The sequence below is a fragment of the Haliotis asinina genome, chromosome 1 (genome assembly GCF_037392515.1).
Source record: "Haliotis asinina isolate JCU_RB_2024 chromosome 1, JCU_Hal_asi_v2, whole genome shotgun sequence".
NCBI lineage: Eukaryota > Metazoa > Mollusca > Gastropoda > Lepetellida > Haliotidae > Haliotis > Haliotis asinina.
Genome location: NC_090280.1, coordinates 1,155,440 through 1,299,618, shown reverse-complemented (window position 1 = coordinate 1,299,618; position 144,179 = coordinate 1,155,440). Strand labels below are relative to the sequence as shown.

Genomic DNA, 144,179 nt, shown 5'->3' with positions numbered 1-144,179 from the left:
GTACACCTTTTTACGAGTGTGAGAATACACTAGATTACACGTATGAGAGAACACGATATTACAAGTATGACAGTACACCTTTTTACGAGTGTGAGAATACACTAGATTACACGTATGAGAGAACACGATACTACAAGTATGACAGTACACTTTTTACGAGTGTGAGAATACACTAGATTACACGTATGAGAGAACACGATATTACAAGTGTGAGAGTACACCTTTTTACGAGTGTGAAAATACACTAGATTACACGTATGAGAGAACACGATATTACAAGTGTGAGAGTACACCTTTTTACGAGTGTGAAAACACACTAGATTACACGTATGAGAGAACACGATATTACAAGTGTGAGAGTACACCTTTTTACGAGTGTGAGAATACACTAGATTACACGTATGAGAGAACACGATATTACAAGTGTGAGAATACACCTTTTTACGAGTGTGAGAATACACTAGATTACAGGTATGAGAGAACACGATATTACAAGTGTAAGAGTACACCTTTTTACGAGTGTGAGAATACACTAGATTGCACGTATGAGAGAACACGATATTACAAGTGTGAGAGTACACCTTTTTACGAGTGTGAGAATACACTAGATTACACGTATGAGAGAACACGATATTACAAGTATGACAGTACACCTTTTTACGAGTGTGAGAATACACTAGATTACACGTATGAGAGAACACGATATTACAAGTGTGAGAGTACACCTTTTTACGAGTGTGAGAATACACTAGATTACACGTATGAGAGAACACGATATTACAAGTATGACAGTACACCTTTTTACGAGTGTGAGAATACACTAGATTACACGTATGAGAGAACACGATATTACAAGTATGACAGTACACCTTTTTACGAGTGTGAGAATACACTAGATTACACGTATGAGAGAACACGATATTACAAGTGTGAGAGTACACCTTTTTACGAGTGTGAGAATACACTAGATTACACGTATGAGAGAACACGATATTACAAGTATGACAGTACACCTTTTTACGAGTGTGAGAATACACTAGATTACACGTATGAGAGAACACGATATTACAAGTATGACAGTACCCCTTTTTACGAGTGTGAGAATACACTAGATTACACGTATGAGAGAACACGATATTACAAGTATGACAGTACACCTTTTTACGAGTGTGAGAATACACTAGAGTACACGTATGAGAGAACACGATATTACAAGTATGACAGTGCACCTTTTTACGAGTGTGAGAATACACTAGATTACACGTATGAGAGAACACGATATTACAAGTATGACAGTACACCTTTCTATGAGTGTGAGAATACACTAGATTACACGTATGAGAGAACACGATATTACAAGTATGACAGTACACCTTTTTACGAGTGTGAGAATACACTAGATTACACGTATGAGAGAACACGATATTACAAGTATGACAGTACACCTTTTTACGAGTGTGAGAATACACTAGATTACACATATGAGAGAACACGATATTACAAGTATGACAGTACACTTTTTACGAGTGTGAGAATACACTAGATTACACGTATGAGAGAACACGATATTACAAGTATGACAGTACACCTTTTTATGAGTGTGAAAATACACTAGATTACACGTATGAGAGAACACGATATTACAAGTATGACAGTACACCTTTTTACGAGTGTGAGAATACACTAGATTACACGTATGAGAGAACACGATATTACAAGTATGACAGTACACCTTTTTACGAGTGTGAGAATACACTAGATTACACGTATGAGAGAACATGATATTACAGGTATGACAGTACACCTTTTTACGAGTGTGAGAATACACCAGATTACAAGTATGAGAGAACACGATATTACAAGTATGACAGTACACCTTTTTACGAGTGTGAGAATACACTAGATTACACGCATGAGAGAACACGATATTACAAGTATGACAGTACACCTTTTTACGAGTGTGAGAATACACTAGATTACACGCATGAGAGAACACGATATTACAAGTATGACAGTACACCTTTTTACGAGTGTGAGAATACACTAGATTACACGTATGAGAGAACACGATATTACAAGTATGACAGTGCACCTTTTTACGAGTGTGAGAATACACTAGATTACACGTATGAGAGAACACGATATTACAAGTATGACAGTACACCTTTTTACGAGTGTGAGAATACACTAGATTACAGGTATGAGAGAACACGATATTACAAGTGTGAGAGTACACCTTTTTACGAGTGTGAGAATACACTAGATTACACGTATGAGAGAACACGATACTACAAGTGTGAGAGTACACCTTTTTACGAGTGTGAGAATACACTAGATTACAAGTATGAGAGAACACGATACTACAAGTATGACAGTACACCTTTTTACGAGTGTGAGAATACACTAGATTACACGTATGAGAGAACACGATATTACAAGTGTGAGAGTACGCCTTTTTACGAGTGTGAGAATACACTAGATTACACGTATGAGAGAACACGATATTACAAGTATGACAGTACACCTTTTTACGAGTGTGAGAATACACTAGATTACACGTATGAGAGAACACGATATTACAAGTATGACAGTGCACCTTTTTACGAGTGTGAGAATACACTAGATTACACGTATGAGAGAACACGATATTACAAGTATGACAGTACACCTTTTTACGAGTGTGAGAATACACTAGATTACACGTATGAGAGAACACGATATTACAAGTGTGAGAGTACACCTTTTTACGAGTCTGAGAATAAACTAGATTACACGTATGAGAGAACACGATACTACAAGTGTGAGAGTACACCTTTTTACGAGTGTGAGAATACACTAGATTACACGTATGAGAGAACACGATATTACAAGTATGACAGTACACCTTTTTACGAGTGTGAGAAAACACTAGATTACACGTATGAGAGAACACGATATTACAAGTGTGAGAGTACACCTTTTTACGAGTGTGAGAATACACTAGATTACACGTATGAGAGAACACGATATTACAAGTAGGACAGTACACCTTTTTACGAGTGTGAGAATACACTAGATTACACGTATGAGAGAACACGATATTACAAGTATGACAGTACACCTTTTTACGAGTGTGAGAATACACTAGATTACACGTATGAGAGAACACGATATTACAAGTATGACAGTACACCTTTTTACGAGTGTGAGAATACACTAGATTACACGTATGAGAGAACACGATACTACAAGTATGACAGTACACTTTTTACGAGTGTGAGAATACACTAGATTACACGTATGAGAGAACACGATATTACAAGTGTGAGAGTACACCTTTTTACGAGTGTGAAAATACACTAGATTACACGTATGAGAGAACACGATATTACAAGTGTGAGAGTACACCTTTTTACGAGTGTGAAAACACACTAGATTACACGTATGAGAGAACACGATATTACAAGTGTGAGAGTACACCTTTTTACGAGTGTGAGAATACACTAGATTACACGTATGAGAGAACACGATATTACAAGTGTGAGAATACACCTTTTTACGAGTGTGAGAATACACTAGATTACAGGTATGAGAGAACACGATATTACAAGTGTAAGAGTACACCTTTTTACGAGTGTGAGAATACACTAGATTGCACGTATGAGAGAACACGATATTACAAGTGTGAGAGTACACCTTTTTACGAGTGTGAGAATACACTAGATTACACGTATGAGAGAACACGATATTACAAGTATGACAGTACACCTTTTTACGAGTGTGAGAATACACTAGATTACACGTATGAGAGAACACGATATTACAAGTGTGAGAGTACACCTTTTTACGAGTGTGAGAATACACTAGATTACACGTATGAGAGAACACGATATTACAAGTATGACAGTACACCTTTTTACGAGTGTGAGAATACACTAGATTACACGTATGAGAGAACACGATATTACAAGTATGACAGTACACCTTTTTACGAGTGTGAGAATACACTAGATTACACGTATGAGAGAACACGATATTACAAGTGTGAGAGTACACCTTTTTACGAGTGTGAGAATACACTAGATTACACGTATGAGAGAACACGATATTACAAGTATGACAGTACACCTTTTTACGAGTGTGAGAATACACTAGATTACACGTATGAGAGAACACGATATTACAAGTATGACAGTACACCTTTTTACGAGTGTGAGAATACACTAGAGTACACGTATGAGAGAACACGATATTACAAGTATGACAGTGCACCTTTTTACGAGTGTGAGAATACACTAGATTACACGTATGAGAGAACACGATATTACAAGTATGACAGTACACCTTTCTATGAGTGTGAGAATACACTAGATTACACGTATGAGAGAACACGATATTACAAGTATGACAGTACACCTTTTTACGAGTGTGAGAATACACTAGATTACACGTATGAGAGAACACGATATTACAAGTATGACAGTACACCTTTTTACGAGTGTGAGAATACACTAGATTACACATATGAGAGAACACGATATTACAAGTATGACAGTACACTTTTTACGAGTGTGAGAATACACTAGATTACACGTATGAGAGAACACGATATTACAAGTATGACAGTACACCTTTTTATGAGTGTGAAAATACACTAGATTACACGTATGAGAGAACACGATATTACAAGTATGACAGTACACCTTTTTACGAGTGTGAGAATACACTAGATTACACGTATGAGAGAACACGATATTACAAGTATGACAGTACACCTTTTTACGAGTGTGAGAATACACTAGATTACACGTATGAGAGAACATGATATTACAGGTATGACAGTACACCTTTTTACGAGTGTGAGAATACACCAGATTACAAGTATGAGAGAACACGATATTACAAGTATGACAGTACACCTTTTTACGAGTGTGAGAATACACTAGATTACAAGTATGACAGTACACCTTTTTACGAGTGTGAGAATACACTAGATTACACGCATGAGAGAACACGATATTACAAGTATGACAGTACACCTTTTTACGAGTGTGAGAATACACTAGATTACACGCATGAGAGAACACGATATTACAAGTATGACAGTACACCTTTTTACGAGTGTGAGAATACACTAGATTACACGTATGAGAGAACACGATATTACAAGTATGACAGTGCACCTTTTTACGAGTGTGAGAATACACTAGATTACACGTATGAGAGAACACGATATTACAAGTATGACAGTGCACCTTTTTACGAGTGTGAGAATACACTAGATTACACGTATGAGAGAACACGATATTACAAGTATGACAGTACACCTTTTTACGAGTGTGAGAATACACTAGATTACACGCATGAGAGAACACGATATTACAAGTATGACAGTACACCTTTTTACGAGTGTGAGAATACACTAGATTACACGCATGAGAGAACACGATATTACAAGTATGACAGTACACCTTTTTACGAGTGTGAGAATACACTAGATTACACGTATGAGAGAACACGATATTACAAGTATGACAGTGCACCTTTTTACGAGTGTGAGAATACACTAGATTACACGTATGAGAGAACACGATATTACAAGTATGACAGTACACCTTTTTACGAGTGTGAGAATACACTAGATTACAGGTATGAGAGAACACGATATTACAAGTGTGAGAGTACACCTTTTTACGAGTGTGAGAATACACTAGATTACACGTATGAGAGAACACGATACTACAAGTGTGAGAGTACACCTTTTTACGAGTGTGAGAATACACTAGATTACAAGTATGAGAGAACACGATACTACAAGTATGACAGTACACCTTTTTACGAGTGTGAGAATACACTAGATTACACGTATGAGAGAACACGATATTACAAGTGTGAGAGTACGCCTTTTTACGAGTGTGAGAATACACTAGATTACACGTATGAGAGAACACGATATTACAAGTATGACAGTACACCTTTTTACGAGTGTGAGAATACACTAGATTACACGTATGAGAGAACACGATATTACAAGTATGACAGTACACCTTTTTACGAGTGTGAGAATACACTAGATTACACGTATGAGAGAACACGATATTACAAGTATGACAGTACACCTTTTTACGAGTGTGAGAATACACTAGATTACACGTATGAGAGAACACGATATTACAAGTGTGAGAGTACACCTTTTTACGAGTCTGAGAATAAACTAGATTACACGTATGAGAGAACACGATACTACAAGTGTGAGAGTACACCTTTTTACGAGTGTGAGAATACACTAGATTACACGTATGAGAGAACACGATATTACAAGTATGACAGTACACCTTTTTACGAGTGTGAGAAAACACTAGATTACACGTATGAGAGAACACGATATTACAAGTGTGAGAGTACACCTTTTTACGAGTGTGAGAATACACTAGATTACACGTATGAGAGAACACGATATTACAAGTAGGACAGTACACCTTTTTACGAGTGTGAGAATACACTAGATTACACGTATGAGAGAACACGATATTACAAGTATGACAGTACACCTTTTTACGAGTGTGAGAATACACTAGATTACACGTATGAGAGAACACGATATTACAAGTATGACAGTACACCTTTTTACGAGTGTGAGAATACACTAGATTACACGTATGAGAGAACACGATACTACAAGTATGACAGTACACTTTTTACGAGTGTGAGAATACACTAGATTACACGTATGAGAGAACACGATATTACAAGTGTGAGAGTACACCTTTTTACGAGTGTGAGAATACACTAGATTACACGTATGAGAGAACACGATATTACAAGTGTGAGAGTACACCTTTTTACGAGTGTGAAAACACACTAGATTACACGTATGAGAGAACACGATATTACAAGTGTGAGAGTACACCTTTTTACGAGTGTGAGAATACACTAGATTACACGTATGAGAGAACACGATATTACAAGTGTGAGAATACACCTTTTTACGAGTGTGAGAATACACTAGATTACAGGTATGAGAGAACACGATATTACAAGTGTAAGAGTACACCTTTTTACGAGTGTGAGAATACACTAGATTGCACGTATGAGAGAACACGATATTACAAGTGTGAGAGTACACCTTTTTACGAGTGTGAGAATACACTAGATTACACGTATGAGAGAACACGATATTACAAGTATGACAGTACACCTTTTTACGAGTGTGAGAATACACTAGATTACACGTATGAGAGAACACGATATTACAAGTGTGAGAGTACACCTTTTTACGAGTGTGAGAATACACTAGATTACACGTATGAGAGAACACGATATTACAAGTATGACAGTACACCTTTTTACGAGTGTGAGAATACACTAGATTACACGTATGAGAGAACACGATATTACAAGTATGACAGTACACCTTTTTACGAGTGTGAGAATACACTAGATTACACGTATGAGAGAACACGATATTACAAGTGTGAGAGTACACCTTTTTACGAGTGTGAGAATACACTAGATTACACGTATGAGAGAACACGATATTACAAGTATGACAGTACACCTTTTTACGAGTGTGAGAATACACTAGATTACACGTATGAGAGAACACGATATTACAAGTATGACAGTACACCTTTTTACGAGTGTGAGAATACACTAGAGTACACGTATGAGAGAACACGATATTACAAGTATGACAGTGCACCTTTTTACGAGTGTGAGAATACACTAGATTACACGTATGAGAGAACACGATATTACAAGTATGACAGTACACCTTTCTATGAGTGTGAGAATACACTAGATTACACGTATGAGAGAACACGATATTACAAGTATGACAGTACACCTTTTTACGAGTGTGAGAATACACTAGATTACACGTATGAGAGAACACGATATTACAAGTATGACAGTACACCTTTTTACGAGTGTGAGAATACACTAGATTACACATATGAGAGAACACGATATTACAAGTATGACAGTACACTTTTTACGAGTGTGAGAATACACTAGATTACACGTATGAGAGAACACGATATTACAAGTATGACAGTACACCTTTTTATGAGTGTGAAAATACACTAGATTACACGTATGAGAGAACACGATATTACAAGTATGACAGTACACCTTTTTACGAGTGTGAGAATACACTAGATTACACGTATGAGAGAACACGATATTACAAGTATGACAGTACACCTTTTTACGAGTGTGAGAATACACTAGATTACACGTATGAGAGAACATGATATTACAGGTATGACAGTACACCTTTTTACGAGTGTGAGAATACACCAGATTACAAGTATGAGAGAACACGATATTACAAGTATGACAGTACACCTTTTTACGAGTGTGAGAATACACTAGATTACACGCATGAGAGAACACGATATTACAAGTATGACAGTACACCTTTTTACGAGTGTGAGAATACACTAGATTACACGCATGAGAGAACACGATATTACAAGTATGACAGTACACCTTTTTACGAGTGTGAGAATACACTAGATTACACGTATGAGAGAACACGATATTACAAGTATGACAGTGCACCTTTTTACGAGTGTGAGAATACACTAGATTACACGTATGAGAGAACACGATATTACAAGTATGACAGTACACCTTTTTACGAGTGTGAGAATACACTAGATTACACGTATGAGAGAACACGATATTACAAGTATGACAGTACACCTTTTTACGTGTGAGAATACACTAGAGTACACGTATGAGAGAACACGATATTACAAGTGTGAGAGTACACCTTTTTACGAGTGTGAGAATACACTAGATTACACGTATGAGTGAACACGATATTACAAGTATGACAGTACACCTTTTTACGAGTGTGAGAATACACTAGATTACACGTATGAGAGAACACGATACTACAAGTATGACAGTACACTTTTTACGAGTGTGAGAATACACTAGATTACACGTATGAGAGAACACGATATTACAAGTATGACAGTACACCTTTTTACGAGTGTGAAAATACACTAGATTACACGTATGAGAGAAAACGATATTACAAGTATGACAGTACATCTTTTTACGAGTGTGAGAATACACTAGATTACACGTATGAGAGAACATGATATTACAAGTATGACAGTACACCTTTTTACGAGTGTGAGAATACACCAGATTACAAGCATGAGAGAACACGATATTACAAGTATGACAGTACACCTTTTTACGAGTGTGAGAATACACTAGATTACACGTATGAGAGAACACGATATTACAAGTGTGACAGTACACCTTTTTACGAGTGTGAGAATACACTAGATTACACGTATGAGAGAACACGATATTACAAGTATGACAGTACACCTTTTTACGAGTGTGAGAATACACTAGATTACACGTATGAGAGAACACGATATTACAAGTGTGAGAGTACACCTTTTTACGAGTGTGAGAATACACTAGATTACACGTATGAGAGAACACGATATTACAAGTGTGACAGTACACCTTTTTACGAGTGTGAGAATACACTAGATTACACGTATGAGAGAACACGATATTACAAGTGTGAGAAAACACCTTTTTACGAGTGTGAGAATACACTAGATTACAGGTATGAGAGAACACGATATTACAAGTGTAAGAGTACACCTTTTTACGAGTGTGAGAATACACTAGATTGCACGTATGAGAGAACACGATATTACAAGTGTGAGAGTACACCTTTTTACGAGTGTGAGAATACACTAGATTACACGTATGAGAGAACACGATATTACAAGTGTGAGAGTACACCTTTTTACGAGTGTGAGAATACACTAGATTACACGTATGAGAGAACACGATATTACAAGTATGACAGTACACCTTTTTACGAGTGTGAGAATACACTAGATTACACGTATGAGAGAACACGATATTACAAGTATGACAGTACACCTTTTTACGAGTGTGAGAATACACTAGATTACACGTATGAGAGAACACGATATTACAAGTGTGAGAGTACACCTTTTTACGAGTGTGAGAATACACTAGATTACACGTATGAGAGAACACGATATTACAAGTATGACAGTACCCCTTTTTACGAGTGTGAGAATACACTAGATTACACGTATGAGAGAACACGATATTACAAGTATGACAGTACACCTTTTTACGAGTGTGAGAATACACTAGAGTACACGTATGAGAGAACACGATATTACAAGTATGACAGTGCACCTTTTTACGAGTGTGAGAATACACTAGATTACACGTATGAGAGAACACGATATTACAAGTATGACAGTACACCTTTCTATGAGTGTGAGAATACACTAGATTACACGTATGAGAGAACACGATATTACAAGTATGACAGTACACCTTTTTACGAGTGTGAGAATACACTAGATTACACGTATGAGAGAACACGATATTACAAGTATGACAGTACACCTTTTTACGAGTGTGAGAATACACTAGATTACACATATGAGAGAACACGATATTACAAGTATGACAGTACACTTTTTACGAGTGTGAGAATACACTAGATTACACGTATGAGAGAACACGATATTACAAGTATGACAGTGCACCTTTTTATGAGTGTGAAAATACACTAGATTACACGTATGAGAGAACACGATATTACAAGTATGACAGTACACCTTTTTACGAGTGTGAGAATACACTAGATTACACGTATGAGAGAACACGATATTACAAGTATGACAGTACACCTTTTTACGAGTGTGAGAATACACTAGATTACACGTATGAGAGAACATGATATTACAGGTATGACAGTACACCTTTTTACGAGTGTGAGAATACACCAGATTACAAGTATGAGAGAACACGATATTACAAGTATAACAGTACACCTGTTTACGAGTGTGAGAATACACTAGATTACACGCATGAGAGAACACGATATTACAAGTATGACAGTACACCTTTTTACGAGTGTGAGAATACACTAGATTACACGCATGAGAGAACACGATATTACAAGTATGACAGTACACCTTTTTACGAGTGTGAGAATACACTAGATTACACGTATGAGAGAACACGATATTACAAGTATGACAGTGCACCTTTTTACGAGTGTGAGAATACACTAGATTACACGTATGAGAGAACACGATATTACAAGTATGACAGTACACCTTTTTACGAGTGTGAGAATACACTAGATTACACGTATGAGAGAACACGATATTACAAGTATGACAGTACACCTTTTTACGAGTGTGAGAATACACTAGATTACACGTATGAGAGAACACGATATTACAAGTATGACAGTACACCTTTTTACGAGTGTGAGAATACACTAAATTACACGTATGAGAGAACACGATATTACAAGTATGACAGTACACCTTTTTACGAGTGTGAGAATACACTAGATTACACGTATGAGAGAACACGATATTACAAGTATGACAGTACACCTTTTTACGAGTGTGAGAATACACTAGATTACACGCATGAGAGAACACGATATTACAAGTATGACAGTACACCTTTTTACGAGTGTGAGAATACACTAGATTACACGTATGAGAGAACACGATATTACAAGTATGACAGTGCACCTTTTTACGAGTGTGAGAATACACTAGATTACACGTATGAGAGAACACGATATTACAAGTATGACAGTACACCTTTTTACGAGTGTGAGAATACACTAGATTACACGTATGAGAGAACACGATATTACAAGTATGACAGTACACCTTTTTACGAGTGTGAGAATACACTAGATTACACGTATGAGAGAACACGATATTACAAGTATGACAGTACACCTTTTTACGAGTGTGAGAATACACTAGATTACACGTATGAGAGAACACGATATTACAAGTATGACAGTACACCTTTTTACGAGTGTGAGAATACACTAGATTACACGTATGAGAGAACACGATATTACAAGTATGACAGTACACCTTTTTACGAGTGTGAGAATACACTAGATTACACGTATGAGAGAACACGATATTACAAGTGTGAGAGTACATTACATTACAAGTACACCCGTGAAGGTCATGGGGTAGAATAGGCCTTCAGCAATCCATGCTTGCCATTAAAGGCGACTATGCTTGTCGTAAGAGGCGACTAACGGAATCGGGTGGTCAGGCCCGCTGACTTGGTTGCCACATGGCATCGGTTTCCAAATGTGCAGATCGATGCTCATGTTATTGATCACTGGATTGTCTGGTCCAGGCTCGATTATTTACAGACCATCGCCATATAGCTGGAATGTTGCTGAGTGCGGCGTAAAACTAAATTCACTCACACACTCACATTACAACTATGAGAATACAACATATTACAAGTGTGAGAGAACATATTACAAGTATGAGAGTACATTATATTACAAAAATGAGACTACAATATATTACAAGTATGAGAGTACAATTTATTACAAGCATAAGAGTACATTACATTACAAGTATGAGAATACAACATGTTACAAGTATGAGAGTACAATTTATTGCTAGCATGAGAATACACCATATTACAAGTATGAGAGTACTCCATATTACTAGCATGAGAGGACATTACATCACAATTACGAAAGAACATTACATTACATGTATGAGAGTACACCATATTACAAGGATGAGAATACACTAGTTCATACTTGGCTTTCGTAGTAGACGATGGAATAACGTATACAGGGAATAAGGTAGACTGTGATCAAAACCAAACCGACTGAGAGCAAACTGCCCATTCAGACATACTGATAAGCATGGACAGATCGAACCCCTCCACCTCTGAGCGGAATAGCGGAGGACAGACGGACCCTCCGCCTAGGTGGACCCTTCGTTAGGCGTTGTTTTTTTTTTCTGTCGTTCCCTTCCACCCCCTGTGCGGAGTACCTTGTTATTCGCCTCCCTCAGCACTTGGAAGACGGCTACGTGGGACCCTCACACCTTGTGTAGGCTTTGCAAGAGCCCCTGCACCCCAGATAACACTTGCGCAAAGTGTGAGGTTCTATCTGAGCGGGATTTCCGTCAGTACCTGGCAGTACTTACAAAGAGTGAAAGGGAGTCTCACCAGAAGAAGGCGGCGCCTTCCTTAGGTTCGCCCGTGTCTTCGGCCTCGTCGAGACGATCGGTGCCTCCCTCCCCTCTCCGTCCTGTCTTCTCCCTCTGCCTCAGAGGAGTTAGCTATTAACGAGGAGGCTGAGGAGTTCGACTCTCAGTCAGAACTGGAGTCGGACCCCATCAGGAATATGCCAGAGGGGAGCGTTTCTCACTCCCGTTCCTTCTTTCCCCATCGGCCTGTCCTGAGAGAGGACATGGCCGTATCACCGGAGGTGAGGAAGGAGAAGAAGAGAAGGAAGGATAAAAAAGCGAAGAAGTCACGTGACAGGGAGCAGGTTCGTTCGGAGAGACTTCTCCTTTCAATTAAAGGGCTAGTGGAGTCCATCCTTGACCAATGCCCTGGTCCGCCCAAGCTATCAGGCTCCTCTGAACCCTCCTCTCCGCTCCACACCCTTGCCTCCGTGGCAGCTTCCAGCCGAAGGCTGAAGCCTGTTCACTCTCCCAGGTCCTCCCTCCTCGGGAGTTCATTGACACAAGAGACCCTCCTCTTGTTCCCATCCTTCCGGAAGAGGTGGGGGATGACAGTGACCCTATCCTTCCAGAACCTATCCCTCCAGTCTCTGACTCTGCTTGCAGGCTGGAGGCTATTGCTGAATACACTGGCGTGGTGTTGGTGGGGGTACAGGACCAACCTTCCGCCGTGTCTAGGCCGAGAGGAGAGTTTTTCTGCCCTGAAGACTTGGTTCTCTCCCCTCGGAAGGTCCTCCCTCCGCAACGCTTCCTCGAAGCAGCTGCTAAGGAATTGAAGGAGGCTGTTGCCTCCGCCAGACTAGATCCTCCCTTTTTGGACGCGGACATCCCTCGAGTGGCATCTGCAGCAGTGCCCCACAAGGTGTCAGACAATCACCTCATCCATTTGGACATGGAGGCAAAATCCATCGTGAGGCTGAGCAGCTATGCCGCTCACACCTGCCAAGCTATGGCCACTTTCGCCAAGGAGGCGGGGATGGAGCAGGGCAAGGAGCCTCTGTATAGGGCATTTGGAACTATAGCCGGCTGAGTGGCACAAGCCACCCTGTCAGCTGCCAGGATTTCGGTCGCCATTATCAACCTCAGACGGGAAGACTTCCTACGTTGTACTAATCTCCATCCAGAGATTAAGGGCACCCTCCGTCACGCCTCAGTGTCCGCAGACACTTTGTTTGCAGAGGAGATCCCAGAAGCCCTCCGCCATGCGATCCAGCAGGATCTAACCAATCGTATCATGACAAGTTGGCAGACCCTACACAGGCTCCATCCCCCACAAGCGTCAGGGAGGTCCTTCAGTGGACCAGTCCACTCCTAGGAAGCGGACAGGGAAGGTGGACTTTCGGTCCGGAGGTCATGGCCGAGGACCCACGAACCAGTCTAACCAGCCCAGTTAGGCTAACCAGGGGTTCCAAACCCCCAGCATTGGCACTCCCGGGAAATGGACCAAGGGCAAGTGGACCCCCTCGAAGAATAATTGAATCTTGGTGCCCACCAGTCCTTCCACACCTATCATTCCTCTGCTCGACGGGCCCATTGGCGGCCATCTGAGCGTCTTTTTCCCGAACTGGCGTCAGCTAGGACTAGACCCGTTCGTGTATCAGATCCTGGAGCAGGGCTTCCGCATCCCAATCTCTTCTCCACGGAACGGAACGTCCGATGGACTCGCTCAGGTTCCAACTCACCTTAGAACAGGTGGAGTCTCTCATCTCCAAATGGGGAAGTTCTGACTTCCGGGTTCTATTCCCCCGTTTTTGTCAAGCCCAAACGCAACTCGGGGAAATGGTGGCTGATTCACGACCTGAAGGAGTTCAACTCCTCCTATCTCGAACAGCCGCCATATTTTCGACTCTTGACCATTCCATCACTCATGCGGTTGCTGGAGCCATGCAATACACGGTGTCCCTCAACCTCCAGGATACGTACCTGCACTTGGCGGATCGCAGGTACCTCCGTTTCGTCCTAGGGGGCAGGCAGTATCAGTGGAATGTCCTCCGATTCGTGATTTTCTCTGCCCCATGGCTGTTCACTCGTGTGACCCAACCCATCGTCCAGTTCCTCCACGAACTCCAGGTACAATTCCTCATGTACCTGGATGATGGGTTCACTCACAACCCTTCGCCCTCCATTCTCGAGGCGCAACGGGACGCGTCATCCACCTCCTTCGAAGCCTAGGGTGGCTAGTGCACCTGAAGAAGTCGGATCTAGTACCATCCAGCTCTCTGCAATACCTAGGTGCCATACTGGATACAGAGGCCTTCAAGGCCAAGGAATGGATGACAAAGCTAGCGCCCCTAATGACTCGTGCACTGTCAGAGCCCCTGTCCTTCAGGCAGTGGCAGCGGATACTGACCGTCAGGGGGAGACTGATGCTCCGACCGCTTCAGGTATTCCTCAACTAGGACATCAGGGAGGCCCACTGTCTTCACCCTATAAGTCTCCCACCTCACCTCAGACACTTCCTCGCCTGGTGGCAGGTGGACAACAAGGTCCTCAGAGGAGTTTCCCCTACGGACACCTCCCCCGACCAGGCACTTTTTTGTGGACTCCTCTATCCAAGGATGGGGCGCACAGTTCGGGTCGGACCAGACGGTAGGTACCTGGTTGGCAGACCAGAAGGAGCGGCACATCAATGTGCTGGAGTTGGACACCATCCGGCATGCCATCCTCCACTGATCCGTTTCCCTCAGGTACCAGATCTTACAGGTCCACACGGACAGCTCGGTCGCAGCCTGGATGATCAACTGTCAAGACTCGACCAGAGCCACTCCTCTCCTAGACCTGACACTCCACCTGTTCGAACTGGTAGACAGGCTTATATTCAAAGGGGGCTCCGGAGGAGCGGATAATCCAAGCGAGTTCCGTGGGCTCCTGAGTGTGATTTGGCGGTGGTCCTCTGGAAGAGGCTCCCCTCCGTGTCACTGTCAAAACCACCTTTCTAATGGCCATGGCCTCGGCGGCCCGAATATCGGAGCTTCACTCTCTTCAGACTGACCTCCTGAGATTCGAGGCCGCAGACGGAGGGTCTGTGTCCCTGGGACTGGTCCCCGACTTCGTCTGCAAAAAGCAACAGGCAGATGAACTGGGACGTACCTTCCTTATCCCTTCTTTAGGGCCGTTGGTAGACCCCCCTACAGAGGAGGGAGCGCTCTCTCTCTGGCCCGTCAGGGCTCTCCGAGTATATACTGACCGCACCCGCTCCCTCAGAGAGGGGTAGCGGAGGTTCTTCCTCCCTCATTCCCAGAGGAGCAAACGGGAGATTGACAGGAGAGCGCTTGAGGTCTGCCTTCGATCCGCCATTATAGAGGCCTACAAGAGTCAGGACAGGACAGTTCCGCCTCGAACTAACCCACACGAGATTAAGGCCATCTCGGCCACCATGGCTCATCATCACAACATTGCGGTGCTGGACATCATGGCGGGCTGCTTCTGGAAGTCCATCTTGGTGTTTGCCAACCACTATTTAAGAGCCCTCTCCAACAAGGATCTGACGGGCATTTCCAGACTAGGGCCCTGGGTCTTTGCCCAGCAAAGAACGGGGGCTCCTCACCCTCTGAGTCGGCGCGGTGTTCCTCCTCCCTAGGAGGCTTACATTCCACCACCTCTCCATAGGTCCCAAGCTGGGGACCACAGCTCCCCACCTTTGTTTGTGTTAATAAACAATTCAGTTGTTTCTCTCCACTCCTTCGGTGTTGAGCTCTCTTTTATCGTGTTGCGTTTCCATTTCTGGGTTGCAGTCCGCCCCCGCCCCCCACTCGTGACCTGAGTGACCAACCGCCCGCATGTTGACTTCGCGTCTCTACTTTGTGTAGACTGTGTTATGGGAGAAATTGAATAAGCGCCACTCAAGTGGGCAATGTTGGCTTTCTAGCAGGTAAGTATAGAAAATGACATTTAATCAAAAATGTTATATATGTTTCAAAGGGAACCAATGACGCACATCAAGATAGGAACCTTGCGTTTACCAGCGTGGCTATTACCACACACGCTTGCTACCCTGATGGCATTAATTACTCCTGACATATTTAATATATGTTGTGTTTAAGATTACTTATAATGTCATGTCTGCAATAGATATAATTAGAGACTGTTTAAGATAGTTAGTCTACTAACCTGATGAGAATTTAGTAGATAGCTAGACTTTGTCTGTCACACAAGTTTTTGTCAGTCGTGTCTGGTGACTATATGACGTGTCATATTGCGAGATGTTCATGCATAGAAAAAACATGCAGGATTGAATGGACAACTCGTAACATGTTGTGATGGTTGAGTAAAAACTATTGATTTGATTACTAAAACTAAGCGATTAAACTCTATGAATTATTTCAGCGCTGATATGATCTGAAATTAAGAACTTGTTTAAAATACTTTAATTATTAACTATTCCAGATCAGCCAATGTCGTAAACTGAAACTAAAGTAATATGTTACGAGTTATATTTGCATTGCATGTTTCATGTCTGTTGGATGCTGAAATAGATATAGAGAATTAATAGTTATTTACAATACTTGAACCTAACTAAAGCTAACTAATAACTTGTACAAACATACAATTGCACAGGCATACAAACTATGTCCCTGTCATTCTACAAGTATAAGAATAGAACATATTACAAATATGAGAATACAACGTTCTACAAGTATGAGAGTACTATATATTACAAGTATGAGAGTACTATATGTTACAAGTATGAGAGTACTACATATTACAAGCCAGAGAAAGGATTACAAACCGCTGAGATGGCGTAAGTCCCAGTAACCCTCCCTAAGGAATGTGTTATATCAGTGTGCATGGACAGGTCTAGAGCTTCCCCGTCTAAAACTAGCAAGTTGTAGTTTCTTCAGCTTATTGACGAGTCTGGAAAACGTTAAAGGGGCACTAATGCGGAGCAATTTCCGTGGACTGGTGTAATTTTTCGTTATTGTTTTTCTCCCGTGAGTACCCGGATGATATCCCAGAATTCGTGACTGGTTCGTGACCTCTGCTGCGCAGTCCTTGTGCGCAATTGATAGTTTGATTATAGACAGATCAACTAAGGTGAAGTAATTTTTACTTCATTACAAATGTATTGTGAAAACAAATAAAACACTTTGAAGGTTAATCATCTGCCAGTGGTAGAAATAGTAAAAAACTATTAGGACGGAAAAATAGCGAAGCCAATGTACGTCTCTATATTTTGTCTCATAACCATAATTAGTTTATTGTATATTTGTATGATTTTGAAAATTACTAAAAGAACACACGGTCTGCTTATATTTATAGTACATTTCTAACATGACAGCAACATTTATACATTGTATCAGGGATACCCTACCTCTATATAGGCTCCCTGATTGTATAGATTGCCAATGTGGATCCTGTTTCACATACATACGCGATCTAGTGTGTGTTTTTTTTGTCATATACATTCTGCTGAATGCTACAACAAATAAACTAAAACAAAATGCAAATAATGAATGTAAAACAGACTAATTTTATAACAATAATGTCAGGATACTACTTTGTTCAGGAATGTATTCATAAAAGAAATCGTATTCCATTCATCTGCAGCTGGTAAATAATCCTGCTTTGTGTCGTGTGTCTTACAACAGTCTAATTTGCGAAAAAGTAACACATCGTTTCATGTCTTTCACATTGGTGATTACACGAAAAAAAATTACACGAAAAAATTACAACATATGTCATATTTGGGATTTCACTTTCTCAGTAAAGTACAAATTCTAGAACTTTTTCTGGTTGAGTCTATTTAGGTGAAGAAATTCTGCTAATATGGACAGGAGCCCAGTCCCTTTGGCCGTCACGGTCGAGGGAGCGGCCGCTGACCAATTTGCAGTTTGGTTTCGTAATTAGACCGTTGGCGAGAAACATTATTCGCTCCGCATCAGTGCCCCTTTAATGCTCAAAAAGGACAATTCATCATTCAGAATGATTTTAATGTTCACGTAGATGATATCTCTAAGACAGATATTCGTCTTCTGGACGCCTATGCAATTGACAGAATGAAAACTTGATCAAGGACATTGCCGTAGTTGGCAAGCAGATGCCAGGTCACTTTCTGATTATTGTGGATATCATTGTAGACAAACACAACCCATTAACCAACACCGATTGTGTAAACTACATACCTATTATAACTCAGCAAAGATTCTCGAAAAGGTAGTAAACATGCGCCTTAATTCACAAGCTCTGTCAGACTTTTCCGTCAACATATAGGCTTCAACACAGCATTGAAACTGCTCTCCTGTGTGAGTTGAAGAGCTTACAGAGCTTTGTAGATTATTGTCATCCTTGAGTTATCAGGGACATTCGACACCGTGAATCTCTGAGGACTCTTATAGCGTGCCAAACTTGAATATGACTTACACGGCGTTGCTCTACACTGGATGGAATCTCATATACCAGACACACATATTGTGAGCTACAAGGATCGGTCCTTGGACCTTTGCTTTTGTTTCATTGTCTACAAGACAGGTCGGCTAAAACACTGAAAAACAGGACGTTGATAATCACTTTTCTCAGCCCTCAGACAGCCTGATTGTTAAAGACCAAACACGTCTGTTACATGCACAGAGCATATAGGGTCATAAGTTACAAGTGATGCTTATATTGATTGAAGAAAAGAGTATATTCAACAGAAATATTTGTGTCACCCTTCTCCGTGCTCCGTTGACATGTAGAAAAAATCTGATTTTTTCTGGCAACTAACACAGTGCTTTTCTACTTTTTACACAGTGTACATTTTACCTGCCATTGTCATAATATTCGCTGAACTACAGAAGTTTCTTCTATTGTATACCGCTGAATTATGTATATACATGAATGGCCTTCTCTACTAAAGATTTTACCGCCATATGAACGTGGTAGAACCACGGTTGCACATATCGGGGCACATGTCGCCGGTTTGCAAACAGAGGAGGATATCTGTCCAAACCACCCATCATCATCATCATCATCATCATCATTGATTGTTGACTTGTGTCTACAGTCATGCTAAAGACATGCCAACTCCACTGTAATGATTTACAACAATATACCAAAAGATCACTACAAAGAGATTTTTTGCAATTTTACTCCGGGGATCAACAGAAATTGGCTCCTCATATTGTTGTCATGTGTGGAATCGAACCTGGGTCTTCAGCGTGACGAGGAACGCTTTACTCACCAGACCACCCTACCGGCCCTGTCCAGTCGAACAACTGGCTACCCTTTTGGTGTGTTTGTGTCAGGCAACAACCACACTGTCAGAGCCATCTGTTACAATCACAATCTCACTATGCCTTGAAACTGCAGACGACAAATTATGTAATGTTCCTGCCCGCCATGTTTCAAATGGACTTATTGGCTAGTAGTAGGATCAGTCGGATACAGTGAACGGCTGTGCACATACATCGAATAAACGCTCATTATCTATCATATTATTGATATATGATTCCGTTTTTAAAGATCTCGAACTAACAAGCAAGCGTGCTTTTCATCGTGCGACTAACAAGGAGAGCACAAAGCACCAAATGACCTGCGGACATGAAAGCTACAAATGCCAGAATTCTAAAGACTACGTTTAATCAATCACAGAGGGAAATCTGTTTATGACGGTCGTCGTTATTCGTTCAAGCTGACTTTTGATTGAAGCCTTTTGAGCTTGTAAGTCAGTATTCCATGCAGTTATAAATTACCGTTGGTGACGGTCAGCGAGGTCTTACTACCTTCGTGTAAACTGGACGTATGTACTACAATACTTCATTGCTACTACAGTGTACAAGCACATACTTTATGCCTGCTACAGTATTTACGCACTTGCATCATGCCTACAGTTTTTACGTAATATTTCATGCCTACTACAGTATATAGATAGATACTTCATGCCTACTACAGTATATAGATAGATACTTCATGCCTACTACAGTATATAGATAGATACTTCATGCCTACTACAATATATAGATAGATACTTCATGCCTACTACAGTATATAGATAGATACTTCATGCCTACTACAGTATATAGATAGATACTTCATGCCTACTACAGTATATAGATAGATACTTCATGCCTACTACAGTATATAGATAGATACTTCATGCCTACTACAGTATATAGATAGATACTTCATGCCTACTACAATATATAGATAGATACTTCATGCCTACTACAATATAAACGTACATACATCATGCTACTACAGTATTTACGTACATACTTCAAGCTGCTACAATATATACAAATATACTTTGACCCGTTAAGGTCCAGGGTAGAATAGGCCTTCATTAACCCATGCTTGCCATAAAAGACGACTGTGCTTGTAGTAAAAGGCGACTAACGAGATCGGGTGGTCAGGCTCGCTGATTTGTTCGACACATGTCATCGGTTCCCAATTGTGCAGATCGATGCTCATGTTGTTGATCACTCGACTGTCCGGTCCATACTCGATTATGGACAGACCGACACTATATACCTGAGTGTGGCGTAAGTCTAAACTCACTCACTCACATACATACTTTATGCCTACTACACTATATACGTGCATGATCCATGCCTGCTACAGTATAAACGTACATGCTTAAAGCCTACTACCGTATATACGTACATACTTTATGCCAGCTACAGTACATACTAGCATACTTCATGCCTACTACCGTACATAAGTACATACGTCATGCCCTCTATCGTATATACGTACATACTTCATGCCCACTACCGTATGTACGTACATACTTCATGCCTTCTACCGTATATACGTCCATACTTCATGCCTTCTACCGTATATACGTACATACTTCATGCCCACTACCGTATGTACGTGCATACTTCATGCCTTCTACCGTATGTACGTACATACTTCATGCCTTCTACCGTATATACGTACATACTTCATGCCCACTACCGTATGTACGTGCATACTTCATGCCATCTACCGTATATACGTACATACTTTATGCCTACTACCGTATGTACGTGCATACTTCATGCCATCTACCGTATATACGTACATACTTTATGCCTTCTTCCGTATATACGTACATACTTCATGCCCACTACCGTATGTACGTACATACTTCATGCCTTCTACCGTATGTACGTACATACTTCATGCCTTCTTCCGTATATACGTACATACTTCATGCCCACTACCGTATGTACGTGCACACTTCATGCCTTCTACCGTATATACGTACATACTTCATGCCTTCTTCCGTATATATGTACATACTTCATGCCCACTACCGTATGTACGTGCATACTTCATGCCATCTACCGTATATACGTACATACTTTATGCCTTCTTCCGTATATACGTACATACTTCATGCCCACTACCGTATGTACGTACATACTTCATGCCTTCTACCGTATGTACGTACATACTTCATGCCTTCTTCCGTATATACGTACATACTTCATGCCCACTACCGTATGTACGTGCATACTTCATGCCTTCTACCGTATGTACGTACATACTTCATGCCTTCTTCCGTATATACGTACATGCTTCATGCCCACTACCGTATGTACGTGCATACTTCATGCCTTCTTCCGTATATATGTACATACTTCATGCCCACTACCGTATGTACGTGCATACTTCATGCCTTCTACCGTATATACGTACATACTTCATGCCCACTACCGTATGTACGAGCATACTTCATGCTTTCTACCGTATATACGTAAATACTTCATGCCTTCTACCGTATATACGTACATACTTCATGCCTTCTACCGTATGTACGTGCATACTTCATGCCTACTACCGTATATACGTACATACTTCATGCCTTCTACCGTATATACGTACATACTTCATGCCCACTACCGTATGTACGTCCATACTTCATGCCTTCTACCGTATATACGTACATACTTCATGCCTTCTTCCGTATATATGTACATACTTCATGCCCACTACCGTATGTACGTGCATACTTCATGCCTTCTACCGTATATACGTAAATATTTCATGCCTACTACCGTATGTACGTGCATACTTCATGCCTTCTACCGTATATACGTGCATACTTCATGCCTTCTACCGTATATACGTACATACTTCATGCCTTCTACCGTATGTACGTGCATACTTCATGCCTTCTACCGTATATACGTACATACTTCATGCCTACTACCGTATATACGTACATACTTCATGCCTTCTACCGTATATACGTACATACTTCATGTCCACTACCGTATATAAGTACATACTTTATGCCTTCTTCCGTATATACGTACATACTTGATGCCCACTACCGTATGTACGTGTATACTTCATGCCTTCTACCGTATATACGTACATACTTCATGCCTTCTACCGTATGTACGTGGATACTTCATGCCTTCTACCGTATATACGTACATACTTCATGCCTACTACCGTATATACGTACATACTTCATGCCTTCTACCGTATATACGTACATACTTCATGTCCACTACCGTATATAAGTACATACTTTATGCCTTCTTCCGTATATACGTACATACTTGATGCCCACTACCGTATGTACGTGCATACTTCATGCCTTCTACCGTATATACGTACATACTTCATGCCTTCTTCCGTATATACGTACATACTTCATGCCCACTACCGTATATACGTACATACTTCATGCCTTCTACCGTATATACGTACATACTTCATGCCTTCTACCGTATATAAGTACATACTTTATGCCTTCTTCCGTATATACGTACATACTTGATGCCCACTACCGTATGTACGTGCATACTTCATGCCTTCTACCGTATATACGTACATACTTCATGCCTTCTTCCGTATATACGTACATACTTCATGCCCACTACCGTATGTACGTGCATACTTCATGCCTTCTACCGTATATACGTACATACTTCATGCCTACTACCGTATGTACGTGCATACTTCATGCCTTCTACCGTATATACGTGCATACTTCATGCCTTCTTCCGTATATACGTACATACTTCATGCCCACTACCGTATGTACGTGCATACTTCATGCCTTCTACCGTATATACGTAAATACTTCATGCCTACTAGCGTATGTACGTGCATACTTCATGCCTTCTACCGTATATACGTGCATACTTCATGCCTTCTTCCGTATATATGTAAATACTTCATGCCTTCTACCGTATGTACGTGCATACTTCATGCCTTCTTCCGTATATACGTACATACTTCATGCCCACTACCGTATGTACGTGCATACTTCATGCCTTCTACTGTATATACGTACATACTTCATCCCTACTATAATATATACACACATACTACATGCTTACTACAGCATATGTTTACATGTTTCATGCCCACCACAGTTTATGCCACACCCTTCTGCATCTTAGAATGTAAGTGTAGACACCCCGAGGAGGACGTCGCCATTGCTCAACAAGGTGACGTTGCAGATCTTGTAACGTCGGTGGTGGTTTGCTTTAATTTGCTGATGATGTAATGCACATTTGAGGTGTCCCGCAAATGCCAAGTGTTGAAAGGCTGGGCTGTTTCCTGTAATATGTAGTCTTGATGGTTCCTTGGAAATTGTCTATGCTGTCATACTGGCAAGTTGACGTACCAGCAGAAACGGACGGACGGACAGACAGACAGACAGACAGACAGACAGACAGACAGACAGACAGACAGACAGACAGACAGACAGACAGACAGACAGACAGACAGACAGACAGACAGACAGACAGACAGACAGACAGACAGACACGTTGAGAGGCAGACAGGTAGACAAGGAAGTGGAAACACAGGCACAGACAGAGAGGTGAAGAGAGAGCTTTTGCAGACAGGCTAACAGCACTACATATTTTTTTCTGAACCACATTAAACCTATCTTATAGAATGAATGTAATTATCCAAGTAAAATACATGACATCATATTACAGCATTGTCAGATGCAAATGCACTGCAAAAGTTGTCTTAACATATTTAGTTTAGCTGAATGTTCCAAAACGAGTTGACCAAAGTACCTATAATACTTGTGATTTTTAATCAAATAACACTTTAAGAACTAAATGAATAATATTTTTTTCATTTGTCCTGTTTTGAAAAGACCCAGTTGCTTACAGCATCACACTGAAAGGAATGATTAACGTTAAAGTGAAATAGTATAAACAAAGTGAATGGAGAACAGGATGTATTTTAATGAATTAGTTGCTGATGAATTAGTTTGTTTTGTTTTTGTGGGGTTTTTTTTCAAAATATCTGGGAACTTGATTGTTCTTCATTTTACTGACGAAGAAAGTGAAATTTGCAGGTATAAACAAAACAGAAGACCAGGACAGGGTGTTTTATAACAGATATTTTTCCTATGACATTTTTTTCCGTGGGCTTTTTATCATGACTTTTTCCTTATGTCTTTTTTGATCACCGACAGAGTGACAGACAGATTGTGAAGTCATTATGTATCTGAATTTGTGGTATGCTGCTCTGTTCAAAGAGCCCTTCAGTGGGTTACCATATCTTTGACAGTTGGTTTCCCGTACTGAAATGCCTAGAGGCACACGTGACTCGTGTGGTCTTTTCTCACAGAGTGAATGGGTACACGGTGGTGTGAGTAGGTTTGAGTGTTACTCTTGCACCAGATTCTGTTGTTGTACACTCTGATCCATTGACCAAGGTGACATTGTTAACACAGTTACTTTCTGATTATGTACTTTGAGGGACATTCTACATTCATATTCGAAACTAACAAATGATTCTTTATGTTGACTTCTGTTCGACAGAAAATTAATCCGTTACCTTTGTGTTGGTGAAGCGATGGCCCCTGACTGGTCAGCTCGATAAACCAGCCTCAAAATAGACTATATTTCAAAAGTCACCCAGTAGATATATAATCAATACAGCCGCAGCCTAACAGTAAGTAAACGGTTATGTGCAAATCAGGCTAATATAAATCGATGTTGTGAACAATTGCTAAACAGTCGTGAATTTGCCAATCTCTGGAGTGCTGAGGACGAACAGGTGAACGACCACGTTGTGTGTGAGTCTAAGAAGACGGAAATATACCAGTGTAATGGTACGACCTAATGTGAGGTGTGGTGTAGATGGTGTTGGTTCGTTCTTGTTTTTATTTTCTTTGGTTTTTTTCTGGTTTCTTTTCTTTTGTGTGGGTTGTGTGTGTATGTGTGTTTCTCTGTCTGTCTGTCTGTCTGTCTGTCTGTCTGTCTGTCTGTGTGTGTATGTTGTTGGTGTGTGAGAGAGACACAGAGAGAGATAGAGACAGAGAGAGACAGAGAGAGTGAGTGAGTGATTGAGTGTGCGGAGTGTGTTTGACGTGTAGGCGTTAGTTTTCTGTTTGACGTTTGAGAATATATTGTGCGTTAGGTGTATGTGTAAAGTGTGACGTTGAGTATGGTGGGTGTGGTGTGTTTGGTGCCTCAGTCTTTTATAAATAGGTTCTTAATTTGCCACGATAAAATTGTCTTCCAAGAACAAGAAATATATAGGAAAGCAACACTTTTTCAATTTTTAGTTTCCTTGTTTTTCATTTTTCAGTTTATTCACTATCACACATTGAGTTAAAGATTATAAGTTATATTTTACATTATACATCGCATTATGACATAAATAGTCTCGGCCTACAAGATGACAAAGATCGCCTCGGCCTCCAAGATAACACAGATAGTCTCGGCCTACATGATGACATATATAGTCTCGGCCGACATGATGACATATATAGTCTCGGCCTACATGATGACATCTATAGTCTCGGCCTACATGATGACACATATAGTCTCGGCCTACATGATGACATGTATAGTCTCGGCCTACATGATGACACATATAGTCTCAGCCTGCATGATGACATGTATAGTCTCGGCCTACATGATGCCATATATAGTCTCGGCCTACTAACATTTAGCAGTCGGACGTTCACTACTTTACCGTAGAAAAGTTCGGCGATGCACTTCCTTTTAGCTGCAGTTTCGCTACAACAATTTGTGGAGACGTTTGTGGATATGTTTTTTTAGATGTCCTTTAAATGACCAAGCAACAATATGAATGTTTTATCTGTCATTTGATGCGATTTGTTCATGTTGTCAAATAAGTTACTAAATCAGCTGATATTTCAAAAGGACATTTTCCAGTGCAGAAATGAATTGCATCCCATAAATCTTGTAAATATTCATAACGTCTTTCTTCGGTGGTATCGTTAAACATTTATCACAAGGATCCTAATTTCTCTAGGACGACGTCTTGTTATAGTCAGCTCCAGCTCTCTTTTTGTCCTTTCAGTCTTGAAAATTAACCCTAGCAACTTGTCAAGCCTACGAAAGCCTTGTCCGAGTTGCATGCCCATACTCGACCACACTCATTTAACACCTGTCAGTTAGGCGAAGGGCCTACAACTGTTCCTTTGTGTCCCCACCGATAAGTTCACAAGAACTGAGACTTTAAGTACTCCTGAACTGACTCCCCCACAGCAAACAACAATAAATACATATCCTCATCCCTCTCGTACTTAGTCTAAAAAATAATAAGCCCTTAATGTCATATTGTGAAAAGTTTGATCCCTCCTCTCCAAAGCCCCATGAGATTGTGTATACTGAACCTGGCCTCGAGTTACGCCATGGTAATGTACATCCTGTTGAGAAGCACCTGACGCTATCATGACACACGGCATGACAACAACAGCATAACCTCTTTCTGAAAACTTGGATTCATCACCAGCAACATTATCAGAAAGTATTTTAACCTTTTATCAAGTCCAAGCCTTTGACAGGGAGAGTTTCTACCATCCCGTCACCTCAATGTAACATCAGCCCCACAAAAAACAACATGGATGGAAAAAAGTGAAAACAATATAATATCAGAGTTACTTGATAACTGCTGTGAAAAGCAGCCCTATGTCCCAGCCCATTGTATACTGTCATCTCATTGTCTACTGCCACCTCATTGTATACTGTCACCTCCCTGTGCACTGTCACTTCAGTGTGTACTGTCACCTCAATGTGTACTGTCACCTCACTGTGTGCTGTCAACTCACTTTGTACTGTTAGCTTATTATGTCACCTTATTACGTGCTGTAACATCGTTGTGTACTGTCACCTCATTGTGGACTGCCACCTCATTCTGTACTGCCACCTCACTATTTAATGTCACCTCATTGTGTACTCTCACCTCAATGTGTACTGCCAACCCAAAGTATATTGTCAACTCATTGTGTACTGTCACCTCACTGTGTGCTATCAAATCCTCGTGTACTGTCACGTCAGTGCGTACTGTCACCTCAGTGTTTGCTATCACCTCAGTGTGAACTGTCACCTCAATGTGTACTCTCACTTTATTGTGTACTGTCACCTCATTGTGCACTGTCATCTCCCTATGTACTGACACCCCATTGTGTAGTGTCATCTCATTGTGTACTGTCCATTGTGTAGTGTCATCTCATTGTGTACTGTCACCTCATTGTGTACTGTCACCTAATTGTGTACTGTCACCTAATTGTGTACTGTCAACTCAAAGTGTACTGTCACCTCATTGTGTACTATCACCCCATTGTGTACTGTCACTTCGTTGTGTACTGGCACCTCAGTGTTTGCTGTCACCTCATTGTGTACTGTCAACTCAATGTGTACCGTCAACTCAGTGTGTACTGTCACCTCAGTGAGTACTGTCACCTCATTGTGTGCTTCACCGCATTGTGTACTGTCATATCATTGTGTACTGTCACATCATTGTGTACTGTCACATCATTACGCACTGTCACCTCCCTATGTACAGCCAACTACCTGTGTACTGACACCTCCCTGTGTACTGACACCTCCCTGTGTACTGACACCTCATTGCGTACTGTCACCTCAGTGTGTGCTGTCACCTCCCTGTGGACTGTCACCTCATTGTGTACTGTCACCTCATTGTTGACTACTAATGGCAGTTGTGATGTTATTTTCGTGTTGAAGTCTTGTATGATTCTAGGTTAACTTCTTGTTTTAGTTCAGAAATCAACATGTAACAATATGTCGGCCATATGTAATCGTGTCGGAGACAAGTGTCTATCGACTGGCCCCTTGATGTGATTTCCGCCAATCAGTAGCTGGAGGCCACCGTTTCTAAAAACAACAAATAATGATTATATTCCAAACAACAGTGGGTACCTCAATGTGAAATACTCGTGTCTCACTATGTAGCCTACTAAAGAAAATCTGGAGTGATGTTTTATCAAGGCACAGAGGAAAAAACACATCTATCGGAATACATCCATACATCACAGAAGTGTCAGGTCGAAGGAGAAACAACTTAGACTATCAGCGTCTGTTGTTGTTCCATTAATGAAAGAAGATCGCCCGGTATTTAGTATCTCATATAGCATCACGTTTACATCAAACTGACGCATTCACGACCCGGAAAGTACCACTAATAAGATCTGGGCATTTCTGTGCCCTACTCACTTGACTCAGACGCACACGATGAGGGTTCTGTTGTTCTTGAAGTCTCCACAGTCAGGGTGACGTTGCTGTAGTGTCTACAGTCATGGTGTTGTTGCTGTATTGTCTATAGCCATGGTGTTGTTGTAGTGTCTACAGCCATGATGTTGTTATTGTAGTGGACAGTCAGGGTGATGCTTTTGTAGTGTCTCCAGAGAGGGTGATTATGCTGTAGTGTCTACAGTCAGGGTTATGCTGCTGTAGTGTCTATAGCCATGATGTTGTTGTAATGTCTATAGTCATGATGTTGTTGCTGTAGTGTCTACAGTCATGGTGTTGTTATTGTAGTGTTTACAGTCAAGGTAATGTTGCAGTGTCTACAGACAGGGTGATGTTGCTGTAGTGTCTACAGTCAGGGTCATGCTGTTGCAGTGTCTACAGTCATGGCGTTGTTGTCGTAGTGTCTACAGTCATGGTGTTGTTGTAGGGTCTGCAGTCAAGGTGTTGTTGCTGTAGTGTCTACAGTCGGGGTTTTGTTGTTTAGTGTCACAGTCATGGTGTTGTTATTGTAGTGTTGTCTCCAGTCATGGTGATGATGTTGAGGTGTCTACAGTCAGGGTGATGGGGTTGTAGTGTCTACAGTTAGGGTGACGTTGCTGTAGTGTCTCCAGGTGGGACCACATTCCTATAATGTCTACAGTCGGGGTGATGTTGTTGTAGTGTCTAGTGTCAGGGTGACGTTGCTGTAGTGTCTACAGGTGGGGTCACTTTCTGTAGTGTCTACAGTCTGGGTGATGATACTGTAGTTTCTACAGTCATGGCGTTGTTGTTGTAGTGTCTACAGTCAGGGTGATGTTGTAGTGTCTAGTGTCAGGGTCATATTCTTGTAGTGTCTACAATAAGGGTGATTTTGCTGTAGTGATGGTGTTGTTGTTTAGTGTCACAGTCATGGTGTTGTTGTTGTAGTGTCTACAGTCATGTTGACGTTGTTGTAGTGTTCACAGTCAGGGCGATGTTGTTGTAGTGTCTACAGTCGGGGTGATGTTTTAGTGTCTACAGTTAGGGTGATAAGGTTGTCGTGTTTACAGTCAGGGTGACGTTGTTGTAGTGTCTCGAGGTGGAGACGCATTCCTATAGTTCCTGAAGTCAGGGTGATGTTGCTGTATTGTTTACTGTCAAGGTTGATGTTGTTGTAGTGTCTAGTGTCAGTGTGTTGTTGTTGTGTTGTCTACAGTCATGGTGTTGTTGTTGTAGTGTCTACAGTCATGGTGGTGTTGTTGTAGGGTCTGCAGTCAAGGTGTTGTTGATGCAATGTCTACAGTCGGGGTGTTGTTGTTTAGTGTCACAGACATGGTGTTGTTATTGTAGTGTCTACAGTCATGGTGGTGTTGTTGTAGGGTCTGCAGTCAAGGTGTTGTTGCTGTAGTGTCTACAGTCAGGGTGTTGCTCTTTAGTGTCACAGTCATGGTGTTGTTATTGTAGTGTCTACAGTCATGGTGATGATGTTGTAGTGTCTACAGTCAGGGTGATGGGGTTGTCGTGTCTACAGTCAGGGTGACGTTGCTGTAGTGTCTCCAGATGGGACCACATTCCTATAGTGTCTACTGTCAGGGTGATGTTGCTGTAGTGTCTACAGGTGGGACCACATTCCTATAGTGTCTACTGTCAGGGTGATGTTGCTGTAGTGTCTACAGTCAGGGTGATGTTGTTGTAGTGTCAAGTGTCAGGGTGATGTTCTTGTTGCGTGTACTGTCAGGGTCATATTCTTGTAGTGTCTACAATAAGGCTGATTTTGCTGTAGTGATGGTGATGTTGTTTAGTGTCACAGTCAGGGTGATGATGTTGTAGTGTCTACAGTCAGGGTGATGTTGTTGTCGTGTCTACAGTCAGGGTGAAGTTGCTGTAGTGTCTCCAGGTGGGGTCACATTCTGTAGTGTCTACAGTCATGGTGTTTTTGGTTTTTTGTGGTGTCTACGGTCAATGTGATGTTGTTGTAGTGTCTACAATCTGGGTGATGTTGTTGTTGTAGAGTCTACAGTCATGATGTTGTTGTTGTAGTGTCTACAGTCAGGTTGACATTGTTGTAGTGTTTACAGTCGGGGCGATGTTGTTGTTGTGTCTACAGTCAGGTTGACGTTGTTGTAGTGTTTACAGTCGGGGCGATGTTGTTGTTGTGTCTACAGTCTGGGTGATTTTGCTGTAGTGCCTACAAAGGATGTTGGTCTTGTATTGTCTACTGTCAAGGTGACAATGCTGTCGTGTCTCCTGTCAGGAACAGGTTCGTGTAGTGTCTACTGTCACTGTGACGTTGTTGTAGTGCCTACTGTCAGGGTCATGTTCTTGTAGTGTCTACAACCATGGTGTTGTTTCTGTAGTGTCTGCAGTCAGGGTGTTGCTGTTGTAGTGTCTACAGTCATGGTGTTGTTGTTGTAGTGTCTACAATCAGGGTGATGTTGTTGTAGTGTCTACAGTCAAGGTGTTGTTGTTGCAGTGTCTACAGTCATGGTGTTGTTGTTGTAGTGTCTCCAGGTGTTGTCACATTTTGTAGTGTCTACAGTCATGGTGTTGTTGTTGTTGTAGTGTCTACAGTGAGGGTGTTGTTGTTGTAGTATCCACTGTCAAGGTGACGTTATTGTGGTATCTACAACCATGGCGTCCTTATTGTAATGTCTAGAGTCAAGATAATGTTGTATTGTCTTCGTTCAGGTTCATGTCGTTGTAGTGTCTCCTTTTAGCGTGATGTTGCTGTAGTGTCTACAATAAGGGTGATGTCGTTGTAGTGTCTACAGTCAGGGTGATGTAGGTGTAGTGTCTACAGTCAGGGTGAAGTAGGTGTAGTGTCTACAGTGAGATATTTCTGTGTCTAAAGTAAATTGTGGAGGTGTTGTAGTTTGTACAGTCATGGTGATGTTTCTGTGTCTACAGTCAAAGTGGCGGTGTTGTAGTGTGTACAGTAAGGGTGTCTTTTTTTCTGACAGTAACACAACCAGTCTATGAGGGAGGTCGAGTAGCATTGTATACGTAATGAACACAAGTATGTAAGTTTCATGACATGGATGTATTGACCCAATCCCCTGTCAACACTCGTCAGTGTTTTCGAAGTTGTTATCTTTATTTTCTTTCATGTTCTTCGATGAAGCGTTCAATACCTGCTGCCGTGTGTTGTTTGTGACATAAATGTGTCTGAGGTCTGGACAGCCCGGGCTATGTATCCTGATGTGCGTAACAACCACGGATCATATTGATCTGGAAGTTTCTATACTCTGATATTTCTGATTTAAGCACGGTTGAACTTAAAGTATTGCCAGGGAGCGTGTCATGCTGGGTGTCAGACTCTGTGTGTTTGTATGTGTGATGCTCACACATGCATTAGCCACACACACGTGCATGGAGGAGAGAGTCAAGGACACGAAGCTGTTGGGCAACATATTCCTGGTAGTGGGTGCAATGCGTGAAGATACGTGTTTCCAACTCTGTCTGAGAAGCAGCTGGTGTCTGTCCGTCAACTGGGAAACGTCTGTACGACGTTGTGAGCTGAACTCGGCGTCAGGACAACATTACGACAAAGTAAAAGTCTCCGGCGCCGTGTTCATGCAGGTCAACGTGCTGTCGTGTCAGGTACTCCCACAACGTTTTCGGCCCTATAATTTGTTGCACATTGTTGTCAGTACGTATATTTTATCACACAGTGTTGTCAGATTCCATGTTTTGTCACACAAATTTGACAGTCCCCACACTTTGTCACACATTTTGTCAGTACCTATACTTTTCAAACAACTTTTGACAGTACCCTTACTTTCTCACACATTGTTGTCAGTGTCTATACTTTGTCTGACAGTGTTGTCAGATTCCATCCTTTGTCACACAACTTTGACAGTCCGCATACTTTGTCATACATTGTTGTCAGTACCTATACTTTGTCACACAACTTTGACAGTCCCCATACTTTGTCACACATCGTTGTCGGTACCTATACTTTGTCACACAATGTTGTCGGCACCTATACTTTGTCACACAATGTTGTCGGCACCTATACTTTGTCACACATCGTTGTCGGTACTTATACTTTCTCACACAACTTTGACAGTCCCCATACCTTCTCATACATTTTTGTTAGTACCTATACTTTGTCACACAACTTTGATAGTCCCCATACTTTGTCACACATCGTTGTCGGTGCCTATACTTTCTCACACAACTTTGACAGTCCCCATACTTTGTCACACATTGCTGTCGGTACCTATACTTTGTCACACAACTTTGATAGTCCCCATACTTTGTCACACATCGTTGTCGGTACCTATACTTTCTCACACAACTTTGACAGTCCCCATACCTTCTCATACATTTTTGTCAGTACCTATACTTTGTCACACAACTTTGATAGTCCCCATACTTTGTCACACATCGTTGTCGGTACCTATACTTTGTCACACATCGTTGTCGATACCTATACTTTGTCACACAGCTTTGATAGTCCCCATACTTTGTCACACATCGTTGTCGGCACCTATACTTTGTCACACATCGTTGTCGGTACCTATACTTTCTCACACAACTTTGACAGTCCCCATACTTTGTCACACAATGTTGTCGCCACCTATACTTTGTCACACATCGTTGTCGGTACCTATACTTTCTCACACAACTTTGACAGTTCCCATACCTTCTCATACATTTTTGTCAGTACCTGTACTTTGTCACACAACTTTGATAGTCCCCATACTTTGTCACACAATGTTGTCGGCACCTATACTTTGTCACACATCGTTGTCGGTACCTATACTTTCTCACACAACTTTGACAGTCCCCATACTTTGTCACACATTGCTGTCGGTACCTATACTTTGTCACACAACTTTGATAGTCCCCATACTTTGTCACACATCGTTGTCGGTACCTATACTTTCTCACACAACTTTGACAGTCCCCATACCTTCTCATACATTTTTGTCAGTACCTATACTTTGTCACACAACTTTGATAGTCCCCATACTTTGTCACACATCGTTGTCGGTACCTATACTTTGTCACACATCGTTGTCGGTACCTATACTTTGTCACACAACTTTGATAGTCCCCATACTTTGTCACACATTGCTGTCGGCACCTATACTTTGTCACACATCGTTGTCGGTACCTATACTTTCTCACACAACTTTGACAGTCCCCATACTTTGTCACACAATGTTGTCGGCACCTATACTTTGTCACACATCGTTGTCGGTACCTATACTTTCTCACACAACTTTGACAGTCCCCATACCTTCTCATACATTTTTGTCAGTACCTATACTTTGTCACACAACTTTGATAGTCCCCATACTTTGTCACACATCGTTGTCGGTACCTATACTTTCTCACACAACTTTGACAGTCCCCATACTTTGTCACACATCGTTGTCGGTACCTATACTTTCTCACACAATGTTGTCAGTGTCTATACTTTGTCTGACAGTGTTGTCAGATTCCATCCTTTGTCACACAACTTTGACAGTCCGCATACTTTGTCATACATTGTTGTCAGTACCTATACTTTGTCACACAACTTTGATAGTCCCCATACTTTGTCACACATCGTTGTCGGTACCTATACTTTCTCACACAATGTTGTCGGCACCTATACTTTGTCACACAATGTTGTCGGCACCTATACTTTGTCACACAACTTTGATAGTCCCCATACTTTGTCACACATCGTTGTCGGTACCTATACTTTGTCACACAATGTTGTCGGCACCTATACTTTGTCACACATCGTTGTCGGTACCTATACTTTCTCACACAACTTTGACAGTCCCCATACTTTGTCACACATTGCTGTCGGTACCTATACTTTGTCACACAACTTTGATAGTCCCCATACTTTGTCACACATCGTTGTCGGTGCCTATACTTTCTCACACAACTTTGACAGTCCCCATACTTTGTCACACATTGCTGTCGGTACCTATACTTTGTCACACAACTTTGATAGTCCCCATACTTTGTCACACATCGTTGTCGGTACCTATACTTTCTCACACAACTTTGACAGTCCCCATACCTTCTCATACATTTTTGTCAGTACCTATACTTTGTCACACAACTTTGATAGTCCCCATACTTTGTCACACATCGTTGTCGGTGCCTATACTTTCTCACACAACTTTGACAGTCCCCATACTTTGTCACACATTGCTGTCGGTACCTATACTTTGTCACACAACTTTGATAGTCCCCATACTTTGTCACACATCGTTGTCGGTACCTATACTTTCTCACACAACTTTGACAGTCCCCATACTTTGTCACGCATTGCTGTCAGCACCTATACTTTGTCGCAATCAACAATGTTGTCTGCTTCCATACCTTGTCACACAACGTTGACAGTGCCCTTACGTATTCACACAATGTTGTCAGTCCCTGTACTTCGCTGGTCCAATGTCGTAAATGGTGCGATTAAATCCCATCGAGACAATCTATTTTGTGCTCGTCTTAACTCAAGAGTCTCTCAAGATATCTTAATATAAGATCCAGTAATGAACACTATCTCTGGATGCTAACGACAGGGAAGAATGTAACACAAATGTATACAGGACCGCTACTCAACCTACAGTCACACTGGTAACATCTATACAAGATTGCCACACAACCCACAGTCACACTGGTAACATCTATACAAGATTGTCACACAACCTACAGTCACACGGGTAACATCTATACAAGATTGTCACACAACCTACAGTCACACGGGTAACATCTATACAAGATTGTCACACAACCTACAGTCACACTGGTAACATCTATACAAGATTGTCACACAACCTACAGTCACACTGGTAACATCTATACAAGATTGTCACACAATCCACAGTCACACTGGTAACATCTATACAAGATTGTCACACAACCTACAGTCACACTGGTAACATCTATACAAGATTGTCACACAACCCACAGTCACACTGGTAACATCTATACAAGATTGTCACACAACCTACAGTCACACGGGTAACATCTATACAAGATTGTCACACAACCTACAGTCACACTGGTAACATCTATACAAGATTGTCACACAACCTACAGTCACACTGGTAACATCTATACAAGATTGTCACACAACCCACAGTCACACTGGTAACATCTATGCAAGCTTGTCACACAACCTACAGTCACACTGGTAGCATCTATACAAGATTGTCACACAACCCACAGTCACACTGGTAACATCCATACAAGATTGTCACACAACCCAAAGTCACACTGGTAACATCTATACAAGATTGTCACACAACCCACAGTCACACTGGTAACATCTGTACAAGATTGTCACACAAACCAGAGTCACACTGGTAACATCTATACAAGATTGTCACACAAACCACAGTCACACTGGTAACATCTGTACAAGATTGTCACACAAACCAGAGTCACACTGGTAACATCTATACAAGATTGTCACACAACCCACAGTCACACTGGTAACATCAATGCACGATTGTCACTCAACCTACAGTCACACTGGTAACATCTATACAAGATTGTCACACAACCCACAGTCACACTGGTAACATCAATACACGATTGTCACTCAACCTACAGTCACACTGGTATTATCCATACAAAACTGTTCCTGAACAGACAGGTACTTGGACCTTCTGTAAATCCTATACCTGTACTCCCTTGCCTGATCTATTATCTATGACGTGCCCAACCATTCTCTCATGCAGAAAAGAACTATTCGTTTTATGGTAATACAGACATTGAATTCTTACTCACAGACAATCAACTCATGTGCACGTCTCCAGATCACTACATACATATACACAACCGCCCATGTTGTATTCGTGAATTGCACTTAAGTGCAGATATATTCATTTTCCTCACCGACACAATATGATTTATTTAAAGGACTTTAATGCAGGTATGTCCTCACATTCTCGGTTCCTGCAAATGGATTCTCTGCTACCGATATGCATGAGTGAGTGTATGCAGTTTTACGCCGCTGTTTACGCCGCAATATTTCAGCAACAATATGCCTGAGGACACTAGGAATGGGCATCAGACACTGTTCTCCCGAAGGAAGTCTAGCCCGGGTCTAACGTGTGACAAGCGAACGCTTTAACAAGTACGCTACCCCTACCTCCCCCGAGCTTCTTGACACACCTACATCATCAGCATGTGTTTATGTTGCAGCTGTTGGAGCACGTGTGTTCACATCGTTCATGTGACCGGACACAGTTCTGTGTGACAGTGCGAGGGGGTGCAGGATACATGTGTGTCACCACTGGTACGTTGATCTCTTTACTTTGCCTTATTCCTGTCACGGCAGATATACTCAACCAAATAAATAACTCGACACTTGTTAAATGAATCCTACAATGGACGGGTTGTGGGCATTATTATTATAAAGATAGATGGTCATCATTTTTGTTTTCAGCCAGTACGACAGACAGTAAGCAGTCCATTTCGGCATCGTTTTGATATAACGTTCCATGAGGCTCTATGGCGCTTCAATTACGTTCTATGACGTTCTATGGCGCTCCATGACGCTCCATGGCGTTCCATGACGCTCTACGACGCTCTACGACATCCCATTGCGTTCCATGATGCTCTGTGACATTCCATGGCGTTCCATAACGCTCTACGACATTCCATGTCGTTCCATGATGCTCTATGACGCTCTGTAATGCCCCATGACGCTTCGTGGCGTTCCATGGCGTTTCATGATGCAAGCTTATTAGCCTTCAGACCCCGAGTCGCTTGCTGTTCTTCTGTTAAGAGGTAACAGGGGCGGATAACTCTAAATCAAAGTGAACGGATCTGGTACTTCCTGCATTTTATCAACGGAAGTCAGTTACATAACTATCGATAGCCACACATACTATCAATGCATCGATACTTCTTCGTTGCACCTGTAGCAGGGCGTGGAGTCATCCCAAAGAATACCTTGTCAGCTTGCTGTCGGGGTTAACTTCTTTGGTCATGTGGACAAGGCGTCCGACTTCGGATCGGAAGGTCCGTCGTTCAAATCCCAGCACGGGACTCGGACATTTTGTGGCCGCTACATTGGCGACCAACGTGGGGCTGAGCACGTTCATATCATATTTGAACAAAATAAGCCTGAGTACCCAACTATGCGGCCCGGGACGTGCCTTCTGTTGACGGGGGAGTATGTAGCAGGGCGTGGAGTCATCCCACAGGTGACATCCTTACCTTGTCAGCTTGCTGACAGGGTTAACCTCTTTGGTCATGTGGACAAGGCGTCCGACTTCGGATCGGAAGGTCCGTCGTTCGAATCCCAGCACGGGACTCGGAAATTTTGTGACCGCTACACACCCATCAATTAATTGCTTTTAGAGACTCAGCAATTGGAAGCCATTGATAGTTCTATGCAGCGTTACAGCCCTAGGTCTGACACACTAACCCTGAACAACCATTTGCGCGTGGAGACTGCAGTGTTGTACCTGATGTATATGTGTTATATACGAAGGTGACTTGGTGTTGCACACGGGACAAGGAAATGTGTGACTAATACTGTCTGGGTTCCGTGCAACTGGTGCAACAGATTGTCGGGCATTTAACCTACCAATGTCACGTCGAAGTGTCTGATATGTCAGTCACGAAATACCAACTTTTTACAGCAGCCACAAAAGTAGACACGCGTGTACAGGACCTTGAAACACCTATTGTAACTTGATGTGTGTTTGTTGTTACGGATGCAGATATAGTAATCGGGGAACAGAATTGAACACATATGTATGAGTTTCATGACGTCAGTAGTTTCGACATGGGCACTTGAAACACATGTGTAACATGTTGTAACTTGATTTGCACGCTGTTACCGATGTAGATACAGTAAGTGGTGAACTGAGTCGATCACATCTACGTATACTACGTTTCGTCATGTCAATAGTTTCCACGTATGCATTTGCAACACATATTGTAAGTTTCCTTGTTGAATTATTTACCTCAGTACTCAATATAAGGTTAAACAATCATGTTCAAAAGATTTATATTTTATCAGGCTAACAAGCAGGTTTTACACACGACTACTCAACTTATGGTCATATTTTTAGCCTCCATGCCATTATTGATGTACTTGAAAGAGAACGGAAAAATAAAATTGTATTGTGGTTGTATTGATTTTCAGAAAGCTTCTGACAATGTTTGACGCACAGGTTTGGGGGATAATTGGAATTGTTGTACACATGGTATTCATTCAGAAGGTATACACAGAACAGTTTACCTGCCGTGTCCGACATGGGTCCCCAATCTTAGAATCTTCATTTTTGAAAGCTCGTCCAACTTTCATCATGATCTTTTGCGACAACTGTGTTCAGTGAAAATGGCTGTAGGTGTTTTCTTCTGGTTGAGTGGGCAAGATGTCTTCCCAGTAGTATAGACGAAAGTGGTTTTGGATCACCTCCTTCCCAAGGGCCCACTTTAAACATTGGCCCTTTGGGAGGGACGTGATCCAAAACGCACGTTTGTCAATACTACCGCAGGCTTGCATGCAAACTTTGAGTAAAAGAGTAGTTTTAGAGCCACGGACTAGGAAAGGAGCACGGAGCCAGTCTAGGAACAACGCAAAATATTCAACTTATTGTTGCAATAAAGGAATGATTCGAGTGAATTCGTCGAGAGTGTTCTCCATGCTGTTTTGCAATAGCAAATTATCATCTGCAGAGTTACATGCACAATTTCATAAAAGAAATCGGTAGAATAGTTTAGGAAATAATAATTTTTTAGTGAGCATGGGGTCGGTCTGGTGAAAAAGACTGACAATCCAAGGTATTGTCGTACTTGCTATATATTAGCGAGGCGATAGGTGTTTTCAGCCGAAAGAAACGCAACCCGGATACTCTGTCACTGTGTGGTTGGGGACGTGCTTGTAGTGATGTGAGAGCTGTCTGAAAGGTGAATGATGTGAGAGCTGTCTGAAAGGTGAATGATATGAAGGTCTCAGTTGTCGTCCCCTCGTTACTGTCTCGGTAAGATGGGCGAGCGCTGGGGACGAGTATCAGTGCGCGGGTTTGGTTATGAAGGTATACGGCCGGCCCACCAGCAAGGCGATAGTTGTTTGAAGGGTGAACCATACGCAGATCTCGGCAGTGGTCTACTCGTTATGGTCTAGAGGGCTGCTATGAGTGAGCACTGTTGGTGGACGAGTCGCAGTGTGTGTCTCGGTTAATCATGTCCGGCCGAGTAGCGAGGCGACGGCTGTGTGAAGGATCAATGAAAACGCAAATGTCGGCAGTCCTCTCAGGGAGGCCATCTCAGTCAGAATGACCAGGCTACGTTGATGTCCGCAAAACAATTTAAAGTGAATCTTCTTTTTCGATAATAATTTGTTTGGTTTCCATGAGGAAAGCTTCTTGGGCCTGTTGCTTCCCTTGTTCTAGGAACTTTTCTTTCTCTTCTTCACGGAAGATATATAGGACATTTACGAGACTTGGTTCGAAAATCTTGCTTCTTTCTGCTCCGAGAGCACCAAATGAAATTCCTTCTCTGAGACTTGGCTGTCCGTGAGCGCGGTGGAAATATTATCTTCTATAGTGTTGAGCTTCGATTCGTCCAGAACTCTAATTTCATCGTGTTTCGTCCCTTTGCTTTGCACTCTGCGAGACACGTAGTTGAGCGCCAGTCCAATCAACCCCGTCACTAAGTTTGTTATTTTCATGCCCAGCAGCACGGGCACAGTAACGTCAGCAACAGTAACGTCAGCAACAGTAACGTCAGCAACAACCCCCGCGACGAATCATTTGACGGTCGCTATCAGAACCATCCACGTAACTGACTGTCCTGCGATATTCTTGTACAGCGTTCTATGCCCGTCACACTCTAGTTTGATTTGTCGTTTGATTTCGCATAACTAGTACGTGTTGATTCCAACGTTTTCGACACGTGAAATGGTACACTCCCGTTTTTTTGTGTACGTGAAAATATATGTATACTCTCTCATGAAATGATATTTAATTGTTCTTACATCAAACGTCAATGGATATACTTCAAGATGACAAAGTCAAACTGTTTGAATAGTGTAATGTCCGTGAATCCAGTGGGGTAATCAACATCTTCCCAAATAACCTTGACTCGAGGTTTGTAGTGGGAGCTGTCTGCGGTTGAAAAAAAATATGACCGTTTCGATTTTCATGCCGTTTACCCCAGTGTAAGTGCAACGTACTAAGAAATTGCACCTTTTGTGCAAGCGCATCTCTAAGGAAAACTTTGATGATAAGGGTCGAATCTCTTATCACGCGTCTTCAAGAGTCTGGGACTTTGCTATAACTTTTCATGCGCATATATTGATGTCCGTGAATGGAGACTACCGTGTAACCCGTTTGATCTGTTGATGGTGAAACATATATTCCCTTTTCAAAATACGAAATCAAACTGTCCCGTATAACACCCTTGGTTCTCAGTTCTATGACATTTTGCGATCCTGGTCCGTGACAAGGTATGGTTGGGTCAAGACCAAATTGATGATCCAGCCTAAATGAGATTCGACGATGACTTATCGTATACCTTGTTTTGCAAGTGCAACAGATACAGAGCGCTTTCTGTACCAGGTTCTGCAAATTCTGCATGTCCCTGCGAAAGGAGAACGCGATGGTGGCGATTTCATTTGGCAAGGTTACATTACATATGAAAGAGTTTTCAAAAAAAATCTTTGTGAGGGTGATTGTATTGTCCAAGGTAATCGTGACGTCTTTCAGACTCACGAAAGCATTGTCTTTCTCCTGTATGTAAATTGAGCACACATGACTGATGTTTTCGAGGGCAATGGAGTTTCACACCCGGTATAATTTTGATATTTTGGTTAGATGATGCCTGCCTGTGAAAGACTTCGACATACGGCATGGAATGGTTTTGAATTCCTTTCTCGAAATTGGCTATTCTGTCTTCGAAGTCAAAACCCAGATGTAATCTCGCACTTCGACCATCCGATCGATTCGCTAGCTAATGGCCGAAGGCCTTCTCCGTGTGAGGAAGCGGCTGATCTGGGACCGAAGGCCTTCTCCGTTTGAGGAAGCGGCTGATCTGGGACCAAAGGCCTTCTCTGTTTGAGGAAGCGGCTGATCTGGGACCGAAGGCCTTCTGATCTGGGACCGAAGGCCTTCTCCGTTTGAGGAAGCGGCTGATCTGGGACCTTCTCCCGTCTTCCAGATCGCACAATCATTTCTCGATGGAGTTTTTTTTTGTGTTTCGCGTGCGTCAGATTTTATTTTATTAGACTCAAAAATCGTTTGTTACTTTACAAGATGGAGTGCAGCTACCTGCATGCGCAAATGTGAGATAGTACTAAATGCGACACAAAGCGAGAGAGGCAGTTGGCGATCGCAGTCGGCATCAAAGCCAACTACTACTCAGGCAGCTTCGATCACATGCCCGATGAAATTCACAAATTTTCTGCCAAACACATCGACCAGCTGTATGTGAAACACGAAGCCAGACTCGGTGTCGAGATGATGAAAACCATAGGTTCGCTCCTGATGCAGGTCTGCGATGACCTGGCATCGTACTTCCTTCCCACTCAGCTGGAGCGGCGACTTTACCTATTGGAAGATCACGACAGGAGGCATTGTGACCAAATGGGGAATCGAACCCAGGTTTTCGGCGTGACAAGCCAACGCTGTTACCACTAGACTATCCCACAACCTCTAGTTCTTAAGTAATCGTACCCCGACTGATGAGCTATTTTTCGCGTCTGTTTTCACGGATCAGCCTTGACAAAGGCTAACCTTTACTCCCACTCATTAACAATGTGCCAATGCTACCTTCACGACTTGCGACCACCTTAGTGTTTTGTGAAAAGAGGTCCAGGACATTACCATATGCAGAATCCCGAGATATTTCATTAACTGCCTGACAAAGGAGGGAAGCTGAAAAGACACCGAGTACCCATTTACTGTTATGATAATATTGCGACCTGGGATTTACCCTCTAGGATACTACGAATAAGAGGCTGCAGGTGTGAGGTGAACTCGTATATTCTCCGGTCGGTAGATATCTCTTGATATCAGTGGACACTCTGTAACAATAGTGTCATCATAAATACAAATTCATTCAGAGGTTAAAATCTAAACCATACATATTACACCCCTTTACGTTACATACAATCAATAAGCATAGGTTTACAGGTACGTAACTGTCTGTAATAATGCATACATCATATCCTTATGTCATTGAAAGTACAGATACAAATATGTTTCTTACGAGTGGGTTTATCAAATTATAACATGTCGTCATGTTATCAGGTACATAATGCAAGACATTAATACAATATATGCAACCATAAGAAAATACATCACTTATGCATGAATCATGAAACAGGCTATAACATGCGTACCCTGTGGGTGACACGGGAGTGTTGTAACAGGCAATCCACCCGTCGTCTAGTACAGGATTGGGATACCTGAGCCAAGAAATTATAACTCATGAAATATATACATATGTCACGTGACTGAAAATTAATTGATACAAACCACATAATTACAAGGAAATGTTTACTTCATTATGTGATTTATATAATTAATTTTATATAAATAAGCATGATGTAATTCAGTTATATAAAATCATCAGTCATAGACACTTTCCTGCATGAGAGTATCCTTACATTTGCTAATGATACTACATATATAGTTTACTAAATATGCTTACTTTAGACACTTAGGTGCGCATACAGAAGAGTGTATGGTAATAATGTACTATAATTACTAACCTAGTAAGTAGAGTGTTCTGTGTCTGGTTTTCCTGTGCACAACACGTAGGGGTGACAAGTGATGAGCACTGGAGTGAGGTGACAAGTGATGAGCACTGGGTTGAGGGTGACAAGTCATGATCACTAGGGGAGGGTGACAAGTCATGATCACTGGAGTGAGGGTGACAAGTGATGATCACTGGGGTGAGGGTGACATGTGATGATCACTGGGGTGAGGGTGACAAGTCATGATCACTGGAGTGAGGGTGACAAGTGATGAGCACTGGAGTGAGGGTGACAAGTCATGATCACTGGAGTGAGGGTGACAAGTGATGATCACTGGAGTGAGGGTGACAAGTGATGATCACTGGAGTGAGGGTGACATGTGATGATCACTGAGGTGAGGGTGACAAGTCATGATCACTGGAGTGAGGGTGACAAGTGATGAGCACTGGGGTGAGGGTGACAAGTGATGATCACTGGGGGAGGGTGACAAGTGATGATCACTGGGGTGAGGGTGACATGTGATGATCACTGGGGTGAGGGTGACAAGTCATGAGCACTGGGTGAGGGTGACAAGTCATGAGCACTGGGGTGAGGATCACAAGTACTGTATAAGTGAAAATGGCTGATGACCCATGATTTGAAATGAGCCAATCCCAATCAATCAAGTGATCGTTGCAAATCATATAACTGACAGAAAGATAGAATAACCTGCTTGCCCTATGACCCTGTAATGGACTGATCCAAAACAATCAGAGACCTACATTAAACACCTAAAATACTACTTGCTGACTACTCATTGTGAACACAATGAACGTCTGTTGACCCAAAACAACACAGATGTATAAATATGTTTTGATAAAAATAACGCAACACATGAAGTTTCAGCCTGTTACAATAACATAATTCGAACAAGGTTTCATCCTTAAAGACATGTGGCATGTGTTTCAGTGTTGTGAAAGCTGCTGAAATCGATCACCCAGTCAACCCCTCTACGCCGTAAGCATTGTCTGAGGATGATCCCGACTGGTTTATTATTTTTAAAATTTATATATGTTTGGGTGGGGTATCTGACACGTCCACAACCTTTATAACGTAGAAGCAACTAACTTTTGCTCATTCTATCATCTTTCTAGATGCCCAACCAGCAACGGCTACATCGTTTTCTTCGTCCACAACTCCTACAACGCCAGCAACAACGCCAACACCATCGTCTGCAGCATTGCCTACTACGACACATACTTCTGTCACAACAGCGGCTACAACGCCAATAACAGTTCAAGCTACGGCGCCAACCACGACTCCTACATCAACAAGGGCGCCTACAACACCTACTACGACACCTACAACGACAATCACTACTGCGGCTACACCAACTACAACAACTACTGAGACAACTACTACAACGCCTAAAACAGCATCGACAACTACTGCAACACATACATCAGCTGCGACAACTACGACGCCTACTACAACGCCAACAACAACTACTACCACCCCTCCTACAACGTCTACAACTACTACAACGCCAACAACTACTACAACGCTAACAACTACTACTACCACCCCTCCTACAACGCCTACAACAACTACGACTCCAACTACAACGCCTACAACTACTACTACCACTCCTACTACAACGCCTACAACAACTAAGACTCCAACTACAACGCCTACAACTACTACTACCACTCCTACACCGCCTACAACAACTAGGGCTCCTACTACAACGCCTACAACTACTGCAACGCCAACAACTACTACTACCACTCCTACTACAACTACTACAACGCCTACAACTACTACAACGCCAACAACTACTACACCGCCAACAACTACTACAACTACTACCACTCCTACTACAACACGTACAACAACTACTACAACTCTTACTACAACGCCCACAACAAGTTCTACCACAACTACGACATTGCCATGTATGTCATCTTCTTTAGGTTTCCACCAATTCCCAATAACAAACAGCAATGTGAAAAATAACGGCGAAGGTAAATTCTATTGATGGTCAGGAACATGTCACTGTCAATCATGTCCAGTAACCATGACAACTGAAGTCGTCACGATTCGGTAGAGAATGGGTCTTCAGTAAGCCATACTTGTCATAATAGGCAACTCTCAGAACCACGTGGTCATGCTCGCTCCCTTGGTTGTTTAGATTGATGCTCATGCTGTTGATATTTGGATTGTCTGATTCAGACTCGATATGTTGCTGAGCGCATTAAACAGGAAACAAACAAAACATGACCCACAGTATGCACGTCGACACTGACAGTCACGTCCACAATCTTGCCAATACATGCAATATTTGTTCTGTGATACCTGAAGCTGCGTTCAACACAGTCCGCCCACCCCTAATTGTGATGTGTAAAATCTTCCTACTGCAGTTTGATAGCGCTATTTTCAAAACCTCTCTTTGATAGTGACTCCTTGATAATGCATCATAATAACATGTTCACCCTGTTTTTTGTTGTTTTTTGTTACTCCAGACATCTATCAGGGTTGCTACCAACAGGCAAACAAAGACCGCCTCCTCCCAACCGACGACGACATCAGCAGCAACGCCATGACCATCCCCATGTGCTCAGCACACTGCCGGACTCTCAACAAACCCTACCTCGCCCTCCACGTGAGTTTCCAACACTTTCCTACATTACACAGCGTAAAGGAAAACGCCTAACAACAATGATTGGTGTACTCGCACAGAACAAGACACGGAACACTATGTACATCAAATGTACTATCAAACCTACAGATATGTGCTCCACATACAGACTTACAACCGAGACGGGGGAACAGTGATTAGGTACAGTGATGGGTACAGAAATACGGCACAATCACTGGTATAGCAATGGATGGATAAAGTGGAGTACGATGATGGGTACAGTAATGGGGTACAGTGATTTGGTACAGTGATGGATACAGTGATAGGGTACAGTGATGGATACAGTGATAGGGTACAGTGATAGGGTACGGTGATAGGGTACAGTGATGGATACAGTGATAGGGTACAGTGATAGGGTACAGTAATGGATACAGTGATAGGGTACAGTGATGGATATAGTGATAAGGTACAGTGATCGGGTACAGTGATAGGGTACAGTGATGGATACAGTGATAAGGTACAGTGATAGGGTACAGTGGCGGATACAGTGATGGATACAGTGATGGATACAGTGATAGGGTACAGTGATGGATACAGTGATAGGGTACAGTGGTGGATACAGTGATGGATACGGTGATAGGGTACAGTGATAGGGTACAGTGATGGATACAGTGATAGGGTACATTGATGGATACAGTGATAGGGTACAGTGGTGGATACAGTGATAGGGTACAGTGATAGGGAACAGTGATAGGGTACAGTGGTGGATACAGTGATGGATACAGTGATGGATACAGTGATAGGATACAGTGATAGGGTACAGTGGTGGATACAGTGATAGGGTACAGTGATGATACAGTGATAGGGTAGTGATGGATACAGTGATAGGGTACAGTGATAGGGTACAGTGATAGGGAACAGTGATGGATACAGTGATAGGGTACAGTGATAGGGTACAGTGGTGGATACAGTGATGGATACAGTGATAGGGTACAGTGATGGATACAGTGATAGGATACAGTGGTGGATACAGTGATGGATACAGTGATAGGGTGCAAGTATGGGATACAATGAGTCGCATACGCCACGTCAGTCTGCTTTGTGCTGAGTGAGGATTTCACGAGCGCTTGAAAAACCTGGCTGCTTTTGTTGCGTTGTGGGAGCGTTTCTAAATCCCTCCACATGGTATATGTGATGTTTAATAGGACCAGCAGCTATTTGCGTAGGGTCCTTATCTATTAACATTAACTGTTAGCCTACTGTTCTTGACAGCCAGCCAAAGAGATTGCATCATGATTCTGCTACCACGATTTGTCAGTAAGGTATAACACATTGGCGTCAGATTTCAAAACAGAACAATATCTCTTCAAGGAGACAATACTTATTACTTATCCACTATATCCTCTACGTCACCCACAGATCACTTGCCCCCTACATCCTGAACATCACCCACAGATCACTTATCACCTGCGTCCTGAACATCACCCACAGATCACTTACCACCTGCGTCCTGAACATCACCCACAAATCACTTATCACCTGCGTCCTCAACATCACCCTCAGATCACTTAGCATCATGATTCTGCTACCACGATTTGTCAGTAAGGGATAACACATTGTCGTCAGATTTCAAAACAGATCAATATCTCTACAAGGAGACATTTAGTGACATAGATTACTTATCCACTATATCCTCTACGTCACCCACAGATCACTTGCCCCCTACATCCTGAACATCACCCACAGATCACTTATCACCTGCGTCCTGAACATCACCCACAGATCACTTACCACCTGCGTCCTGAACATCACCCACAAATCACTTATCACCTGCGTCCTCAACATCACCCTCAGATCACTTAGTATCATGATTCTGCTACCACGATTTGTCAGTAAGGGATAACACATTGTCGTCAGATTTCAAAACAGATCAATATCTCTACAAGGAGACATTTAGTGACATAGATTACTTATCCACTATATCCTCTACGTCACCCACAGATCACTTGCCCCCTACATCCTGAACATCACCCACTGATCACTTATCACCTGCATCCTGAACATCACCCGCTGATCACTTACTCCCTATGTCTTGAACATCAGCCACAGATCACTTACTCCCTACATCCTGAACATCACCCACAGATCACTTAGCCCCTACATCCTGAATATCACCCTCAGATCACTTACCCCCTACGAACTGAATATCACCCACAGATCACTTACCCCCTACGTTCTCAACATCACCCACAGATCACTTACCCCCTACGTCCTGAACATCACCCACAGATCTTTTACTCCCTACATTCTGAACATCACCCACAGATCACTTACCCCCTACTTCCTGAACGTCACACACAGATCACTTACCACCTGCGTCCTGAACATCACCCACAGATCACTTACCCCCTACGTCCTAAACATCACCCACAGGTCACTTACTCCCTACATCCTGAACATCACCCACAGATCACTTACTCCCTACATCCTGAACATTACCCACAGATCACTTACTCACTACGTCCTGAACATTACTCACAGATCTTTTACTCCCTTCATCCTGAACATCACCCACAGATCACTTACTCACTACGTCCTGAACATCACCCACAGATCTTTTACTCCCTACATTCTGAACATCACCCACAGATCACCTACCGCCTACTTCCTGAACGTCACCCACAGATAACTTACCACCTGCGTCCTGAACATCACCCACGGCCTGTATTGTCAACACTTCAGTCAGACATCTTTAAGACATGCATGCTTATATTGTTTCCAGAAAGGCAAGGACTGTTCGTGTGGCAGTAGCCTGGACACAAGCGGACACAGCCTTTTGGATGACTCAGCATGCAGCAAGGCATGTTTCGGCGACAGCAGCACGAAATGCGGTGCCACCTGGAAAGTCTCGGTGTACAAGAATGATTAATCATAGAACAGTTTGTCACCTATACTTCTTTCTTTTGGGGGTTAAAGTTATTCGTCATTCGTCAAACACGTGATTGATCACGTGACCGCTGATTCAGGATTGTCCCTGTGCCCGACAAAGTGATGATCGTGATGTCAGTCACTGGAGTGTCTGGTTCAAGGTCGATCATTTACAGGCTGCAGTGGAATGTCGCAGATGACTACGTTCCATAACAAGTAAAGACGTCTTTGTACATGTAGTTCCGCCTACTGGTACACAGAACTATTGTGCACCCGAGTACTTCCGCCCACTGATGAACAAAACTAGCCTAGTACCAACCCTGTACTAATTACCAGAACTATAGTCTAGTTGCAACCCTGTAGTTCCCTTGGGTAATACTTAACGAGGTGGTGGTACCGTTGAAATTGACAAGGTGGTTGTACAGTGGAGGTTGACACTTAAAGAGGTGGTTGTACAGTGGAGGTTGACACTTAGAGAGGTGGTTGTACAGTGGAGGTTGACACTTAGAGAGGTGGTTGTACAGTGGAGGTTGACACTTAGAGAGGTGGTTGTACAGTGGAGGTTGACACTTAGAGAGCTGGTTGTACAGTGGAGGTTGACACTTAGAGAGGTGGTTGTACAGTGGAGGTTGACACTTAGAGAGGTGGTTGTACAGTGGAGGTTGACACTTAAAGAGGTGGTTGTACAGTGGAGGTTGACACTTAGAGAGGTGGTTGTACAGTGGAGGTTGACACTTAGAGAGGTGGTTGTACAGTGGAGGTTGACACTTAGAGAGGTGGTTGTACAGTGGAGGTTGACACTTAAAGAGGTGGTTGTACAGTGGAGGTTGACACTTAAAGAGGTGGTTGTACAGTGGAGGTTGACACTTAGAGAGGTGGTTGTACAGTGGAGGTTGACACTTAGAGAGGTGGTTGTACAGTGGAGGTTGACACTTAGAGAGCTGGTTGTACGCCGTCAGCTCTGTCTGTCACAGTGAGAGAGTGCGTGATTTGGGTTTTATGCCGCTTTTACCAATATTCAAACAATATCACAGCGAGGGACACCAGAAGTATAATTTCTTTCATTTTGGGTACGAATTAGAATGAAATTAGCTCGGTAACTTGGCCCCAATGTTATTCGCTACATTTCTACACTGGGTCTAACAAAACCTAGTAGGAGGTCAGGTAAACATTGAGCGACCTATGACCGTCCAATCAAAAGCGAGGTGGCTAAACTGATTTAACCGGTCACTGAACAGATCTCTTAACTGATGAAAATCAGCATATAACACTGATATTTGACCTGCAGTATATATGCTTTTTGGTTTCTGTTGACATGGTTACCATTAGGTAATATTTCAGTAAGCTGGCATCCTTTAATATTGCCTTTAATATTTTCAGTAACCGTTTACTTACTGTTGCGGCGTGCTCTATGTGGATCATCCGCAGGCAATCGTAGGGATAGTAGCATTCGGAATCGTTCGGGTACAAAGCTTTGCGTCGGTAAAAGTTCAAAGGGTATGTGCGAGTGTCCATTTCGTAAACTGTGCTCTGACTTGCCAGTCTCAAAGGTCACCTGACGGGACCTCCTACTTAGACCCAATGTAGGAGTGTAACGAATAACACTGGGTTTATGTTGACATGGACTGCGGTGCACCAGCGGTCATTTTTCATTTTTCGTGTTATATAATCATGTGATTTCTGTGTGGGTAGATATATGCTCTGTCTGTGTAAACGATACGATAATAATAAAAAAACTTTTTGTACTTTGAGAAATAAATGTGAAGAATCATACAGAATATATAAGAGCAAACAAAGATATCTCCGACTGAAAAAAATGAGCACTTTCACCCAACATTCTAGTAAATTTTGGCGGGAGATCCATTCATGCCATTTCTGCATAAATGTTTTAACTGTGTTTTTAAGACTGGATATTTTCCAAAATCCTGGGCACAGTCTATTATAGTACCTTTACACAAGAAGGGTGACATCAATAACCCTGATAATTATAGAACATATCTTTGACGAGTACTATTGGTAAATTGTTTGCATCTATCCTCAACAAAAGACTAAACATGTGGGCAAATATTAGAGACAAAATCCCTGAAACACAGACTGGCTTCAGGAAAGGCTATTCCACATCTCACCACATTTTCAGATTGTATGCAATTGTGCAAAGGTACTTAATAAGAAGCAAACGTAAACTGTATGTAGCACTTATCGACTTTAGGAAAGCATTTGTGGTCTTGTTTAAGGATTAGAGGGGGAAATGTTATTTATGCTACAAGGTATTTATGCCGGCGTAAAGGCTTGTGTGCGCAGCAATGTGGGACTCACTGACTAATTTGAGTGCCCACTGTGTGTGAAGCAAGGATGTTTGTTAAGTCTTATTCTGTCCTCCTTCTTCATTAGCGAATTAGAAAATGAAATAATCCATAAAGGGAAACATGGTGTACAACTATACCGTGATATGTTGGAAATTTTAATGCTGCTGTTTGCCGATGACGTGATATTAGTATCGGACACAGTGGTAGGTTTACAGAACCAACTAAACATTTTGGAGAACTACTCGAAAGTACGGAAATTAGATGCCAATCTAGACAAGTCAAATATTGTTGTATTTAGAAGGGGAGGGCAAATCGCTTGTGGCGAAAAATGGTACTATAACAGCATTTCAATGCAAATAGTTCCTGAATACAAATATCTTGGAATACTTTTAATTATACATTGAATATGGGTAAAACTGCCGTTGCCTTATCGACAAAAGCGAAAAAGGCTCTGGTGTATTTACTGTCATCACTCTATCCATTAACGCCAGTAACGCCAAAATGTTCTTTAAACCTTTCGATGCACAGATTCAACCAATGCTTTTGTATGGGGCAGAAATATGGGGTTTTCAGACTTTCGAACCGATTGCAAAAAATACATCTGTCAGCATGTAAGACGTTCCTTAATGTCAATATTACAACACCTAACTATATGGTATATTGGTAATAAGGAAAATACCCACTATACATAAACTCTCATCTTTGTTGTATTAAATATTGCTTCAAATTACTGAAAATGCATGAACAGCGTCTACCCAGAAAGTCTTATAACATGCTGCTGTATCTAGATAATATTGGTTATGTACCATATGCATCAAATGTAAGATATCTGTTATTTTCGTATGGATTTGGGTATCTGCGGATTTTCAAGGTGTCGGTAACGAGCGGCTGTTTATGAACGAATTCCGCCAAAGAGCCGTGGATATGTTTCGACAGAATTGGATGAATACCCTTAATTTAAGTTTTAGATTTGATGTATATAGATCCTTTAAAACGTTGATAGAACCTGAGACATATTTGACAAACATTACAAGCAAGAAACTTAGAAACACAATTATTAGATTTAGACTTGGCTTAACAGATATAATGATCAATACTGGCCGTCACAAGTCACTGGTTAAACATTTAAGATTTTGTCCGGTCTGTATGGCGGATATCGAGGGTGAATATCATCTGTTATTTATATGTGACGCTTATACCGAGTTAAGAAAGGAGTGCAATCCACAGAAATACCTGCGTCACGCTACAAGGGATTCACTTATAAGAATTCTATCATCAAAAGACGAAGCTGTCATGTTAAATTAGCTCTGTTTCTAATACATTCATTGTCGTTAAGGAAGAGTCTCATTAGGCCTGCTAACTAATTTCACAATGCTATAATGCTTTTCACGATTTGCAATGTCAGTATGTTGTCTGTCATTATAACACAATGTATACGGACCAGGGGCCTTATGTACAATAAACCATCTTGATCTTCATCTTGATCACTGTCTGTGTATCTGTATGCATTCTATACTGAATGTTCAATTCCCGTGCAATGTTACAGACCGATGATAGCACTGTCAGGTGGGAAGGACATGTGCAGGGTGGCGAGCTGTTGAATGCGTTAGCCATCTGGGGCATTAGCAACGAGTCATGCAAGATGTAAACACTTGACATGTGGCATGATGGATTCATAGCTGTTCCATTGATGATCACTTGAATGAATGTTGCCTGTACATTCTGTGACAAATGTATGTATGTATGTATGTATGTGTGTGTGTGTGTGTGTGTGTGTGTGTGTGTGTGTGTGTGCATTGCAATGTGCTCCGCTGCGAATGGCACTTCTTTATCTCTAATAACATTGCTTCACGCATGTTGCACGAAAATGACCGATGTTTTGCGAATGCAAATCGATGGAATGGAGATAACTCTTAATCTGTTATCTCTTGTGTTGTCTCTGGCTACCTAAAGATCTGCCTTGCGTTCTAATAAATACATTTTGACAAAACGTAGTTTTAAATGTAGTTCTTGTGAATGTTTAGTAGGGGAATTTCGCTGCGGCGACGTTATCTAGAAAATACCCGCGGGAAAAAAGCAAGAATTCCAATCCTTTGATTCATACGGGCTGTATGAAGTGTACGATCCGATACCCATGCTCCCATCATTTCAAAATTAACATTGAGGTATTCGGTGAGATAAATACGTTATTCACCGGTCCCTTGGGAATCATGGGTTGATGTGCCCTCCAAGTTTGTTTATGTTCCCCTCGCCCTTCACGCAGAGGAAACATAAACACACATCGAGGGTACATCAACCAGTGCCGCCCACGTGACCAGTGACCAACTTATAATTCTGTTTGAAACGATTAAACTACTGATCTCAGTTGCTGCACCATACAGCATACCATGTTATGTAAACGTTTGTTGTATGTGAATAGAGAGTTTGGGACATGGACTTCACCTAGTGTATCCATGTGGGACATGGACTTCACCTAGTGTATCCATGTGGGACATGGACTTCATCTAGTGTATCCATGTGGGACATGGACTTCACCCAGTGTATCCATGAGGGGAATGGACTTCACCTAGTGCATCCATGTGGGACATGGACTTCACCCAGTGTATCCATGTGGGGAATGGACTTCACCCAGTGTATCCATGTGGGACATGGACTTCACCTAGTGTATCCATGTGGGACATGGACTTCACCTAGTGTATCCATGTGGGACATGGACTTCACCCAGTGTATCCATGTGGGGCATGGACTTCACCTAGTGTATCCATGTGGGACATAGACTTCACCTAGTGTATCCATGTGGGACATGGACTTCAACTAGTGTATCCATGTGGGACATGGACTTCACCCAGTGTATCCATGAGGGGAATGGACTTCACCTAGTGCATCCATGTGGGACATGGACTTCACCCAGTGTATCCATGTGGGGAATGGACTTCACCTAGTGTATCCATGTGGGGAATGGACTTCACCTAGTGTATCCATGTGGGGAATGGACTTCACCTAGTGTATCCATGTGGGACATGAACTTCACCCAGTGTATCCATGTGGGACATGGACTTCACCTAGTGTATCCATGTGGGACATGGACTTCACCCAGTGTATCCATGTGGGACATGGACTTCACCCAGTGTATCCATGTGGGGAATGGACTTCACCTAGTGTATCCATGTGGGAATGGACTTCACCTAGTGTATCCTTGTGGGACATGGACTTCACCTAGTGTATCCATGTGGGACATGGACTTCACCTAGTGTATCCATGTGGGACATGGACTTCACCTAGTGTATCCATGTGGGACATGGACTTCACCCAGTGTATCCATGTGGGGAATGGACTTCACCTAGTGTATCCATGAGGGGAATGGACTTCACCTAGTGTATCCATGTGGGGAATGGAACCGGGTCTTTAGCTGCCCCACCGCCCCTTCTGCCTTTCATATCTACTGAAATTCCGAAACCACCGGTCAAACATCTTGAAGATAGCATTAGACGAGTCCATTTCTCCCGATGTTCTGACTGGACAGACACAGCTTCTCACGGTTCACCTTCACCTTGGGAGAGGGATTACATGGACCATGAGATAGGAATTACCTTCACCTTGAGAGAGATTCACCTTCACTCTGGGAGAGGGATTACATGGACCATGAGATAGGAATTACCTTCACCTTGAGAGAGATTCACCTTCACTCTGGGAGAGGGATTACATGGACCATGAGATAGGAATTACCTTCACCTTGAGAGAGATTCACCTTCACTCTGGGAGAGGGATTACATGGACCATGAGATAGGAATTACCTTCACCTTGAGAGAGATTCACCTTCACTCTGGGAGAGGGATTACATGGACCATGAGATAGGAATTACCTTCACCTTGAGAGAGATTCACCTTCACTCTGGGAGAGGGATTACATGGACCATGAGATAGGAATTACCTTCACCTTGGGAGAGATTCACCTTCACTCTGGGAGAGGGATTACATGGACCATGAGATAGGAATTACCTTCACCTTGAGAGAGGGTTTGCTTTCACCTTGAATGAGGGTTTACCTTCACCTTGAGAGAGGGATAACCTTCACCTCACAAGCGGGATTGCCTTCACCTTGAATGAAGATTTCTTACATTGCATGATAATCCCTCTATTTCTTAGGAACTTCTTGATTGAGACCTATTTTTTCACAAAGCCCGATAATGTGATTATATACGATAGCATAGTCTTGCAATCGAATCAGGAATATTGCTGGATACGACGTTAAACAACATATAGCAAAAATAAACAAATAGCTTAATAAAATCGTCAAAATATCTATCAAAACATCCTCGCTTCCTCCACGCAGAGGAGTGTGAATGAGGGTCTCAGTAAAGACGCCAATCAATATGTCAGTAACGGTGTCAATTAGAGCGTCAGTGAAGACGTCAATCCCTATGTCAGTGAGGGTGTCAATAAGTACGTCAGTGAAGACGTCCATCACTATGTCAGTGAGGGTGTTAATTAGTATGTCAGTGAAGACGTCAATCACTATGTCAGTAAGGAGGTCAATCAGTACGTCAGTGAAGACGCAAATCACTATGTCACTAAGGGTGACGATTAGTAGGTCAGTGAAGACGTCAATCACTATGTCAGTAAGGGTGACGATTAGTAGGTCAATGAAGACGTCAATCACTATGTCAGAGAGGGTGTCAATAAGTACGTCAGTGAAGACGTCAATCACTATGTCAGTGAGGGTGACGATTAGTACGTCAGTGAAGACGTCAATCAGTATGTCAGTGAGGGTGTCAATCTTTTCGTCGGTGAAGACGTCAATCACTATATCAGTAAGGGTGTCAATAAGTACGTCAGTGAAGACGCCAATCACTATGTCAGTAAGGGTGACGATTAGTACGTCAGTGAAGACGTCAATCACTATATCAGTAAGGGTGTCAATAAGTACGTCAGTGAAGACGTCAATCACTATGTCAGAGAGGGTGTCAATAGGTACGTCAGTGAAGACGTCAATCCCTATGTCAGTAAGGGTGACGATTAGTACGTCAGTGAAGACGTCAATCACTATGTCAGTGAGGGTGTCAATCAGTACGTCAGTGAAGACGTCAGTCACTATGTCAGTGAGGGTGTCAATTAGAGCGTCAGTGAAGACGTCCATTACTATGTCACTAAGGGTGTCAATAAGTACGTCAGTGAAGACGTCAATCACTATGTCAGTGGGGGTGGCAATCTGTTCGTCAGTGAAGATGTCAATCACAATGTTAGTGAGGGTGACGATTAGTAGGTCAGTGAGGACGTCAATCACTATGTCAGTGAGGGTGTCAATCACTATGTCAGTGAGGGTGTCAATCACTATGTCAGTGAGGACGTCAATCACTATGTCAGTGAGGGTGTCAATCAGTACACCAGTGAAGACGTCAATCACTATGTTAGTGAGGGTGACGATTAGTAGGTCAGTGAGGACGTCAATTACTATTTCAGTAATGGTGACGATTAGTACATCAGCGAAGACGTCAATCACTATGTCAGTGAGAGTCTCAGTGAAGACGTCAATCAGTATGTCAATGAGAGCGTCAGTTGAGAGGTCAATCAAGCGTGTCAGTGTCAGTAAGACGTCAATTCGTGCGTCAACACGTTTTGAGTGACTATTGTTAACTGACAACTGGGTCGTACAGAAATATGTTATTCAAACTCACAGGGATAAGCCCTGTCCATGCTCTACCGGAACCATTACCCCGATATTTCCAAGTAGTAAATGTTCATTAAATCGACTTGTCCTGCTGGGTAGTCACAGCCCCTATATCATTTGGTAATCACACAGTACAGTCCGTTTGAGTCAGAAACGAACCGATGAACTGCGAAATCATTGAACAAAACTGCCACATAAATATAAATAGTGCACGTTTATCATTTACTAATACCCAACAGCTTGCTGATATTTGAAAAAATCCTGACTCCACCAAAAATGTTGTTAAAGAGACTATCCTTACTGAAAATGCACAAGTCTTTGTAGCCTAGAAAAATGAAAAACTGTGAATGCACGTGCAAACACAAAATCATGAGGTCAACTGGTGCATGTTTGCCTAAACTGAAAAAGCAAAGTGATTTTTTTTTCATTTCGTTGACCTTTTGGAAATGCCGTGTCTTACAAATGAAGAACGTCAACGTGCTATTGGGAGGCTCCATGCTGGTCGGTCTGTGGTCACTGTCTTTCACTGTTCCAGACAAACAATTTTTAATCTCACGATGAGATTGCATCAAACGGGAACAGTTGCAGATCGCCCGACGCCAGGAACGTCACGTGTGACGTCACTTTGGGAACGCGCAGCAATACGATGACGTCATCTTCGCAACACATTTGTCACTGCAACTTCCACAAGTAGGGAGATGTTTGGTGGAAGGATAACCTCACAATCTGTCAGAAATCGCTTGTGTGCCGCTGGACGTCGCACACGGAGACCCCACTATGGACCCTTCTTAACGCCTCTTCATGGCCGTAACATCACAAGGCACATACCGTTTACTCACAGACAGTTGGTACTCGATTATGTTCAGTGACGAATCTGGATTCAACTTGAGATTTGTCGACGGCAGGGCCAGTGTGTACTGCAGACGTGGTGAACATCACGCTCAAGTCTGCGTCCGTGAGGTTGACCGATTTGGTGGCGTCGGCGTCGGCGTCATGCTTTGGGGATCTTTTTGCACATACGGACGTTCTCCTCTTGTTGTTGTTTAAGGGAACTTAAATGTTGTCCAGTACAGGGATAAGATTTTGCAACCTGTTCTGCTTCCGTTCACGCAGAGACACGAACCGGTACAGAATGTTCTAAGAAATGCTGGTGTTCAAGTCCTGGATTTGCGATCGCTTAGCCCCGACCTCAGTCCGATCGAACACATATGGGACGAAATGGGTCGACGTGTTCGTCAACAAGTCAATCCAACCACAGTTGCAAAATCTTCAACGTGTCCTTGTTGAGCAATGGCGACGTCCTCTGTCAGTGTTCACTAACGTTCTGAGATGCATGAGGAGACGTTGTGTGGTTGTACGAGAGATAGGCACAATCGTTACTGAACACCTCAGTTCCACTGTTCTCCGTTCTGTGAACTTCATTTTGGAGGGTAGTCCGACATCATTAATGTTAGCAACGTTAAAGACAAGCGGCGAGACGTGTTTCTGTTGTCTGTTGATGTCCAGGTGTTCTGTGCACAGCATACAACTAACCTAATTGCCTTAAAATAAGAATTATAATTATAGTCCCCAAAATACTGTTTTCATTTTACTCTGTATATATAAGGTTATTATAATGTGTATATGGTGCACCCTTAAACGTGTTAACTTGTTTCCTTCCTTGGGTGAAGTTACCAAACACACGAGGGCACCTTTATTTCGGATAGTCACACCTCTTCAAAGTTTGATTATAAATGGTGTCGTGACCACATGGTTTGAAGGATGCCTTCCCGTTGCTACATGTTATGAAACCTTCTGGTAAATCACAAACTGCATTATCACCCTCGCGCTGATCACAAGTCACATTGCAGACTGAAACAGAAACGAGAAAGTGTGTCACTGATGCCCATGATCTACGGAAAACAGAAAGACATATCGGGATTGATTTGTACCTAGAGGAATACACACACACACACACACACACACACACACACACACACACACACACAGACACACACAGACACACACACTTCTTGCCAACCAGTGCAGAGTTACCTCGTACATCAACCTTGTTTGGTGTTATGTACTGCAGACTGTTTGTGTAAAGCAAGGTGGTGCATAACGAACGTCAATCTTCTTACCGTATTTAAATAAATCCTAAATCCAGTAATATACATGGTCCACACCGATGCCCACGACTGTTAGCAACACTGACTTTCAGAATACAAAAGTGATACCAAACATTTACATTTGCCAGATTATAAACACATGGCATGACACAGGCCAGATATCCGTGATCTGACGCAGACGTGGGACATATGGCAGTGTTCAATTCTCCATCACAAGGGATAAAATTTAACATTTGACGTGAAAAACAGTAAAGGGTCTTTTGAACAGTGTTTGTTTTCATTTGTTGTTTTTTTAAAGGAAATTGATTTTATTTATTAATTCTGATATGTTCTATAGATGTATTTCAATGATTGGAAGTTCAGATTGGTATCTTCGCTAACTTCGTTAGTGGCTGTATGCTCAAGGGGTTTAAAGTACTGTATAAGTATTGCCCTCCTGAGAGGGTACATAAGTACCAAAACATTCTAAACATTAAAACTTTCCGCTGTCTTACCGTAGCATATGTGTATTTTTAATGTATGGCTGGATGTGTCTAAATTGCTAACAACTGAAGGTATGGCGTAAATTCAGCTAGGGTCGATCCTGCAAAGGTATTGTAAGTCCCCATGGTCCCTGGTATGATGATGTACCTTCAGCTGTTAGCGATCTATAGTCCATTTTTATTGAAATCCAGTTTCAGAAATAGTTGCCAGTTTTAATTCTAAAATGCTGTGTTAATCTGGAGGATTTACTGTCCTTTGTTGACAGGTTTGTATACTTTGCACGTATTTGTGGTGGAATTTACAGCTCGTTTTAGTCACGATATGGCTGAACTACTGGCGATGTAACTTTAAATATTTACTGACTCACTCACTCACTCACTCATAGATCAAATGTACTTACCTGAATTGATTCTGTCTTGTGTTGTGTTCAAGAAGCCTGAAATAACACGGCCACATTAGTGGAGTATGTGTGTATCCTATACTGCAATATAGGTATGGATATCAACATGGAACATCATGCTGGTGGATTGATTAAATGAAAACCACCTAAAAGATGTCTACTATTTTTAAGTATGAAATATACAGATATTGTCAGTCAAGGAAATCCCACCTAAACAGGTAACTTCAATGCAGTCAGTGGTTGAAGAATTTGTGGATATGGTGGGCGCGGTTACGTGGTCATCTGTCTCTTCCTCTGAAAGTAAGAAAAGGCGACGTTAGTAAAGCACCTGCACAACACAGTAACAGTTTGTTTTGCCAGCTGTGTTTGGATGAAGTCTTCACACCCGTGGCGAGCCACCTCCTCGTGGTGAGTGCTGGGTAATGCTAAGAGCTCGCCGACACCCCCGTAGTGGACCCGGGGGGGATATTTGGTCCACCAACCCGTTTGCCGTGGGTTGCGGCCCTGTGTCGGCGGAGGAGGGGATCCTGGTGGTTGAGGGCAATAGGGACCTGTAACCGTGTTCCTGTTGCTCAATACACCACTTTGGCCCTGACTTCGCCTAGACGGGTGGTCGAATGGGCCCGGTTCGACCAATCGACTAGTCATGCCAAGCCCTGTGCGTGGATTATTTATGTAATTGCACAGATTTGATTTTGTACTGATGGTGAACTTTCTATCATTAACCATGGCTCAACCCAAAAAACACAAACGAGCACTAGATGAGTGTTTGTCCTCGGACGAGGACAGTGCTACAAACAGATTACCGGATACATGGAGTAGATTTTTGGTTGTATCTTCTACTGACGGTGAACCTCTAAAACTCAATCCATTTGCAACATCAAAAGCAATTTATGGACTTGCTGGGGATGTCCAAGCTGTTACAAAAATTAGATCTGGGTTTCTCCTCATAGAGTGTAAAGCAGCGAAACAATCAGCTACCCTCATAGGTACAAAACAGCTTGCAAATACTGCAGTATCTGTTTCTCCCCATAAGTCTTTGAACAGCAGCAAAGGCATCTTGAGAGACAGGGACCGGTGGCTTGCCCACATGAGTGAAACAGAAATCGCCCCTGAACTACAAAATCAAGGAGTCACTCATGTCAAACGATTAACTTTTAAGAAAAATGGAGAAACTTTCAATACAAATACTTATTTGATTTCTTTTTCACAACCGAAACATCCAAAGTATATCAAAGCTGGATATTGTAATATCGAAGTGGAGCAAAATATTCCAAATCCACTTCGTTGTTACAAGTATCAAAAGTTTGGTCACGGTGCCCAATCTTGCAGGAATCGTGCAACATGCTACAGATGTGGTGAAGAAGATCATGAAGGTTCGGACTGTTTGTCTTCTCCAAAATGTGTTAATTGTCTGGGAGACCATATGTCTTCATCAAAGTCATGTGAAATCTGGAAACGTGAATATGAAATTATCAAAATCAAAACTCAAAAGAATGTCACCTATCATGAGGCAAAACGTTTAGTAAATGCAGCCTCGCCTCAGTCATCAAGTATAACATACTCTGCTGTCGTTGCTCGCCCTCATGCTAAATCTGTGCTGTCTGTTTCATGTCAGACAGATATCACCTGGGTTAAAGCTGACAAACAAACCAGATTCTGCTGGTGATAAGAATCATGCCACATCAGCTTGCCAGACTGAATCACAAACAATATCTCCTGCAGTGAAAAATCATTGTCATAAAGTAGATTATAGACAAAAATCTGATCGAGTACAAAAGGGATCACGTGATCCTGTACAAGTCTATAACAAGTTTCAACTTTTAGAAGACATGGACGTCTCTCCTCATCCCCGTGCGCGAAATAGAAGCAGTTCGCCTCGGAAGGGGAAAAGTCGGTCCCCAGTACTACCACCTGCTATTAAATGAACAATAATTCCTTAATCCAATGGAATTGCAGCGGACTTAGGACCAATTTTAATGAAGTACAACTACTAGCACAGGATTATAAACCATCAGCATTTAGTTTTCAAGAAACGTACTTGAAACATACTGATAAGTTCGAATTGCGTGACAAAGCCACTGGTGGATGTTCCATATTGGTGAGACATGGTACTATTCATAGCCCTGTTCCTCTTAAAACCAATCTTCAGGCTGCTGCTGTTCGTCTTACTTTACATATAACTCTTACTCTTTGTTCCTTGTATATCTCCCCTTCTTCCATTCTCCATCAGAAAGATCTTCAAGATTTGTATGATCAATTACCAAAACCCTGTATCATAATGGGTGATCTCAATGGACATAACCCATTATGGTGAAGTCCTGATACCAACAGTAAAGGGAAAGTTCTTGAAGAGTTTATATCTGATAATAATTTATGTATATTTAATGATGGCTCTGACACGTATTTGCATCCTGCAACGGGAACATATTCATCTTTAGACCTGTCACTCACTGATTCAAACGTTTATAATGAGTTTGAATGGTCAGTCCATAATGATCTTTGTGGTAGTGACCATTTTCCTACAGTACTTACAGCAATTAACCCTTCCGATGATCCGCCTGTAACAATATGGAATTTTTCAAAGGCCAGTTGGCCATTATTTCAGGCCACCTGCCTTATGGATGTCTCTGATCCAATTAAAATGTTCTCAGACAAACTAAAACATAAAGCTGATGAAACTATTCCTAAGTCCTCTGTAAATCCGCACATCCGTAAACCATGGTTTAATGATGAATGCAAACAGGCTAGGAAAAAGAGGAAGAAAGCAGAGAAATATTTTCGTCTTCATCCCACTGTTCATAACTTAAATAATGTAAAAATCAGTTACGCTAAAGCTCGACGAACGTTTAAACACATTAAACGTCATACTTGGAAAAATTACGTTTCCAAAATAAATTCCCGTACTCCTATGTCAAGGGTATGGAATATGATCCAAAAAAGTAAAGGCAAGGGTTCCAAATCCAGTAGTATTCAGCATCTCAAAAATGATAATAACATACTAAGTGAAAAATCTGATATTGCAAACAAGTTAGGTGAAACTTTGGCTAAACATTCGTCCTCCTCAAATTATCATCCAAAATTCCAGACTTATCAAACACACCAAGAGAAGAAACTAGTAACTTTTAAATCTGATAATGGTGACGATTATAATGAGGTATTTTCATTACATGAACTTCATACTGCGCTATCACAGGCTCACGACACTGCAACAGGACCTGATGATATCCATTACCAACTCTTAAAACACTTGCCTGAATCATGTCTCGAAACGTTACTTGGCATTTTTGACCATATTTATAACACAACATTTTCCCCCTTCATGGCGAAAAGCCATAGTTGTTTCTATTCCAAAGCCTGGGAGGGATCATACAGATCCATCAAATTACCGACCTATTTCCTTAACTAGCTGCCTTTGCAAAACCATGGAGCGAATGGTAAATAATCGCTTAGTTTGGTTTTTGGAAACCAACAATCTGATTACTGATATACAATGTGGTTTTCGTAAAAACCGAAGCACAACTGACCACTTGGTTCGGTTGGAATCATTTGTAAAAAATTCTTTCATTAAGAAACAACATTCAGTATCAATCTTTTTTGATCTCGAAAAAGCATATGATACTACTTGGAAGCATGGTATTTTGAAAGATGTACATTCTTTTGGGTTGAGAGGTCGCTTGCCTCAGTTTACATCCAATTTTTTAAATGACAAACAGTTTCAAGTACGTGTGGGATCAACCCTCTCAGACTATTTTCCTCAAGATCAGGGTGTTCCACAAGGCAGTATTTTGTCTGTGACTTTATTTAGTATTAAAATCAATAGCCTTTCTAAGGTTTTAAGTGATGCAGTAGATGGATCACTATTTGTGGATGATTTTAATGTTTCTTGTACAGGTAGAAATATGCATACAACAGAGAGGCAATTACAAATTTGTCTCAATAAAATTGAAAAATGGTCACTTGAAAACGGGTCTAAATTTTCTATAACAAAAACAAATTGTTTGCATTTCTGCAGAAAGTATAAATCGCATAAAGATCCAGAACTATTTCTAAATGGCACCCCCATCAAAGTAGTAAAGGAGGCCAAGTTCTTGGGTCTTATTTTCGACTCACATTTAACTTTTCTACCCCACATTAAGTCCCTTAAAACTAAATGCCTGAAGGCACTTGATCTGTTAAAAGTTGTTTCCAATTCAAAGTGGGGAGGAGACCAAACTACCCTACTCCACTTATACAGATCTCTCATCCGTTCGAAACTTGATTACGGCTCCATCGTTTATGGTGGAGCCTGTAAAAGCAACCTCAAACTACTTGATTCTATCCACCATCAAGGTCTAAGACTATGTCTTGGGTCATTTAGAACTTCTCCTATTGACAGTCTTTACGTCGCGGCCGATGAGCCATCTCTTACTCAACGACGTATAAAACTCTCCTTACAGTATATAACAAAACTATATTCTAATGAAGCCAATCCTGCATTTAACTGTGTTTTTAATCCTCTTTGTGAGGATCTGTACAATAAAAAGTCTTCTCTTGTTCCGCCTCTGGGACTTAGAGTGAAACCTTTTCTGTCTGCTTGCGGCATCTCCTTCCCGTCTACTTTCGTCTCCACCTTGGCAGTTTGTTAGACCCGAAGTTGACCTAACAATGACAAGTTTTAAAAAAATCAGAAACAAATGAATTACAATATAAGCAAGAATATAATCAATTAAAAAGTAAATATAATACATACAAATCTTTATTTACAGATGGGTCCAAGGATGGTGGCGCAGTGGCTTGTGCCACTGTCATTAGATCCAGAAGAATATCTTTCAGATTACCAGATAATAGTTCTATTTTCACAGCAGAAGCAAACGCTATATTAACTGCTCTTAAATATATTGAAAGACATCCCAGACATAAACAGTATATTATCTATTCTGATTCTCTTTCTTGCCTCCAGGCAATTAAAAACATGTCATGTAAACATCCACTTTCAATAGAAATAATTGAATTATATAATAATCTTGCTACTGGCCAATACGACATCGTCTTTTGTTGGTTACCCAGCCATGTAGGCATTTCTGGCGACACAATGGCCGATCTTGCTGCCAAAGCAGCACTAAAAAAATCCGGGACTCCACTTCTTATCCCATACTCTGATTATAAAGCTACAATTAGATCGTATATCCGAGATCTGATGCAAAAGAGGTGGGACACCCAAATAGGTGTAAATAAATTACATGCAATAAAACCTTATATTGGTTATACCCACTTGGGTTGTCAATCAAGATTTCAGGAGGTCATTATGCGGCGATGTCGTGTTGGCTATACTAGATATACTCATGAATATCTTTTGAAGGGTGAGGATCCTCCATTCTGCATCCCTTGTGATGAAAGAATCACAGTCAAGCATGTCTTGCTTGACTGTGTTGAGTATTCCATCACAAGGGATCAGTATTTTAATTCACAAACTATGAAGGATCTTTTTAGCAATATTAGCCCTCATTTAATTATTGCATTTTTAAAGGAATTAGATTTATTAACTGAACTGTAAATAGATAAATATTTTATAATTGGAAGATTAAATTAGTAACTCAAATCGTTACTGGCTGTACCCTCGAAGGGGGTTGAAGTACCGTAAAATAATTGTCCTCCTGAGAGGGTACTTAAGTCCAAAAACATTTGAAGTAAATTTAAGTTTTCCAGCTTTTTAATCGTAGAATAAGTGTGTTTTTAGTTTATGGCTAGATGTGTCTAAATTGCTAACAGCTGAAGGGATGATGTAAATCCAACTAGGGTCCATGCAGGAAGCAAATGCACTGTAAGTCCCCATGGTCGTTAGTATGGTGATCTACCTTCAGTTGTTGGCAACCTATAGCTCATTTTTATATTGTACTGTCCTCAATAGATACATTGTTTTAGGTCTATTCACTAGTTTTACATTCTAGTCTGTGATATCCTAGTTAGTTTTACTGTCCTTCGTCGACAGGGTTATACAATGTATGTGCTATTGATTCATTTGTATTACTCATTCTCGTCACGATATGGCTGCAATATTGCCGATGTGACGTTAAATATTAACTCACTCACTCACTCACTCACTCACTCATACACTCACAATAAAGGGTTATAGTACAGTCATTCCCAATAGAGGGTTATAGTACAGTCATTCCCAATAAAGGGTTATAGTACAGTCATTCACAATAGAGGGTTATAGTACAGTCATTCAAAATAGAGGGTTATAGTACAGTCTTTCACAATAGTGGTTTATAATGCAGTCATTCCAAATAGAGGGGTATAGTACAGTCATTCACAATAGAGGGTTATAGTACAATCATTCACAATAGAGGGTTATAGTACAGTCATTCCCAATAGAGGGTTATAGTACAGTCTTTCACAATAGTGGTTTATAATGCAGTCATTCCAAATAGAGGGGTATAGTACAGTCATTCACAATAGATGGTTATAGTACAATCATTCACAATAGAGGGTTATAGTACAGTCATTCCCAATAGAGGGTTATAGTACAGTCATTCCCAATAAAGGGTTATAGTACAGTCATTCCTAATAGAGGGTTATAGTACAGTCATTCCCAATAGAGGGGTATAGTACAGTCATTCCCATTAGAGGGTTATAGTACAGTCATTCCCAATAGAGGGTTATAGTGCAGTCATTCACAATAGAGGGTTATAGTACAGTCATTCACAATAGAGGGTTATAGTACAGTCATTCATAATAGTGGTTTATAGTACAGTCATTCACAATAAAGGGTTATAGTACAGTCATTCACAATAGAGGGTTATAGTACAGTCATTCACAATAGAGGGTTATAGTACAGTCATTCACAACAGTGGTTTATAGTACAGTCATTCACAACAGTGGTTTATAATTTGGACAGATAAGAAAAAATAATGCATTAATTGAGCCATCTAAAATAATGTAACCAAGTTGTTATTAAGTGTGATAATAACAGCATATTTAAAAAATTCATGCAACATAACACAAAAAATAACAACACAGACTTAATGGAGGCTGATATGAGGTACGCTAAAATGTTTGACCTCAAAAATATGCAACAAAAAATATATTATTAAATAATTTGATGCATGTGAAGAAAACTGATCTGTATTGTTATATATTTACACATTACACATTATATATGTAAATATTGTTACATATTTACTACAAATAAATACTGCCACATATTTACTATAAGTAATTGTTTTTCTCAAATTGTGATTACAAAATGCCATTTAGAAAGTGGTCAAATGTAACATGTTTTATTTGGGATTACACTTTCTTAGTGAAGTGTCCAACTGAGTACAGGCATTTGATTTCAGTAATTCCGTTGTCGTGTTCAGGACAGTATACCTCGCAAAATTGGAAGCTATAAGGCGATTAGATCTCATCTCTTTCCAAAACGAACTCTCCATCTGTCCTCTTGTCTCATCCTCTACTTTCCCAAGATCTGTAAGTTGTTACTGAACGTTAAGATCTTCATACCTAGGAGGGTGTTGTACAGGGGACACTTTTGGAAACTTGATAGGGGCACACATACTTGATACTGCAGGCGATCTCTGCTTTATCCTGAAAATGAGAAATTAAGTAAATAGAACTCATAACTTTAAGCACTGACACATTCCTCTTATGTATTTCATTCCAAATTACTTATTATGCTGTTATTTTTCAGTCATCACACCACTTGAGCAACACCAGACAGTTCAAATTCAGAATCTGAGATCCCAAGTGAAAGATCAGGGGCAACAGATCAAGGACCTGAAGAAAACTGTGAAGGGAAAAGACAAGGAAATTGTAGAGCTGAGGGAAGAACTTAGGAAATGTTTAAGATGTAATGTGACCAGTGTCTTAGAGGGATCAGGAAAACTCCAGGGTTTGTCAAATACTACACAGGCATTACTAAGTCAGGTTTCTTGCCTTATTGGTCTTCCTTCTGCCAAGTTTTGAAGCATCACATTCGCAGAATGAGAAAAGTCACCATGAAATTAGGTCTTTACATATTAAAGACTTGTTCCTGACTCTGTGTCCACTGTGCCACAGTTTTTGGATTAAAAGACCTCGCTATGTGTTTTGGTGTGTCACAATCAATTAGTGTAATATTTAATACCTGGACTGAACACATGTACTTTGAAATGGGCCAGTTAAGTATATGGCAACATACAAGTATAATTCTTAAAATCTGCCTCCAGAATTTAGAAAGGAATATCCTTCAACCATGGTAATTATTGATGAGACAGAACTGAAAACTCAACCCTGTGCTTACAGGTTACAATCACAGTGATTATGATAACAATGATAGAAGCCAATGGTAATACATTACAGATGATGGGATATGTTTACATAACACAAGTAGGGGGTAAGGACGATGTACATGATTGGGGATAAGGATAGAAGCCAATGGTGGATGATGTTTACATAACACATGACGATGGACTCAGAACCTCAGTATACCGCAAGCCGACGCACACCGACCAGTACATCCACTACAACTCCTGCCACCATCCTCAGATCAAGCAAGCTATCATCGCCACACTTACCAGTCGTGCCAAAGCCCTCTGCCATCCTGATGCCCTAAGCAATGAACTGGACCACCTCAGAAAGACATTCACCACACTAAACGGTTACCCTCCCCAGCTCGTCACAGCCACCATCAACAAGACCCTCAAGGACCGAGAACCCCGCCTCAAGCCTTCTCCATCACCCATCAGAGTAACCATACCCTACCTTGGCCCCATCAGTCATCAAATATCACACCTCATCAAGACCAAAGCCAGCATCGATGTCACCTTCTACAGTGGCAAGACCATCAAGACCTACCTAAAAGCCAACGGTAAAGGACCCAGCTGTGAACACCCTAACCCGAGAGGATGCATCTACCAGATCCCTTGCAACTGTGGCGACCTATACATTGGAGAAACGCTGAGACCAATCAACACCAGAATGAAGGAACACCAGACCTCTGTCAGCAAACTCGATCAGAAATCGGCCATCTCTGAACACATTCTCAAGAACCCTACCAACAACAACTGGCGCCGAAGGAAACTGCAAGAAGCCATCGAGATCCGGAGACAGAAACCAGCAATCAACCGTGACCAAGGAGTGTACCTACCAAGTGCCTGGGACTTATTGATAAATTAATCTCATCTATCTGTGTACATTCTATCTATGTAATTCATGTATAGCCAATCTACCCGTGTACATCCTTATCTACTTGTGTTTGTACATCATCAACCCCCATGTAAACATGCCCATCAACCCTCATGTGGTCATGTGCATCATCCTTAATCCCCAATCATGTGTTATGTAAACATCATCCACCATTGGCTTCCATCCTTATCCCCAATCATGTACATCGTCCTTACCCCCTACCTGTGTTATGTAAACATATCCCATCATCTGTAATGTATTACCATTGGCTTCTATCATTGTTATCATAACTGTCGGGTTCCAATCAGCGCTTGTTTATACTGGCTTCCAGCTTTCGTTAATTCATTCCACTTGTTACTTTGTTATTGTTTTACCTGTACATATAAATATAGCTCTGTACCCCATTCTCAATCACCTGATGAAGGAGTAAGCATTAACTCCGAAACGTTGTGTTCTCATATAAAGAAGTTGATACCCATAAAATCATCATCCTTATGCATTTCACTTCTAAATGCCCTTCAAAGACTTGACACGCTCAGGAAGGCCTTCAACAGCAACCACTCCAGAAAACATCACGCGAGTGCTCGATATGTTGATGGATGATCGACGATTGACTACTCGACATATTGCTAGTGTAGTGGGCATCTCTCATGAGAGGGTTGAGCATATTATCACCAACGAATTAGGAATGACTAAAGTTTCGGCAAGATGGGTGCCAAAGCTCTTGACAGCAGAACAGAAACGTGTCAGGTTCCAGACGCCCCTTGACAATTTGCGTCGTTTTGAAGCAGATCCCGATGATTTTGTGGCACGATTTGTAACCATGGATGAGACCTGGATACATCACTTTCAACCAGAAACAAAACTACAGTCACAACAGTGGAAGCATCCTGATTCACCAGCTCCGAAGAAAGCCAAGTCTGTTCCTTCAGCTGGAAAGGTGATGGCATCAGTCTTTTGGGATTCCAGGGGTATTCGGCTCATTGATTATCTTGAAAAAGGTCAAACTATCAACGGCAGATACTATGCTGATCTACTGAACCAGTTGCGAAAAGCAATCAAAGCCAAACGACGAGGGATGATCACTAAAGGTGTCCTCTTCCACCAAGACAATGCGCCTGTTCACAAATCGGTGGTGGCCATGTCAACAATCCGCGATTGTGGCTTTGAACTCATTGACCATCCTCCTTATTTACCTGATTTGGCTCCTTCTGACTTCCACCTGTTCCCCAAAATGAAAAAGGAACTCGCCGGTCGCCATTTTGCAACTAATGATGACGTCATTTCCGCTGTGAATGATTTTTTTAGGGTAGCTGAAGAAGATTTCTTCCTGACCGGGATTCGGGCCTTGCAGCATCGCTGGCAAAAGTGTGTGAACTTGGAAGGGGACTATGTAGAAAAATAAATTACAAAAGTGGACTTTGTAACTTTTCTTCACAGTGAGGCTTAGAACCTTTTCAGCCAACCCTCGTGCATGAACCATCTTAAGCGAAAATAAGTAACATTTGTATAATTGAATTGTCCTTTCTGAAGCCAGTAAAGGGTGTAGTTTTGTACAGATGATAAGAATATATGTTGTTGCATACTTTCATATGAATGTGAAATAAACCTAATTTCATTTTCATGAAATGTTAGACTTAGACTTACTACAAACAAGATTTAACGATTGTAATGTTGTGTCTGTTTAGAGGAACAAGATCCACTTTCTTATAGATTAAGATATTACCTGATATGAAAAGACTGATCCACACTGGGCATCTCGAGTGGAGTGTTTACAGTGGGTGCATCTCTCTGTAACATGTACTGCAGTGGGATGCCCTCAGGCTCCTGTGGCACTCAGCAACAATTAATATTCCTCCAAATTGATTTATCTGACGAACTGTCATCATACATACAGTTTCTGAAAATTAAAAAATTAATCCTTAGTTCAATGCATATATACTCTTTATAAACCACTAAGACCAACTTTTATATTGCATCTGTTTTAATGATTAAGTGTAGAACAGTTATGACAATTCAAAAGTGACAAATGTGAAAATCTAAAAGTATTTTCAAAACATCCATACCTTGTGTCAAAAGCAATCACTTGGCTGATTGGCACTGGACTGATCTTGTTGCCCCAGGATATCTGTCACGGTTGAGGGAGTATGGTGCGCCTGTGTTGTTCAGGAATATGTGTGAAATTTTGAAGCTTCAATTACTGAAGTGTCTTCACAAAGCCAATGATGCGTGAACATCTTCCACCAAGACTGAAAAACATGCATTCTGGTGAAATAAATCTAAAGAATTTTTTTATTACAATGAAATATTTTTGAATCAAGAAAACATCTAATCCAGTATCATGTTTCCAGTAGATCCTAACTTTTAATGTTACTAGAATAATAATTAATAGTACATTCATGATTCTGTGCTAGGTGTGGCGTTTCGTTAATAAAGTTTACTTCTCAAACCAGGCCTATGTGTATCATTTAGAGGATGATCGAAAAATGAACAATTGAATTTTATGGACCGTTTTATGTCACCTACTGAATGGAAAAAAGTTTCATTTTTGCCGATAGTATATGTCAATACAAAAGTGTAAACGGTCGTGATATTTCTGCTGCCGAAATTCGATGGAACTAGAAATAAATCAAGATTAGTCATAACCATACGAGAGCATATAAACCATCACTACAAGCGACAGTTTGTTAATGTATGTGACTTTGATTTTTAAGTGATTTATGTGAGGAGTTACCGATTTCTCATCAGTGACATACTTACCCAGCTTTACAAAAAAATAGCTGTCAACGATCTTCTCGACACTAGTGTCAAGCCGCAAATGAAGGGTATGCGAGCCCTAATATTCTTCGACACTGACTGCCAGCACTTGGCCTCAATGTCAGAGGTGTTGTCACGGCTCTAAACTCCTTTGTAATGGACATAACCCTACGAGAAATAGTTCAAGCCTTTCTGTTCCGATTTCTGCGTTAAAGTAGCGTGATCTGGTAAAAACACAACAGATAATGTCTTCGGTGACTGTCAACACGCAATCGCTGTCTGCAAGTGTATCCGCCATTTTGACAGCTCAGCATCCGAAAGCTTGGGGACGTAGCAACAGTAACCAAGGTGGGCGGAGCTTGGCACGAATGTCGGCACCATGTATACCATCGACGGGATGGCCTAAAAGTCGGGCCGGGCCGGGCCACGGCGGGCCAAATACATTACTGGATAATGATCCCATTAAAGAGCACCATGCCTACAAATGATTAATGCAACAGACATCCTTGATAATAATAATCAATTTTAAGCCACAAACGTTTACCATATATAGTTTACTATGAATAAATCGGCTAAAACTCATGAAGACGAGTTTCCTGTGAGCTGGCTGACCGAGGTTACGTCTAAAAGTGGAATCGATAAACGAAACATGATTAAAAATGCATAAATATTTGACTTCATTCCGATACAGGCTTCCATCGGCGCGAAAATGTTTCCTACGTCTACATCCAGTTAATACCACCCCATAAATTCACTATTCATAGTATTTAAAGCATGCAAGATATGAACTCTTCCCCACACTCTAAACATCATCTCAACCACAACAGTTCGGCCCGGCTTGGTCCGAGCTCTCAAAACCAGCTTAAACCTAGAAAATGCATCTTCAGTTGTAATTAAATCCATAGATTGGTATCTTATATACCTAAATACTACTTCATAATGTTATCAAGTGTAACATGTAAAGAAAACTGGCTCCTTAAAGTGAAGCCCTGGTCTCACTTCATTCTTAACATAGCCTCAATCAAAAGTGTTAAGTCTCTGTTCGGCCCGACTTGGTCCGACCTCTCAAAAACAGCTTAAACCTAACACACGTGTACTGGACAGAAGGATTCGCCCAAACAACACCGTTCATGGACACAGTAACGTTCGCGGGAACGCATTTTGCAACTGAACTTTTCTGCTGAAAAACGTGCAGATTAGCACATGGTTGTTTCACTTCGATGGTCGACTTGAATGAGAGCAGTCACACTTTGGTGGCTCTCTCTATGTTTAATTGGGTGTCTTTGGAAGTGGTCTAGTTTGTAGACATATGGTTGAAAAGGATGGAGATTACACATTTGGTGTATCTATGGTGTAGTGTCATATTTTGGACACATTATTGTAGTATTATGTTTGGACACTAGTACTGTTGTGTCATTCTAGGACGCACTCTGATAGTGTCTTATTTGAACACTTGAATGGTGCCCTTTTTGAAGACATTTCTAATGTCGTAGTTGGTATGTGTAAATATATTTGAGCAAATTGGGGTTATTCATATTTGGGAATAAAGCTATGAAATAAAATTTAAGAAAAGTGCTCTGTTATTATTTGACTAAGTATTCACAAGCTTCCACTGCGAACCAAAATTGGTAGCAGAGCGTGGTTATTTAATCATGCATTGTTGAACACTTTCTTTATATTTATTTCATAGTTTTCGGTCACTGGATGTGGTACTGGTGGTTGTTAAAAATTAGAGTGATTAACTACACTGGTTGTGTCCCAGTGTGTGTTATTTTTAAATTGTATATAGTGTGAATAGATCTGATAAATTCAAAATGTCACAGTCAAGTGATAAGTCCCCGAAAGGGATCAGGAAAGTTAGTATTGGTGATGAGATCACATTAGAAACTGCGGCAAACCTTTCCCTTCCGTCCTCAAGACAAGATGAGAATAATGACGAAGATAAAGTTGTGAAACTAAAACGTCAAAAAATGATTGTGAAATCTGCATTTACTAAATCAAAGAACATGTTACAGAAACTGATTGATAGTGAACAAATCCCGTCACGAAGAGATGTTAGGGATGCCATTGATAAGGTCAATGATTGTCAGACTGAAGCCCTTGAGGTTATTGTTGAGCTCTCTGAGTTGTTTGAGTGTTTAGGTGATAAAGACAATAGCAAGAAGGTTATGCTTGAAGGAGAACATTTGGATGAAGTAGGTACAGAGGTTCAAAATGAAGCCCAGGGTTATCTAAAATCAAGGTCAGATGCTTCATCGAAATGCTCTACAAGAGATAAAACTGAATCAATATCTCCTACACCACAACAGTTACAATTACCAAAAACTCCAGCTTCTAGGCAACCTATTGATAGCTTTGATCAGAACCCACATGTTCTCTCTCACTGTTATGACATTGGCAAAGATATGTGGAAACAGTTAAAACGTGTATCAATACCAGTATTTACTGGTGATGCTAAAGCATATGAAGCGTGGAAGGCAGCATTTATTGCTTGCATAGACCAAGCACCTGCAACTCCAGAGTACAAACTGCTTCAATTGCGTCAGTACGTAGGGGGTGAAGCTTTGAAGGTCATTCAGGATTTAGGGCACAGCGCCACTGCATATGACGTTGCCTTAGAGAGGTTGGATAGGAAGTTTGGGGGAATGCGACGTCATATTGCATTGCAACTAGAGGAAATATGTAATTTCAGACCAGTTCGTCCAGGAAGTGCAGCTGATGTCGAGCGATTTGCAGATATGTTGGATGTGGTAGTTGTGAACATGAAAGAATCTGATAAGGTTGAGGAGTTGGGTTATGGTTCATTGTATGTACAGCTACTGAAGAAAATGACGGAATCAATGATTGGTAATTACCAAAGATGGATCTATGAGACTCAACGACAGGAGTCAGTTGAAGCTTTGCGTGAGTGGGTACTGATGGAAGCAGAGTTTCGTACTATTGCTTCAGAAACTGTTCGTGGGGTTTCCAAAATGGGTAGAACAATGACTAGAGATGTACGAAAACCAGGGTCGTTTTTTGGAAAACAAGCTGAAACTGGCCGGAGGTGTAGAATATGTCAAATGAACCACCCTATCACAAACTGTGTTAAGTTCAAATCTATGCCCATACCAAAGAGATGGGAAATAGCAAAACTGCTAAATCTTTGCTACAGATGTTTAGGTTCCAATCATTTTGGCAAGAAATGCAACTTGACCAACACTTGTGGTATTGACAATTGCGACGCTCCACATAATCATTTATTACATTCAAGTATTCGCAGCAATGCAACTAAAACTGCTAAAAGTGACTCTGTCAAGTCCATAGACAATTCTTGCAATGAAAGGCAACTTACATCAGTTACGTCTCAAGGTGACTCTAGGGTCACAACAATGTCATCTACACATAGTCACAAGACAGAGCTTGTCTCTTTGCGCACGGTACCTGTTGTAGTAAAAAATGGTGACAAGCGTATTGTTATAAATGCATTGCTTGACGATGCAAGTACTCAGACTTACATCAATGAAGATGTGTCTTGTCAACTTGGTTTGATGGGTCAAGATCAAATGGTCTCGGTCAATGTGCTCAATGGTCAAAATGAGAAATTTTCTTCGCAATCTGTTCAATTTGGTATTGAAAGTTTGGATGGTGCAATTAATATGTCTCTTTCTGCTTTGACCACAACCAGAGTTACGGGCCAGATGAAAGTTGTAGACTGGTAAAAGAACTCGAAGCATTGGCCACACTTGAAACAAATACCTTTTCCAAAAGTTCAGACTCCACTGATTGTTGACTTACTCATTGGAATGGATTACCTGGAACTCCATCGTTCATACGAGGATGTAGCTGGAGGTGAGGGGCAACCTATCGCTAGACTAACCCCACTGGGATGGACTTGTGTTGGAAACGTTTCTGGTCATAACAATGAACATAGTTCCAATACTTTTTTCACAGCTGGGTCGAGAAAGGACTTTGAACTCAATTCAATGCTTCAAAAGTTTTGGGAAGTAGACGACCTTACATCTAACGGTCCTGTATTCACAAAACAAGATGCATCCGTCATTTCATCTGTCCAAGATACCATCAAATATGAGAATGACAGATATGAAATTGGCATACCGTGGAAGGCTGAACCTCAGTCTCTCCCGGAAAATTATGATATGGCCTATAAACGGTTATGTAGTACTGAGAAGAAACTCTCAAAAGACAATGTTGTTGCTGAAATGTATGAGAAAACTATCACAGATTACCTCAGAAAAGGATATATTGAGATTGTGGAAAATGTAGAATTGTCAGGGAATCAGTGGTTGTTGCCACATTTTCCAGTTGTAAAACCAGATCGGACTACCACGAAAGTGAGAGTAGTTTTTGATGCATCAGCAAAGTGCCAGGGTATATCTCTTAATGATACCATACATCAAGGTCCAAAACTCCAAGGTGACTTGTTTGAAATCCTTCTTCGCTTTCGCAAATATCCCATTGCATTAGTGTGTGACATTGCAGAAATGTATTTACAGATAGGCATATCTCCTGCAGATCGTTCTTTCTTCAGATTTTTGTGGCGATCGATGGATGAAACAAAAATCCCTCAAATTTATGAATTCACAAGGGTTGTTTTTGGTGTAAATGCTTCACCTTTCCTCGCACAATATATCTCCAGAGAGAATGCTCGTAGACATGAAGATAAATTTCCAAAAGCTGCAAAAACTGTCTGCAAGTCAACATACATGGACGACAGCATGGATTCGGTGAAAGATGTTAAGGAAGGCAAGACTCTGTATAGACAACTTACAGAACTTTGGGGCAAAGCTGGAATGAAGTCCAGAAAGTGGTTGTCGAATTCACCAGAAGTCTTAGAGATCATTCCTGTAGAAGATAGGGCATCAGAAGTCAACTTAATAAAAAATGAGTTGCCGTCTGCTAAGACTCTTGGACTTGTATGGATTGCTCAGAATGATGAGTTTTGTTTTCGAAGTTCCTCCTCAGATGATAAGTTCATACTGACCAAAAGGGGTTTTCTCAGGGAACTTGCAAAGTTGTTCGATCCACTTGGTTTCCTTTCTCCATTTCATATTCGGGCAAAAGTTATTATGCAAAAGCTTTGGCTTTGTGGACTGGATTGGGATGATGAACTCACTGGCGAGCTGAAACAAAAGGCATCAGTGTGGCTTTCAGAAAAGTCAGAGTTGAATGAGTTAAGGTTTCCTAGATGTTTGCAACTGAACCTTTCAGTTAAGGAACAACAGTTGCATGTTTTTGTGGATGCGTCAGAAGATGCTTATGGCGCAGTTGTCTACTGTGTAAATACTTACCAAAATGGTGAGGTTTCCAGCCAGTTTGTGGCTTCCAAGAGTCGTGTTACTCCTTTGAAAACAGTCTCGACCCCAAGACTTGAATTAATGGCTGCAGTACTGGGAGTTAAGTTACTGCTGTCTGTTGACCACGCTCTAGAAATAGGGATCTCATGTACAACTTTTTGGATTGACAACTTGAATGTTTTGTTTTGGATAACAAACCACAGTCGGTATTTCAAAACATTTGTGGCTAATCGTGTTGGGTTTATCCAAGAGCATAGTGAACCATCACAGTGGAAGCATGTTCCTACAGAATTGAACGTGGCAGATATACTTACCAGAGGAACAACAGTTTCTAACTTGTCGTCAGAGACCTGGTATTGTGGTCCAAAGTTCCTAAAAATGAAAAAATGTGATTGGCCAGAACAACCATTGAAGTTAGAATCAACAAATACTGTTGACTCAAAAAACATCAAAGAAACTCGCACTCTGGCAGCATATTCAAATTCAGTTTCCCTAGTGGAACCATCAGATTTTTCATGTTGGAACAAACTTGTCAGAATTACAGCTTGGGTGTATAGATTTGTCAACAATATCTCTTCTGATTCTTCTGAAAGATTAACAGGTTGTTTATCAGCAGAAGAGATTCTTGATGCAGAAAAGCAAATAATTTTCAAAATGCAAAGAGTAGCATTTGCAGAGGAGTATTCTTCATTAAAGGCTTCAAAGCCCTTATCCAAAAGTAGCAAACTCATAGGTCTGGATCCTTTCATTGATGATGATGGTCTCATTAGATCACGTGGCAGACTTGAGCATGCTGAGTTTTTGCCTTATAAAGCAAGATTTCCAATTATCTTGCCAAGAAAGAACAGGGTCACCAAACTGATCGTGAAGCAACACCATGAAGATGCTAATCATGCAGCTGGGACAAATCATCTCTTGTCCATGTTGTCAAGCAGGTTTTGGATCATTGCTGCACGCGAGGAAATAAGGGAATGGGAACGCGAATGTGCATTTTGTCGTCGTAGAAAGGCAAAACCTGTCACTCAAATCATGGCTCCACTACCGAAGGTTCGTCTGAGGCATTCTCTCCGTGCTTTTGATCAAACAGGTGTGGATTTCGCGGGTCCATTTATGACAATTCAGGGACGTGGAAAAACAAGAAACAAACGTTATCTTTGCCTGTTTACTTGTCTTGCAACAAGAGCAGTTCACCTTGAAATGGCATATGCCCTTGATACGGATTCATTTCTCAATGCCTTCTCTAGAATGACAAGTAGACGAGGATTGCCATCAGAAGTGATTTCTGACAATGGTACCAACTTTGTTGGGGCCGCAAATGAAATGAAGCAACTAGTTTCAAAGCTAGATTCAGACAAAGTAAAACAATCTTTAGCAAATCGGGGTGTTCGTTGGCTTTTCAATCCTCCTCAGGCTCCAAATTTCGGAGGTGTGTTTGAATCAATGATTAAGTCAGCGAAGAAGGCAATTTTTGCTATACTTGGTTCTGGAGATATTACCGATGAAGAGTTGACAACCGCTTTCGTTGCTGCAGAAGGACTCATTAACTCCCGTCCTCTTACATATCAAAGTGTACATCCTGCTGATGATGTTCCATTAACACCGAACCACTTCTTACATGGCCAGTGTGGAGGAATCTTTGCACCAGATTCGGTAGACACTACCTCGTTCAGTCCCAGAAAGAGATGGAGAAGGGTTCAAGAACTAGTTCGACATGTTTGGAGAAGGTGGATGAAGGAATGGCTACCTTCTCTTCAATGTAGAAAGAAGTGGTTCACTCCCAGCAGAGATCTTCGTGTTAATGATGTAGTACTAGTCATTTCACCTGATGCACCACGCGGTACTTGGAACCTTGGGATAATTGTCAAAACATACCCTGGTTCAGACGGGCATGTACGAGTAGTGGACATAAAAACTGAAACGAAAATTATAACAAGGCCAGTATCAAAAGTATGTCCATTGGAGATAGCGAAAGAGGATATATGTAGAGGATGGACAGGACCAGATGGAGAGGAAGAAATAGAGAGAAGAGGAGGGATACAACAGATGAAGAGAAGATAAAGAGGAAGGACAAGACAGATGAAGAGGACAGATGAAGAGAAAGGACACAATAAGTGAAAAAGAAGAATGAGGAAAAACAGACGTAAAGTGAGTGTTGTGTTATATACTACTGAGATGTGATTCATGTTCAAAAGAATTCCAGGATCGGTGTTACATCTGTGCAGGTTGAATAATATGTATGTATATATGTGTTTTTGAAAATATGCTTTATTTCCAAAACTGGACTTATGTGTATATTCATGTTTTTAAAAGAATTATCTCATTTCAGATGTGGACTTACATGTGCCTTTATTTCATGTAGCATATGTTCCTGATTCTTTGGACGTTATTTTCAGAAATTCTATGAAGTCCAACCTTGTGGGTGTAGAGTTTACTGTTAGAAATATAGCGTGATGATAAAACTTGATTTTTTCTTATTGAAAAGATTCTTATTGAACTGATTGATTTTGTGCTCAAGTTGAATGATAGTTTTATCATGGAGGGGGGAATGGACAGAAGGATTCGCCCAAACAACACCGTTCATGGACACAGTAACGTTCGCGGGAACGCATTTTGCAACTGAACTTTTCTGCTGAAAAACGTGCAGATTAGCACATGGTTGTTTCACTTCGATGGTCGACTTGAATGAGAGCAGTCACACTTTGGTGGCTCTCTCTATGTTTAATTGGGTGTCTTTGGAAGTGGTCTAGTTTGTAGACATATGGTTGAAAAGGATGGAGATTACACATTTGGTGTATCTATGGTGTAGTGTCATATTTTGGACACATTATTGTAGTATTATGTTTGGACACTAGTACTGTTGTGTCATTCTAGGACGCACTCTGATAGTGTCTTATTTGAACACTTGAATGGTGCCCTTTTTGAAGACATTTCTAATGTCGTAGTTGGTATGTGTAAATATATTTGAGCAAATTGGGGTTATTCATATTTGGGAATAAAGCTATGAAATAAAATTTAAGAAAAGTGCTCTGTTATTATTTGACTAAGTATTCACAAGCTTCCACTGCGAACCATGTACTGTTTTGTGTTTACAATTACAGATGACTATTCTATCTACCTGAATACCTCTTTGTTGAGTCTCAAAACGTAGTAATTGAAGCAAGCACGTTGCTTAAAGTCAGTCCTATTTTCTAGACAATCTCAATAAAGGCACAGTATCACAAAGTTTCGGCCCGGCTTGGTCCGAGCTCTCAAAATCAACTTAAACCTAACGCATGCATGTATAATTGTATTTAAATCGTTATAGTGGTATCATATGTACCTAAATACTACTTCATAATGTTATCAAGTGCAACATGTAAAGAAAACTGGCCCCTTAAAGTGAAGCCCGTTTTGAGCCTTACATAGAAAAACACAAAATATCGGTATGAACCACATTTATGTTTCAACATAGTCCCCTTGTGAGTCACTTGTTCCATCTTTTCTGACTGGCGCTGACGCCATCTCTGTAGAAGGCGCCATTTTGGTCCTCAAACCAAGCCTCAGTAGCAGCAATAAGCTCATTATCATCCTGAAATCTACGACCACGCAAGTGTTTCTTAAGATTTGGGAACAGATGGTAATCACTTGGTGCCAGGTCTGGAGAGTAGGGAGTATGCGGCAAGAGTTCGTACCCGCATTCCTGGACAGCAGCGGTTGCAACGCAAGAGGTGTGTACTGGAGCATTGTCTTGATGTAGAAGAATACCACGTCTGATCTTGCCCCGGCGCTTCTCCTTGATTGACTGTCGCACTTGCCTCAACAAGTTAGCGTAATATTCCCCATTCATTGTTCTTCCTTTTGGTAAGTAATCTATGTGGATGACGCCTTTGCTATCCCAGAAGACTGTCGCCATTACCTTCTGCACTGATCTGGAGGCTTTGAACTTTTTGGTCCTGGGAGAAGTGACATGTTTCCATTCCACGGATTCTTGTTTGCTCTCAGGATCATAATGGTGGATCCAGATTTCATCACAGGTTACTAGCCTAAAGTGAAAATCTTCTGGATTCTTGTTGTATTTGGTTAGCATGGAGTTGCTTATGGTGACCCTTGTTTGCTTCATTTCATCTGTAAGCATTCTTGGCACCCATCTTGCGCACACCTTAGACATGACGAGATGTTAATGAAGAATTGTCTCGATGGATCCATGTGAAATGCCTACGGTCTCTTCTAACTCGTGGAGCGTGATTCGACGATTTTCCAGCCCAAGTCTATGCACTTTGTCAATGTTTTCCTGACTAGTGTTTGTTGTTGGGCGACCTGGACCGGGGTCATCTTCCAGACTCTCTCTACCATGCTTACATTCATTGACCCATCGTTTGATGGTAGCAGATGAAGGGGAAGACTTCCCATACACTGCTGAAAGCCTTTCTTCAATGTTCTTCGCCCAGTTTCCTTCAAGAACTAAAAACTTAATTACTGCTCTATACTCAATTTTATTCATTTTCACTGCCGTGAGGTGTGTGTGGGGGGGGGGGGTCTCTTTCTGTCAATGTGAGCTGTTCAATAACTTCTGAGAGTAGGCTACCAAAACTTACAGATCACATCAGCTACACCCCAAGGTTCAATGTCGTACCATAGGCTGTGACACCTGGGTATGAAAAATGCTCAAGGCTCAAAACTTATTGACATCCCCTCGTAAGTCTCTGTTCGGCCCGACTTGGCCCGACCTCTCAAAAACAGTTTAAACTTAACACACGTGTACTGTTTTATGTTTACAATTACAGATGACTATTCTGTCTACCTAAATACCTCTTTGTTGAGTCTCAAAATGTAGTAATTGAAGCAAGCACGTGGCTTAAAGTCAAGCCTATTTTCTTGACAATCTCAATAAAGGCACAGTATAACAAGCTTTCGGTCCGACTTGGCCCAAGCTCTGAAAAGCAACTTAAACCTAACTCATGACACCGGAAAGGAGTAACACAGCTTTGTGAAATATAGTTTACAAAACATTATGTGCACCCATCCCATCTTTTCACCACCCGCTGAAATCTGAAATATCGAATCTCAATAACTAATCTGTAATCGGACAATGCCTTGGCCTTTAGACCATACTTTGCAACCGCTTGTATAAGTAAAAATCAGATTAAACAGTTCTTATTCATAAAAAGGTAACAGGCATTCAAATGTTCTTTTTTTAAACATATGCATAAAACTAGATGAAATACCCTGGGTTCCGTTTCTTTATAATATCAACCAGTTTCGAAAAGTTGACCAAGACCTGTCCAGGCGTCCTAGGCATGTACGCCAGGTCATTAATCCCTGCGTGGACGATGATGAACTGGAAGCAATTTAGAATTAAAAATTACTTCAGAAATGAATCCATATGGGCGATCAAAATAAAACATACGCACGTGAAATAATCCTCATTCTGTGCAAATTCCTACATTCTTCAACTGTTTCCTACCTTAAAGTTCTCAATGTCCCACAAGAGATCGGGAATGTCAGCCACCTTGGCTCCGGACAGAGACCTTGTCACGATCCCTTCTTTCTCCGTATAACGTCCAACATACTTCAACGAGTCGCCAACAAGTAATGCTGACATTTTCAGATCATATGACTTGAAAACAGGCTGATACTGTCCAGCTCGGCCAGTTTTATAGGGATACATTTGGAGAAAGTTACGTGAGACACTGAGGGTTTATGAAAACATACTTCTCCCACGGCCCTCTTTAATGCCTTTATAGTCTGTATGTGTGTTCAGGAAAGCAAGTTGATCTGAAAGGCTGGAAGTTTTCAACATCTGGAAAGAGCATCTCCGAGTAGCCTTTGCGTTGCTCATGCAGTGGTCCCGAGTTGGACAACCTAGAGACGTATTGGATGTGTTTTCATAGTTTCGTATGTTCAAATAATGTAACCATAATATGTCATACGAAAATTCCGTATGATGTCTCGTGTTACCTATCTTTTGATAGGTATTAAGTTTCTGATATGTTTAAATCATGCCAGGAGTAGCCTCACTCGTCTATCTGTATCTGTTATAGTATTCATTGATGTCTATGCAATAAAAATGTGCGAGAAACCATCGACAATATTTCGTTGGAGTTCAGTAAGGTCACAAATCCAGAAATGGACAGGCGATCCACGGACGACGATCAGCTTCACGTTAGTGGACATCACATCGACAACAGAAGTGAAGGGGTCACGATCAAAATCACCAAGAAGGCTCACATCGCTGGTATATTAAGCCTGTCTTTGTACGTGACTATGGATGAGCAACTCCAGAGCAAGACTCGTGCAAGTCAATATTAAGTCTGCTAGTATTAAGTTTGATATTGATCATCAGACACTGGAGCCGCATTACGCCATCGTGTGCGGTCACAAATGTTGTGGGAAGACCGTACTGCATTTGATATGCTTTAACCCTTAGACGTGAGTTGTATCACCGATATACGATGGGTTTTTAGCGTTGGTGATGCACTGTCAATTTAAACAATGCATCTGACTAATGATATACAAGTTGACGGAAACAAACATCTAAACAACGGATTCGACCTAAGCACCTGCAGAGGAGAACCCCTTCCCCCCGACACACACACACTCACACACACAACCCGTTTAGCGAGGCATCATAAACTGTCCATTAACACCGTGGATTCCGTGCGCTGTGGAGACCTCTTTCAAGGGTATCACCGCGGCTGCATGATTACATTAACGGAAACAAAACGAAAATACTACACCATCATGGCAATCACTGAGGGAAAACCATTTATCTACGACAGTGTCACTCCACAGTGGTCGGCGGACATACGAGCGTTTAAGTAAAATGGTCACGAAACAACAAACTTGCAAAGTCGATTTCAGTTCATACGACATGGTCATGCTCGTGATAGATTTGGGACTGGTGATGGTCACCAAAGATATGCTCATCAAGCAAGGGATCAATCTAGAAAACATATTAAAGTGAGTCCTTGTTATATTACATAAAACATTAATGGCTACGATTGCTGTGATGGTCGGTGTAGCTTTAGTCAACGCCACAGCTTTTTCCAGTAGTAATTACCGTTTTTCTACATTACGAACACCGAACGTGGCCAAAATAGAAGCGGAGCGGAAACATCATGAAATTACAAGCCGCATAAAAACGTACGCAAAGAATCGATTTCATTAAAGCGCAAGTCCGAGACATGGACGAAGTCATGCACTTGTATTATCTCATCACCGGAAAACGATTAGCACCCCTCGACGACGTCAACGATCTCCCAGTACTACACACCCTCCAAGGGACAGAAAGACCGTCAGTTGACTTTCGTGGCATTAGGTTTAGCAGCAACGATGTTGATCGTCAACCAATTAGACTAAAGTACTTTTAAGTACATATAGCAAAAGTGAAACCCGCTCCGTATCGTTGCAAATCTGTGTTTCTAGGAAAATCTGAGACTTGCAGCAAGCCATGCAGGACTGAGTATTGTGGGATACACAAGATGTTTATCTGTAAGGGTTTCGTGAACTGCACGTGTTTGGTATGCGGTATTGGAGTGAACTGTCATTGTGGTTTGCGCAAAGACCACGGAGGAGACGCGGTCCGAAACCAACTTATTTATGATAAGAAACAAATTATCTCAACGAACAGACTATTCAGAATAAAAATTTAAAATAATGTCAGATGGTCTGACTCGGACTCTGAACTGAGAAACTGAAAAGAAGTTCGGTGAACCTAATCTGTTTATTGCATCATGCATTACACATGCGTCTATCGCTTGGTGCATTAAACCACTAAATACACAATAATATAACGTGAGATTTAAAACGTCGTGTTGATCTTTGTCCCCAGGGTAGGTTACACCCCCTATGGGAGTAGTATTCACACTGTTAATAGAGCTATTTGTAAGCGATTCAATGTCCAAGTTGGCGAGCTGATGATCTAGTTAATTTCTGAAATGCTAAACCTAGTCGTGTAACCTCTATAGCCATCACCTGATCGGCTATGAACGATTAAATAATTCTCTAAGGGTGGACTAAAAGTACGAGACACTAACCTGTCGGAGCTGCGGTGGCCATGCCGAAACATGAGTCATATTAACCTATTCAGACAATGACAACTTTCCAGCCGATTCGATTTTTTTTCGTGTGACAGTGAAAATAGGCACCTCAAACAACTCTGGTTACACTGAATATATCTACACATAAAGAGTGCGTTAATAACTAAGACATTAAGTCCAGATATATTCAGGCAATATTACAAAGAAGAAAAGCATTACAAAAACATCATTACCTGTAGTTGTTTCTATCGGAAGACATATGTGGTCTGTAGCTCTCTCCACAGGCACACACATGTAACACTGTACACATGGTCGTGCTGCACAAGGGTGGCCACTTCCGGGAAACTGAAATAAACACGGTAGTACGCGACAATTAGGGAGACGGATACACCAGGAGTAAGAACTGATATCATTTGTCCAGGTATGCAGCCACAACCCGATAAACGACCTAGTCGCGCAAAAGTAAGTTCAACATGTCACAACATCCATCACATCCTGTAACTCTCCCTCAAGTCCTATCCATGTCACAACATCCATCACATCCTGTAACTCTCCCTCAAGTCCTATCCATGTCACAACATCCATCACATCCTGTAACACTCCCTCAAGTCCTATCCATGTCACAACATCCATCACATCCTGTAACACTCCCTCAAGTCCTATCCATGTCACAACATCCATCACATCCTGTAACTCTCCCTCAAGTCCTATCCATGTCACAACATCCATCACATGCTGTAACTCTCCCTCAAGTCCTATCCATGTCACAACATCCATCACATCCTGTAACACTCCCTCAAGTCCTATCCATGTCACAACATCCATCACATCCTGCAACTCTCCCTCAAGTCCTATCCATGTCACAACATCCATCACATCCTGTAACACTCCCTCAAGTCCTATCCATGTCACAACATCCATCACATCCTGTAACACTCCCTCAAGTCCTATCCATGTCACAACATCCATCACATCCTGTAACACTCCCTCAAGTCCTATCCATGTCACAACATCCATCACATCCTGCAACACTCCCTCAAGTCCTATCCATGTCACAACATCCATCACATCCTGTAACACTCCCTCAAGTCCTATCCATGTCACAACATCCATCACATCCTGTAACTCTCCCTCAAGTCCTATCCATGTCACAACATCCATCACATCCTGTAACTCTCCCTCAAGTCCTATCCATGTCACAACATCCATCACATCCTGTAACACTCCCTCAAGTCCTATCCATGTCACAACATCCATCACATCCTGTAACACTCCCTCAAGTCCTATCCATGTCACAACATCCATCACATCCTGTAACACTCCCTCAAGTCCAATCCATGTCACAACATCCATCACATCCTGTAACTCTCCCTCAAGTCCTATCCATGTCACAACATCCATCACATCCTGTAACTCTCCCTCAAGTCCTATCCATGTGACAACATCCATCACATCCTGTAACACTCCCTCAAGTCCTATCCATGTCACAACATCCATCACATCCTGTAACTCTCCCTCAAGTCCTATCCATGTCACAACATCCATCACATCCTGTAACTCTCCCTCAAGTCCTATCCATGTCACAACATCCATCACATCCTGTAACACTCCCTCAAGTCCTATCCATGTCACAACATCCATCACATCCTGCAACTCTCCCTCAAGTCCTATCCATGTCACAACATCCATCACATCCTGTAACACTCCCTCAAGTCCTATCCATGTCACAACATCCATCACATCCTGTAACACTCCCTCAAGTCCTATCCATGTCACAACATCCATCACATCCTGTAACACTCCCTCAAGTCCTATCCATGTCACAACATCCATCACATCCTGCAACACTCCCTCAAGTCCTATCCATGTCACAACATCCATCACATCCTGTAACACTCCCTCAAGTCCTATCCATGTCACAACATCCATCACATCCTGTAACACTCCCTCAAGTCCTATCCATGTCACAACATCCATCACATCCTGTAACTCTCCCTCAAGTCCTATCCATGTCACAACATCCATCACATGCTGTAACTCTCCCTCAAGTCCTATCCATGTCACAACATCCATCACATCCTGTAACACTCCCTCAAGTCCTATCCATGTCACAACATCCATCACATCCTGCAACTCTCCCTCAAGTCCTATCCATGTCACAACATCCATCACATCCTGTAACACTCCCTCAAGTCCTATCCATGTCACAACATCCATCACATCCTGTAACACTCCCTCAAGTCCTATCCATGTCACAACATCCATCACATCCTGTAACACTCCCTCAAGTCCTATCCATGTCACAACATCCATCACATCCTGCAACACTCCCTCAAGTCCTATCCATGTCACAACATCCATCACATCCTGTAACACTCCCTCAAGTCCTATCCATGTCACAACATCCATCACATCCTGTAACTCTCCCTCAAGTCCTATCCATGTCACAACATCCATCACATCCTGTAACTCTCCCTCAAGTCCTATCCATGTCACAACATCCATCACATCCTGTAACACTCCCTCAAGTCCTATCCATGTCACAACATCCATCACATCCTGTAACACTCCCTCAAGTCCTATCCATGTCACAACATCCATCACATCCTGTAACACTCCCTCAAGTCCAATCCATGTCACAACATCCATCACATCCTGTAACTCTCCCTCAAGTCCTATCCATGTCACAACATCCATCACATCCTGTAACTCTCCCTCAAGTCCTATCCATGTGACAACATCCATCACATCCTGTAACACTCCCTCAAGTCCTATCCATGTCACAACATCCATCACATCCTGTAACTCTCCCTCAAGTCCTATCCATGTCACAACATCCATCACATCCTGCAACACTCCCTCAAGTCCTATCCATGTCACAACATCCATCACATCCTGTAACACTCCCTCAAGTCCTATCCATGTCTCCCACATCACATCCTGTAACTCTCCCTCAAGTCCTATCCATGTCACAACATCCATCACATCCTGTAACTCTCCCTCAAGTCCTATCCATGTAACAACATCCATCACATCCTGTAACTCTCCCTCAAGTCCTATCCATGTCACAACATCCATCACATCCTGTAACACTCCCTCAAGTCCTATCCATGTCACAACATCCATCACATCCTGTAACTCTCCCTCAAGTCCTATCCATGTGACAACATCCATCACATCCTGTAACACTCCCTCAAGTCCTATCCATGTCACAACATCCATCACATCCTGTAACTCTCCCTCAAGTCCTATCCATGTCACAACATCCATCACATCCTGTAACTCTCCCTCAAGTCCTATCCATGTCACAACATCCATCACATCCTGTAACTCTCCCTCAAGTCCTATCCATGTGACAACATCCATCACATCCTGTAACACTCCCTCAAGTCCTATCCATGTCACAACATCCATCACATCCTGTAACACTCCCTCAAGTCCTATCCATGTCACAACATCCATCACATCCTGTAACACTCCCTCAAGTCCTATCCATGTCACAACATCCATCACATCCTGCAACTCTCCCTCAAGTCCTATCCATGTCACAACATCCATCACATCCTGTAACACTCCCTCAAGTCCTATCCATGTCACAACATCCATCACATCCTGTAACACTCCCTCAAGTCCTATCCATGTCACAACATCCATCACATCCTGTAACACTCCCTCAAGTCCTATCCATGTCACAACATCCATCACATCCTGCAACACTCCCTCAAGTCCTATCCATGTCACAACATCCATCACATCCTGTAACACTCCCTCAAGTCCTATCCATGTCACAACATCCATCACATCCTGTAACTCTCCCTCAAGTCCTATCCATGTCACAACATCCATCACATCCTGTAACTCTCCCTCAAGTCCTATCCATGTCACAACATCCATCACATCCTGTAACACTCCCTCAAGTCCTATCCATGTCACAACATCCATCACATCCTGTAACTCTCCCTCAAGTCCTATCCATGTCACAACATCCATCACATCCTGTAACACTCCCTCAAGTCCTATCCATGTCACAACATCCATCACATCCTGTAACACTCCCTCAAGTCCAATCCATGTCACAACATCCATCACATCCTGTAACTCTCCCTCAAGTCCTATCCAGGTCACAACATCCATCACATCCTGTAACACTCCCTCAAGTCCTATCCATGTCACAACATCCATCACATCCTGTAACTCTCCCTCAAGTCCTATCCATCTCACAACATCCATCACATCCTGCAACACTCCCTCAAGTCCTATCCATGTCACAACATCCATCACATCCTGTAACACTCCCTCAAGTCCTATCCGTGTCTCCCACATCACATCCTGTAACTCTCCCTCAAGTCCTATCCATGTCACAACATCCATCACATCCTGTAACTCTCCCTCAAGTCCTATCCATGTAACAACATCCATCACATCCTGTAACTCTCCCTCAAGTCCTATCCATGTCACAACATCCATCACATCCTGTAACACTCCCTCAAGTCCTATCCATGTCACAACATCCATCACATCCTGTAACTCTCCCTCAAGTCCTATCCATGTGACAACATCCATCACATCCTGTAACACTCCCTCAAGTCCTATCCATGTCACAACATCCATCACATCCTGTAACTCTCCCTCAAGTCCTATCCATGTCACAACATCCATCACATCCTGTAACTCTCCCTCAAGTCCTATCCATGTCACAACATCCATCACATCCTGTAACTCTTCCTCAAGTCCTATCCATGTGACAACATCCATCACATCCTGTAACACTCCCTCAAGTCCTATCCATGTCACAACATCCATCACATGCTGTAACTCTCCCTCAAGTCCTATCCATGTCACAACATCCATCACATCCTGTAACACTCCCTCAAGTCCTATCCATGTCACAACATCCATCACATCCTGTAACTCTCCCTCAAGTCCTATCCATGTCACAACATCCATCACATCCTGTAACTCTCCCTCAAGTCCTATCCATGTCACAACATCCATCACATCCTGTAACACTCCCTCAAGTCCTATCCATGTCACAACATCCATCACATCCTGTAACACTCCCTCAAGTCCTATCCATGTCACAACATCCATCACATCCTGTAACTCTCCCTCAAGTCCTATCCATGTCACAACATCCATCACATCCTGTAACACTCCCTCAAGTCCTATCCATGTCACAACATCCATCACATCCTGTAACACTCCCTCAAGTCCTATCCATGTCACAACATCCATCACATCCTGTAACACTCCCTCAAGTCCTATCCATGTCACAACATCCATCACATCCTGCAACACTCCCTCAAGTCCTATCCATGTCACAACATCCATCACATCCTGTAACACTCCCTCAAGTCCTATCCATGTCACAACATCCATCACATCCTGTAACTCTCCCTCAAGTCCTATCCATGTCACAACATCCATCACATCCTGTAACTCTCCCTCAAGTCCTATCCATGTGACAACATCCATCACATCCTGTAACACTCCCTCAAGTCCTATCCATGTCACAACATCCATCACATCCTGTAACTCTCCCTCAAGTCCTATCCATGTCACAACATCCATCACATCCTGTAACACTCCCTCAAGTCCTATCAATGTCACAACATCCATCACATCCTGTAACTCTCCCTCAAGTCCTATCCATCTCACAACATCCATCACATCCTGTAACACTCCCTCAAGTCCTATCCATGTCACAACATCCATCACATCCTGTAACACTCCCTCAAGTCCTATCCATGTCTCCCACATCACATCCTGTAACTCTCCCTCAAGTCCTATCCATGTCACAACATCCATCACATCCTGTAACTCTCCCTCAAGTCCTATCCATGTCACAACATCCATCACATCCTGTAACACTCCCTCAAGTCCTATCCATGTCACAACATCCATGACATCCTGTAACTCTCCCTCAAGTCCTAGTCAATCACACCGCATACTGTACCACTCCCTCATGTCCCTGTCTCTCACATCACATGCTGTGCCACTCCCTCAAGTCCTATCCATGTCTCCTACATCACATCCTGTAACTCTCCCTCAAGTCCTATCCATGTCTCCCACATCACATCCTGTAACTCTCCCTCAAGTCCTATCCATGTCTCCCACATCACTTAATTTACCACTCCCTCATGTCCCTGTCTCTCACATCACATCCTGTAACACTCCCTCAAGTCCTATCCATGTCTCCCACATCACATACTGTAACACTCCCTCAAGTCCTATCCATGTCTCCCACATCACATCCTGTAACACTCCCTCAAGTCCTATCCATGTCTCCCACATCACTTTATTTACCACTCCCTCATGTCCCTGTCTCTCACATCACATACTGTAACACTCCCTCAAGTCCTATCCATGTCTCCCACATCACATCCTGTACCACTCCATTATCTCCCACCCCAGTCTCTCACATCACATCCTGTAACTCTCCCTCATGTCCTAGTCAATCACACCGCATACTGTACCACTCTCTCATGTCACAGTCTCTCACATCACATCTTTTAGCACTCCCTCAAATCCCATCCCAAGTCTCTCACATCACATGCTGTACCACTCCATCATGTCCCAGTCTCTCACATCACATGCTGTACCACTCCATCATGTCCCAGTCTCTCACATCACATGCTGTACCACTCCATCATGTCCCAGTCTCTCACATCACATGCTGTACCACTCCATCATGTCCCAGTCTCTCACATCACATGCTGTACCACTCCATCATGTCCCAGTCTCTCACATCACATACTGTACCACTCCATCATGTCCCAGTCTCTCACATCACATGCTGTACCAATCCATCATGTCCCAGTCTCTCACATCACATGCTGTACCACTCCATCATGTCCCAGTCTCTCACATCACATGCTGTACCACTCCATCATGTCCCAGTCTCTCACATCACATGCTGTACCACTCCATCATGTCCCAGTCTCTCACATCACATGCTGTACCACTCCATCATGTCCCAGTCTCTCACATCACATGCTGTACCACTCCATCATGTCCCAGTCTCTCACATCACATACTGTACCACTCCATCATGTCCCAGTCTCTCACATCACATACTGTACCACTCCATCATGTCCCAGTCTCTCACATCACATGCTGTACCACTCCATCATGTCCCAGTCTCTCACATCACATCCTGTACCACTCCATCATGTCCCAGTCTCTCACATCACATGCTGTACCACTCCATCATGTCCCAGTCTCTCACATCACATACTGTACCACTCCATCATGTCCCAGTCTCTCACATCACATACTGTACCACTCCATCATGTCCCAGTCTCTCACATCACATGCTGTACCACTCCATCATGTCCCAGTCTCTCACATCACATGCTGTACCACTCCATCATGTCCCAGTCTCTCACATCACATACTGTACCACTCCATCATGTCCCTGTCTCTCACATCACATACTGTACCACTCCATCATGTCCCAGTCTCTCACATCACATGCTGTACCACTCCATCATGTCCCAGTCTCTCACATCACATGCTGTACCACTCCATCATGTCCCAGTCTCTCACATCACATCCTGTAACACTCCATCATGTCCCAGTCTCTCACATCACATACTGTACCGCTCCATCATGTCCCAGTCTCTCACATCACATGCTGTACCACTCCATCATGTCCCAGTCTCTCACATCACATACTGTACCACTCCATCATGTCCCAGTCTCTCACATCACATGCTGTACCACTCCATCATGTCCCAGTCTCTCACATCACATCCTGTGCCACTCCCTCATGTCCCAGTCTCTCACATCACATCCTGTGCCACTCCCTCATGTCCCTGTCTCTCCCATCACATGCTGTACCACTCCATCATGTCCCTGTCTCTCCCATCACATGCTGTACCACTCCATCATGTCCCAGTCTCTCCCATCACATACTGTACCACTCCATCATGTCCCAGTCTCTCACATCACATGCTGTACCACTCCATCATGTCCGTGTCTCTCCCATCACATCCTGTGCCACTCCCTCATGTCCCTGTCTCTCACATCACATCCTGTGCCACTCCCTCATGTCCCTGTCTCTCACATCACATCCTGCACCGCTCCCCCATGTCCCTGTCTCTCACATCACATCCTGCACCGCTCCCCCATGTCCCTGTCTCTCACATCACATCATATAACACTCCCTCATGTCCCAGTCTCTCTTTCAAGATCACTATTATAATGTTGAGTGTTAAATTTGAAGGGTGACAAGTTTGTAGTGAGGGCTTGTGAGCGAGGGCTGTGATGCAAGCGGCGAGCTGTTCTTTGTGTCTGAGGTATACAGTATGAGACTATTGTATGTGCAGGCCCCCCTAAGTAATTGAACCCGCGAAACAATTGCAGCCATATCGGCAATTTAGCGGTAATAACTGAAACACATCGGCCATATCGGAAGTAATGTCGGTAGTACTTGAAACACATTCGGCCGTCTTCGGAGATTTTTCGGCTCACATCCGTGATTTGTCGGTCGCGAACGGAAACTCACGCAGCAAAACATGGCGTCGTTCGAAGAAGCACCCGTCTCGGTGAATTTTGTTTTTAGTTCCTACTATTACAGTTTTATACTTATCCATCTTTGTCCACCCTTGTTGAATGCGTTTAGGTATGAGGTGTTGTTGGAGCTATAGCTTACTTTTTTAGGAAAAGACTGTCACTGCAGAAGAGTGTCACAAGTCATGCCCCTGGAGGTTGTTTACATCTGAGATGCAATTCCTTCAAATTTGCTGTAATTCCTTCAATTACTTAGTGGGGCCTGTATGTGGCTGGGTAGTAGGCTTGCGGGCAATCAAGTAGCTTGAGGGGTATATAAGGGTTGATATGAAGATTGTGAGTTGGCAACCAGTTGGAAAGTGTATGTGTGTCAGGTTGGCTGTTTCCCTATATCTTCAGCTGGTGTGAGTATTATGATTTTGTGTTATCTTTTAATGAGACTAGTTCAATGAATTGTTTGTACATGTACTGAGGTTTAGCATTTACCTTATAACATGTAACCTTAACTTAGATGAAATATGTGTGATATAATTGTTGACGTTTGGAATGTGAAAGGATTGTGATTTATAATGAAAGCATTTGAGAATGTCACTAAAATATTATGATGGGGTAATACTAATGTTTAGACAACAGTTATGTGTAAAGTCTAGTTGTAGTTTGGTATATCAAGTAACTGTAAAACAGCCTTGTAAACACATCCTGTATGTGTAAAACCCAGATGTTGTGTATGTGTAAAGACACCATGTACATAGGGTGCTTTTTGTATTCAGTGTCCGGGGTAGGTGTTACACCCAGTAAGGCTGTCCCGACGATCGTGAGGGATCGACCATGACATGCCGCCTGTGTAAAGATGAACTGACCTGAGTGTCTGGGGAGCGTGCCGTGCCCCGCCAGTAAGGCTGCACCAGTTAACCATTACGGATCAAAGTGACATGCCGACTAAGTGTCTGGGTAATTAACACGCAGAGGAAGGACCCCTAATATACCCCTAATATACCCCTAATATGCCACCGAACTGTTGGAAATCCTTCCTGTGGTGAGACATCACTGAGTGTGATTGGAACAATGAACTGTTATAGTTACTGATTTATGCTTTCAGTGAATTGTTATTGTCCATTCCATCTTCGGTGTAAATAATATAGTTATATGATTTGTTGTGTATCTCTGTAAGGACATTTGTAGGGTTGTGATATTGTGAGTTGATGTGAGTGTTGATATGAATGGATGTGAGTTTATTTGAACAGGGAGGTATAATAGGCGTGCGTGCGTGTCTAGGGAAAGAGTACGAGGGTGTTTGGTGACGCGAGAATGCAGGTGTCAAGGCAAGCCTAAGTGGTTCATTGTAAATAAGATAGATTTAGTCAATAAATTACATTCACATTTAAATCTTGGGTTTGGGTTTTTACTCTAGTGACACCCTCACATCACATCCTGTAACACTCCCTCGTGTCCCATTCTCTTACATCAAATCCTTTAACACTCCCTCATGTCACAGTCTCTCACATCACATTCTGTACCACTCAGTTATGTCCCATCAAAGTCTCTCACATCACATCATGTGCCGCTCCCTCATATCCCAGTCTCTCACATCATATCCTTTACCACTCCACCATGTCTCAGTCTCTCACATCACATCATGAACCACTCTCTCATGTCCCAGTCCCTCACATCACATCCTCCCCATGGCCCCTGGTATGGTGATCTACCTTCAGTTGTTGGTGATCTATATAGCCTGTCGTCACGATATGGCTGCAATACTGCCGATGTGACGTTAAATGTTAACTCACTCACTCACTCACATCACATCCTGTGCCACTTCCTCATATCCCGGTCTCTCACATCACATTCTGAACCACTCAATCATGTTCCATCAAAGTTTCTTACATCACATCCTTTACCACTCCACCATGTCTCAGTCTCTCACATCACATCCTTTACCTCTCCACCATGTCTCAGTCTCTCACATCACATCCTGAACCACTCTCTCATGTCCCAGTCCCTCACATCACATCCTGTGCCACTTCCTCACATCCCGGTCTTTCACATCACATCCTGAACCACTCAATCATGTCCCATCAAAGTTTCTTACATCACATCCTGCACCACTCCACCATGTCCCAGTCTCTCACATCACATCCTTTACGACTCTCACATGTAAAATCCCTCTCTCTCACATAACATCCTGTATTACTCCTTTATTTCCCAGTCACTCACATCACATCCTCTACCACTTCCTCATGTCCCAGTCACTCACACCACATCCTCTACAACTCCCTCATGTCCCATCCCAGTTTCTTACATCACATCCTCCACTACTCCCTATATCCCATTCCAGTCTCTCACATCACATCCTGTACCACTCCCTCATATCCGAGCACAGTCTCTTACATCACATCCTGCACCACTCCCTCATGTCCCAGTGTCTTACATCACATGGTGTACTACTCCCTTATGTACGATCCCAGTTTCTCAGATCACATCCTCTACCACTTCCTTATGTCCCAGTCAATCACACCACGTACTGTACCACTCGCTCACGTTCCAGTCTCTTACATCACATTCTGTACCACGCCACCATGTTCCAGTCTCTCACATCACATCCTTTAAAACTCAGTCATGTCCCAGTCACTCACATCACATCCTCTCCCACTCAGTCATGTCCCATCCCAGTCTCTTACATCACATCACATCCTACCCTACTCCCTTATGCCCCATCCCTGACATCACATCCTGCACTACACCCTAAATTCCATTCCAGTCTCTCACATCACATCCTTTACCACTCCCTCATGTCCCAGTCTCTCCCATCACATACTGTACCACTCTCTCACATCCGATCCCAGTCTCCCACATCACATTCTGTACCACTCCCTTTTGTCCCAGCTTCTCACGTCACATCGTCTTCCATTCCCTTATGTCCCATCCCAGTCCCTCACATAAGATCCTTTACCACTCCCTCATCTCCCATCCCAGTCTCTGTGTGGACAGATGGGGGTATGGGAGTCGGACGGGTAGACGTGTGGACAGGTGAAGGTATTGGAGTCGGACGGGTAGACGTGTGGACATCTAGGGGTATGGGAGTCAGACGGGTAGACGTGTGGACAGATGGGGATATGGGAGTCGGACGGGTAGACGTGTGGACATCTGGGGGTATCGGAGTCGGGCGGGTAGACGTGTGGATAGGTGGAGGTATGGGAGTCGGACGGGTAGACGTGTGGACAGATGAAGGTATAGGAGTCGGACGGGTAGACGTGTGGACATCTGGGGGTATGGGAGTCGGACGGGTAGACGTGTGGACATCTGGGGGTATGGGAGTCGGACGGGTAGACGTGTGGATAGATGGAGGTATGGGAGTCGGACGGGTAGACGTGTGGACAGATGGAGGTATTGGAGTCGGACGGGTAGACGTGTGGACAGATGAAGGTACTGGAGTCGGACGGGTAGACGTGTGGACATCTGGGGATATGGGAGTCGGACGGGTAGACGTGTGGACATCTGGGGGTATGGGAGTCGGACGGGTAGACGTCGATCAATGGAGGTATGGGAGTCGGACGGGTAGACGTGTGGACAGATGGAGGTATTGGAGTCGGACCGGCAGACGTGTGGATAGATGGAGTTATGGCAGTCGAACGGGTAGACGTGTGGACATCTGGGGGTATCGGAGTCGGACGGGTAGACGTGTGGACATCTGGGGGTATGGGAGTCGGACGGGTAGACGTGTGGACAGATGGGACTATGGGAGTCGGACGGGTAGACGTGTGAACATCTGAGGGTATGGGAGTCGGACGGGTAGACGTGTGGATAGATGGAGGTATGGGAGTCGGACGGGTAGACGTGTGGATAGATGGAGGTGTGGGAGTCGAACGGGTAGACATGTGGACAGATGGAGGTATGGGAGTCGGATGGGTAGATGTGTGGACATCTGGGGGTATCGGAGTCGGACGGGTAGACGTGTGGACATCTGGGGGTATGGGAGTCGGACGGGTAGATGTGTGGACAGATGGTGATATGGGAGTCGGACAGGTAGACGTGTGGACATATGGGGGTATGGGAGTCGGACGGGTAGACGTGTGGACAAATGGGGGTATGGGAGTCGGACGGGTAGACGTGTGGACAGATGAAGGTATTGGAGTCGGACGGGTAGACGTGTGGAGGTATGCTAGGGTAAGCATCTGCACAACATATCGTTTACGATATTTTTCAGTTGAATTCAAATGCTCACATATCTCCTGAATTTATACGTTGATGTTAATGTAGAGTAGGGAAAGAAATAAAACCTGTGAAGAGGTAAAAATGAAGCCATGTATAGCGAGAAGCACCATTTAGGTGTATATTGACGAAGACACTAAATTGCTAGACAAGTCTATCATCCTACCTCCCAGTGTTTCTGGAGATGTTCCAAGGTGAATGTAACAACGCCAGGCCGATTGTTGCTTAACACCTCCGTAGTGGACACTTCACATCCGCCAGTCAGGCCGTTCCAGCCCACAGACTTGCAGAGACAGTTGTACCAACACAGCCGCTTACAGGCCTCTGCTGAAGGAAGCAAGCGATCAGTGGAGACACCTCGATCCCACACCACCGACACCATCGACACCACCGACATCACCAAGAGCAACAACAACAGTAAAGTCATCAGCGTCCATGGAGTCATCGTAGCAGCAGTAGCAGACGTCGTCTACATTAGATACGATTCTAACTGACGTCTAACGTGATAGTCATCTAACGTGCAGCCTGTTAACAATGAATGTATGGTTTAGCAATGTATTATGAAGACATAAAGCCCTCCTGGAAATGAAGGTATTGGTGGCAGATGAATATTTGATGACCACGTATCAAGTTGCAGTCAACACAAGCAGTAAACAGCCAAAAAAGGAGGTGCTTTGTGTGTCGCTGTGACAAGCACGTGAGGTTTACCGCTTGTTGCTCAGTCACGCCTTCCTGGCACTTTGCTCAATCGTCTGGCAAACGATAAAATATTCCATGGTCAACTTGACACTACTGCAACATCCCATGATGTAAATGATAAATAACCTCTAATGTGATGTGTGTATGTTGTGTATGTTGTGTAGTTCTAGGAAATACATAAGGCTGACATAACAGCATACTGTTGATGTGACGGACACGTGTTCAGCTGCTGATGGTATGACGGACACGTAGTCTAGGGGACACGTGGTAAGCTGGTGGTTGTCTGGCGGACACGTAGTCAGCTCTTGTGGGATTTGGGCACACGTGGTCAACTGCTAGTTCTCTGACGAACATGTGGCCAGTTCTTGTGTACTGTGTACTAGGCACCGGTAACCGACAACACACACATGAAGGACTGGCCATCAGATATCTCAGGTATATACATGGAAGAAAATATTGCAGCACCTTCGAATTTGCTCCTGTAAGTCCATTCATATTCATAGCACAAAGATATTGTTATAGTGTCTACTTCAGGACAGCCCTGTCCAACTATTTCTACAGACCAAAAACTATGTAGCCAGGCTATATGATATTTAGTTGTTATTATTATTCAATCTACAATCTTGATCTTTATCACTACCGCAGAGTACATTGTTTTGTCAGCTACCTTGTTCCTCTTTGTCACTTCCATTAATTACTGTAAATGACATTTATGGCCTTTATTGGTCATCCCCCTTGGCTGTGTCTGTCATCAAATCAACTGTAGAAGGAAGTGCTATTAGTGTCTCTTTCTGTCCATTGTTGAATCTTTGCCTGTATATTGTTGTTAAAAACTATATATATGTATGCTCACATCTATACAGGGGTGAGAGGTGATATGTGAGTGTGGAGACCGGCATTCCATCTGTCTTTGTAGGGACGACCGCTCGCAGGATTATGGCGCTCGCAGGAAAGGCCCTGGGGTTGAGCTGGAAGTCCGCCCACCTCACTCGTGTATACTTGTTTGTCATGTCTTGTGAAACCAACTAAAGAAGTTTGAACAACTAAACTATGCCTTCGTCGTCATCAACGTATTCATCATTTCGTCAAAGTATTGCCTTCGTCTTCATCAACACATCATTTATCTTCGTCAACGTAATGTTCATCTAATCACGAGTTAATTCGCCACGAGCCGATGACTACAATTACCCGCGTTGACAATATGTATACATGTATTTTAAATGTACATTTATTTTACTTCACACATAAATTTAGTTTTCTGATTGACTTAGTGCTCTTCTATGATTTTGTGTACTCCGCTGCTCATTCGGTACTTTGTATTAGTACCTCTTTATCTCGAATGACATTGAAGCACGCATGAAGTACGGAAAGTACCGATGTTTTGCGAAGGCAAATCGATGGAAGGGAGATAACTCTAAATTTAAGAATGAAGATTTTTATGGATATCAACTTCTTTATGAGAGAACACAACGTTTCGGAGTTAATGCTTACTCCTTCATCACCTGAGTAAGCATTAACTCCGAAACGTTGTGTTCTCTCATAAAGAAGTTGATATCCATAAAAATCTTCATTCTTATGTATTTTCACTTCTAAATGACATTCAAAGACTTGAACTCTAAATTTGTTTTTCTTGTGTCGTCTGCAAAAACTAGCGATGTTGTCCCTGTGAATATTAAGAAGGTGAATTCTACCGCATCGATTTTGCTAAGACAATACCTGCGGAGAAAACAGCAAGATTCGAATCGTTTGATTCACACAGGGTGGCTGAAGTGTACGATCCGATACTCATGCTTCGAACAGTTTAAAATTAATCATCAGTTATTAAATTAATTAAGATAAATACGTTGTTCACTGGTCCCTGGGGGCCCATGGGTTAATGTACCCTCCATGTCTGTTAATGTTCCCTGAGCCCTCGAAGGGTACATCAAGCCATGTCCCCCTCGTGACCAGTGAACAACTTATAATATAACGAAGAAAGGCGATCAGCACGTGCATTTCGTCAATGTCGTTAGGCAAATATCAAGTTTTAGTAAACTGTTCTCAGGGCACGATAACTCCCTCTTCAGAAGTGTGAGGCCTCCGTCAATGTCGTTAGGCAAATATCAAGTTTTAGTAAACTGTTCTCAGGGCACGATAACTCCCTCTTCAGAAGTGTGAGGCCTCCGCAAATGGCAACTGCTCAAAGTTGACAAGGCATCTGTATGCGTAATGTCGCACGAGATGTCCTGACCCATTTCCTGGGTGATGAGTGATGCGATCAAAACTGTGTCTCGTGTTCTTTTTAACAGTCGAGGCTACTGATGCTCAACGTACACCATATGTCGACCCTCTCTACACGGGTGAGTGAATAAGTGAGTCACGTGGTCAGAACTGTCTGGAATGTTCTGGATACAGTTCTAGTAAATTGTTTAAAGAAAACAAATCACCTACATTTTCCACTGGAATGTTCCTGAGGTACCAAGTTTGTGTGTTTCCTAACCAAATAGCCATAGAGCCATCGTGACGTCGTGATGTAGGTGGAATCTAACAAAGGTCCAAATAGCCACAATATCACTGTGACATCAGCATGTAGGAAGATTCCACTGCCATATCCGATGCCAGCAATCATATTCATAGAAAAAAGCATAGAAAACCATAGCGAGAGTATCCTTTAAGAAACGTCACATATTCCAGTGTATAAGGATTAATGTGTAATTATTATTGTATGATTATTTCCGGTGTGGGGTGATATTGATGCATAGTTACTAATCAATATTCTGACACCAGCATGCAGTTGATATATTGGACCAGATCAGCTGGGACACTCGCTGCCACAACAAGTCAGTCTGTTGACGGTTTTTATTTAGTTTGTTTATTGTCTGCTCGCAGCGTCTCTTCTTCCAGGTAGAGGATATTATGTCTTCATCAGGCTCATATTCTTAAGGCTGACAACAGCTGTGTATTGTCAAAGAGAACTGCTACATTGATTATCTTCCACTGTATTACATTTCAGTAGAATTCTTCCTCCAAATTCATTATTTGAAACTGTTGAAATATCCATATCTGTTGTTCTCTCGGGTGTTTACATAATTATTTGTCATGTCCGTTGTGATTATCTCGAACAACGGACGTCCCATTTAAATGAGGTATCGAGTGTCGACGATGTCCTTGTACTGTAGTGTTCGCTGAGCACGTTACGGTTTGTTTAAAGTATGATCAGCATCAAACCAGCATTATTGTGCATTGACTTACGTTTAGTACTGTGTATGTATGATGAATGTTCAGTGCTCTGCATCCGTCTGATGTATGCTCACTTCTCCTTGTATGTGTCTGATAACTACACTGTGTATGCGTCTGATGTATGTTAACTACACTGTGTGTGTCTGATGAATGTTCACTACACTGTGTGTGTCTGATGAATGTTCACTACACTGTGTGTGTCTGATGAATGTTCACTACACTGTGTGAGTCTGATGAATGTTCACTACACTAAGTGTGTCTGATGAATGTTCACTAAACTGTGTGTGTCTGATGAATGTTCACTACACTAAGTGTGTCTGATGAATGTTCACTAAACTGTGTGTGTCTGATGAATGTTCACTACACAGTGTGTGTCTGATGTATGTTCACTACACTGTGTGTGTCTGATGAATGTTCACTACACTGTGTGTGTCTGATGAATGTTCACTACATTGTGTGTGTCTGATGAATGTTCACTACACTGTGTGTGTCTGATGAATGTTCACTACACTGTGTGTCTGATGAATGTTCACTACACTGTGTGTGTCTGATGAATGTTCACTACACTGTGTGTGTCTGATGAATGTTCACTACAGTGTGTGTGTCTGGTGTATGTTCACGACATTGTGTGTGTCTAATTTATGTTCACTAAACTGTATGTGTGTCTGATATATGTTTACTACACTGTGTATCTGATGTATGTTCACTACTCTGCGTGTGTCTGGTGTATATTCACTACACTGTATAGTCTCTGATGTATGTTCACTACAATGTGTGTCTGATGAATGTTCACTACATTGTGTGTGTCTGATGAATGTTCACTACACTGTGTGTGTCTGATGAATGTTCACTACACTGTGTGTGTCTGATGAATGTTCACTACACTGTGTGTGTCTGATGAATGTTCACTACAGTGTGTGTGTCTGGTGTATGTTCACGACATTGTGTGTGTCTAATTTATGTTCACTAAACTGTATGTGTGTCTGATATATGTTTACTACACTGTGTATCTGATGTATGTTCACTACTCTGCGTGTGTCTGGTGTATATTCACTACACTGTATAGTCTCTGATGTATGTTCACTACAATGTGTGTCTGATGTATGTTTACTACACTGTACGTGTGTCTGGTGTGTTTTCACTACACTGAGTATGTGTCTGATGTATGTTCACTACATTGTGTATCTGTATGACGAATGTTCCCTACTCTGTGTAGAGTCTGATGAACGTTCACTACAATGTGAGTGTCTGATGTTTACTACACTGTGTGTGTGTCTGTTGTATGTTCGCTACTCTGTAAGTTCTCATGCATCTTCACTAGTCTATGTGTCTGACGTATGTTCACTTCACTGTGTGTGTCTGATGCATATTCACCACTCTTTGTGTGTTTGATCTACGTTCACTACACGGTGTGTTTGTCTGCTGTATGTTCATTGCACTTTCTGTTTCTGATGTATGTTCATTACATTGTGTCTGATGTATGTTTGCTACACTGTGTGTGTTCACTATTCTGTTCACTATTCTGTATATGTGTCTGACGAACGTTCACTATTCTGTATATGTGTCTGATGTATGTTCAGTACATTGTGTATGTCTGATTTGTATCTAATGTATGTTCACTACTCTGTGTGTATCTGATGTATGTTTACTACACTATCTGCGTCTGATGTATGTTCACTACACTGTCTGCGTCTGATGTATGTTTACTACACTATCTGCGTCTGATGTATGTTCACTACACTGTGTGTGTCTGATATACGTTCACTACACCGTGTGTCTGATGTATGTTCACTACTCTGTAAGTTCTCGTGTAACTTCCCTACTCTGCGTGTTTGATTTATGTTCATTACATGTGGGTCTAATGTATGTTTTGTACAATGTGTGTCTTACGTATATTCACTACACTGTGTGTGTCTGATATATGTTCAATACTCTGTGTGTCTGATGAATGTTCACTACACTGTGGGTGTCTGATGTACGTTCACTACACAGTGTATGTGTCTGATGTATGTACACTACACTGTGAGTGTCTGATGTATGTTCACTACACAGTGTATGTGTCTTATGTATGTTCACTACACTGTGGGTGTCTGATGTATGTTCACTACACAGTGTATGTGTCTGATGTATGTTCACTACACTGTGGGTGTCTGATGTATGTTCACTACACTGTGTATGTGTCTGATGTATGTTCACCACACTGTGTATGTGTCTGATGTATGTTCACTACACTGTGTATGTGTCTGATGTATGTTCACTACACTGTGTATGTGTCTGATGTATGTTCACTACACAGTGTATGTGTCTGATGTATGTTCACTACACAGTGTATGTGTCTGATGTATGTTCACTACACTCTGTATGTGTATCTGATGAATGTCCACTACACTGCGTATGTGTCTGACGAATGTTCACTAGTCTGTGTATATGTGTGATGAATGTATTTTGTATTTTTGTCTGATGTATGTTCACTATACTATGTGTGTGTCTCACGAATGCTGACTACTCTGTATGTGTCTGATGTGTGTTCACTACTCTATGTGTCTCATGTATGTTCACTACTCCGTGTGTAACGTCTTGTGTATGTTCACTTCTCTGTGTGTCGGATGAATGTTCATTACTCTCTGTGTGTCTGATGTATGTTCGCTTCTATGTGTGTGTCTGATGTTTGTTCACTATTCTTTCTCTCCCCCCCCCCCCCCCCTCTCTCTCTCTCTCGGCGCGTGTGCGTGAGCTACATGTACATTCAGTATTTGGTGTAATTTAAACGTTTTATTTTACAGTGTAAGTAGGCCGTTTTTAATTGGTGTCCCGAGTGTCAGCAACATGTCCTGAAGAAAAGGTATATGTACAGGCAAGAATGACATTTGCTCTGTGCATAGAAGAATAACTATGCCAAATCTGCCTTCCAAATAATTCCTGTATGAATAAGTGTCTGAACGTGAGAGGTTCAGTCAGGGTTCGGTAGCTATAAAGAGTTGAGTTCACGTAACAGCTGCCCGGTAACACAGGTTCAAATGTCGTTAACTACACCAAGCCTCTGACGTCAGTCCTCTGTAGGACGTCCCGAGAAGTGGAGTTGATTCAGTGATACTGAATGTAACACGGCGATGTTGGACGTAGGTCAGTGTTGACAATCAGACGAAGAGGTAGACATCTGTAGATAGGCAGAATGATGACAACTCCAGTAAATCCATGTCTGTCGGCAGCACAAAACACAAAAACCAGCCTCTGTATGCTCATTCACTGATTCTTGAATATTCGAGCACTTTGCGACCACATTGCCACCAACTTAGAACTTTCTCTCAGACTCCCGGATATAAACACAACTAGTCAAGGGAGGCAACTACCTTAAAGGCCAGCCGCTAAATTATTATTAGCACTGAACATTTATGATACGAAAGGTGGCCCATAAAAACTGTCACTCAAAACTCTAAACATTGTGACCTGGTAATAACTATCACTCAAAACTCTAAACATTGTGACCCGGTAATAACTATCACTCAAAACTCTAAACATTGTGACCCGGTAATAACTATCACTCAAAACTCTAAACATTGTGACCCGGTAATAACTATCACGTAATCAATAACAATATAAATTACAGAAAATACACCCTAGTAACAAAATGCCATATAAAACACCTAAACACCCAACGCACTGCTATGGCGATTTTTTCTCTCTCTCTCTCTCTCTCTCTCTCTCTCTCTCTCTCTCTCTCTCTCTCTCTCTCTCCCTCTCTCTCTCCCTCTCTCTCTCCCCCTCTCTCTCTCTCTCTCTCTCTCTCTCTCTCTCAATGTCGTGTAGGGTTTGGATGGTGTTGGTTTAGACAGTGTATCCGTCCATCTGTAAAATGTCATCTTGATGCTAGTGGCACTGGTTCTGGAGCTGTCCTGTTTCAAAACAATGTGTCAGGTGTGCATTATCTTCAGTGTTATTTCTCAGGGAAATGAGACAAACTTGAGAAAAAATATTCCAATATTGAAAAAGAAACTCTTGCTTTGCTGTTAGCTGTGCAACAACTTGAAATGTACCTATACTTAACCGCAAAAGAAACACCGCCTTTCAAAACAAAATAACATTTCTTTTCTTTATACGGAAGTGCTTTTACCGCGATTGTATCATTTTGTTAATATGTGTTTTAATGCAGCGTCACAGTTATTGCCAACATCAGTTGTTTTTTCTAATGGAAAAGCAAATCAACCAAATGTACCTAAACTACATTTAAATGTTAATGTTAGGACAATGTACCGACTGCAGGAGCCACTAACAGCATTCAAGACCGTCCAGTTTACAACCTTTAGTAACATCACAATCTCAAGACAGACAGATGTGCAGGATCGATGGAAACAGCAAGCCAGAATTACGTGTCGACGTTTGAGTGAGAGGGGCTTCTGCTGCCACAGACCACGTTGTTGTCCAGTCCTCACCGCATGTCACCACCACACTCGACTGCAAGTGGCGTTGTCGACAATTTAGAACTGTGCTTTTTCCTGATGATAGCCAGCATTGTGTATCGACAGTAGATGGCGGAGTGAGAACATGGCGAAGGTGTGGGGAACGGTTTTATAATGAGTGTATTGTTGAAAGAGCTTTGTGGGGTAAGGTGGAATTGGTCTGAACAAAAGAGTTGTTCCCGAGGTGTTCCAGAATCTCGCCACATTAACGAAATCATAAGACCCCATGTTGTACCAAATTTTGGAAATCACATCGTCCAGCAAGTCAACATTATGGGTGTGTTATTTGTTTCCTCTGCGCTAGACGAACCAGGATTCCCATGCTGCCCCAGGTGCACATGACCCTCTCTCCAGCCCGGTGCACATGACCCTCACCCCAGCCCGGTGCACATGACCCTCTCTCCAGCCCGGTGCACATGACCCTCTCTCCAGCCAGGTGCACATGACCCTCTCTCCAGCCCGGTGCACATGACCCTCTCTCCAGCCAGGTGCACATGACCCTCTCTCCAGCCAGGTGCACATGACCCTCTCCCCAGCCCGGTGCACATGACCCTCTCTCCAGCCCGGTGCACATGATACCTAACCCTCTCTCCAGCCCAGTGCACATGACCCTCTCTCCAGCCCGGTGCACATGATACCTAACCCTCACCCCAGCCCGGTGCACATGACCCTCTCCCCAGCCCGGTGCACATGATACCTAACCCTCTCTCCAGCCCGGTGCACATGACCCTCTCTCCAGCCCGGTGCAAATGATACCTAACCCTCACCCCAGCCCGGTGCACATGACCCTCTCCCCAGCCCGGTGCACATGATACCTAACCCTCTCCCCAGCCCGGTGCACATGACCCTCTCCCCAGCCCGGTGCACATGATACCTAACCCTCACCCCAGTCCGGTGCACATCACCCTCTCCCCAGCCCGGTGCACATGATACCTAACCCTCTCCCCAGCCCGGTGCACATGACCCTCTCTCCAGCCCGGTGCACATGATACCTAATCCTCACCCCAGCCCGGTGCACATGACCCTCACCCCAGCCCGGTGCACATGATACCTAACCCTCTCCCCAGCCCGGTGCACATGACCCTCTTCCCAGCCCGGTGCACATGATACCTAACCCTCTCCCCAGCCCGGTGCACATGACCCTCTCCCCAGCCCGGTGCACATGACCCTCTCCCCAGCCCGGTGCACATGATACCTAACCCTCTCCCCAGTGGTGACAGTACATTCCTTACCGTTTGTATTATAATCAGTGTTTTAAACCAACGAGTGGTTATTTCAGCTCTGTCTAGACAACACAGTGTACAAACACAGCGACAAGATAACAATTTTACACACTTTCAACATGCATCCAACGGCAAATACTGCCACATTTCCACTCGTCAAAAACGGTCGGGAGCTATTCACGAACAGTTCGAAAAAAGAAGGTTGCATTTGCGACTTGAGGTGACGCAGGTTTCAGACATTGCTTGTTGCTTGTGGCCATGGAGTGCATCTACATCTACACCTACACCTACACCCACATCTACATCTACATCTACACCTACACCTACACCTACACCTACACCTACACCTACACCTACACCTACACCTACATCTACATCTACATCTACACCTACACCTACACCTACACCTACACCTACACCTACACCCACATCTACACCTACACCTACACCTACACCTACACCTACATCTACACCTACACCTACACCTACATCTACACCTACACCTACACCTACACCTACACCCACAACCACACCCACACCCACACCCACACCTACACCTACAGCTACACCTACATCTACACCTACACCTACACCTACATTTACACCTACACCTACACCTACATCTACATCTACACCTACACCTACACCTTCACCTACACCTACACCTACACCTACATCTACACCTACACCTACACCCACATCTACACCTACACCTACACCTACACCTACAAATACATCTACACCTACACCTACACCTACATCTACATCTACACCTACACCTACATCTACATCTACACCTACACCTACACCTACACCTACACCTACACCTACACCTACACCTACACCTACACCTACACCTACACCTACACCCACATCTACACCTACACCTACACCCACACCTACACCTACACCTACACCTAAACCTACACCTACACCTACACCTACACCTACACTTACACCCACATCTACACCTACACCTACACCTACACCTACACCTACACCCACATCTACACCTACACCTACACCTACATCTACATCTACATCTACACCTACACCTACACCTACACCTACACCTACACCTACACCTACATCTACACCTACACCTACACCTACACCTACATCTACACCTACACCTACACCTACATCTACATCTACACCTACACCTACACCTACACCTACACCTACATCTACATCTACACCTACATCTACACCTACATCTACACCTACACCTACATCTACACCTACATCTACATCTACATCTACACCTACACCTACATCTACACCTACACCTACATCTACATCTACACCTACATCTACACCTACATCTACACCTACACCTACACCTACACCTACATCTACATCTACATCTACACCTACATCTACATCTACACCTACATCTACACCTACATCTACACCTACACCTACATCTACATCTACATCTACACCTACATCTACATCTACACCTACATCTACACCTACATCTACACCTACACCTACACCTACACCTACATCTACACCTACATCTACATCTACATCTACACCTACATCTACATCTACACCTACATCTACACCTACATCTACACCTACACCTACATCTACATCTACATCTACACCTACATCTACATCTACACCTACATCTACACCTACATCTACACCTACATCTACACCTACACCTACATCTACACCTACATCTACATCTACATCTACACCTACACCTACATCTACACCTACACCTACATCTACATCTACACCTACATCTACACCTACATCTACACCTACACCTACACCTACATCTACATCTACATCTACACCTACATCTACATCTACACCTACATCTACACCTACATCTACACCTACACCTACATCTACATCTACATCTACACCTACATCTACATCTACACCTACATCTACACCTACATCTACACCTACACCTACACCTACACCTACACCTACACCTACACCTACATCTACATCTACACCTACATCTACACCTACATCTACACCTACACCTACATCTACATCTACATCTACACCTACACCTACACCTACACCTACACCTACATCTACATCTACACCTACATCTACACCTACATCTACATCTACACCTACACCTACACCTACACCTACATCTACACCTACACCTACACCTACACCTACATCTACACCTACACCTACACCTACATCTACATCTACACCTACACCTACACCTACACCTACACCTACATCTACATCTACACCTACATCTACACCTACATCTACACCTACACCTACACCTACACCTACATCTACATCTACACCTACACCTACATCTACATCTACATCTACATCTACATCTACACCTACATCTACATCTACATCTACACCTACACCTACATCTACACCTACATCTACATCTACATCTACACCTTCATCTACACCTACACCTACACCTACACCTACACCTACACCTACACCTACATCTACACCTACATCTACATCTACATCTACACCTACACCTACACCTACACCTACATCTACACCTTCATCTACATCTACATCTACACCTACACCTACATCTACACCTACATCTACATCTACATCTACACCTACATCTACACCTACACCTACACCTACACCTACACCTACACCTACATCTACATCTACACCTACACCTACACCTACACCTACATCTACATCTACACCTACACCTACACCTACACCTACACCTACATCTACATCTACACCTACACCTACACCTACACCTACACCTACACCTACACCTACAGCTACATCTACACCTACACCTACACCTACACCTACACCTACACCTACACCTACACCTACACCTACACCTACACCTACACCTACACCTACACCTACATCTACACCTACATCTACATCCTCCAGCATCTGAAGGGCAAGTCAGATTCAGGATTTTACAGCTACTTCGTAGTCAACTGCAGTGCATTATCGACGACAGGCGGCATGTGGTGGTCGCCTTAGCTTGTAATTTGATTACATTAGTGAATGTCCCACACACAACACCAGCCCAACGATGTGGTGTTTTCGTATACAAAGGCGGAAGCAGTCGTACAATCATTACACGAGAACCGGTCTCGCACACAGCCTCTCAGAGAGCACGCGACTAGTACATGCAGCCACACATACAGACACACGCACACGCACACGCACACGCACACGCACACGCACACGCACACGCACACGCACACGCACGCGCACAATTACACGTAAAAACACGCGCGCGTCTTTCTATGTGCAGCTATCTTTGAATGTGAGAAATGTCAAATCTTATTTCCCCACCACTCGACATATATTTTTCTCTTAACCTGCAGTTTAAAATGATTGGTCAAAACAAAACACAGCTCAGTATATTTATTTCATATATTACGAAGGGTGTTCAAATCTATACAAAAATAGCACTCATTAGGGTGGTCCCGCAAAAGTAGACGTCATGACGACTGTTCCACAATGTCAAGGTCAAAGCCACATCATGGCGCCAGCTCGAAGTATACCGACATCTTGTGTATAGTACGTTACGTCGCTCCTTCAGCTGCAGGCCATTGTAGGAAGCACTATATTATTGTGACGCTCCACCTACACAAACGTATCACCATTCGACTGTTTGTTACCAGACACCACGTTCTGAACATACTCGGGACGTGGAGTGTTCTGGATCGTGTAGACCTTGTCCTTGTGACCGGAGCCTTGACGTAACTTACGTCTAGCCTCGCGTCTCTGTTCGGTAACACTAGGATACAGTCTGTCATTGGCTAACGTGGCGAGGCTCTCAGCAGACCCATGGTGTCGGTGTTTCCTGCAGGCAGGGTCAAGATTAAATACGGAACACGACGAAGGGAGATAACTGGAGACGTATGAATACGTGTCCCCATTGTCGTCCAGGTTGTAGGACTTAGCTATAGATCCCGCGAGTTCGTGTCTGGATCTCACCGAGTCGTATATCCACGACCGGCGCTTCCCAATCTGGTCGAGATCTTTGGACAAAGAGTCCCTCAAGTTAGCACTGATGGTATTGGCCTGTGAGATGTCCTCCACCAGTGAGTTCTTGAGCTTGTACAGTTTGCTGAGGCTCGCCACGCTGCCCGCTGAACTGTGGCCACTGGAGACGTGGCTTCTGTAGTGGATGTCGGGGGACGGATGATGGTGCATAGGGTAGTAGCTGTCACCGTGGATGGACGATATGTCCTCGTCATGTGGTGTCATTGTTGTGTCCTCTTCCTGGCCAGAGGAGGATAAGTCAATGTCAAGGCCGCTATCCTGCTTGACCTGCTCCTCTGTTATCTGCAGGAGCTTGTCTCGGGCGCTGGTCAAGTGCTGTTGTAGCTCCTTGATCGTGGTGTCCTTCTGTAAACCACACAACAACACTTCCGGTTAACAGCAAAGACAGATCTGGTTAGCAAACGCATCACAACATGAACCTGTCTGTTGCAATGACCCCCAGAACAAGTCCACTTAAACAAAAGCACAGAAAGGCAAACAGCATAAGCCTTTAGCAGTTGCTCTGGATATCGGCGCTATACAAATATTAGTATCTATGTATGTATGTGTGTGTGCGTGCGTGCGTGTGCATGTATGTATGTTTACTGTAAAAGTTTTGTCTCTTAGCAGGAAGCAGATCCATTGTTTGAATCAAAGTGGAATTCCAGAGTTTCTCCGGGTTTACAAACATGATGTCCATCCTCTCTAATCTAAAGTTTATTTCATTGTATTTCATTGTTTATTTCATTGACAGTTAATATAACTCACATAGACCGTGGAAGTTGCATCTGATATAATTTATGTCTCCGTGATAACTTATATCTCCAATATATAACTGCTTATATGTCCATGATGTAACTGAAACAATGTCGACATCAAGTACCTCCTGTAGAGATTTCTTCAGAGTGAGGTTCTCTGTGACCACGTGGTATAGCTCCTCCTCCAGCTGTTCAAACGATTGCAGCCCGTTGGTCAGTTTGTGGTCAGACTTGAGACTCACCCGGAAGTTACAGTTGTCCGGGTTTTTCCACCATAGAATCACCTGAAATATTTTGGAATCAGATAAAGACATGCACCACTTTATCTGGTTACTGCTTTGGATAAGGATCACTTAACAACTGGCAATGTTACTGTTGGCATGAAAACATTCGGTTGATAGTATGAGTCCACTGTAACAACCAACATAAGTGTGTGAATATAGTTTTGCGTCGCTTTTAGCAATATCCGAAAATAGGCATAACGAATTACACCCATGAGGGAATCGAACATCTTCGGCGTTTCGAGCGAACGGTTTAACCACTAGACTACCGTTCTGCCACCAAGGTGAGAACAGAGGAATCATGTTTCTATTATATCAGAACCTGTTGATAGGTAGGTGCTAAGAAATGAGTTACCTCGTCGTTACCTGCCCCTGTGTAAAAGTCAGCCAAGCTACATACAAGATAGTGCTACCGCCATTACCTGCCTCTGTGTTAAAGTCAGCTAAGCTACATACAAGTGTTACTGTCGTTACCTGTCTCTGTGTGAAAGTCAGCTAAGCTACATACAAGTGTTACTGTCGTTACCTGTCTCTGTGTTAGAGTCAGCCAAGCTACATAAATGTGTTACTGTCGTTACCTGTCTCTGTGTTAAAGTCAGCCAAGCTACATACAAGTGTTACTGTCGTTACCTGTCTCTGTGTTAGAGTCAACCAAGCTACATACAAGTGTTACTGTCGTTACCTGTCTCTGTGTTAGAGTCAGCCAAGCTGCATACAAGTGTTACCGCCATTACCTGTCTCTTTGTCAAAGTCAGCCAAGCTACATACAAGTGTTACTGTCGTTACCTGCCTTTGTGTTAAAGTCAGCCAAGCTACATACAAGTGTTACCGCCATTACCTGTCTCTGTCTTAAAGTTAGCCAAGCTACATACATGTGTTACCGCCATTACCTGTCTCTTTGTCAAAGTCAGCCAAGCTACATTCAAGTGTTACTGTCGTTACCTGCCTTTGTGTTAAAGTCAGCCAAGCTACATACAGGGTGGATTACCTTGGGCACGAACACGGAGCACATCGCCATCATGTTGCTCAACCAGATAGAGAAGATGACGCATGCGTAGACAGCATTGGGCCAGGCTTGGAGCATCATTGCAACAGACGTGGCGAAGGTTGCCATGGTAACAGTAGTGAGGGCCGTCATGATGATGGAGCGAGCGTCGTTCATGGAGGGGAGCATGACGTTGCGTGTCTGCCAGGAGAGGTACAAGCCGTACAGGAGAAGGATGGTTTTAAACGTGAAGATTCCCGCCATCCACATATCCGAGTTGTCCGAACTGCATGACCGTACGTGCACAATGTCACTTCCGGTGATCTCGTGACTTCCGCCTTGGACAGACTGGAAACAGACACAATCCTTCAAACGCATGGCTCTCCAAACATTCTTGTTGTATTGTCAGTCTTGGGGGAAAGTGGCACAAATGTTACTTACATTACAGACAGTTTTAGCAAATCGAGCACGACCGACATGAGCATAAATGCTGAAATTGAGAGCTATAGCTACATAATGGCTTGTAGTGTAATTTGGTCCACTGTAATATTTCAGTGCCGACAAGATAATAAACGGCATATTTACACCATCACTTCATTTTTGCCTGTACGGTATCATCTATGCATTCTGTACACACGGCTGAACCAGTACCCAGCCTGCAACCTATCCCAACCCTCGTGCCGCTGTACTGAACATGGTGATGGTATCGCCCCACTCCCAACAATCCCCCTCCCAGTTCAACAGGTGGTTGTGCCTCCCTACACCAATCATCCTCCACACCCTCGCCCTCCCCCAAGTGTGCAGGTGGTGGTGTCCTCCCTACAAGCGTACAGGCGGTTGTACATACATGTTTGAACATGACCGATGTCCGGTACTGCAGGGGGTCTAGGCCTTGCCATACGGCCACCAAGGTCACGTCCAGGAGGAGGAGACAACTCGTCATCACAAACAGCTTCTTGTCTCGGATGACCTGCAACAACAGAAGGTAGCAATACGTACTCATTTTGTCAGGAGTGTTCAGTAGTTCCATTTATCACACATAGTCAAGTGTTGCAGCCAATGTATAATGTTTGCCAATGGATGTTGCTATGGGAGACTCACCACGCGTCTGGTGGCGGCCCGTTGGAAGATGCGGTGGACTCGCCATGCCTTGGCAAACATTGGCCCGAACACCAGGCTTGTCGACAACAGCAGGATACCGCTACGGATCTAAACAAATAAACACTTCGTCAGTATTTGCACATGATCAAGTACAGCGCCCAAATGCCTCCCGAGGAATCATGCAAGGGATTTTTCCAATACTCAGGGCAATACCAAAAAAACAGACATTCATGATCAATGTGTGATCCAATTATGCAAACAGTTCAATTTCGTTTATTCGACTTTACGGCTTTCAGGTTAAGAGATGCTAGGATAAACGAGTCTTGTGGGTTCCGGATAACACGTGCAACTCACCTGACAGACTCAGGACACGGCAGACACAGATTCAGGACAACACGTGCACTCACCTGGCAGACTCGGGACATGGCATGCACAGGTCGAAGACTACACGTGCAACTCACCTGGCAGACTCGGGACACGGCGGAGATGTTCTCAGCGAGGAAGAAGTCTAGGCCGAACAATACACAGGTGATGCTGATGAAGATACCGCCGAGGGCGATGAGAACGTTGAGGTTCGGACTTGACATCTTGATGATCCTGCAACACAGGAACATGTCAGGTATCGATATTTTCATGTCAGAATGTCAAATATTCTCCACGAGGGTTCGTTCACAAGAATGCATGTTACCCTGTTCTGAGGCGTGTTACAGATATATACAAAATTAATGTTTTTCAGCTGAGTCTCTAGAGTGTATATCTGGTTAAGATCAATATCTCGGACACCACATGGGAATGGGTGGTTATTGTCTTCCTACTATGAAGCACTAGTTTCCTGACGTCATTATTTGCAGAGTGTGGTGATGTCGGGACGTATAAAAATATGTCTTTATTCTCACCTGGCATGTCTCATTCGGATGTTGAAGGTGAGGAAGGCCACGGAGATGGCCAGGCTCGTCAGCCCCAGCACCCACGCTTCAGCGACCACGCCAACTGACAGTCCCCGAGATTTCATCATGCCTTCCATAGGGAGAACTACCTTAAAACAATACATGTATGAATGAATACATCGCACATACTACGTTACCTATATCTTTTGAGATAGAAATAGCCTCTGAATGAAAACATCACGTCTGATTGGCGTCGACAACAGGAATAAGGGCGACTGGCGTCGACAACAGCAGAAAAGGTGATGACAAAGATCACAGCAGCAAGGGTGATAGACAAAACTGATACACACTGGGCCCTTGTGCATAGCTAGAGGGCGTGTCAGTGATCACGAGCTTGTCGATGACACAGAGGAGCACCCAGCTTGACCTGGGGTCAAGACATTACCCAATGACCATTATGATTCATATGCAGCATGACGTATGAAGGCCCGGTCGTGCATTCTACAGACATGTCACAGACCCGTACTCTCTTATTTCGCGCATGCGTTGAGTGATGTTAGTATATCATAATTAGCAGCGTGTGTATGAATACTAGTGAACGTGATACACAAAGACAAGCTAAGTGATGTATGTTTGTTTGTTTGACGCCACAGTAATACTCCAGCTACATGACGGGGGTTTGGTAGTAACAATCCACTGATAGATACATCCACACAGCTGTGACGCTATGACATTCATCCACCAAGTCAGCGAGTCTAAACACCCGGTCATGTTTCTTGTGCTGAAGATATTGTGATCCGGATGTGCTGGCGATATTATGGCCCGGGTGTTCAGGAGTGCGGGGTTAGTGTTGTAAATGGGTCACTTGTGATTGGTTCTGTCTAGGGGGCCTCAAAGAATGAATGAGTGAGTAAGTTTAGTTTTACGCCGCAATATTCCAGTTATATGATGACGGGGTTCACAAAGTTGCTACTGTATGATCAGTCTTACTCCTGGAGTTGTGACGACAACGTTATCTTGTCCATTCGGTCAGTGGAAGAACAACACAGACATATTTCCAGGATTTGTCAGAATTATCACCACATGCCACACTTCAGCTAGCAACCATCTCACACTGACACACCCGTCAACTCAGGACGTCCCATGACAACTAGTTCACACTGACACACCCGTCAACTCGGGACGTCCTGTGACAACTATCTCACACTGACACACCCGTCAACTCGGGACGTCCTGTGACAACTATCTCACACTGACACACCCGTCAACTCAGGACGTCCTATGAAAACTATCTCACACTGACACACTCGTAAACTCGTCCAAAGACAGTACAGGTAGTACACAGTATGTTGCAAGCTGAAGACACCATGGTGTGTGTCAACACCGAAGGAAAAGGTATCAAGATCTTCCCACAAAATAGCGGTGTAAAGTGAAGAATATTAGCGACCTCACACCTATGAAATCTATCATAGTAATGCGGTCAGATATAAGAAATGCGTTTAGAAGTGACACACATAGGGAAGGGAGTCTTCATGGTCATCATGGACGCCAGCTTGTTTTCTAGGAGGAACACAGCGTTTCAGAGAATCCCGACTCCTTCACAAACTCCCAAACACAGCTGTGGTCTTCATCATAAAGACGTTGACATTCTTAAAACTCTCTACGTGTATGAAAGATGCCTCTACCTGAAGAGCGTCCCTCCTCGGCCGACAGGTAACCACTCACACGACGTCCACACCCTTTTGACGTGTCCAGTGGCCGAGCTGTTCGATATAACCATGAAGTAATTGACCGCTCAAACAATCGCAGTTTAATCCAAGTAAAGGCTGATGACCAACAACACACACGGAAGATGGGGGCCAGCGCCGGAGGCTAAGACTGAGATGCTTAAGGCTGTAATTGTCATTGTCAGCACAGATATCCGCCTAATCGTAATGAGTGTCTTCAGTTATATTTCTGCCAATATTTGTCAGTGGTGTCAGATGTACTATAGCGGTGATGGTCACATCAAAGCGAGGCTAAGGTGGCGGTGTATGTGTAATACGTCCTAGGTGTTAAGGAAGGGAGGTCTGCTAATACGCATGTCCCACGGCGGGTACTGTTTAAACACATAGACACTAATCCCAATACCCAAACTCCCTCAGATACCTATCTTAAATATCATTTAATCACGTGGTTGTTGTGAAACTGAGCCTGCTGATCTGTGGTGTTACAATAATGTTGATCTGAACAACAACGCATCTTTCTTCTTGTTCATACTGAAATAAGGATTGTCAGAAACGTCTGTGACCCTGTCTTCATTTAATATTTGATGTTACCGTTAACAAATGATTAAGCGCATAGACAAGATGTTATGCATGTTTATAAATATGTCAAATCACGTCTATGACGATGAGTTCAGCGATTGGACCAGAACGTGTGCAGCGTAGCGCTGTAAGAAGAAGCAGTTGGTTGGTTTGTTGTTTAACACCACATTCAGCAACATTAATGATATGTGGGGGCAGCCTGTAAATAATCAAGTCTTGACCAGACAGTCCTGTGGTCAACAGCAAGAGCATCGTTCTACGCTGTTGGGAATATAAGTGGAGACGACCATGCAGTTATGTGTGACTGGCATATCGCCACAGATACGTTATGGCAGATGGGGTCCTGGGATAGTTCGGTGGTTCATGTGTTCGTCCGCCACACTAAAGAACCGAGTTCGATGCGAAGAGGTAAGCTGGTTTCTGGCGTCACCGTCGTCATGTTGCCATAACAACACATGGATATACTCATAGTGATCCGGTTGGAAACACTACAGCCTCTGTCTATAACTAGACAAGGACGATAACAATCATGTTCTGAAGACACTACATACTCTGTAATGAGGATCTGTCGGTGACGAAATTAAATTCTTGGCACAGTGAAAATGAAGAAGTAAATGTTGATAACAATAATGACATGAGTGTTGTGAAGTGACAGGTCGCAGACAATGACATGAGTGTTGTGAAGTGACAGGTCGCAGACAATGACATGAGTGTTGTGAAGTGACAGGTCGCAGACAATGACATGAGTGTTGTGAAGTGACAGGTCGCAGACAATGACATGAGTGTTGTGAAGTGACAGGTCGCAGACAATGACATGAGTGTTGTGAAGTGACAGGTCGCAGACAATGACATGAGTGTTGTGAAGTGACAGGTCGCAGACAATGACATGAGTGTTGTGAAGTGACAGGTCGCAGACAATGACATGAGTGTTGTGAAGTGACAGGTCGCAGACAATGACATGAGTGTTGTGAAGTGACAGGTCGCAGACAATGACATGAGTGTTGTGAAGTGACAGGTCGCAGACAATGACATGAGTGTTGTGAAGTGACAGGTCGCAGACAATGACATGAGTGTTGTGAAGTGACAGGTCGCAGACAATGACATGAGTGTTGTGAAGTGACAGGTCGCAGACAATGACATGAGTGTTGTGAAGTGACAGGTCGCAGACAATGACATGAGTGTTGTGAAGTGACAGGTCGCAGACAATGACATGAGTGTTGTGAAGTGACAGGTCGCAGACAATGACATGAGTGTTGTGAAGTGACAGGTCGCAGACAATGACATGAGTGTTGTGAAGTGACAGGTCGCAGACAATGACATGAGTGTTGTGAAGTGACAGGTCGCAGACAATGACATGAGTGTTGTGAAGTGACAGGTCGCAGACAATGACATGAGTGTTGTGAAGTGACAGGTCGCAGACAATGACATGAGTGTTGTGAAGTGACAGGTCGCAGACAATGACATGAGTGTTGTGAAGTGACAGGTCGCAGACAATGACATGAGTGTTGTGAAGTGACAGGTCGCAGACAATGACATGAGTGTTGTGAAGTGACAGGTCGCAGACAATGACATGAGTGTTGTGAAGTGACAGGTCGCAGACAATGACATGAGTGTTGTGAAGTGACAGGTCGCAGACAATGACATGAGTGTTGTGAAGTGACAGGTCGCAGACAATGACATGAGTGTTGTGAAGTGACAGGTCGCAGACAATGACATGAGTGTTGTGAAGTGACAGGTCGCAGACAATGACATGAGTGTTGTGAAGTGACAGGTCGCAGACAATGACATGAGTGTTGTGAAGTGACAGGTCGCAGACAATGACATGAGTGTTGTGAAGTGACAGGTCGCAGACAATGACATGAGTGTTGTGAAGTGACAGGTCGCAGACAATGACATGAGTGTTGTGAAGTGACAGGTCGCAGACAATGACATGAGTGTTGTGAAGTGACAGGTCGCAGACAATGACATGAGTGTTGTGAAGTGACAGGTCGCAGACAATGACATGAGTGTTGTGAAGTGACAGGTCGCAGACAATGACATGAGTGTTGTGAAGTGACAGGTCGCAGACAATGACATGAGTGTTGTGAAGTGACAGGTCGCAGACAATGACATGAGTGTTGTGAAGTGACAGGTCGCAGACAATGACATGAGTGTTGTGAAGTGACAGGTCGCAGACAATGACATGAGTGTTGTGAAGTGACAGGTCGCAGACAATGACATGAGTGTTGTGAAGTGACAGGTCGCAGACAATGACATGAGTGTTGTGAAGTGACAGGTCGCAGACAATGACATGAGTGTTGTGAAGTGACAGGTCGCAGACAATGACATGAGTGTTGTGAAGTGACAGGTCGCAGACAATGACATGAGTGTTGTGAAGTGACAGGTCGCAGACAATGACATGAGTGTTGTGAAGTGACAGGTCGCAGACAATGACATGAGTGTTGTGAAGTGACAGGTCGCAGACAATGACATGAGTGTTGTGAAGTGACAGGTCGCAGACAATGACATGAGTGTTGTGAAGTGACAGGTCGCAGACAATGACATGAGTGTTGTGAAGTGACAGGTCGCAGACAATGACATGAGTGTTGTGAAGTGACAGGTCGCAGACAATGACATGAGTGTTGTGAAGTGACAGGTCGCAGACAATGACATGAGTGTTGTGAAGTGACAGGTCGCAGACAATGACATGAGTGTTGTGAAGTGACAGGTCGCAGACAATGACATGAGTGTTGTGAAGTGACAGGTCGCAGACAATGACATGAGTGTTGTGAAGTGACAGGTCGCAGACAATGACATGAGTGTTGTGAAGTGACAGGTCGCAGACAATGACATGAGTGTTGTGAAGTGACAGGTCGCAGACAATGACATGAGTGTTGTGAAGTGACAGGTCGCAGACAATGACATGAGTGTTGTGAAGTGACAGGTCGCAGACAATGACATGAGTGTTGTGAAGTGACAGGTCGCAGACAATGACATGAGTGTTGTGAAGTGACAGGTCGCAGACAATGACATGAGTGTTGTGAAGTGACAGGTCGCAGACAATGACATGAGTGTTGTGAAGTGACAGGTCGCAGACAATGACATGAGTGTTGTGAAGTGACAGGTCGCAGACAATGACATGAGTGTTGTGAAGTGACAGGTCGCAGACAATGACATGAGTGTTGTGAAGTGACAGGTCGCAGACAATGACATGAGTGTTGTGAAGTGACAGGTCGCAGACAATGACATGAGTGTTGTGAAGTGACAGGTCGCAGACAATGACATGAGTGTTGTGAAGTGACAGGTCGCAGACAATGACATGAGTGTTGTGAAGTGACAGGTCGCAGACAATGACATGAGTGTTGTGAAGTGACAGGTCGCAGACAATCAAGTTTCTGCACAGTGTGTTGTGAAGTGACAGGTCGCAGACAATCAAGTTTCTGCACAGTGTGTTGTGAAGTGACAGGTCGCAGACAATCAAGTTTCTGCACAGTGTGTTGTGAAGTGACAGGTCGCAGACAATCAAGTTTCTGCACAGAGTGTTGTGAAGTGACAGGTCGCAGACAATCAAGTTTCTGCACAGTGTGTTGTGAAGTGACAGGTCGCAGACAATCAAGTTTCTGCACAGTGTGTTGTGAAGTGACAGGTCGCAGACAATCAAGTTTCTGCACAGTGTGTTGTGAAGTGACAGGTCGCAGACAATCAAGTTTCTGCACAGAGTGTTGTGAAGTGACAGGTCGCAGACAATCAAGTTTCTGCACAGTGTGTTGTGAAGTGACAGGTCGCAGACAATCAAGTTTCTGCACAGAGTGTTGTGAAGTGACAGGTCGCAGACAATCAAGTTTCTGCACAGTGTGTTGTGAAGTGACAGGTCGCAGACAATCAAGTTTCTGCACAGTGTGTTGTGAAGTGACAGGTCGCAGACAATCAAGTTTCTGCACAGTGTGTTGTGAAGTGACAGGTCGCAGACAATCAAGTTTCTGCACAGTGTGTTGTGAAGTGACAGGTCGCAGACAATCAAGTTTCTGCACAGTGTGTTGTGAAGTGACAGGTCGCAGACAATCAAGTTTCTGCACAGTGTGTTGTGAAGTGACAGGTCGCAGACAATCAAGTTTCTGCACAGAGTGTTGTGAAGTGACAGGTCGCAGACAATCAAGTTTCTGCACAGTGTGTTGTGAAGTGACAGGTCGCAGACAATCAAGTTTCTGCACAGTGTGTTGTGAAGTGACAGGTCGCAGACAATCAAGTTTCTGCACAGTGTGTTGTGAAGTGACAGGTCGCAGACAATCAAGTTTCTGCACAGAGTGTTGTGAAGTGACAGGTCGCAGACAATCAAGTTTCTGCACAGTGTGTTGTGAAGTGACAGGTCGCAGACAATGACATGAGTGTTGTGAAGTGACAGGTCGCAGACAATGACATGAGTGTTGTGAAGTGACAGGTCGCAGACAATGACATGAGTGTTGTGAAGTGACAGGTCGCAGACAATGACAAGAGTGTTGTGAAGTGACAGGTCGCAGACAATGACATGAGTGTTGTGAAGTGACAGGTCGCAGACAATGACATGAGTGTTGTGAAGTGACAGGTCGCAGACAATGACATGAGTGTTGTGAAGTGACAGGTCGCAGACAATGACATGAGTGTTGTGAAGTGACAGGTCGCAGACAATGACATGAGTGTTGTGAAGTGACAGGTCGCAGACAATGACATGAGTGTTGTGAAGTGACAGGTCGCAGACAATGACATGAGTGTTGTGAAGTGACAGGTCGCAGACAATGACATGAGTGTTGTGAAGTGACAGGTCGCAGACAATGACATGAGTGTTGTGAAGTGACAGGTCGCAGACAATGACATGAGTGTTGTGAAGTGACAGGTCGCAGACAATGACATGAGTGTTGTGAAGTGACAGGTCGCAGACAATGACATGAGTGTTGTGAAGTGACAGGTCGCAGACAATGACATGAGTGTTGTGAAGTGACAGGTCGCAGACAATGACATGAGTGTTGTGAAGTGACAGGTCGCAGACAATGACATGAGTGTTGTGAAGTGACAGGTCGCAGACAATGACATGAGTGTTGTGAAGTGACAGGTCGCAGACAATGACATGAGTGTTGTGAAGTGACAGGTCGCAGACAATGACATGAGTGTTGTGAAGTGACAGGTCGCAGATAATGACATGAGTGTTGTGAAGTGACAGGTCGCAGACAATGACATGAGTGTTGTGAAGTGACAGGTCGCAGATAATGACATGAGTGTTGTGAAGTGACAGGTCGCAGACAATCAAGTTTCTGCACAGTGTGTTGTGAAGTGACAGGTCGCAGACAATCAAGTTTCTGCACAGTGTGTTGTGAAGTGACAGGTCGCAGACAATCAAGTTTCTGCACAGTGTGTTGTGAAGTGACAGGTCGCAGACAATCAAGTTTCTGCACAGAGTGTTGTGAAGTGACAGGTCGCAGACAATCAAGTTTCTGCACAGTGTGTTGTGAAGTGACAGGTCGCAGACAATCAAGTTTCTGCACAGTGTGTTGTGAAGTGACAGGTCGCAGACAATCAAGTTTCTGCACAGTGTGTTGTGAAGTGACAGGTCGCAGACAATCAAGTTTCTGCACAGAGTGTTGTGAAGTGACAGGTCGCAGACAATCAAGTTTCTGCACAGTGTTTTGTGAAGTGACAGGTCGCAGACAATCAAGTTTCTGCACAGAGTGTTGTGAAGTGACAGGTCGCAGACAATCAAGTTTCTGCACAGTGTGTTGTGAAGTGACAGGTCGCAGACAATCAAGTTTCTGCACAGTGTGTTGTGAAGTGACAGGTCGCAGACAATCAAGTTTCTGCACAGTGTGTTGTGAAGTGACAGGTCGCAGACAATCAAGTTTCTGCACAGTGTGTTGTGAAGTGACAGGTCGCAGACAATCAAGTTTCTGCACAGTGTGTTGTGAAGTGACAGGTCGCAGACAATCAAGTTTCTGCACAGTGTGTTGTGAAGTGACAGGTCGCAGACAATCAAGTTTCTGCACAGAGTGTTGTGAAGTGACAGGTCGCAGACAATCAAGTTTCTGCACAGTGTGTTGTGAAGTGACAGGTCGCAGACAATCAAGTTTCTGCACAGTGTGTTGTGAAGTGACAGGTCGCAGACAATCAAGTTTCTGCACAGTGTGTTGTGAAGTGACAGGTCGCAGACAATCAAGTTTCTGCACAGAGTGTTGTGAAGTGACAGGTCGCAGACAATCAAGTTTCTGCACAGTGTGTTGTGAAGTGACAGGTCGCAGACAATCAAGTTTCTGCACAGTGTGTTGTGAAGTGACAGGTCGCAGACAATCAAGTTTCTGCACAGTGTGTTGTGAAGTGACAGGTCGCAGACAATCAAGTTTCTGCACAGTGTGTTGTGAAGTGACAGGTCGCAGACAATCAAGTTTCTGCACAGTGTGTTGTGAAGTGACAGGTCGCAGACAATCAAGTTTCTGCACAGTGTGTTGTGAAGTGACAGGTCGCAGACAATCAAGTTTCTGCACAGTGTGTTGTGAAGTGACAGGTCGCAGACAATCAAGTTTCTGCACAGTGTGTTGTGAAGTGACAGGTCGCAGACAATCAAGTTTCTGCACAGTGTGTTGTGAAGTGACAGGTCGCAGACAATCAAGTTTCTGCACAGTGTGTTGTGAAGTGACAGGTCGCAGACAATCAAGTTTCTGCACAGTGTGTTGTGAAGTGACAGGTCGCAGACAATCAAGTTTCTGCACAGTGTGTTGTGAAGTGACAGGTCGCAGACAATCAAGTTTCTGCACAGTGTGTTGTGAAGTGACAGGTCGCAGACAATCAAGTTTCTGCACAGTGTGTTGTGAAGTGACAGGTCGCAGACAATCAAGTTTCTGCACAGTGTGTTGTGAAGTGACAGGTCGCAGACAATCAAGTTTCTGCACAGTGTGTTGTGAAGTGACAGGTCGCAGACAATCAAGTTTCTGCACAGTGTGTTGTGAAGTGACAGGTCGCAGACAATCAAGTTTCTGCACAGTGTGTTGTGAAGTGACAGGTCGCAGACAATCAAGTTTCTGCACAGTGTGTTGTGAAGTGACAGGTCGCAGACAATCAAGTTTCTGCACAGTGTGTTGTGAAGTGACAGGTCGCAGACAATCAAGTTTCTGCACAGTGTGTTGTGAAGTGACAGGTCGCAGACAATCAAGTTTCTGCACAGTGTGTTGTGAAGTGACAGGTCGCAGACAATCAAGTTTCTGCACAGTGTGTTGTGAAGTGACAGGTCGCAGACAATCAAGTTTCTGCACAGTGTGTTGTGAAGTGACAGGTCGCAGACAATCAAGTTTCTGCACAGTGTGTTGTGAAGTGACAGGTCGCAGACAATCAAGTTTCTGCACAGTGTGTTGTGAAGTGACAGGTCGCAGACAATCAAGTTTCTGCACAGTGTGTTGTGAAGTGACAGGTCGCAGACAATCAAGTTTCTGCACAGTGTGTTGTGAAGTGACAGGTCGCAGACAATCAAGTTTCTGCACAGTGTGTTGTGAAGTGACAGGTCGCAGACAATCAAGTTTCTGCACAGTGTGTTGTGAAGTGACAGGTCGCAGACAATCAAGTTTCTGCACATCCGACAGCACTTACCCTGGCTGTGTGAAGGTCAGTCTCAAGTGACCGAAACTTTCAACACTTTACATTTCTCGTATTTTCTATAAAAACTGCTTGATGCCCTTCACTTATCGCCTATTGTTGTGTGGTGATTAACGTGTTTGTAGACAAACATTGGTCCTGCTAGCCAACAAAGTGATGTTGTCTTTCTTTGTTTGCCAACTCGACTAGTCCCCCTGAAGACCGAAGATGAGCAAAGAGGACATACAGCAGTCATATCATCCTGTCTCACATGTGGAATCCGGTGATTTAACCTTGAGGTCGCAGCTTTAGGACGCTAGGTAAATACGTCATGTTGAGAGAATGTTTGTAATAAAGGTCAAGGTCGTTAACATTGAGACGTGAGTTGTTGTATCTGATTAGATTTATTAGATGATGCTTGTTGTGGATGACTAGAAGTATGTGATGTGCATGTGCTGGGTGCAGTTTGTTTTTATTACGCTTCATCCGACAGTATTCCAACGATATAACTGTCGTCCGCAATATTCGAGTCTGAACGCGATGATGCAGTAACTGAATTATGGTCATCGACCTACGAAGATGTGACGCGGTGATTCAACGAATCCAGTCTTACCATCCGATCTCATTTGTTGACGACGTCACCTGGGTGGTCAGCGGGAGTTGTCAATCAGGTACTGACAACGGACTGATGGATTGACGCAGCTATGTAACAATACAACAAACAGCTTCTATACCTGTGTCCATAACATCACTACACAGATATAGCTGGACTCCAGTACAAAGCACCAAGTAAGACAGGTGTATCTGAGACTATAGTACAAAGCACCAAGTAAGACAGATGTATCTGAGACTCCAGTACAAAGCACCAGGTAAGACAGATATATCTGAGACTCCAGAACAAAGCACCAAGTAAGACAGATGTATCTGAGACTCCAGTACAAAGCACCAGGTAAGACAGATGTATCTGAGACTCCAGTACAAAGCACCAGGTAAGACAGATGTATCTGAACCTACAGTACAAAGCACCAAGTAAGACAGATGTATCTGAGACTCCAGAACAAAGCACCAGGTAAGACAGATGTATCTGAGACTCCAGTACAAAGCACCAAGTAAGACAGATGTATCTGAGACTCCAGAACAAAGTGCCAAGTAAGACAGATGTATCTGAACCTACAGTACAAAACACCAAGTAAGACAGATGTATCTGAACCTACAGTACAAAGCACCAAGTAAGACAGATGTATCTGAACCTACAGTACAAAGCACCAAGTAAGACAGATGTATCTGAGACTCCAGTACAAAGCACCAAGTAAGACAGGTGTATCTGAACCTACAGTACAAAGCACCAAGTAAGACAGATGTATCTGAACCTACAGTACAAAGCACCAAGTAAGACAGATGTATCTGAACCTACAGTACAAAGCACCAAGTAAGACAGATGTATCTGAACCTACAGTACAAAGCACCAAGTAAGACAAATGTATCTGAACCTACAGTACAAAGCACCAGGTAAGACAGATGTATCTGAACCTACAGTACAAAGCACCAAGTAAGACAGATGTATCTGAACCTACAGTACAAAGCACCAGGTAAGACAGATGTATCTGAGACTAGAGTACAAAGCACCAAGTAAGACAGATGTATCTGAACCTATAGTACAAAGCACCAAGTAAGACAGATGTATCTGAACCTACAGTACAAAGCACCAAGTAAGACGGATGTATCTGAACCTACAGTACAAAGCACCAGGTAAGACAGATGTTTCTGAACCTACAGTACAAAGCACCAAGTAAGACAGGTGTATCTGAACCTACAGTACAAACTGCCAAGTAGAGCAAAGTATTTAGAACGCTAGCATATAAAACAAGGTACTGTGCAAAAGCGTTAGCCAGCGATATTCAAGCCAGGCTGATTTTTCCATTTTTTTAGCTTCGATTAACCTAAATGGAGTTTTCTTGAAAACCTGTTTCTGTTCAACAATTTTCCTTCAATATATGAGTCCCCGCCCCACACTGGCCTCCACATCCTGTAACAAGCAACACTGAAGTGTTCAAGTGACTACTCTCCTTTTATCTACCCATGTACTACAGAAAGGTGAACACCTACCTGGGTACATTCGTGGTTATTCCGTACACACGACAGATGAACCGAGAAGCATTGAACACCAGCATCACACTGTGGAACACCAGAATCTAGAAGACACTGCGCATGTGCAGTCTGGTTTTGCTGCGGATGTAAAGGTGTGTTTAGGAAATGTTTACAAACAAACAAAAACACTATATCGTCCCCGCGCTGTTCCTAGTGTTGTCGGTGTAATCTAGAATTCGTTCGGAGAAACGTCAATGACAAGCGACCTGGATGAAGGGACGATGGTGTCTTCTGTCTCTTGAATCCTAACTATAGGGAAGCGGCACTTGAGCCGGTAACTTGGACGACGTCAGGTAGCTGCAAACATTCAGTTTTATCCATGGCGCCAAATAAATGAAATGTTTTCTTGGGGAGAACCCAGAACTTGTCCGTAAGAAACTGATGGGACATGTGTACATGTCAGAAAATGGTCTCCAACATTTCTCAGCTGTGTGAGCTTGTTGTTGTCAGTTGCACTATGGGTTGGACATTCACGCGAGATGGATACAGGCTAATGTCCAGCTGAATACCTGGGATTTCTTAGACCAGTACGACATTTGTTCAGACCTCGGTCCATGACGATACACAACGATCAGCTGTGCATCTTAATGCCACCGTATCCTCTTAAGCAGTCAGCAAAGGAAGAATATTTCTTGCATCTAAATCATACGCTTTGCCGAAAAAGCGATATTTGTGATTCATGAGATCGGCTCCAGGCATATTCAGACGGCTCCAGAGAATGTACACCTCGGTATCTATTGCATCTGATTTGTGTACGTCTACACACAGAGTCGTGTGCCGTCAGCTATGTATATCTGATAGATACTACTACTCATGTTGAAACTCGTGCGTACAGTGGAGAACTGCCTGAAGTATGTTGTCTTGTATTGGCCACTGAAAAAACGCGCGTGGAAAACCGTAGCAGTCATCAAGTGTCTGTTTCCGTTTGTTGATCAATCCTAAATGATAATAATCACGATGACACGGTATTCGCAGACAATGTTCGGGGATATACAGACGCTGGTGTTCACTTCAACTCTGTAGTTTCACCGGTTTGTTCCGGTCACTATGGATACGATGTTGCATGGCCGAAAAACATGGTTCTTTGCTTCTGTGTTGAACCGGTAAAAACATTTATGGTAAAAATTGAATTATTGAGACACTGAACTTGACAATGGGGTCTGAAAAGCTGCCGAGGTGTATCTTAGTAATTTGTCATTACCTTCATTGTTGTAAAATGTAAACGAGTGTTTACCTAACTGTTTTAACACAATTACCTGTCAGCATTTAGACATCATAGGGCAAGCAACAAACTGTGAAGTCACAAGTACTAGTGTCGACAGAAGTTCTGTCACGCTTTATGTCACATACGTCTACTGCTCCGTGCTAACATATTGTGTGAGACATGCTTTGTCAACTAGAATATCATCTGTAAGCACTGGCTAATCAACACACGATGTCGTCATGTCATTGCTTCCTACAGTGGCCATGTAATTGTGCTGGTGGGCTTTCTGTCTCTGTGATGGTGGGCTTTGGTGGTGGTGGGGGTGTGGCAGTGTCATACAGGACAACCAAATATGGCATCATGTCTAGTTATGAATACACATTGTCATTCAGAAAGTTGTTAATTGTAACACACGATATATTTGAGATTAGATTTTCACAACAAAGTACAGATTCTAGTACTCGTTCGTGATTGGAATCCACACTCTCAGAATCAGGCATCTAATCGCCAGCACACAGTCACACAGTCACCCTCTCACCCATTACGAGTTCCACTTTAGTTATCACGTCTAGTTGGTTTAGTCGGTTGTAATCAGAGAGCCAGTTCATTCTTAGTTCACCATTGTGGAAATAGTTCCTACATGCCACATATGCGATGTATCACGAACGTCAAAGCTACTTAATAAACCATCTCCTTTAATCCTCGATGAGTGCACAGCACAAAGTAGCCTTGTACATAAAACAAATGGATCTCTGAACATGGTCGTGACACCGGGTGTTCTTGAAGAAGGTGCGTACCACCCACTACTTACACATTTGCATAAAGCGTAAACTAACACATACCTTATCATAAACTAACACATACCTTATCATAAACTAACACATACCTTATCATAAACTAACACATACCTTGTCGTAAACTAACACAGACCTTATCATAAACTAACACATACCTTATCATATACTAACACATACCTTGTCGTAAACTAACACAGACCTTATCATAAACTAACACATACCTTATCATAAACTAACACATACCTTTTCATATACTAGCACATACCTTGTCGTAAACTAACACAGACCCTATTGTAAACTAACACATACCTTATCTGCAGCTAACCACTAGAGCACGTCAGTCCTGATGTGCAGCTCGTCAGCTTTTTGACGGTCCGGTAGATATATCATATATACACCACCTCGGTTTATACAACTCTCTGTTAGAGCGAGTTGGAGGCAGAAACAACACTACTTTTGTTGTATGGGATTACATCATACAGTTTCGTCACGCGCCAGGGAAATGTTAAGCTGTCGCGCGTGTGATTGTCTCGTGTTTGTGGTGCTCCGACACCTGGGTGTTGACACAACACGTGATCTGTCCCCTGTCACCAAGTGTTTTTCTTACAATCAGGCAGTGGTTTGTACAGGTTCGTGTAATAAGATCATCAGGAGCTGCTATGTACCTCTACTCACCGGTTTAATTGGACGTTAGGTATCGCAATTATGTTGTACTTACTCCGTGTACAACCCAGTGACTGGTATGACAGATAGTCCCCAATTACCAGCACAGAGTGAGTGAGTGAGTGAGTGAGTGAGTGAGTGAGTGAGTGAGTGAGTGAGTGAGTGAGTGAGTGAGTGAGTGAGTGAGTGAGTGAGTGAGTGAGTGAGTGAGTGAGTGAGTGAGTGAGTGAGTGAGTGAGTGAGTGAGTGAGTGAGTGAGTGAGTGAGTGAGTGAGTGAGTGAGTGACTGAGTGACTGACTGAGTGACTGACTGACTGACTGACTGACTGTATCGAGTGCAACGTGTGTCATATTGGGGACTTTTGGGATGGGACTCAACCAAAAAAGTACTAGAATTTGTACTTTACTGAGGAAGTGAAATCCCAAATATGACATATGTTGCATTTAACCACTTCCTAAATGGCATCGTGTGAACGTATCAAGTACAGATCAACCACATTCCATCAACACATTTTAGAAGTTGTGATATACAACATTTAACAAACGTTATGGATAGCAACGTCTTTATCTCTTGAGTTCGACTTTTCGGTACAGATTCCTCTACCGTTCTTGCTGACATCGCTACAAGAATCTATATCGAAACGTCGTACTCAGAAGTTCCTACACGTCGTAAAGAAGTTGTTACCCATAACGATTGTTCAAAACCATATCCCCTCTCCGCCTATAAGTGTGAGGGACCTACTGCTGTGGTAGTGATTGCGTGCCAGTGTTACCTGTGCTAATCACCTGTTTGATACTGACACTATATCATCAGGGCTGATAGGGGGTAAAGACGGTCACCTGATAGGTCAATCATTAGCCGTTATGCCATGAGTGTCACAACTCGTTAGATCTATCTGTACAACGGCGACATGAAAGGTATGTGTGTTACAGGTAACAAAGTCATTAACTTAGGTGACAGGTATGTGTAATACTATCTGGGCGCTGTCAACATCAAGCTTATCCTCCCCACGGGAAGCAAATTACTTCCATGTTACTGTGTATGTCATAAATATGTAATGAACCATATGACAGATAGAGTGTGAAGGGCGGGTGGAGGGGACAGTCAGACAAAGTGTGATATTAACACCTGACTTGACGGGATTGTGTTAATTACAGGTAAACTCCATAGAGGGTAATACACAGCTGTGTGTTAGAGCTAGAAGGTGATTTACTTATTAGTAGATAAATTTAATATTATATTAAATAAGAATGCATTGATTCCCGTACCTCTTCTAGAATATAGAAACCTAAAATAAGGCGTGTGACACTCCTGCTAAGAACAGAAGACCCAAGACGAGATATTCTGGGGAGTTGTGTTATCAATTGCTCGCCATCAGCTCATAAATTTCTACTCAAAGTTAGTGACTGCAGACATACTCGCCATGGGCGTCCCCCGACACGACACGCGAAACAGTGGGGTTGAGGAATGAGGACTATGATTTATGGATATACAACTTCTTTTATTCAGTGAGTGCAACGTTTCGACATAGAGCTAAACAAGTTGATTGGGGTTGAGCTAAACAAGTTAATTGAACCAAGTGCCTGGGGTAGCGGTAATTATCACTGTACCTGGTTGGGCGAAATGTCCGGCGGCTGGATGAATGAGTGAGTAAGTGTAGTTTTACCAATATTCGGAGGACACCGGAAATGTACCCAGGTCTGGAATCAAACACGTGAGTGTGGCAAGCAAAATCTTTAACCGCAAGGCTACACCACCGTACCCGGGTGGGGGGAAGTGCTATCACCACCGTAGCCGGGTGGGGGGAAGTGCTATCACCACCGTAGCCGGGTGGGGGGAAGCGCTATCGTAATTATGCCTTCGTCATACATGATCCAGTATGACATACTCGTTGTCTCTTGCAACAGGTATATGACTGAGAATACATGTTGCAAAACAAATTGTGTTTTCTATGTGACATGGTGACCGAGACGCCCTGATCAAGTCCCATTAACTTTGTGTGCTGACAAAACCACAGTTAGTGACACCAGTTGTATGGCGGCGGTCGTTTGAAAATTGAAGTCCAAGTCAGACAATCCAGTGATTAATATCTTGAGTATCAATCTATGTATCTGAGAGAGGATGACATTCAGCAACCACGTCCATAAACTCTGATCTCGTTACCCAGTAACAACATACACTGTGTTTTTCATAATGAAGGGTTACTCTCAATTAAAACGTAGTTCAACATTGCGTCTACAATACTCACAGTATTAGTAGTACTCCGTGTCGGTCTCTGCACGATAATCTTGTGGAATACTATTAAATATCACTACAATTAACACTGCCGTTTATAATCTCTTGTACAACACCTTGAACGTCTCGGGCAGTGAGGCGACCAGTACCATGCCGCAGTGCTCAGTGTCAATCAATGTCAATCTATCTGACACATCCTCCAAATAGATCCCGTTAAGTATCAATGAGGAGAAACCATAGCGATCACTGTCAGTCTGGCTGTGAGATAATCCCTCCGTCTTCCCACCTGGGATATAACGGTGTATATAGCACAGCTGTCGATTACCTGTCAATCATGGTCACATGTGCACAGTGGTGCTCACCAGCTGGATCCCACTGATTAACTGACGACGTCGTTCCTATGATACACGCACTTATGTAACTCCACCAGTTCTTTATGCTCATTAAGCTGGACTTACACAATTTTGATGTGATCACCTTTTATAACAGAAACGGCACATATACCAATTAAATGTTGTGAATAAAGTTTGTTTCAGTTGTAATGTTGGATGACTTTAGAATACCTATGTTTGCAAATGTTACGGCTGATGTTTATATGTATAAATACCTGCTTGAATATGTTTTTACCATGCCTCATAGACATATGGTAATCGCGCCAAATCTTAGGGTTGTGCATATATTCTTTGCGACGAGAGGTAAAAAATATGTTGTAGATTACCTCTTAGAACAACAGCAATTAGTGTTGCCTGTTAATCTGCGGGATTATATGAATATGTGTTTATTATTACTATTGTTTTACATCGGAGCAGGTACAGCCGTGGGATAAAGCATTTATTAACCCACTGTGGCTGGACGTGTTAAAGCAGCGATGGGGCGGTGTGGACGTGTTGGTTCACGACAAGGTGGTGCCCTATGTCAATGATGTTGTCTTTAGACGGCTTGTACGACGACAGTCTGGGTGTTGGAACTGGCGTGTGTGTCACATATCTCACGGTGGAAATATCGACCAGGTCACCTAGCCTGGGTTTGTACAGGTGCTCTCATATCTTGGGGAATATAGTAGTTCAGTAGCTGACTGAAGGATGTGGATGATTAATACCCTGGAAATTTGTTGATGAAACCATTTGGGTAAACTAGTGCTTGTGATGTAGGGAGGGGTGGGAGAGAATGACATTGTCACTCGCGGACAGTACAGTGATGTTGTAGTGAGTGAGTTTAGTTTTACGCCACACCCAGCAATATTCCCGCTATATGGAGACAATCGAGACTCGACAATTTGGATTAGACAATCCAGTGATCAAAATCATGTGCATAGATGTACGCAACTGGGATTCGATTACATGTGTCAGTCGATTCAGCGAGCCAATCCCGCTAGTCGCCTCTTACTGTAGATTCTAATACAAATCATGAGCCTGTCTGTGACTGGATTGCTGAAAGGTGCACTTTTTCATTACGTATCTGCGCGTATTGCCAGTGGGGACACCAGAAGCAGCAGTCCATGGCAATCATCACTCACCACGGTCCATCGTCATATCTAACACAATCTTAAATAACTGTATTTACTGACGAACGACTTCACTGTTTCCTAGGCGACCGGTGGAATCGAGGAACTGCAGTAGTGCTTGTTTGAACGGAGTTGTTAGAAAGTCTACACTAACTACCAGTGTACCAGTCCCATTAACCATGATTGAGTTTGAATGACTTCATACTGAAAATCCAAGAAGCCTTCATACAGATAGACAGGACAGACAGAACGCCCCCACGTTCATAATATTTATACCAGGGAAGCTTCGGGTTCTGAGCAGCACGAGTTGTCTCCCCTACGCCCCCCTTTTTCGTTAACGGAAACCCAGGATGGGTAAGATATAGTCCAAGAACTGCAAGAATTGATTCGGGGATTCATGGTTCTTGCAAAATGGCGACCTTCACAACTGGTCGACACCAATATACTTGTATTTAGTATAGAAGAATCCAAGAACGAGTGGTTAGAATGTTTTCTTAGCATATTCATCTATTCTCTAACAGTATACTGTTTGATCGGCATTCTGAAAACTGGTGAGTCGATAATGAAGCATACCTAATTTGGCATGGATCATTTGTAAATGTTTTCGCAAGAGATCCATGCGTATATATTTTTCACAGGCTGATGTCTTCATCACTATGTGTTCATTGGCAATACTGCGGTGATTTGTTTGTGTGCATGACATGGAAATCCAGTGATTGACATCGTGAACATTGACCTACGAAACTAGAGAGCAATGATTATTCTATTACGTACAGATTTTTGGTTAATTTACTGAAACGACTTGAAACCCAACATGTACAACTTGGATGTATGTGTTCGGTAACCGTGACACGTCTCTGTTGTTGAGAGTATATTGTTATTCATTAAGTGATAGTTATTACTGGGTCAAAATGATAGAGTTTTGAGTCACATTTCGTATCACGGTAATACGAACTCGCCAAGGTTCCATACTTCGCTGGAATGCTGGAATGGAATGGAATCAGAGACTGTGTATATACATATGGTTGGTTGTTGTGTTGACCACACACACACGGACTACATCTGTCTGCCTCTTCGCCAACGTTCAACCTGCATTCAAGACGGCTTGATGTGCAACATTTAGTAGAACTGTTTTTCACTGAAAACCAAGACTTTGGTGAGTTGATATTATATGTGTGACCCATTACTTTAGATTTGGCGCAATTTCATTGTATTAGAAACCTCTATTGTGAATCTTTGTATCTTGCTCTTGTCTTCAATACATAACATTGAATATTTTAGGTTTGTCTGGTTTATTTGCTGGTTCTTAGGGAAGTTCTTATACCTTTTGTCACGGCAAATTATTAACCGTGACACTGTATAATGTTGTAGATGCGGTCGGCTGCCCGGCGCTGAGGATGGGCATTGTTCATTATATCAACCACTTGTTTGTGAAATATGATGCAACAGTGGCGACAACAGCGTGGTATGAACAGCGTAACATCACGACAGTCCATGAATTTCACTGTTTGGATCTTTACATCACTATGAACTCTACTCCAAAAATGTATGAGAAGCTTTACTAAAATTACTTAGCACACACACAAGAGCTCCGTTTCTCGCCGTCACACCAGGGGTCCAGGTTCGAAACTTCTCACATTTTCTGAGAAACAATGCAAATATCTCACGTTTATAATCGTATTTCGCATTTCTGCAAATGATCGTCAACAGATACGCACAAAACATTTAAGGATGTTAAACAAATTAGATTCACTCGGTGAGACTGTCCTCCATCTGAGGCGCACATATAATATCTAGCTGGTGAACGTGAGTACAGCGTACCTCCACTCGTGGTAATAGTTTCCACGATTCAGCTTGTATTGTACTCGAGTTTACTTACATTGACACAAAAGCTTCTTTGATTCATTCATCGGTAAGTCACTGTTTGGCTGTAAGCAAGGGGGAGGACGGATGTGTTTAAAAACCGAACAGTTTTGGTTTGGGCAACAGGCGGAATTGGGACCAGACAAATCCGTCATACATAACTGCAAAACCTTTCCATAGCCACTAACATCTGGGTACACGCACGCTCGTTTCTTTAGTTTAGACTGTATCAGAAACTGTATCCTGGACTGTATCACTGTATCACTGTATCAACCCACATCATCATGCCACCATTACAATGGAACCACATCGTCCAGTCTTTGTCCGATACATCACTGTTACAACAGTAATGCAACATGGATGAATTCTGGGATAGTATATTCTTACCCACAATCTCACAATCTGTCCTCAACAGATCAAACCATATTTATTATCCAGTATCCTCAGCTCTCCACATTAAGTGCTATGTATAGGCGCAGATAAACCACTTTCATAATAATTATTAATTTTAATGGTTTAATTTCAATCACACCTCTTCCCGACATGTTCGTACTATTCAGTTACACAACACCGTGTCACATCTGTATCTGGTTTGGTAGTGTCAAGTATGTATGTATGTATGTATGTATGTATGTATGTATGTATGTATGTATGTATGTATGTATGTATGTATGTATGTATGTATGTATGTATGTATGTATGTATGTATGTATGTATGTTGTATGTATGTATGTATGTATGTATGTATGTATGTATGTATGCATGCATGCATGCATGCATGCATGCATGCATGCATGCATGGATGGACGGACGGACGGACGGACGTATGGATGGATGGATGGATGGATGGATGGATGGATGGATGGATGGATGTATGTATGTATGTATGTATGTATGTATGTATGTATGTATGTATGTATGTATGTATGGATGGATGGATGGATGGATGGATGGATGGATGTATGTATGTATGTATGTTGTATGTATGTATGTATGTTGTATGTATGTATGTATGTATGTATGTATGGATGGATGGATGGATGTATGTATGTATGTATGTATGGATGGATGGATGATGGATGGATGGATGGATGGATGGATGGATGGATGGATGGATGGATGTATGTTGTATGTATGTATGTATGTATGTATGTATGTATGTATGTATGTATGTATGTATGTATGTATGTTGTATGTATGTATGTATGTATGTATGTATGTATGTATGTATGTATGTTGTATGTATGTATGTATGTATGTATGTACGTACGTACGTACGTACGTACGTACGTACGTACGTACGTGTGTGTGTGTGTGTGTGTGTGTATGTATGTATGTATGTATGTATGTATGTATGTACGTACGTACACGCGTGTGTGTGTGTGTGTGTGTATGTATGTATGTATGTATGTATGTATGTATGTATGTATGTATGTATGTATGTATGTATGTATGTATGTATGTATGTTATTTATGCATTGTCTCATGGACAATACATCTGAAGGGTTTTGCACGTGCTGCTGGGTGTTTTAACACGCCTTTGTGTCACCCACGGGGTAGGTGTCTATAGTCCGTATCATGATGTGTCGCATGAGATGTCACTTGTAGTAATAATGACAGTATTTATGCCATATTGGTCATTACCTGCGTGAGATTATATCATGGAATAAGTACAGCATTCCAATAACCATACTTATGTATCTTGATAACATATGAATTATAAAGTACAATCTACCCGTCCTAATATGCGCAATATCTGTTTATTATTGTCTGACCATCACTTTCACTGATCTGTGTATGCCTTTCAGTTCACAGCAATTATGTAAACAAATGTATGAGATTGGTGTTAACAGTAGTAATGCATTGGTAACTAACAACATAATATTGAGTTACAACTGGGTAGTTTCGTAATTTGTACGCGCTCCACATGGTCAACATCCGGTTTTGAAGCGTCCATAAAAGAGTGGTGTACGCATTGTCTGTTATTTCATATGGATTAAAGTGGCCAAAGGTAGTTTGTATATTATTCAGTTCACGAGGACTATATATGTAGAAACTATTTACAGAACTTGTATTGTTTTGTAGTTTTCTCTGCTCCATTGTTTCCTTCATCCACTACGGAACAAAGACAGTGACGTCACAGTCCGTAGCCTATGGTTTATGTCAGTAATAGCTCCACTATTTCATGGCTGCAACAATGGAGCCCCTTGTGTGGAATATCTGAGCATCGCCAGGTCCAGTAGCCGAAGTCAGCATTCAACTGTTTGTGCACAAGAGATTGATCCGATGTTCTGTTTCTGAGTTCTACCTCAGCCATGGCGAGAACAGTGATAACGACTAAAGTCATGTGTGTGTAACCGTGATGACAGTCTTCTTGTGAACTGTGACTTTCTGTATCCATGCCTTTGGCATGCTTGAACCTTTTGTGCATGGACACATTGTTTATGGATAATGTCTGTTGTATATGACGCGACGTTTCTGTGTGGATTCTCATACCGTTATCTGTCTTGCTTGACAACAGTATATCAATGCATACCAAAACGTCGCTTCATATACAATAAAGGAAGCTGTCATCCATAAAAGATCTTATTGCCTTATGACTCACCGTACTATTGAAATGCCAGTTAAACAGATCATCTCTATATACACAAATCAGTCTTCTGTGTATCGGCAGATGAAAAGTCTTCGTTCCACTTGAGGGTACACCCATCCCCACTGACCGGGTTCGGTCTCCCGCGTGTTTCGTATCGAGGGGGGAAAACTTAAGGAAAAAATATTGCACTTCTGATTCGCGATTGGACGCTTATAATTTTGTATATTTCTTTTGCCACAGTTAACAATGTACACTATATGTCACGTGATAATTGTGTTTTAATTATGTTTGATTTTTTGGTTGCAAGTGACCTTTAATACCTTATGCTAGGGAACGCATTAATAAAGTATATCCACGTACAATGTATACACTACCCGCTTGTTTCAACAACGGTTGTTAACAGGCGTGGTGTTCTAACTACTACTCGGTTGTTAACAGGCGTGGTGTTCTAACTACTACTCGGTTGTTAACAGGCGTGGTGTTCTAACTACTACTCGGTTGTTAACAGGCGTGGTGTTCTAACTACTACTCGGTTGTTAACAGGCATGGTGTTCTAACTACTACTCGGTTGTTAACAGGCGTGGTGTTCTAACTACTATTCGGTTGTTAACAGGCGTGGTGTTCTAACTACTACTCGGTTGTTAACAGGCGTGGTGTTCTAACTACTACTCGGTTGTTAACAGACGTGGTGTTCTAAAGACCCTAAAGGTGTCTGTACACGAAGCAGACCTTTGGGTGTCAAACTATGCACACGAAGCAGACCTTTGGGTGTCAAACTATGCACACGAAGCAGACCTTTGGGTGTCAAACTATGCACACGAAGCAGACCTTTGGGTGTCAAACTATGCACACGAAGCAGACCTTTGGGTGTCAAACTATGCACATGAAGCAGACCTTTGGGTGTCAAACTATGCACATGAAGCAGACCTTATTTTTCCTTTGATGTTCACTAATCTGGTGTTTTAAATGGCCGGTGTTTATTTAGGGGCTTAACTATGAGATGCCCTAATTAGCTAATCATTTCCCTGAAAAATGTTCAATGAGGAATAGTTATCAGGATTAACTCTGAACTTTATTCAAAATAAAAGTGCCAACAAGCCCGATGATGCCCCATGCACCAGCCTTGCAGACTATGTGAATAGCCAGTGGATGGAGGGGGATCTCCATACCCACCAATGGAACCACCACGACACCACGACACCACGACACCACGACACCACGGGACCACGAACCAGCAGTCATCATGACGTCATCATAGCCGTCTTCAACCTCTTTGAGGCAATCACCTTCATAAAGTCAATTCAGAAGAAGTATGTGAAGATGGAGGAGACCATCTCCTTCTCCATTTCAACTTGTGCTATATTGCGTCAAAATGTATGATGAATTATGAATTAATGTAAATGTAATAAAATGCTATGTAATTAAACACATTGTAAGTGTGGCTGCTTGTACTAGCCCCGGTTGGTTTTATAGGACTATCTCACTGATGTACCAGTAAAGCATGGATACCCTACTCAGACACATTATACTGACTCCATGTCGACCAGACGTTGTTGTATCCATAGATGCAGAGTGTCAGACAGAGAACAACGTGTTGTACAGGGAAGTTGTACATTACATCATCAAAGAAACCGATCTTGGAAGAAGCGCGTCATGAAACGAATCAATAGAACATGAAAGATTAGACACTGTTAACATAAGCGTCGTTTTTGACAGATGAAATCTACAAGCTGTTAATCACGTGACAGGTAAAACCCCTCAGTTCATCAGCACGTCCACGGGACATGTTGTTGCTCACTTCTACACAACACATCCTCAACAATCATGCCTTTACGTTTTCCCATTTCTGGTTTGTTTGACCTGTCAGCTTTGTGCCACACCTGTACTAAAGTAATACAGTAAGCTGTGAATGCCGCAGGTACATGCTTTGATGTTGAGGCATGGGGACCTAGACTCCCGACATGGTTAAAATACCTGTCCCGCAACCACCGTGGCCCACCTGTTGTGTATGGTCTGTTGGCCTTGTAGACCGCAATGTTTTACCTTTAAAAACACCGGTAGCAGAGCTCTGCACTGCTGAAAACATTATTTCAGTTCACCACAATGTCAACACCGTGAAGATCCGGGACATAATTGATCGGAAATAACAGATGCTTGTGTCATGCGGGTTCACATCCGGACTGTCGAATGTTTTATCTAACACACATCCGAAATGTCGAAAAGCAGCAGAGCGTGACAAAGCTCAACACTGCCCTGATCACACCCAGAGTGGACTGTGTTAAAAGTGTATTTTCTGTAAATTGTATTATTAATTTAATAATAATTATCACTGGGTCACAACGTTTCATGTTTTGAATAGTCATTGTGGGTCACATTTCCTATCATAATGTTCAATGTTTTTCAAGTCTAAGTAAACTTATCCTCAGTACTTTTCGTTACACTCCACCACTGAGTCTAACAAAACCTTATGGGAGGTCGCGTCAGGTAACCTTTGAGATTGACCAATCAGAACACAGCTTACCAAATCGCGAAAGTGCACATTCGCACATCCCTAATGAACTTTTTATCTCGAAAAGTTTCGTACCCGAACGATTCCGAAAGCTATTTAGCGTACGATCGCTTCCGGGTGATGCACACGGCGAAGATAGTGTTTTTGGCAATATTCGAGGCTGTTATCTTGCGGAAATATTAGCTAATGGTAACCATGTCAACAGAAATCCCAAACCGTATATACTGCAGGTCAAATAACTGTGTTATATACAGATTTTTGTTTGTGGAGAGATCTGTGTCGGTGACCTGAATATTTTGAAAGTCCCTCCGATCCCTAAATAGTAGCCGTTGTCTCATTGGTTAAATCTATTTAACCGTCACGCATTTGATTGAACTATCATTGGTTGCTCAAAGGTTACCTGACGCGACCTTCTACTAGGTTTTGTTAGACTCAGTGGTGTAGTGTAACGAAAAACACTGAGACGAAGTTTGCTTAACTGCTTTTTTTCGTACTTTAGCAGGAGGCTTTAAGGTAGCGATTTAGAGTTACCTTCCTTTAATAATGTTTTGAGTATATATATATATATATATATATATATATATGTGTGTGTGTGTGTGTGTGTGTGTGTGTGTGTGTGTGTGTGTGCGTGCGTGCGTTTGCCTCCGTCAACGCTTGACCTGTTACACTCGCTGTTACATTCAGAATAGGTGTTACTCTCAAATCAAGACTTTAGTGAATCGATATTATATTTGTGACCCATTACTTTAGATTTGACTCAACTGTATTGTACATGAAACCTCAATTGGCAATCTCTGTATCTTTCTTTGTTTACTAAAAATATTTGCATATTTGACTTCTCAGTGTTATATATTGCTGGTTCTGATGGAACTTCTTACACCTTTTGTCACGGCATAGTATTCACCGTAACAACTGACTTGGAGAACATGACTCTGCGAATTGAAAGATTGCGCTAATCCTCTCTACTCTATTTAACGAGGGAGAAGACATGAGTACTATTGTTTGAGTTAACTAGACTGGTCTTCTCAATGATACAGGTACAGGCGGAAATACACAACCGTTGTTGTTGAAATGAGAAATGTTACCAGATTTGTGTTTGCATGAGTTGTTGAAATGGGAAAATTTCTTTAAGTGGCATCTTAGAAGTTGGTATGAAGAGGATGAAGACGTGATAAAGGTACACCGAAACATCGCATCCACTGCAAAGAAGAAGTTGTCTGTCCATAAAAGTCTTCATCCTCCTGAAATGAGAAACGTTAACCAGATTTCTATCTGATTGTCACATTTCTTCTCACGGATACATATCCAAACTATATAAGCTAGGCTGGTAACATAAACGATGTCAATATGGCAAATGCGTGGGTCCAAGAACAGGGAATGACGTCAAATACTGGCCGATGTCAATATGGCAAATGCGTGGGTCCAAGAACAGGGAATGACGTCAAATACTGGCCGATGTCAATATGGCAAATGCGTGGGTCCAAGAACAGGGAATGACGTCAAATACTGGCGCTGTGTGCAAGGCTACTCTTCAGACCAGAGACTGCGTCATATCCAGTTCCGGAAACCATTTTCACAGCCATGCCTCCTGTCTTCCTGTTTCAAGTCGACCAATTCAGGTCTACGCTCATTCACTGCTATCAACATCTGAAGGAATGCAGAGTCCTTGCCAGATGATATCTTGCAGCACACTCTTATGGTTAACAGTTTAAGCACGTCCATGTGCCAAACGAGGCACACAATAAATTATGTACTGTATGACGTATTTTGCTTTCCTTAATGCCTGAAGCGTCGAACGGGTGTTAACGCCTAATTACCTCCTTACGTAATAGCCAAAACATTGAATTATAAAATTTCAATTTTCGATAGTCTGGGTAGACAGTGTGATGCTATAGAGTTGTCAGCCTGGCTGACCTCTTTGTGAATGATGTTTTTCACTGGATTGTCTGGTCCAGGTTTGACTATAAACAGACATCCTCTATATACGTAGTTGGTATTGAATTAAAAAAAACCCTAAAAACGAAACCCTACCAACCACTCCACAATGCCAAACGGCTGTAAATGTACGCGGTGGACGAGCTGGCTAAAGCGTCAGGCTAGTGATCCGGCGAGGTTGAGGTGTCGGGGTCGAGCCCACCTGTGACCTTGGAGTAAACTTCGTGTGCAGACTCGTAGACCAGATGGTGGCCACCAAAATATGTGAATACACCTAGCCGCGGGTACAGCAACGTGCAGTAAACTTGGACAAAGTACTGTGGCTGTGTGTCTCAGTTCACCCAGCTGTGAACTGGGTATCTCGTTATGATGAAAGATCGGTGCGCCTTCTGGCAGCAAGAGCTGTATATGGTCCCATGCAGCTGAGATCGATAATAGACATGACATAATGAGAATGACATCCAATGATTGAGATGCCAGCCTTGAGCGAGCACTAGAGATGCACGGAAATGGGCGCCTATATAAATATCCTATCCTATACTACCTGACACGTGAGTCCACCTGCTGGCATGCATTGGCGACGTTTTGACATAGATTCAAATTGTCAAGCAAGTGTGGTTGTCCAACGTCACCTATACAAAAAAAGAAGTTGTATATCCATTCAATAATCCCCATCCGTCATCTACCCACC

At 42.6% G+C, this 144,179-nt stretch overlaps 3 protein-coding genes across 5 annotated transcripts; 1 reads left to right on the top strand and 2 right to left on the bottom strand.

Moving 5' to 3' along the window:
* Positions 1 to 42,663: 42,663 nt before the first annotated feature.
* Positions 42,664 to 49,414, top strand: LOC137265426 (uncharacterized). The gene is made up of 6 exons (XM_067803593.1): positions 42,664 to 42,692; positions 45,242 to 45,425; positions 45,822 to 46,092; positions 46,610 to 46,749; positions 46,895 to 46,926; positions 48,829 to 49,414. The coding sequence occupies exons 1-6, from the start codon at positions 42,664 to 42,666 to the stop codon at positions 49,412 to 49,414; spliced, it is 1,242 nt and encodes a 413-aa protein (XP_067659694.1).
* An 8,406-nt stretch (positions 49,415 to 57,820) lies between these two features.
* LOC137277083 (uncharacterized) lies at positions 57,821 to 99,113 on the bottom strand. The gene is made up of 5 exons (XM_067808782.1): positions 98,725 to 99,113; positions 86,069 to 86,180; positions 60,827 to 60,910; positions 60,617 to 60,652; positions 57,821 to 59,476 (listed from the first exon to the last, which is right to left on the bottom strand). Exons 1-5 carry the CDS (start codon positions 99,001 to 99,003, stop codon positions 59,319 to 59,321), a joined length of 669 nt encoding a protein of 222 aa, XP_067664883.1. The 5' UTR covers positions 99,004 to 99,113; the 3' UTR covers positions 57,821 to 59,318.
* Positions 99,114 to 111,513: 12,400 nt separating this feature from the next.
* Positions 111,514 to 130,725, bottom strand: LOC137276851 (gamma-aminobutyric acid type B receptor subunit 2-like). 3 transcript variants are annotated; one of them, XM_067808607.1, is made up of 8 exons: positions 130,495 to 130,725; positions 116,174 to 116,313; positions 115,739 to 115,874; positions 115,278 to 115,385; positions 115,024 to 115,146; positions 114,180 to 114,524; positions 113,036 to 113,194; positions 111,514 to 112,518 (listed from the first exon to the last, which is right to left on the bottom strand). In XM_067808607.1, exons 2-8 carry the CDS (start codon positions 116,299 to 116,301, stop codon positions 111,751 to 111,753), a joined length of 1,767 nt encoding a protein of 588 aa, XP_067664708.1. In that variant the 5' UTR covers positions 116,302 to 116,313; positions 130,495 to 130,725; the 3' UTR covers positions 111,514 to 111,750. The 3 variants fall into 3 exon arrangements, with proteins under 3 accessions (XP_067664708.1, XP_067664637.1, XP_067664776.1); XM_067808536.1 differs by lacking the exon at positions 130,495 to 130,725 and adding an exon at positions 128,139 to 128,256 and having other exon boundaries at positions 116,174 to 116,309; XM_067808675.1 differs by lacking the exon at positions 130,495 to 130,725 and adding an exon at positions 128,143 to 128,210.
* Between the last annotated feature and the right edge of the window lie 13,454 nt (positions 130,726 to 144,179).

Excerpts from the sequence above, each read along its gene's own strand:
- LOC137265426 (XM_067803593.1), top strand. The coding sequence starts at position 42,664 with ATGGAGTGCAGCTACCTGCATGCGCAAAT. Across the intron at positions 45,426-45,821 it reads ACTCCTACATCAACAAGGGC|GGCTCCTACTACAACGCCTA; the intron begins GCCTACAACACC and ends TACAACAACTAG. Across the intron at positions 46,093-46,609 it reads TCCCAATAACAAACAGCAAT|ACATCTATCAGGGTTGCTAC; the intron begins GTGAAAAATAAC and ends TTGTTACTCCAG.
- LOC137277083 (XM_067808782.1), bottom strand. The coding sequence starts at position 99,003 with ATGACTCCATGGACGCTGATGACTTTACTGTTGTTGTTGCTCTTGGTG. Across the intron at positions 60,653-60,826 it reads CATTGAAGTTACCTGTTTAG|GCTTCTTGAACACAACACAA; the intron begins GTGGGATTTCCT and ends GTGTTATTTCAG. Across the intron at positions 59,477-60,616 it reads ACAAGACAGAATCAATTCAG|TCTGCAATGTGACTTGTGAT; the intron begins GTAAGTACATTT and ends TTTCTGTTTCAG.
- LOC137276851 (XM_067808607.1), bottom strand. The coding sequence starts at position 116,301 with ATGGAAGGCATGATGAAATCTCGGGGACTGTCAGTTGGCGTGGTCGCT. Across the intron at positions 114,525-115,023 it reads CATCGGTCATGTTCAAACAT|TCTGTCCAAGGCGGAAGTCA; the intron begins GTATGTACAACC and ends GTCTGTTTCCAG. Across the intron at positions 113,195-114,179 it reads GCTCCGTGTTCGTGCCCAAG|GTGATTCTATGGTGGAAAAA; the intron begins GTAATCCACCCT and ends AAAATATTTCAG.